General features: G+C 35.5%; 15 protein-coding genes, 1 long non-coding RNA gene and 1 pseudogene across 25 annotated transcripts in view; 7 read left to right on the forward strand and 10 right to left on the reverse strand.

Annotated features, from left to right (window-relative positions):
- Positions 1-985, forward strand: part of LOC109708098 (ubiquitin-like domain-containing CTD phosphatase) — a 7,529-nt gene extending 6,544 nt beyond the window's left edge. The window contains exon 7 of one of the 2 annotated variants that reach the window (XM_020229698.1): positions 1-338. This exon is cut by the window's left edge and continues 294 nt beyond it. Coding sequence is in view for 1 of the 2 variants with exons in the window: in XM_020229712.1 (XP_020085301.1) it covers positions 848-929 (82 nt within the window). In the remaining variant the exon portion in view is untranslated. Of the gene's footprint in view, positions 339-847 lie in introns of those variants that run through there. The other variant, XM_020229712.1, reaches the window with a different exon arrangement.
- LOC109708117 (UDP-galactose transporter 1-like) lies at positions 6,672-10,841 on the forward strand. The gene is made up of 5 exons (XM_020229723.1): positions 6,672-6,801; positions 8,180-8,429; positions 8,774-8,981; positions 9,507-9,738; positions 10,180-10,841. The coding sequence occupies exons 1-5, from the start codon at positions 6,691-6,693 to the stop codon at positions 10,417-10,419; spliced, it is 1,041 nt and encodes a 346-aa protein (XP_020085312.1). The 5' UTR covers positions 6,672-6,690; the 3' UTR covers positions 10,420-10,841.
- On the reverse strand, positions 10,931-13,152 carry LOC109708124. The gene is made up of 3 exons (XM_020229735.1): positions 12,762-13,152; positions 11,549-11,667; positions 10,931-11,308 (listed from the first exon to the last, which is right to left on the reverse strand). Exons 1-3 carry the CDS (start codon positions 13,125-13,127, stop codon positions 11,161-11,163), a joined length of 633 nt encoding a protein of 210 aa, XP_020085324.1. The 5' UTR covers positions 13,128-13,152; the 3' UTR covers positions 10,931-11,160.
- On the forward strand, positions 25,754-33,338 carry LOC109713701. 3 transcript variants are annotated; one of them, XR_002217153.1, is made up of 7 exons: positions 25,754-25,879; positions 27,890-28,066; positions 30,707-30,786; positions 30,898-31,037; positions 32,176-32,370; positions 32,478-32,658; positions 32,869-33,338. It is a non-coding gene; the product is annotated as an uncharacterized LOC109713701 (long non-coding RNA). The 3 variants fall into 3 exon arrangements; XR_002217150.1 differs by having other exon boundaries at positions 27,950-28,066; XR_002217151.1 differs by lacking the exon at positions 25,754-25,879 and adding an exon at positions 25,966-26,298 and having other exon boundaries at positions 27,950-28,066.
- Positions 26,522-32,488, reverse strand: LOC109713695 (potassium channel AKT2). The gene is made up of 11 exons (XM_020237875.1): positions 32,157-32,488; positions 31,766-31,984; positions 30,145-30,303; positions 29,967-30,024; positions 29,256-29,573; positions 28,704-28,943; positions 28,304-28,621; positions 27,957-28,142; positions 27,520-27,595; positions 26,863-27,438; positions 26,522-26,779 (listed from the first exon to the last, which is right to left on the reverse strand). Exons 1-11 carry the CDS (start codon positions 32,366-32,368, stop codon positions 26,625-26,627), a joined length of 2,517 nt encoding a protein of 838 aa, XP_020093464.1. The 5' UTR covers positions 32,369-32,488; the 3' UTR covers positions 26,522-26,624.
- On the forward strand, positions 42,648-44,670 carry LOC109718028. The gene is made up of 2 exons (XM_020244020.1): positions 42,648-43,550; positions 43,846-44,670. The coding sequence occupies exons 1-2, from the start codon at positions 43,185-43,187 to the stop codon at positions 44,425-44,427; spliced, it is 948 nt and encodes a 315-aa protein (XP_020099609.1). The 5' UTR covers positions 42,648-43,184; the 3' UTR covers positions 44,428-44,670.
- On the reverse strand, positions 46,161-51,289 carry LOC109716982 (serine hydroxymethyltransferase 7-like). The gene is made up of 4 exons (XM_020242620.1): positions 50,155-51,289; positions 47,364-47,769; positions 47,018-47,119; positions 46,161-46,911 (listed from the first exon to the last, which is right to left on the reverse strand). Exons 1-4 carry the CDS (start codon positions 51,184-51,186, stop codon positions 46,688-46,690), a joined length of 1,764 nt encoding a protein of 587 aa, XP_020098209.1. The 5' UTR covers positions 51,187-51,289; the 3' UTR covers positions 46,161-46,687.
- On the forward strand, positions 52,427-55,193 carry LOC109712214 (pentatricopeptide repeat-containing protein At2g33680-like). The gene has a single exon (XM_020235663.1). The coding sequence runs from the start codon at positions 52,499-52,501 to the stop codon at positions 55,136-55,138; it is 2,640 nt and encodes an 879-aa protein (XP_020091252.1). The 5' UTR covers positions 52,427-52,498; the 3' UTR covers positions 55,139-55,193.
- LOC109712193 (1-phosphatidylinositol-3-phosphate 5-kinase FAB1B-like) lies at positions 55,761-65,544 on the reverse strand. 4 transcript variants are annotated; one of them, XM_020235651.1, is made up of 13 exons: positions 65,364-65,544; positions 64,066-64,399; positions 63,918-63,951; positions 62,218-63,363; positions 61,713-61,857; positions 60,995-61,342; positions 60,072-60,677; positions 59,638-59,975; positions 59,261-59,387; positions 58,994-59,155; positions 57,301-58,584; positions 56,698-56,958; positions 55,761-56,369 (listed from the first exon to the last, which is right to left on the reverse strand). In XM_020235651.1, the coding sequence occupies exons 2-13, from the start codon at positions 64,337-64,339 to the stop codon at positions 56,082-56,084; spliced, it is 5,013 nt and encodes a 1,670-aa protein (XP_020091240.1). In that variant the 5' UTR covers positions 64,340-64,399; positions 65,364-65,544; the 3' UTR covers positions 55,761-56,081. The 4 variants fall into 4 exon arrangements, with proteins under 4 accessions (XP_020091240.1, XP_020091233.1, XP_020091224.1 ...); XM_020235644.1 differs by having other exon boundaries at positions 62,218-63,366; XM_020235635.1 differs by having other exon boundaries at positions 57,301-58,578; positions 62,218-63,387.
- On the reverse strand, positions 68,512-75,231 carry LOC109712437 (1-phosphatidylinositol-3-phosphate 5-kinase FAB1B-like). Of its 3 annotated transcripts, XM_020236014.1 has the most exons (11): positions 75,088-75,231; positions 73,089-73,765; positions 72,862-73,006; positions 72,563-72,740; positions 72,369-72,457; positions 71,673-72,101; positions 71,247-71,581; positions 71,029-71,155; positions 69,542-70,510; positions 69,192-69,452; positions 68,512-69,109 (listed from the first exon to the last, which is right to left on the reverse strand). In XM_020236014.1, the coding sequence occupies exons 2-11, from the start codon at positions 73,640-73,642 to the stop codon at positions 68,804-68,806; spliced, it is 3,393 nt and encodes a 1,130-aa protein (XP_020091603.1). In that variant the 5' UTR covers positions 73,643-73,765; positions 75,088-75,231; the 3' UTR covers positions 68,512-68,803. The 3 variants fall into 3 exon arrangements, with proteins under 3 accessions (XP_020091603.1, XP_020091595.1, XP_020091586.1); XM_020236006.1 differs by having other exon boundaries at positions 69,551-70,510; positions 72,369-72,740; XM_020235997.1 differs by having other exon boundaries at positions 72,369-72,740.
- LOC109714880 (5'-3' exonuclease) lies at positions 76,906-80,999 on the forward strand. The gene is made up of 8 exons (XM_020239642.1): positions 76,906-76,990; positions 77,264-77,475; positions 77,552-77,719; positions 78,706-78,940; positions 79,540-79,762; positions 79,839-79,955; positions 80,091-80,219; positions 80,616-80,999. Exons 1-7 carry the CDS (start codon positions 76,906-76,908, stop codon positions 80,128-80,130), a joined length of 1,080 nt encoding a protein of 359 aa, XP_020095231.1. The 3' UTR covers positions 80,131-80,219; positions 80,616-80,999.
- Positions 92,821-95,201, reverse strand: LOC109715232 (patellin-5-like). Its single transcript, XM_020240146.1, has 4 exons — positions 94,340-95,201; positions 93,970-94,094; positions 93,731-93,872; positions 92,821-93,488 (listed from the first exon to the last, which is right to left on the reverse strand). Exons 1-4 carry the CDS (start codon positions 95,177-95,179, stop codon positions 93,228-93,230), a joined length of 1,368 nt encoding a protein of 455 aa, XP_020095735.1. The 5' UTR covers positions 95,180-95,201; the 3' UTR covers positions 92,821-93,227.
- On the reverse strand, positions 95,204-95,710 carry LOC109714953 (annotated as a pseudogene).
- Positions 106,211-110,975, reverse strand: LOC109715377 (carboxymethylenebutenolidase homolog). The gene is made up of 3 exons (XM_020240357.1): positions 110,786-110,975; positions 109,032-109,321; positions 106,211-107,104 (listed from the first exon to the last, which is right to left on the reverse strand). The coding sequence occupies exons 1-3, from the start codon at positions 110,891-110,893 to the stop codon at positions 106,564-106,566; spliced, it is 939 nt and encodes a 312-aa protein (XP_020095946.1). The 5' UTR covers positions 110,894-110,975; the 3' UTR covers positions 106,211-106,563.
- On the reverse strand, positions 114,562-118,575 carry LOC109716697 (FT-interacting protein 1-like). The gene is given in 4 exon segments (XM_020242245.1): positions 114,562-115,609; positions 115,699-117,009; positions 117,011-117,873; positions 117,876-118,575. Coding segments are annotated over 4 exon segments (2,955 nt in total). The 5' UTR covers positions 118,365-118,575; the 3' UTR covers positions 114,562-115,317.
- On the forward strand, positions 125,167-131,263 carry LOC109716687 (ubiquinone biosynthesis monooxygenase COQ6, mitochondrial). Its single transcript, XM_020242235.1, has 10 exons — positions 125,167-125,372; positions 125,459-125,579; positions 126,341-126,440; positions 127,066-127,209; positions 127,315-127,373; positions 128,274-128,341; positions 128,429-128,480; positions 129,255-129,476; positions 129,933-130,535; positions 130,822-131,263. The coding sequence occupies exons 1-10, from the start codon at positions 125,338-125,340 to the stop codon at positions 131,035-131,037; spliced, it is 1,620 nt and encodes a 539-aa protein (XP_020097824.1). The 5' UTR covers positions 125,167-125,337; the 3' UTR covers positions 131,038-131,263.
- Positions 139,340-141,363, reverse strand: part of LOC109706835 (myb-related protein 308-like) — a 3,674-nt gene continuing 1,650 nt past the window's right edge. The window contains exons 1-3 of one of the 2 annotated variants that reach the window (XM_020227848.1): positions 140,801-141,135; positions 140,569-140,698; positions 139,340-140,206 (exon numbers count right to left, since the gene is read on the reverse strand). In XM_020227848.1, coding sequence (XP_020083437.1) covers positions 139,645-140,206; positions 140,569-140,698; positions 140,801-140,933 — 825 coding nt within the window. In that variant the 5' untranslated portion in view covers positions 140,934-141,135 and the 3' untranslated portion in view covers positions 139,340-139,644. Of the gene's footprint in view, positions 140,207-140,568; positions 140,699-140,800; positions 141,136-141,363 lie in introns of those variants that run through there. The other variant, XM_020227853.1, reaches the window with a different exon arrangement.

The following is a 141,363-nucleotide window of genomic DNA, read 5'->3' on the forward strand; positions in this document are numbered from 1 at the left end:
AAAGCTATTTCAGAAGGCGGGTCAAATAGGCAATCAATCGCCACGAGCTATGCGTCGTCGTCGAGATTGGATGTCGCAATCGAAGTACTGCGGTGATGTTACCCTCCTAACCGACATTTTGTATCTCTTTGAAAGCACCTCAAATGTCACATGTGAGGTTGCAGTGGTGGTTCTCTATAATGTGGCATTGCAGGTTGTGTGGTTCTTTGCAAACCTTTTTGTATGTAGTGGCTAAAAATTGAGACCACATGTGAGACCTAACCTAGCTACTTCCCAGAAGTGCCCATTGCAAGTTGATCACTAAATGCCATTCATTCAAGAGGAATGATTCTGATGCATGTGATTGATTCCATGGAATCATACCCAAGTAACTATTAGGTACTTTCATATATATGGAAAAAAAGAAGAAGAAAACTACTTGAACTACAACAATATGTGAAAATTAGTGTGGAAAAAAGAGAATGAGTAAATTAAGTTAAGAGGAAGAGGTAAGAGGGAGGAGCAAAGGGAGAATTTGTGATAATTATCACTGTTTAGACTAGTTGGTTTGTCTGTTTATTGAGTAATAAGAACTTGTTAATATGGTATTTAATATTTGGGGCAATTGCCTATATACCCCTGAAAAGTTTCCCGTTTTCTTATTTACCCCTCTTAGAAGGCTAATATTGAAAATACCCTTCTTATGTTCTAAGTTTTTCTAAAATACCCCTAGAGTTAAGTTCCGTTAGTGAGCTGCCGTTAGTTCTGAAAAATTACCATTTTGCCCATTCCAATATACCCTTATACCGTAACAAACTTTTCTTATATACCCTTTATATAGTAAATACTTTTTTTATTTACCCTTCAGCCGGATCCGGAGCAGAAGGCGTGCAGGGGTCCGATGGAGCTGCGGCCCTCTTGCTCCTGGCGCCGGCCAAGGCAGCGGATGAGGAGAAGGACGACGAGAGCGGCGAGAGATGGGATCGTCGCTGCGGCCCTCTTGCTCCCGGCGCCGGCCAAGGCGGCGGAGGAAGAGGACGACGGCGACAACGAGAGCGGCGGCGGAGGAGGACAACGAGAGCGACGAGATGAGTGGTGTTGGAGGTGGAGGTGTGGGAGGTGGTGGTGGTCTGGGAGGAGATGAGGCGAGGAGGTGAGGTAGAGGCGGAGGAGCCGGCCGGTGGTGGCGGAGGAGTCGGCCGGTGGTGGCGACAAAATTGAGGAAGAAAGATAGGATAATCTTAGGGATTACTATAATAAAGTAGGGGCAAAATAGGTATTTTGTTTAGTATAGATTTAACCCATGTTTAATCCGAGTTAAGCTAACAGGGGATAACTGCGGGGGTATTTTGGAATAACGGTGGAACGTATGAGGGACATTTTAGAAAGAAAAAAAAAAGTAGGGGTAGATCGGATATTTCCGAACGCATGAAGGGTATACAGGCAATTATCCCTTAATATTTTATCTATATTGATGTTGTGTCTGTATGCATTAAGTAAATTTAGTTGTTTTTTTTTTTTAGCCTGAATATTTGAATTGGTGTTTGACTTTTATGATTTATCAATGTGTATGTAATGATCTAGAAGCATCTAGGGAAAAAAAAAAAGAAGAGAAAATTATGATGTAAAATAAAGATATGAGAGAGTAAATGAGAATAATAAAAGGTTGAGTAAAGAAAAGGTCAAGAGCATATCTTTTAATGACTATTAAAGTGGCTTTATTTTTTTTCTCTAAAAGAATACCTAATTTTACTAAACATACAAGGGATGTCTCTTAGGTTAACAAGCAAGTCCCTTTGCATATTTTGACTCTTCCATGGTATACCCATGGATTATCCCCCACATTCCAAGGAATTTAGAAAAAGTGCTCCAACCAAAACCACCTTCTTTGTGTTGAAAGAAACCCCTCAACACCAAAAGCATTTCTAGCCACATGACACCTTGGTGGGTGAGATGCATATACAATTATTTTTTATTTTTTATTTTTTTAAGGGATAGAAAAATAGTATACTATACTCTCTGTTCATTTTTTTAGAAATTAACTTAACTGAAAGTATAAAATAATTAAATTTTGAACTTGGGATTGTGGATATCAATTATTATACTTTCTACTGCTTGTGTTAGGGACATTCAGTACATAAATAACAAACTACTAGTTAAGGGACCCGCGCGATACTGTGGATAGTTATTTTAAAATTTAATTTTGAAAATTAGTTATAAAAATCAATTTCATAATTTAAATGGTGCAATAAGTATATCAAAAAATTTTAGTAGGCATAGTAGTCCCCATTAGTTAGTGAAATAATTTTAATAGGTATCGTAAGCCCCCAGTAGTTAGTGAATGAGAAGATAAATCATTATTTGTGATTCTCGCAATTAATTTTCATCAAATATAAAATTAACTTAAGCTGCATTAATTTTTTTTATTTTTTAATGTACAATTTATATGTGAATGCTCAATATTATAAAATTAATATTTATATTTAATACCCGTAGTCTAAATTATTTAACATTTATTTATATATATTTTACATTTTATAAAATAAATAGTAAATTATATAATAAATTATTGTATAATAACCGCTCGTGCCGGCGCCCACGGCTGCCCGTGGCCCGCTCCTTCGCCCGCGCCTCGCGAGGCGCTGCGCGCCCGCGCCCCGGGCCAGCTCCGCTCGCGCTCCGCCCGCGCCAGCGCCCGTGGCTGCCCGCTCGCCATGCCCTCGGTCGCGCCTCAGCCTTCTCGCGACACGTGTGCAGTTATTGAAGAATAATTATAGTTATAGATTATAATTATAGATTAAGATTTATATATGCCCTGGCCCGCGCCTCGGCTTCTCCGCGACACGTGTGCAGTTATTGAGGAATAAATATAAGTTATAGTAGATAGATTATAGATTATAGATTATAGATAGATTAAGATTATAGATTATAAATATAGATTATAGATTATAGATACTTAAGCATTTTATAGAATGTTCCAAACCTTAGGGTTGTACATGACGGAAAATAGGGGTAAAATTTACTCAAAATACAAGCCAAATCTTGGCATGATATATGTTATTTAACTCTGTATCCTGACCAAAAAACAAGAAGCCCTCATAAATAAATAAATAAATAAATAAATAATAAATAAATATATATTTATATTATATATATATATATATAATTATATATATATATATATATATATATATATATATATATATATATATATATTGAAATGGTGAATTAATTGTCTTTTAAATTTTATTGAAAATAGTGAACGGTTCACTATATTCTAGTAATTTTTCGACCCTGCAGCTGAGTTGGATGAAATATGGTTATTTGACTAAATAAAATTTTGATAGAGATATTTGTGTAAATTATAAAAATTTATTTGAAAAAAAGTCCTACATATTAGATGTTGTATTCAATGCTTTCCCTTAAATTTATGGAGTTGACTTGCAGTGTTAGTTTTAGTTTTCCTCTCAAGCAACCACTAGAATCTAATACCCTTTTTAAGTCAACTAAGCAATTTGCACCTCTTAAATCACTTGTTGTTTTTGTCGCGCATTGTAGCGTTTGGCTCAGGTATAAGCAAGAACTATCTATTACAGGAATATGTACAAATATGGGGATAAAAAAAATAGTATTTAGATGAAAATTGGGTTGTTCCCGGGGATAAGAAAAATAGCGTTTGAATAGATAATATGGAATAAGAAAAATAGTGGATAGTTTTATATAGAAAATGGAGGTGTTGGTGGAGATAGTTATACCTGATTATTATAGGTAATCGAGAACTATTATTCTCGGATAAAAAATTAGCGTTTGGGTATTAAAGGGTTGACACTTAATCATACTTATATACTATTTTATTGCTTTATTTACACTTATTTAGCTTTCCTTAACTACCAAACAATGATTTCAATAACAAAAGCTTATCGAGCGCAAGTGATATCCGAAGTTCTAAGTTCAAATCCTAATTGACTCACATCTTTCTTTTTTTTTCCAAACTAAGAGCTCTATTTTTTTTTGCTAAGACAAGTAGTTTGGTTCTATTGCAGCGTGTAATGCTATTGGATAAAGTGTCGTCTAATAGTGTATTTAGAAAAGTTTACTATATTAAAATTTTGACAATAAATTTCTTTCTTGGGGAAGCAAAAGAGTGCAAAATTGAATCTTCTGATCTTAGTCCTTACAATTTTATTTCTAATTATGTTTCAGAAAAGTACTATACTTTTTTCTTTATCATATATGTTTCTAAAATTTTTGCTAAAAATAAAAGTAGCAGCAGCTCTAAAAAAATCTTAAAATCTAAATTTAGAGACACTTTGTTTTTCTTAAAAAAAAATAATAAATTAGTAGGGAGGAAATAAGATTGAAATGCATCCTAAATGGCACCTTTTAAAGGGTGTTTGGAATATTTTTTGGTAAAAATATACAAAATTTATTTAAATCAACTATCCAATCTTTTAAAATTTTAATTTTACTATCTGACATTTTTATTTATTTGATTTAAGTCACTCAAAGATACTTTAATTTCAAATTTTGAATAAATAATTTATCTTCATATATTTAGTAAGTATACTTCATATTAAAGTAAGTAATTTGAAGTCAAAATAATATTAACTAATTCAAATCAAATAAATTGAAAGGTTGAATGCTAAATCAAAATTTTTAAAAATTTACTAGTCGAATTAAAATAATCCATAATTCATATAACTTTTATATATTTTTACCTATTTTAATTTTGATTTGCCATAAATTATGTTAAGTCGTAATTCAATTTTTCCAGTATGGTGACGAGTTAATTATAATTATTATATTATATTTTTATAGAATAATATAGAAATTTTCAACCAAACAAATAAAGAAAGTGAAAGAACTATAAATTTAAACTACTAATTTTTTTATAAAAATAAATAATAATAAAAAAGTGTCTTTATCTAAATATTAATTTACTAATGTAAGTTTTAATCCGAAAATAGGTTACCATGAAAACATTTATGAGTAATTAATGCATTGGTCGTAAAACTATTTATTAATTCTTCTTCTTATTATTCGGTTTTTGTCGTACTTAGACTCAGTTATTATTATTATTATCTAGTATTTTGCTTCTTCCTATATATAAATTTTATTAAATAAATAAATAAATGAATTACATATTGATTCTTTAAATTATTGCATTTGTGACACTTTGGTCTTTAATTTTAAATTATTATAATTTCTGATTTAAATTTTATACTCTCAAAATTTTAAGTTGATATTTTGAACCCCCACTCTATTAGAATTTCGTTGTTGTTTCGTCTATTTCTTATAACTTATATTTGAACATATTGAAACGCCATTCAAAATGACAAAAGTATATTAAAAATTATTTTTTATAAAAAATAAGGATAGTTTAATTTTTTCATCCTTTTTGTTAACGCTATAATTTTTTAAAAATAATTTTGAAATTTTAGTGAAAGGATGAATATTGTTAGAAAATTTTTAATATTAAAGTAATTACTTATGTACTTCTGAAAAGTTTTCGACTTTCTTTTTTACTCCTCTTAGAAGGCTAATATTAAAAATATTTTTTTAATATTTCAAGTTATTTTAAATATATTTTTAAAGTTAAATTCTATTAGTAAAATTACTATTTTACCCATTCAAATATATTCTTTTATTGTCACTTTCTTTTCTTAGTTGTCCTTACGTTAGAGGTAAAAGAGGTATGTTGATTTTTTTAACTGTTGTCGAAACTTAATTCGGATTTAACTCGAGATAGTTTAACAGGTATTAACAACAGAATTATTTTTGAATAACACAAAAATATATGAGAAGCATATTTGAAATAAAAAAAGGATAAACTTCATATATCGTGCGGTTTAAAGTGTATCAATTTAGTATCTTGTAGTTTTATTTTTCTCTTTTCGTTAGCTCCTCCGTTAATATTTCGTTAAATTATCTACAAAAAAAAAATTCAGATACCCTATCTAGATTTATCGAATATTCATACCTTTTAGTTTTAACTTCGTCACTAATTTAACAAAAAAAATATTAGAAGAATGAATAATAAAAAGAAAAAAATAAAATCAGGAGGCACTAAATTGATACATTTTAAATCATAAAGTATTAAAATAAAAAAAGTACGAAGCCATGAGAATAATATTTAATTTTTAAAAAAAAAATAAAAAAAATAAAAAATATTTCAGAAACTTTGAGAGTTTTATTACGTATTATCCTTTTAATATTTCAGAAAGGAAAAAACTAACCGTCCCTAGAGCAAGTGGCAAAGGGCTAATAATTGATATCTGAGATCCCAAATTTCGAATTTAGTTGATTCACATTTTCAACTAAGTTTATTTTCTAAATAAAAATAACGAGTGGTGATAACGTATTACCTATTTCTGAAAAAAAAACAAAAGAAAAAAAAGTCGCGCGCGGATAAATACACCCCCCTCTCTCTCTCTCTTTGCCCTTTATCTTTCTCTTTCTCTCTCTCTCTCCTCTCTCTCTTTCTCCCACGCTTCTCTCCTCCTCCCCCTTCTCCGCCCAATTCCCCTCTCTCTCGCTCTACACCAAAACCCTAACAGAGAGAAAGAGAGAGAGAGGAGGAGGAGACCGTGTGAGTGTGTGTGTGTGTGTTTGTGGGGAGGCGTTTTAGTGCGTAGAACGGGTGATTGGAGTTTCGATCGGGTGCTCGATCAGGGGTTGTGTTGGGGGGTGGGGAGAGGGGGCGGGAGGGAGATGGAGGAGGGTCGGGTGATGAGTTGGGGGATGTTTAGGGCGATTCTCTCGATTCTGCAGTGGTGGGGGTTCAACGTCACCGTCATCATCATGAACAAGTGGATCTTCCAGGTATGATCCCTTCCTTTCGTTTGTTACAAAAACTCACTTCTTTTTTTTTTGTTTAATCGGTTTTTGGAATTGGGTTCGGAGGAATTTGAGTTTGTGGAGTGGAAGATGAATTAGAACTTTTGCTAATGAGTGCTTTTTGTTCGTTTTTATTGGAGGAATTGATTTGGAAATGATGTGATTGTGATGATGGCTACAATTTAATTAAATTCACTTCCAAATAGGGCCTAATTGATCCCATATTTTCGTTTTTCAACTATATGGGCATGTGCCAAATCAATATATTAAGCTTTTCTTCTTCTTCTCCGTTTTTGTTTCTTTTTGTGTCTTTTTGGGTCTCGTTGATTTTTTTTTTTCTGGTAAAATGGCTTGAGAAATTGAACTTAAATCTACATACTGTGGTATAAAAAACAGAAATTTGCGTTGTGACTATTTTATTAAGGTAGGGAGTTTGAAAAGATTTATTTTTCAAAAAAAATTTGGAGGGTTTAATTAAGTTGGAGATCAAATTGGAAGAAGGGTTCCTGTGCATGTATGAAGTTAACCATACTTTGTAGTTCTTATTAAGGAAAACTCGAAGTAATACCAAATTGCAGTTTTGGTTCAATCCTGCATCTGTTATCAGGTTGTAAGATCCTGATAACCTGCTCATATTTATTATGAAAGAGAACTGTCATCACAATAACCATCATTTATTGGTGGTTTGGAATGCTAATTGTTCAAAAATACTATTAATGATTGCAACATAAGATCCTTACGTGTATGAGATTTAGTCAAAGGATTGACATGTTGATATAATGCTCCAATTCCTTGATCACACTTGGCCATGCTTTCGACAGCGCTAGGTGCTTTCCTCTTCTTCTTTTTTTTTCTTTTTTTTTTTCTTTTTTTCCTTGATGTTGGTTGGCTGGTATGTCCGTGGAATGAGTAATGCTTGTGGCACGTCGGAAGACCTCGACTTGTACCTGATCTGCTAGATTTCAGATGTGACATTGAAGGTGAACATTAAATCTAAAGAGTTGTATTATGTCTAGCTTCCAGTGTATGAAAGCTGGGTCATCAACTGCACTGTATGACATTACGAGTTACCTATAAGGTTGCAACTCCCTGCATGTATTTTAGATTGCCTTTGTGATTTGTGTGGTTGCCTGACGAGCATATATCTTGAAGCGGGCACATTGGTTATTAAATGTGGTCGACAAACTTTGGAGAATTTATGCCTTTTGAGTTGTTGGTTAATTCTATTCGAATTTATCTGAGCACCACATTTTGAAACTTGCTGACAAATTAGCTTCCTTTTTTAAATGATAAAGAACCTTTCATAGCTTTATTAGAAGTAATCAGCTGGAGAACATAACTGATAACTTTTTTTTTTATGCAGAAACTGGACTTCAAGTTTCCTTTGACTGTGTCGTGTGTGCATTTCATATGCTCTTCCATTGGAGCTTATGGCGCCATCAAAGTGCTCAAGTTAAAGCCGCTGATTGAGGTCGACGCTGAGGACCGCTGGAGAAGGATATTCCCAATGTCATTTGTGTTCTGTATCAACATTGTGTTAGGAAACGTGAGCTTGCGTTACATTCCAGTCTCTTTCATGCAGACAATTAAATCGTTCACTCCTGCAACAACAGGTTAGCAAGTGGTTCCGTTTTTGGTACGTTACATGTTCATCCCTACAAAATCATCTACTGACATAACTACCACCCTGTGAAATCTGAATTTTCATATGCCCCTGAACTTATTCAAATATCCATATACTAAGTCGGGGGCTCAACCAATTTGTTGGAGGAATGTTGGTTTCTTATTAGAGTAAGTTCTTCAAAGATTGGAAATTTAGGCTTTTCAAGGGCATATATGAACCATCTAGATTTTACAGGGTTATACATGTAAGTGGATATTTTGCTGGTGCTTGTATTTATTTGTTTGTCTTTTCATTTGTTGTATAGTCTATTCTTATGTTTTCTGTTTAAAACAGTCTTTTTGCAGTGGCTAGTATGGAGAAAGCACTTTGATTGGCGAATATGGACTTCTTTGATACCCATTGTGGGGGGAATTCTTCTAACATCTATGACAGAACTTAGTTTCAATGTTTTTGGATTTTGTGCCGCCTTATTTGGTTGCCTTGCTACATCTACAAAGACCATACTCGCAGAGTCCCTACTTCATGGTTATAAATTCGACAGGTAGAACAGCTTCTTCCAATGCACTTTTCTGTAGAAAGATGTACTCTCTTTCCATCTTATGTAGCGCGTTACTTGGATCTCCTTTTTAGTTCTTTTATTTTGCTAGCTGAAGCTCCCGACCTAATTGAGCAATTTGCCCCTGAACTAAACAGGAGCTAAGAGGTTGCTGTAGCAACATGTTGTATGTGCATCTTGGTCGAACGTTGCCACATAGTTGCAGTCACCATTATTTGGTTTGCCGTGTGAATCTATCAGTTTCAATGTGGGGAATTTAGATGCTAGAACTTGCTTAGAAGTAGAAATTCACAATAAAGGTTTAAGTCAAAGCAATTTCTCTTCTCTGCTATCAATTCGACAAGTTGAGATATTTCAAAGTAAATAATATTAGCATACAACCCTAAACAGGACTCACATAAGCTACAAACGACAACAGATTAGCATCAACCTACTTTGCATCCAAAACAAGTGAAAAATGGGAAGCATCAGCCCAGTCCATCTAATCAAATTTGCATTTGTACCTTGTAGCATCAATACAGTGTACTACATGGCTCCCTTTGCGACGATGATATTAGCCTTACCGGCCACTTTACTCGAAGGCGGTGGAGTCATCAACTGGTTCTACACACATGAATCCATCTTTTCGTCGCTGATCATCATCTTCAGCTCAGGGGTGTTGGCCTTCTGTCTCAACTTCTCCATTTTTTATGTCATTCATTCCACAACTGCTGTAACTTTTAACGTCGCGGGCAACCTCAAAGTGAGTTCAATAAAACCCTTCCTTTCATGATTCGCTTTAGTGAGATATTGGAACCGATTCTCTACTCCAAAAATGCAGCAATTAGACAAGTAAACATATATAGCTTCTTGCTGTGGCAGAAATCTGAAACAAGCTTTTGGATCCAGAAAGTATTTGCTCCAATTTGCAGCTTCCGTTTTTGCTGCAGCATGAAGTTGTTTGGAAATTGTAATGCTAAAAACTATTGTTGCATCCCTCGACGCCAAAATGAGCTTATGAGGCCTCATTTTGGAACTCCTGTTTCTACTTTCTGTAATTAAGCTGATTTGGAGAAGTGAGTAGGAAAGCTGATGATGTTATTTGAGCAGCTCTACTTAAAGAAACATTTTTTTGCAATATCAAACTCAATTTTGAATTATTTTGCCATCGTCTACCCAACAAATGTTGTATATTGTGCCACAGGTCGCAGTTGCGGTACTAGTCTCATGGCTTATATTCCGCAACCCAATCTCTGCGATGAATGCGATCGGGTGTGCAATCACACTTATGGGGTGCACCTTCTACGGCTACGTGCGGCACATTCTCTCCCAGCAACCTTCCGCTGTCCCCGGAACTCCTCGAACCCCCCGAACTCCTCGAACACCGCGAAGTCGAATGGAGTTGCTCCCTCTTGTAAGCGACAAACAGCAAGACAAGGTCTAGCAACAACTACTCTATACTTAAAACTCTCACAATAAAATTCTAGCCCACAAAGAAGATCCGAGTTTGAATTGAGGTTCGCATTACTTAACAGAATCCTAGAATCCTATACCGCATTTCCCAGTAATTACTACCAGCTCATTAGGTATACAAATTCGAAAGATACCAATACTACAGCAAGAATCGTTATTGATAGAACAGATGCATTGAATTCATCATCCGACATTCACATTTACATAAATTTCTGATCTGTCAATAACAATTTATGCTATATTAGATGGCTTGTTTTTTCCACCCTTTTTTTTTATCATGATTATATCTTTAAATGTCATATTTAATAGGGACACTAAGATGAGCATTCTCATTTCTTTTGTACTACGATCTCATATGTCACGAAAGATAATAGCTATCAACTATTGATTTCCTGATTTGAAATTCATATTGTGCAATAATAAGGTTAGCTGTATCACTACAAAAGAGAGTGAAATATATATATATATATATTTATATATACTGATGCCAATAATAAGTAACCTTGACCAAACATGGTAACAAGCATACACAAGGGGGGGTGGTGGTGGTGATTGATGTAGTGTTCAGAATCAAGAGTCTTTTGCTTTACATGGAGAGGAGGGTACACAGTAGAGATGAGGTTATAGTTATTGGTTAGAGAGATAATAGAGAGAGTAGAGAGGATGGAGGGTTGGGGGGAAGTGATGTTGGGAAAAGCAGTCTTGAAAAGCTTTAAGCCAAAAGCCAGAAGTTCTTTTGCCATCTAGTGCTGACCAGGTAGCCACCCACACCTTTGCTCTGCTTCCTCACAGCCAGGGTCAGGCAGTCTGCTTTGTTGATGCACTCCTCCACAAACTCCTCCCTGCTGCTCCTAATCAAGCTGTGCATCAATCAAACAAGCAGACAAGACAACCCCCGATGTTAGATTTTGTTTCTCATTAGTGACCCATAGCTTTTGGTTGTGCTCTGATTTGGGTTATTTTGGTTAAACAAAAAGTAGGGATTGAGTTCCNAGAGATGTTAGATTTTGTTTCTCATTAGTGACCCATAGCTTTTGGTTGTGCTCTGATTTGGGTTATTTTGGTTAAACAAAAAGTAGGGATTGAGTTCCTAAACTTACCAGGGAAATGGTGAGGGCTTGGTCTGGCTTAAAACAAGCACAGAAGCCTCCAGCTTCCTCACTTGGCTGAGCACAGTAGCCAGCTTTGGCCCTTGTATCACTAGTGCTTCCACCTCCACCTTAAACACCAAAAAGCAAATTTTTTTTTTTTTTTTTAAGCAAAATTCTCAAATAAATAGTGTAGTGCCACAAATTAACCAACATCTACCATTGAAAAATTTTAAAAAAAACCTCATAAAAAGTTTGCTATGATAGGTTCTCTTCACAGGGATCTCCTCTTTATTATCCCACTTTTCATTCTCAAAGAACAAAAATGGGGGGGTAAAAAAAAAAAAAGAGCTTATTTTCCATGAAAAATAGCTTTTACACCACCTCATCCACTTTTCTAAGTCAAAAACAAAAGAACTCTTCTTAAGTCGAAAACAAAAGAAAAAAAAGCACTAAGTGTCGGTTTCGCTCGACGTAAAATGGTAAAAAATATATATATATATTGCAAAATAAATTTCTTTTCATATTTTGTTGTGTTTGATTTATAGAAAAAAATAATTTTTTCATCGATATTTGTTTGGTTGAAAAAATAAAAAAAATTATATTTGTTCAGTTATATGAAGAAAAAAAAAAGAATAAAAAAATTTTACACAGCTTGAATTTTTATTTTTGGTCAAAAAAAACAAAAATAAAATGAAAGCTTCAAAATTTTTTTTCTAAATTCATAAAAATATTTTTATGAACAATATTTTTTAAAAAATTAAAAAATAAGTGAAAAANTACTAAAAAAGTAGGAACCCAAAAACCTAAAAAACAGAAAAAAAAAAAAATCTTCTAATACCACTCCTATCCTTTCACACTTTAGTATTCTGTGATTTAAAGTGTATCAATTTAGTACTCTATAATTTTAATTTTATCATTTTATTATCGATTTCATTAATTTTTTTTGTTAAATCAGTGACAAAGTTAAAATTAAAAAATACCAAAGTGAATATTTAATAAACTAAATGGATATCTAAAATTTTTTGTATATAAATATAATTTAAAAAAATATTAACGAAAAAGCTGACGAAAAAATAAAAATAAAACCACGTAACACTAATTTGATATATTTTAAAATTACATGATACTAAAGTGAGAAAGTGTGAAATCACATGGATGGTATGGTATTTAAAGTTTACCCAAAAAAACAAAAGAAAAGAAGAGAAATTTTGCAGAAGAGTACCTCAGGTTTGCAGGCCTTGCAGAGGGAGCCAAGGGAGTTAGCAAGAAGAGGAGCATCCCCTCCTCCTCCTCCTCTGCTTGTGTGGTGGTGGTGGTGGTGATGGGGAAGGACATGGAGGAGGGTGAGGAGATCTCCTTTGTTGGTGACATGGGTGAGTGCCCACATCATTGCATGCTTTGCCCCTGTGCTGTGATCTATCACCACCATCACCCTCTTCTTCCCCACCACCACCCCTCCTCCTCCATTTCCATTTCCATATCCATTTCCACCACCTTTCCTCTTCCCCCACCTCTTTGAACCTTCACCTCCATCCCCATTCCCACTTAGTTGCCTTAAAATGGCCTCCCCTTTCCCCACACTACCCATCTCCCCTCCCCTCTCTCTCTCTCTCTCTCTCTCTCTCTTAGATCTAGCTACACTCTCTTCTAAGATATATATATAGTGTAGTATATATACACACTTGCTTGCTCTCTCTCTCTCTCTCTCTCTCTCTCTCTCTCTATATATATATATATATATATATATAAGTGTATAGAATAAGGGGGAGGGGATATGGTTATGGGGGAAAGGGACAAAAGTGTATTAAGAAAGGGTGGTGTGGAAGAAGAGAAAGAGAAGAGGGTCACGAGGTAGAGAGAGAGAGAGAGAGAGAGAGAGTTGAATAACTATGCAAGCAAATAAGAGTAATACTACGGATATATTCCAAAGTAGAATGAATATTCTATACCAACTCTATTTAAGGATCATTAATATTTTACTTATCTACATCCTCTTTTGGGATGTACAGTGAAATTTCTCTTGCTAACGAATGATAAAAATGTATGGATAACCTACGTATTATTTTAGTATTGTATCTCGACGACTGTTTGGAAGCAGAAAGTTCAAAAGTGAGGAGCTTGTGAGTTTCACGAATTCGACTCAAATGAGAAGCTTACGAGTTTCACGAATTCGACTCTTTATAGTCGTGAGTGAGAGTTTGAATGATTTTGCAATTTGAAGTGCCAGAATAAAAACGTAATGAATTTAGAATTTGAGATTTTGAAAACTAAGTAGGTTCTTAAGTTTTACACTTTTTACATCAGTACTTTAGCCCTAAACATTAAAAAAAAAAAAGTGACTAATTATTTTCTTAAGAAAATGAAAAGGTGAGAGACCAACAACTTGTCCTGGAGAGATAGTACCAGGACCATTCTTTTATTTTAAATTCTAAGAAAAACATTTGTACCTATCGTGTCTAAATTAGTTAAAAATTTAGTAATTAATATCCGATGTCTCAAATTTAAAATATAATTTATTTATACTTTTAATTAAATTTATTTTGTAGGAAAAAATAAACAAGCAACTAGATTGTTCTCTTTCTCCCTAAAAAGACAAAATAAAATAAAACAAAACAAAAACTAAAACCAAAAAAAATGGGTTGAATGACAGATGGGATGGGAATGAGAAAGAAAGAGAGGAGTGAGGAGAGAATCTTGGATAAGTTTAATGTTTTAATTAGTGATTAGTGATTAGTGATTTGATTGTAATGTTTAAAAGTGTTTAATTAGTACTAATTAGTGATTAATTATTAACACGGGAACACTTAGCTACAGAGTAGTACCTTTTTGCTATTTTATATCATTGAGGTGTACATTTTGCTTTGTTTTTATATCATGATTAGTTGTGCACAGATTTACAGTGTATTGGTATTAAATTTATTATTTCTTTTATGCTGTTCATGGAAAAAATATGCACTGAATCATCCCGAAATGGGAGGAGGAAAAATATGGGCCGTCCAAAATGATGATTAGGATGATGGATGGGTGTGATTTAGTAGTAGGGACAAAAACGAAAACAAAAAAACAAAAAAGCTAGAAATTAAAATTTTTAAATTTATCCTTATATTTTCAAAATATTCTACTATGCCTCAAATTCTGCTAGTAAATTCTAAGATTAGGGGTATATTTGAAAGAATTTTTCGAAATCAACTAGGATGGTTGAGTCAACCACAAATATATAGATATTTTTGAAGTTTTAAAAGATTATATTGAATATTATTCCAAACTCAAAATTAAGAATATATAGAGTCTGGCTACTGTACTATCGATAGCATGGAGGTCTCTGTGCTACCGAGTTGTTTTCGATGATGCGGCTTCCGAATCGATGATTTGCTCCGTTAAATATAATCTACGCTATTGTAAATATTTGAAAACTAAATTTAATATTTTCTCTACATTATTTGACAAGTGATCAAAAGGTCAAAAAAATTGATATTTTAAAAGCTGTGAATTTAACAGTGCAAAACAATCCACATTTGAAAAAAAAAAATTATAGAAAATTCTCTTCACTATTTAGAATAAGATTAGTACTTCTGATCTTAAATTTAAGTCTTTTATCATTATTTTTTATGAGATTTTTATTTTTAGCTGTTTATTTTTAGATTATTCATTTGATAGATAAATAATATCGAAAGATTATAAAATTTGATTTTCAAATATTTTTAGTAGTGCGGATCAAGTCTAACGGAGCCGATCGTCAATTGTGATGTCGCATCATCGAAAACAACTTAGTAGTACGGAGGCTTCCGTACTACCAATAGTATAGTAGCCGGACTCGTCTAGAATTAAATTTTAGAATAGTACTATTCCACTAAAAAAATAAAATAATTTATTTCAAATTATTTTGAAATAATCAAAAATCATAAAATTTGATCGGAAACTAAAAAATATTTTATTTGATGAAATAGCCAAGATAACTTTCGCTATTTTATTATTTTATTTCCAAACTAGATTAAGGATGCAAATGTGGCGGATCCGGGGAGCGGGAGAGTTCCTCCACCTCCCGCTCTATTTCTCGCCAGGGTGGGACGGATTCAGGGCGGGTTATTTTTTATTTTAATTTTTACTCCTACTTACCGCTCTATTCGGGACAGATCAGGACAGAAGCAGATTTTAGGCAGATTTTTGACGGATCGGATCGTATTGAAGGAAAAAAAGAGTTTCTCGCCTTCCACTCCATTTATGTGGCGGATCAAGACGGATTCGAAATGTGTTATATTGTTCTATATTTTTTATTCTCACTTACTGTCCTATTCGAAACAAATCAAAACGGAAGCTCCGCTAATCCGAATTCATTTGCATTCCTAAACCAAATAGTACCTAAAATAATTAATCTGTTAATAAATGCATACGGGCACTCTCCTGGATAGCGGCGCGTCCTAATAAATTAAAAGGGTTTCGTAAACTATTATTATTACCGACACATCCACGACACATTCACGAACATTAGTTTTTGAAAAACCTGCACCAGTACTTGCGCAAAAAAAAAAAAAAAAAACAAATTAATGATTAAATAAATGTGTTAGTCACAATCAAATTATTCTTTTTTTTTTTTTGCTTTTTCCTGTTCTCAGAATCCAATCAAATCATGCTACTTAGTACAAAAAATTATTAACAAACAAACTTTTTTAAAATGTTTTTGATTTGAGAGAGGAGGCTACAATGAAGAAGAGATTGTTTAAACTACTTGCATTACTACAATGCCCAAGGCTTTTAGTTCTAAGCCCATTAAGATAAAAACAGAAAAGAAAAGAAAAAAAAGAATAATCAGGATAAAAACTTAATTTAAGATATGCGTTACATGTAATACAAAATCCATGTTTCGTATGATCATACGTATCATAGGTTCAGGTAAAATATGATTTTTGCAATATCATCGAAAGGCAACAGATCCTGAGTCTTCATTTGAGATTGTAGATAAGATGTTACATTAAGTGTGATGGCAAAGTGTATAGAAAAATACTTTATTTGTTCCTATAAGCGAAAACGAAAATACTTTATTTGAGTCTTCATCGTTTTTTGATGGGATCACAAAAAACATTATTCTAATCTGCGCAATATAATATTACGTACAAATTTTACTGNTTTAAAATGTATCAAATTAGTACCCTGTGGTTTCTTACTTTATCACTTTAGTATTCTGTGGTTTAAAATATATCAAATTAGTACTTTGTGATTTTATTTTTGTATCAAATTAGTACTATGTGATTTAAAAACCACATGATACTAAAGTGATAAAGCACGAAACCATAGGTTACTAATTTGATACACTTTAAACTATAGGATATTAAGGTAAAAAGTGCAAAATCATATAGTACTAACTTGATATATTTTAAACCACAGTATACTAAAGTGAGAAAAAAATGAAACCACAGGACACTAATTTGATACACTTTAAACTACATGGATAATAAAATGAGAAAATGCGAACTATATGAGTGGTATTTGAAGTTTACCCATTTATTAAACAACCAGTTGTTTTTCCCTAGGTTAAGGTATTAACGCACGCTCTCCGTCTTGGATTCGAAATATTTTTTTAACAAATCAAATGATATAAAAATCAAATTAAATTGAAGACAATTAAATAAAGCAATTTTTTTTTACTAATGCTGTGATTTTTAAAAACATTTATAAAGTTTTAAGTGAGCAAAATGTAAGTTTTTTAAAAATCGGAAAAAAAAATTAAGAAAACACTGGTATTTACAGGTGGTTTTATATATTGAAGCATTTTTAATATCTATGTTCAATATTTTTCTCATGTCTGGACTTAAGACTTTTTAATAAGTCTAAAATATATAATTAAATTAATTAAAAAAATTAAATGAAACAAAAAAAAATCTGGGAGGACTCGAAATTTGAATCTCTTGCTTCGATATTATATTAAAGAGTATAAAATAATATTATTTTTTAATAGCTTAAGCTGCAGAAAATAGTATTTGTAATATTTATATTCAACATGATTAATTTATCATACATGACTTTAAAAAAAATATAATTAATTATCCTTTTATTTTTATTTTGCATAAAAATTATTATTAAACTGTATAATGAATAATATAATTTAAAAATTCTAGAAGGGCAAAATATAAGTTACAGAAAGATAAATATTATATTGTACAATTCCATTGCTTATAAAAAAAAAATATTTTTTTAATATTCTATTTAACAGTAAATTTTTATTATAAACTAAAGATAATACTATAAAATAATGTTTACTTTTTACATTATAAAATGATGATAAATAAATAAAAATATGCTAAAACATCCAAAAAGGGCATAATGATGTTTATCCTTTAGTTTTATATCCCAAATAAATATCACATTAAATATCCAATAAAAGCATCTGTCCTATTGCTATCATAGCAAATAAATAATTATAATAATGATAGTAAATAATGATTTCAATAGGGAAGATAATTAAAGCATCTTATTTGGGATCACTGTACCCCTACTGCACTCTTTTTAATATTTGGAAAAACTTCAATTTCCCCTCATGTAATTTAGCACATTTTTTGTTTAATATTTTGAGTATTTTATTTTATAATTTTATAATTTTATTTTTATCGCGTCGTTAAAATTTGTCGATAAATAGGACATTATGTTAATATATTTTACAAACTACAAGATATCTTTATAATACTCAATTTTTTAATTTATTTGATTAAAGTAATTTATTGACTTTTCAAATACAAAATTTATTATTTATTTTAATAAATTTATAGTTATGTAAATATTATAAAATATATTAACGAAATTCGTAGAGATNTCTTTTATTATTCATTCATTTTTTATAATTTATATCAAAAATATTCTTAAAAATAGTATAAATATATTAAAAGTTATTTTTTATTTATATAATAAGTAATGACAATTTGATCATTTCACTCTTTACATTAACATCAAAATTCTAAAATATATTTAAACTTTTAAAAGAATAAAATAAAGATTTTTTTAAAGTAAAAAAATATATAAAAAGAGTTTTTACATAATAAAAGAATAATGTTTGCAATTTTGCATATGCACAATTTTTTTTTATTTTTTTAAGAGTTACCTCGTGAATTGTGGATAAGGAAACAAGGGGGGGAAGGGTGGGCCCCACACGTACTAAATAGATATAATTTCCCGCCAACCGTGAATACGACGCCGAATTTAATTGTCCTCCGGGAGATTCGCTGCCGAATTCACGCAGGTGTGGGCCCCACTTTTAGATCATATCTCTTGCAACTGAGATCTGAGGCCGTTCGATCGATTCGATCAACGGTTGGGATTGGTTATACTTATATCGGGGCAAAAAGATCCAAAACTATCGGGTAAGTTGCAATTTGGTCCTTAAAGTATTAGACGGGTGGCACTGTGGTCCCCAAACTTTAATTTATTGTAATTATTGGCTCATATTTTTAGAATTAGAGCATTGCAAAATATGTGGAGGTGATTCAGCAGCGATGCGATTGATCCCGCGCTTATAATTAATACTAATATGTCACATTATTTTTAAATTTTTGATGTGCTAAAAATTAATCAATTAAATTGGACTGTGGGACTTGATTATAATATGTTTAAAAATTTAACAAAAAATTTTAATAAATTAAAGTTTAGAAACTCTAGTGTCACCAACCTCGTAGTTTGAGGATGAAACGTGTGATTTACGTTTTCTATAATATTTCTTATTTTTACTGTTTTTGCGTATTGACTTTATTACAATGAATTATTAGCATGTCATTTTATCAACTAAAGTGTTCGAAATAATTAAATTTAATAAAAATTATTTATGATAGTAAATTTATTTATATATTTCTGATACTCAAATAGAACAACTCAATCGATTTATAACTCTCTAATTTGAATAGTCGCCATTAGGGGTGTAAACGAGCCGAACACGAACGAGCTGGGGTCGGTTCGCGTTCGGCTCGTTTCGAACACGAGCTGGCTCGTTAAAATATCGAGCCGAAAAATTCAGCTCGTATTCGGCTCGTTTATTAACGAGCTGAACACGAGCTGGCTCACGAGCTGGCCAACGAACAATAAATTGAAAATGATTAGATTAAATATATATAAAAAATAAATTTATAAAATCTTATTCATTAGACTTTGATCTAATATTTGAAACTTTACATATAAATAAAGCTTTTTATAATTAAGCTCGTATTTATATTTTTATTTTACTAAAAATTAAATAATAAAAATATATATTATATATAATNCCTTCCCCGCCCTTCTCATCTCTCCCTCTCCCTCATTCTCCCGCCCTTCTCATCTCTCCCTCTCCCTCTCCCTCATTCTCTGCCGCCTCCGACGACGATACATCTTCGCCGGCGCCGACGTCGACGTCGACACCGTGGAAGTCAATGCGACGCTACAGGCTTGGAGCGGGGGTTCTTAGCGGCGTCGTCGCCGGCACCGTGGCTGTTGGCAAAGAGGGCAACAAAAAAAAATTATAGAAAAAACAGAAAAAAAAAATAAATATAAAAAATTATATAAAAAGAAGAATGAACATGAAATTGCATCGTTAATTGCAAAAAAAATTATAAGTTGCACTACTTAAGATGTAAACTGCAGCTTTAAGATGAAAACTACACTCTTTAAACGAAAATTACACTCTTTGAAAAATATTTACACTGTTTCTCTTCTTATTACACTCTTTAAGATGTAAACTGCATCCATTAAGATGAAAGTTACACTCTTTAAATAAAAGTTGCACTGTTTCTCCTCTTGTTGCACCATTTCTTCTCTTGTTACACTGTTTTTTATCTTAAACTGCATCCCTTTAAGAGATATTTATACTGTTTCTCCTCTTGTTACACTGTTTCTCCTCTTGTTGCATCATTTCTGTGTAAACAAGAGGAAAAATAGTACAATAAGAGGAGAAACAGTGCAACAAGAGGAGAAACTGCACTGTTTTAAAAGATATATATACTGTTTCTCCTCTTGTTGCACCATTTGTGTGTAAATAAGAGGAGAAATAGTGCAACAAGAGGAGAAACTGTACTGTTTTAAGAGATATATCTACTGTTTCTTCTCTTGTTGCACTGTTTCTCCTCTTGTTGCACCATTTCTGTGTAAATAAGAGGAGAAATAGTGCAACAACAGGAGAAACAGTGCAACAAGAGGAGAAACAATATAAATATCACTTAAAAGGATGCAGTTTAAGATAAAAAATAGTATAATTTTCGTTCAAAGAGTATAATTTTTATCTTAAAGCAGCAGTTTACATCTTAAATAGTGCAGCTTATAATTTTTTTTGTAATTAACGATACAATTTCATCTTCATCATTTTTTTTATATAATTTTTTATCTTTATTTTTTTTTCTGTTTTTTTTATAATTTTTTTTGTCACCTTCTCTGTCAACAGTTACGGCGCCGGTGACGACGCCGCTAAGGACCCCCCGCTCCGAGGCTGTAGCGCCGCAGTGACCTCTACGGTGTCGACGTCGACGCCGGCGAAGATAAATCGTCGTTGGAGGCGGCAGAAAATGAGGGAGAGGGAGAGGTGAGAAGGGCGGGGAAGGGCGAGAGGTGTCGTCGTCGGAGATGGTGGAGAAGAGTCGGAGAAGAAAAGAAAAGAAAAAAGCAAAAAAAAAAAAAAGTCGCGGCGCGGCCTTGGTGGGGTCGGAGGCGAGGAAGGTGGAGAGTGCACGGACGAGGGCAAGGGCGAGGGCGAGAGCATGAGGGTGAGAGGCGAGACGGACCGTTTCTGCCTGCTCCGCCTCCGCTTTGCCGGTGAGAAAAAAAAAAGAACGAGAGAAACGAAGAAGAAAGAGAAAGAGGAAAGAGAAAAAGTAATAAAGATATTTTGGTCAGTTTGCTAAAAAAGCGGACTGAATCTGCAAAAACGAAAAAGGTGGCCCGATTTTACAAAAGTTCAAAATAAATAAATTTTTTTATGCAAATTGGCCATGAACATTCAACACTAACTTATTCTCTTGAGTCCCTATTCCGAGTCACTGTTAAGCAAATTTTTTTTTTTTTTTCACTGTTTCTGACTCAAACTTTTCACTGGGGGAAAATGCATGGGAAAGTGTGGGTTTGGAGTAAAAAAAAAATTATTAAAAGTCAAAAGATTTGCTCTCATCTCAAGGAAGCGCGCTTCAGAGAATTCATATTCAAAATTTAAATCATTTTAATCTTTTCTATCTTAAATTTAGGCCTTTTTGGATAAAAAATTTATTAATTTTAGACTTTTACAAAATTGGGTCCCTATTTTTGATTTTGCAGTTTCGATCCAAATTTTCAGCAAACTGATAAAAATATTTTTATTATTTTTTCTCTCTTTTTTTTTTTTTTTTTTCCGAAGAAGACAACGAAGGCGGAGGCTGAAACAGTCCGCCTCGTCCCTGCCCCGCGCGCCCTCGCTCTCGCCCGTGCATCCCCCGCCCTCCTCGCCTCCGACCCTATTGAGGCCGCGCCGCGACCCTCCTTCTTCACTAGGGCACGATAGCGTCGAGGCGCAGACTCTTCTCCTCCACCGTGCATCGAAACGCCGCGACATCGTTGGAGACAGCGAGCTCATCTTCTACGACGTCGTGATGGTTGCGATAGAGAGCAAGAAAGAGGTAGTGACAAAAAAAAATTATAAAGAAAAAAAAATAAGAATAATAAAAAAAAAAAATAAAAAATATTTTTTTTTATAAAAAAGATCAAAAAAAAATTGAAAAAGAAAGAAGATGATAAAATTGTACTGTTAAAATAAGATTACATTGTTTTAAAAAAATTTTACACTATTTTAATGAAAGTTATACTATTTGATATAAAAATTATACTTTTTTGGAATAAACTTTACACTCTTTAGGTCAAAATTGCACTCTTTAAAAAAATTTTGCACTATTTCTTTTCTTCTTTTTTTTTTTTCTTTCTCTTCTTCCTCCTCCTCCTCCTCCTCCTCCCCTCTTTGACGCACCATTTCTTTTGGTGCAGACGGGGCGGCCCTTGGCCTCCCTGAGATGGATCGCGTCGCCCTCCGACCTCGACCCCTCCGCCGCCACCGCTGCATCCACATGTGCGGCGCCCCCGTCGCCCTCAACATGCTCACCAACTTTCCCGCTGACCTCGACCCCGCCTTCGACGGCCCCCGCGTCCACGTCCTCACCGCTGGCGCGCCTCCGCCGGTCGCCGTCCTCCACCTTGACATCAGAGTAAGAATAGAGCAGGAAGCAGAATCAAAGTAAAAAATTACTCCATTAGCAGATTATTGATTTATAATTAGGATGTAACAGCACAACAAGTGAATAAACCAAACCAATCGCAATTCGCAAAGCAGTAGCTTCAGAGAGAATTATACAGGAAATTTATAAGACGGATCGCCAAAGCAATTAGCTCAATTATTCATAATTAGGTATTTTGGTCAGATTGCTGAAAATCTGGATCGAATCTGTAAAATCAAAAATAGCGACCAAATTTTACAAAAGTCCAAAATTAGTGAATTTTTTATGCAAAGAGGCCTAAGATTTATTCAAATTTCAATTCAAAATTCAATAAGTACCGAATAAAATTGCTAAAAAGAACTGACTCCACAAATTGTATCAGTCATAAAAAGATTTTAATGGGGGACAAGATTTATTTAAGATGGTTAATCAATCACAAGATAAACTTTCCGACTAAATCTATAATACTATTGCTCAAGTTTTATTTGGTTTGGTTCTCGTACTTTAAATTATTTTAAAATTAGAATGCTTGTAGTTTGAAAGCATTTTAATTTGAGCCTCTCCCTCCCTCTCCTTTCTCCTTTCCCGTCTAAGAAAGCAGAAGTATGATATGCCACGTTTCATCTGATTTTTACTATACACGTGTATAAAAATATTATAATTATTTTTTTTAAATAACAGCTCATATTTTGCTTAAAATTTTGCAAAATCTAAGAACATTTCAGAGTTTTCATCATCTAAATTCTAGGATTAATTTCATACAGATCCCTACAAATATAGTAAATTACAAATACATTTCTATAAAATTTAATTTTCATATATTGTCTCTTCAAAGGTTCTAATGTTTTCAAATAAACGTCCCCTTGATTTATTACCGTTAAAGCGTTGTTTTGTTTTATAAGTAAAATGACCCTTTTACCATCATAAATATATTCCTCCAAAAATTTCAACGGTTAATTGAAGAGGAGTAAAAAGGTTAATTCATCTTTTTAGCTAATTAGGATTAAGTCTTTTATCTATGATTAACTAATTTTTTCTAACGATCTTAACAACAGGGACATATTTGAAAATATGAAAATTTTTGTAAGGATGACATATGAAAGTTGAACTTTGTAGAGATATATTTGCAATTCATTATGTTTGCGGGGCCTGTATGAAATTAATCCTAATTTCTATTATCCAATCTTAATGCCTTGATCAACACTAACAACATTTACTACTTGTGTATGTAAGTGGTTCAAACATTTTCACAAGGAAATTAAAAGAGTAGCCATTTGAGTGTGTGTGGTCCAGAGTCTCTTATCAGTTGACCTGCAGGCTGGTGGACACACAAGTGTGCACAAAAATTATACGGGCAGACTCGACGCGGAGAGACAGTCTAATCAATCATTCATTATGTTTTAAAAATTATGCATTGCAGATCATTTTCTATAAAATAATATTTTAAATATCGGGTTAAATAACAATCTGAAAATATTATTGAGTCGCAAGTCGCCAGTGATCAATCACTGATTGAACCAGTAATGCCAGCATAATGTTACAGATATTTAACTAGTATCATACTTAATTATAAAATGCTGAATTTTTGGTCCAACTTAAATAGATATAAATTTTCAAGTTTCACTTATTAGAAAACTAATTTGTGATAATAGAAAACAAAATTAGCTAAACTGATTTTAGGTTGTTGAAATTTAATATGACTTGATAAGAAAAAAGCCGACTGGTTTGATTAAAATCAGAGTAGTTTACCGGTTCGATGGTTGAACCCTGGGTTAAAGGATTGAACTGAATCGCTTCATAGGTTGGGTAACGGTGGGACCATTTTGACTTAGTTTTTTTTAAATCATTACCATAAAAAAGCACACCATTATAACCAAAAAAAAAAAAAAAATTGTTGAGCACATGAATTTGTCCTGTCTTGTCCTATTCGTGGTCCATCACGCGAACAACATGAATTTCAAAGCTGCGGATTTGTAAATGGATTGTGTTACATTGATAAATAGAGGGAGATTTTTTTTTCTTTTTATTTTTTTGAGAAATAGGTAGCACGCTATCCTGTAGCTTCGTTTATTTTATTTAAAAATAAGCTTAGCTGGAAATGTGAATCAACTAGGATTCGAATTTGGGTCTCGGATACTAACCACCAAGCCCTTTGCCACTTGCTCTAGGGACAGTCGGTAATAGAGGGAGATTTTAATTCAGGTTTTTGTCTCTTGCTCTATCAGGTGTTCCATACAAATGTATGAGATGATAAATTATTTAATTTTCTTTAAAATTACGAGAATAAATATAATTTGGCCTCTATTTAAAAATAATTTTAGAGGCAATTTAAATTTAGGCCCAAAATAATATTGGAAGTATTTAGGCTTTACCCAAAGCCCAAAGTTGTGTGTGTTTAATTTGTGTGTGCAATTATACATTTGTATGTTTTCGGACAATAATGCACACAAATAAACAATGCATTTTGTTTTAGCATTTTTCATTATCATACAATTTAATGAATATTTTGATATAATTTTTATATATTATAGTAGATATACTTTTACATATTTTTCATTTATATATATATATTTTTTAAATGGATCTAAAGAAAGGAAGGCCAAAGCTTGGCCTAACTAGGAATGCAAACAGGACGCATCGATGAGTGCGAGAGGTCTCCAACCTTCTGTCCAATTTCTTGTCGGGTGAGACGAATTCAGGACGGATTAATATTTCTTATCGATTTAGGATGAATTAATTTTTATTCTATTCGACCACCATTTACCGCTCCATTCGGGACATATTGAGATGGGAGCAAATTTTCGATTAATTTTTAGCGGATCAGGGCAGACGAAAAAGAGAAAGAAATTTTTTGTCTCCTGCTTTACTTGTCAGCAGATCGGAGTAAATTCAAGATTAATTACATTTTTTTATATAATTCCGTAAATATTCACGTGTCGGATTCGATCCCTTGTTTTTTTCAAAATACTTTCAAAAAATAGAAAAGCTGAAACTATGCAGTTTTTATCTTAAAATAAAATTAGGAACAAAAATTTGAGCTCTAAAATAAGATTAAATAAATAAATTATTAAATAAGAAAGAAGAGCCATGCGGCTAATTTAAAAGAAAAAATTGCAGGGTCAATTGATCTCGTGGGATCGGAAAACACCCATTTCGCGAAGAGGTCAGTGACAATCGAACTCTTTTAAGCGTAGTTTTTAATTTTAATTTTAATTTTAACTTTAATTTTCTTTTTTATTTTCATCTCCTTGCTATTTATATTTGTCACAAGCTTAATTTCACAGCAGCTAATTAAATCTTTGCTGAAGAGGAGTTAGATTCAAAGTTGGTGCATCAGTAAAGGGGATTTTGGTGAATTTTTTAGGGTTTTTTTGGGGCCAAAATTGTTTGTTGGTACTTCTTGGAAAAGCACTTTTCTATCCATAGAGATAGAGTGGAAGCAATTTCCCAGAAAATCATGGCAATTTTAGGGGGACAAAAAAAAAAAAAAATCATGAAAAATGGTCATGGGAAGAAGATCAATGCTTCAAACATACTGTAATTTGGCGGACCGAATGCCATGCGTTTTAATGTACTCTTCGGGTTTGTGTTTGTTAACACTAAACAACCACTGTATCTGGAAATAGCATCAGGTTTTAGATTAATATGCGTAGAATGAATATAGATTATAAAGCGAAGTTTAGTTAAGTGTAAAAGAATGTAATTTCTTTTTTTGGTTGATTGTATAGAAGTAGTATAGTTAATATCTCACATATTAATGATTATCAGCAATTTCCAAGAAATGATATGCGTTTTAATGTATGTATTATTTCATTACTTTCTAATGTTATATTGGCAAAGATGCTAAAACTGAATCATACTCAGAAATATTTTTCTCGTTTGGAATAAATATATTAAGGGTACAGTTGTTATATGTAGCCATTAATACCATGAATCCGTTGAAGTTCTTCTTCTGTGACTATAAATAGCTTATCGTTATCTCTTATCACTTCAATGGAGTCGATCTCTGCTGCCTCTTCATTTGTAATGATCGTGCAATTTGTGTCGATTCGGAATTTCTCTCCTGTTAATAAATAAGACGTCAGATTTCAAAATGAATTTTCTAAACAAATACTGTTATATACTGAAGAAATGAATAATACATACCAATAATCACTTTTAGTTCTTCCATCGTGTTTGGCAAATTTAGAAGTTTCCCAGCTTCTGAGCGTGGATTTCGCAAAAATGGATGGCCCTTATGAAGACTAACTCTCGGACAGATTCCATCTCTTATATTCAAATTCGTCATATGTCGTTTTCCTTCCAATGTCCTCGTTTGCTGAAATGCTTTTGGCGATTCGAGTATTGCTATTGGATAACCTACTTCTCTCTTTTGTAGCAATTCTTGTAAAGCTTCCTCTGTCATTTTCCCCTTTTCCCATAAATTATGATTTACGTTTTCTATGCTTGCTCCATTCATGATCAAAAACTTAACCATGTCCGCGTTGTCTTCGTCCAAGGCAATTTGTAGCGCTGTTAACCCTTCGTGGTTTTCTGAATTGATGTCTAGACCATGTTTTAATAGATCCTTCAATGCAGTAAGATCATTTCGTTTTGCTGCGAGGCAGAGAAGATCACCCCCAGTGTGGGGATCGGAGATGCGCGCAAAATGGTATAAGATGTTGAAAATTTTGTGATGCTTTGTACTGATAGCTAGCCATAGCGGGGTGTCTCCATTAGTATCTGTTGTTGTAATTTGGTTGAATCAGGATGATGAAAAGATGTAATTTTAAAGTCGGAAACCTTTGGGTTCGAGTTGCTTACCTTTGATGTTTACATTGCAAGCATGCTTGAGTAGAGCCAAAACACAATCCTCATGTCCCTTTGCTGCTGCTATGTGCTGATGGTACAGAAAGTTTTAGTAAACAATGAGAATTAGTGACAAGAAATTCTATGCATGTACACGCATGCTTGCTTGCGTGCATCTAATTTTGGTGTTTGAGTAACACATCTATGTTTGAGACATTGAATTGTGGAAATTGATTTGGTTTTACTATACGAATAGTAGGATTTAAACTGGTCGGTCATCAATCATTTACTTGTTAAGAATAATTTATCTTGTGATAATTATAGTATATAGTTTTACTTATTGGCTCCCTCCTAAACACCAAGAGCTGAAGAAAATGTGTTTTAGATAGGAGATGGTGATAAAATACTTGGTTAAATTAATAACTGTGGTGTTTCGGCATTGAAGATCGTACCAGTGGTGTCCTTCCTTTGGAGTCGCCGATATCAGGATCCATACCCACCTTAAGAAGATCTTCAAGCAAGCTACTATTGCCCGTGGCAGCGACGGTCAGGAGATTGCATGGTATGTTGGCTTCATCGTATTCTCCACTCTCTCCTACTAAATCCTCGACTTTGATATCCTTAAATTCAATTTGATGCTGCAAATACGTCCGAAATCACGACATGGTAAATTGTCATGTTACTATTTTGAAGAGGGGAATCTAGTGTATTAAATTTATGGAGGACATTTATGGAAGTTTAGAGGATTTTGTAGGTCTATTTGTATGCAAGCATCTCAACTAGTTTTATTAGAAGTTACCTTAAGAAAGTTTTTGATGATTACTACGCTGTCGTCTTGTTTGGCCTGCATGACTTCTTTGAGTGTGCTCTGCTTCAATCTTAGAAGCTGAGAAAGAGTTCTTGTTCGGAACGTAAAGCTTTGCGGCCTATCACAGAGTGCACTAGCTTCTCCAAATATATCCCCTGTACTTAAAACTCCTACCACTTGTTCTCCCTCTTCGTTTGAGTACACGATTTCCACTTCACCGGAGACCACAATATAGACATCATCTGGCGACTCATTTTGCATTATAATATCTTCTCTAGGAGGTATATATTCAGGTTTCATCTTCGTCATCTATAAAGTATTTTGAGTAAGTATACTTTTTTTTTGTAATTTTGATGTATTTACAGAAGCAGAGAGAGAGAGAAATTCTTACCAGGAGTAAGAGCATTTCCTTGGACACGCCTTTAAAGAGATAGACCTCCTTGATGAGCGGTAGGAAGAGGTGCTCGCAGATGCTTTTGCATATAGACTTGGGTAGTTGGCCCATCAACTGCTGTTGATTTAAGCTCTCTGCTCTGAATCTAAGGCACATATAAGCCATTATCTGCTCCTTCAGACGTGGGGGGAGATGGTTCCGGCATACAAAATTTGATGCAGCACGTATGCTGTTCCTCTGCAATTTTTAGACTAGATGAGCTCAATGAACACAAATTAATCATCTGTTAAATATTATAGCACTTCTTTAAACCATCTCTCTACTCGACACTATCAATTATTTCGACTCGTAGAAGTGCTGCATGAGTAGATCTCTTTTCAATTAACATCCTCTAGTTGCTTCCGACGAGAGGTGCTAAGTTTGTGGGACAAAAGCTTATTTCGGCTTCTCACCACAGTAGAAGATTTTATTATTTTTTTTGAGTCCATCGAAAGGATTCTATCTTTTCTGAATGATTCTGTTATCAGTGTGAGTTATGATTGCTCTTACAAATTCCATTGTGCGCCGAGTTCCTTCGACGACCAAATTCGTCATGTTCCCGATCAGGTAGGCAGTCAGGCCGAGGTTGAAGAGCATGTAGAAAATGTTAAAAATCATCTCCCTCGTGTTCTCGGCGTGAAGGTCTCCGTAACCAACTGTGGTCATTGTAGTGATGGACCAGTAGACGGATGATATGTAACGGATCCACAAGCTAGCTTCACGGAAGTTCGGGATGACCGCGCCGATCCATGTCTTTCCTTGTTGCGGGTAACGGTCCGCTAGCAAGTAGTAGAGGCACCCGGCACAATGCACCAGGAAAACCGTAACCTGCACCGAACATTTTTCTCTTTCAACTCAGGCTAGTAGTTAAGTGAAAATCAAGTCCTCGAAGTTTGATCTCGGTTCCAGTTCATTCTCAGGATTTCAATCATAGTGATGTGGAACCTAAAGTTTAAAAAACTATGCAAGTAAACCAGGAAAATGCAAGTAAATCAGGATCATATTTTGAAACTGAATTTGTAATTTGAAACTTCTTGATGTCATCTGCTTATCTATGAGTAACTTATAAATAGACAACTCTTAATTTTTTCTTTTTCTTCTTCGCATGCTCAAGTTTTGGGACTTACAGATTCAACAAAAACAATAGAGTATACACATTCGGGTGCTTTTTTTTTTTGTTTTCTCGCAAGATTAAAGTAAAATGAAAAGCCTACTACTAACCGACAAGAGCCTAGCACATCTTATCCAGAAATAGCTGAACCTGATGTCCTTTTCAAGCCTGCATTTATACCACACAACTATTATGCTGACATTTTTTCTTTTTTTTTTTTCCAATGGAGAAACAAAGAGCCGGTGTTTCAAACTTGGAATTTTGTCGATGGAAACATTTGCAACGCACCTTGTGAATAACTGCTTCACTTTCCTTAGACGCCAAAGCCTTAGCATGCCCAGCAGGCTGTATGAGACACTTTCTTTTACGTCTCTTGTAAATAAGTAACAGAGACCTTGGAACGGTATTGTCGAGGCCACATCCATGATGAACCATGTTGAGAGATACCTGGATAAAAGATTTTGATAGAGATATTCATCTGATCCTTAGAGATTTTTGTGGTGATTGTGACCAAGGTGGAAATTTGTTCAATCACCTCTTATATGGCACCTTAGTTGAGAGTTTATATGTAGAGTAGCAGAATATTTAAGCCGTATTATATAGATTATGACCGATGTTTGCAATTTTAGTTAAAAATCAAGCACTAATTGTTTGATAATTGCTAAAACGAGCTATGATATTTTGACGTTGGAAGATTGTTTATACAGCAAATTCTATAACTTTTGAGCTGTAATGGTTGTATTATGCATCACCGAATACCTAGTCTAAAAGTAACCAAAGCTTGCGACGAATGCCTAATTAGTGGCTCCTAACGCTTTTCAAATACTGATTGAATTGTGTTTGTTTTCAGTGTTCAACTTGATATCTAGCTCTCATCACTAGTTTGATTCTGAGTGAAGAAATTTGCAATAAGGAATGTCCTGTTGCTTGGTAAGTTGTTAATATTATTTCACATATTACTACAATATTGTCGTTCTGTTATCTCCTTGAGAAGTAATTGCTTCAAATTTTACTCTCTCTCTCTTCTTTTTTGTTTTGCAGAGATATCGTCATTGGATTATGAGTTACCGGATTTGGCATACTCGACTGCAACAAATCTCCTCAGAAAACATTGATTTGGACTAGTCACGGTACATGGAACTGATGGTGATTCTTAATGTTAGTTAAATATGATGATCAGGGTAAGTTTACTCTTTTCCTGTTACAAGTTTAGTTCTACGGCTTTAATATATGACTCTCCTGTAGTGACTGTTGCTTGAGTAGTTAATCGTCATGCTACAAAGTAGTTGAAAAAAAAGCCCTTAAAACTCGAACACCTGTATGAATCGATACTTCACGACTTGCCCCTTATTATTTATTACTATATGGTCGTGAAAAAGAAAAATAATCCAAGATAGAACACTCTTTTAAGTGCAGAACCAACATGTTGATCATATCTCAACTATAAACCTCACATGTTTTAGTCTTATGTGTCCCATAACTTAATAGCTGGGACCCTGCAGTGTTGTATATATATGAGGAGCTCAGTGTAGACACGTTAGGTTTTATATTGCAGAGTTTTCTCTGGCATCTTCTGATCCACAAAATTATTGGACTTGTCACAAGCACTAAATACGATGTTTCTTCTATTTAATTGTCATTTAGTTTGGTGAGTATGATGTGTCATCTCAAAAAATAAAAAAAATCAAGAAAAACATATGGTACTGATGATCCTTCCAAATCAGAAAAATGCCATGTAATATATTTCATTTATTTGAATTATTTACTATCAATCTAGTTTTCTTAGTACTCAGTTGTAGGTGAAAGATCCTAAATGTGAATTAAGACTTTACTATCATTGGCCAAGTTAACATAGACAAAATTACTAACTTGAAGCAGGAATGAGATCATGTCTCTACGGAAAACATACCTAACAGCAATCTTCTTTCGGTCCCAGACAAGCAGTTGTGTCCTCGAGTCGATGTAAGCCACGAAAAATGTTAAGACTATGTCGATGGCAAAAAAAATATTCACGATATTGTCAGCTATGTAGAGTCCTCCCTTTGGAGAAGCATCCATGAACGCAACCTCGAAAGGGTAGACCCATGCTGAGTATGCTACGAGGATCACCATGAACGTCTCCCAACACCTGAAACGAACAAAATTCAAATGTTTCAGCAAAACTTAATCGCTTTCTTATCTTAAAGTTGCATAGATCTCAAGATGTTTGCTTGTTACGCGTATAAGTGACTGCTAACATCTGCATGCATGCAAGTAAGTGTATTTAATAGAGCATGAAACTAGGCTGACAAAATATTTACCTGTATCTTGAATCCATAGGTGAGATAATTTTTCCCCGCGAACTCGACTGAGCCCGGTTGTAGTCGGTCGCGCCCAAAGGGGGGAGTATGAGCTTCGAGAGATTACGAAGGGTGAAGGATGCCGACTCCTCATTCTTGCTATACAATCTTGCGTCGCCGCGCTTTGGAAAACTACATCCTCCGTCGCTGATCTTAAAACTTGGGTCCTCCATTGGTGAGCTTCTCGGAGTAGAGATTTTGCTTCAATGCCTTATCATCTCTCTATCTCTCTCTCTCTCTCTCTCTCTCTCTCTCTCTTCATTATATAATTCTTCTGTTCAGATAATTCAGAAAGGGAGGCCACAGGCTCAAATAATAGAGCTGGGGAGCACTGCAAAAGAAAAAAAGTGGTCCACTGAAGGGCCCAACATGAGGAATATGTGGACTTGGTCATGTGTTATGCTGTTCACAGGAGTTGATTGTTGATGGTGGATATTAATCCCTCATGTGGTAGGTTTGATGGGTGAGTTCCTGTGGCCAAAACCCAGTTTGTATCTTTGTACTAGATTTCTCTTTTAAATGGAATGTACTATAGCTTTTAGTGCGAAAAGCATATTAAACTCCTCAATTAATTAGTTTTCTCTTTTCCGTGTTTAGTTAGAGTATGTACTTGTGCGATTTATGACTTACTGGTGGAAGAAAGTGACTTAAAATGCCGACTTTTCTCATGCAGATGCTGAATAATAATGAGATGACTACTACGTGACAGCGAAGGAACGATGGACTTGCAAGAAGAATATCTGGGGAGAGTGATGATGGATTCAGTCTCTGTTGTTCTTTTTCGCTGTCAAATGGAATTCGTCGGCAAAATCTCTGAGAGGTATTCGAGGGGCGGAAATTGGTGTGGCCTTATCTGTTTGAACTTTCTACCGTGCTCGAGATTCGTCTTATGTGAATTCGAAATCGGATCTGTTGGATTTGTCTTTTTTTCGGTAAATTGAACTCTGATTGTGTCTGAATTATGCAGTGTTTTGTTGCAATTAGAAGTGCTTAACATTGCATTATATCAATTTGTCAGCAAACTCTCCACACTGTTTTTTCTTCGTTTTTGGGCAAACACAGAAGAAGTTTTTCTTGCTAGAATGAAAGTAGTCATTTTGTTGTTGAATATATATATACATTAGTTGATTTTAAAGTGATAAATACATTTTCCATTATTTGTTCTTCTGCTTTTGAGAATACCGATATATTTTGGTATCGATGTTTCCTACTGATATTTGTCCTAAGGCCCCTTCGGTACTGTAACGCTCTAATAGTCTCACATCGGGTGAAAAATTGATTCTGATTAGAATATATAATACTTACACGCTAGTAATAATAACTGGACTTAAGCATTTTGAGTTGGTGGTTTGGGCCCAACGAGCTATTATTACTGGCGGGTCGGGTTGTTGCAATTGGTATAAGAGCGGAATACCAGTCAGAAGTGTGAGAGCTAAGTGTTATATGGGACAAAGTGTTACACCGACGGATTTGGTGAGAGCTAAATGTTATACAAGGCAAAGTACTACACCAACGGTGGTAATTCTGGTCTGCATCTGTGATCTGGTTTGGATCCGACGAAGATTGATTCTGATTAAAATACACCCAATAGTCTCATATCGAGTGAAAAACTGATTCTGATTAGAATATATGAAGCCAGATGTATGACTTACGAATATTTTCTAAAAGTTCTCAATGATGGAAAGGCTAAAAACCTGATCAATGGGCCAACACTGTTCTTTGCAAAAACACCGGCCCAATAGTGCGTAAAATAATTAAGGCCCAGCCCAACCTATTGGGCCTCTGATAAGCCCAAATTTCGGTGTCAAACAGCAGGGGCGTAATTTATAGACTTTGTTTGGAATTGCAGTGAGAATGCATTATGTCGGATAAGAAAATGTGATAAAAAATATTTCGATATGTTCTCATACAACATATGACATTGTATAAATCACAATAATTCGATTATGAAAACGAAAAAGCATATCTCCATATATGCTTTTACCTAAATTTTTTGTCAAATAGCGTTAGATAGCTCTTAGTCTTAAAAGTAACCAGAATCCATACAAGTACATAACGCACACCGTTTCTCCATCTATCAACTTACACTTTCAATTTGATTCGAGTTCTTTTACATAAAATAAAAGGTTACTTCACAAATTTCTTATTTGCACTACTAACACATAAACTTATTTGTGTTACGCAGTAGCAGCTATTTTATATGCGAGTTTCATGTGATTATATTGGAATTTGCCTACCCAGGATGTTCCAAGAGTGGGTATTAAGAAGGCGAAAATTTTGATTTATATCTAAATACAGAAGCATTTCGACTTGTCAGCTTAGTTTTGCCTACCTCCTCCTCTAGTTAGGGAGGAATTCCACACTATCACACTTGCACCACGTCATTGATAACAAGCTAATCACATTCATTCTTTTCAGACAAAAGTATAATAAAAATATTTTTTTACAATCATGATGGTACCTATATCCCTATAAAAGAAAATATTTGATTGGTTTGTTATGCCACGTCACCAATATACCTGTCGTATTCTAGAATTTTTCCTAGTTAGGGGTGGCAATCCAGCTCGCCGTTCGCGAGCCAGCTTGTGTTCGACTCGAAATGAGCTCGAGATCAAATCACTGGTTTAGTAAACAAGCCGAGCACGACTTGAAATTTTCAGGTCGTTTAATAAACGAGAATACGAGCTGGGGTCAGCTCGCTCGTGTTCGGCTCGATAACAGCTCGAATATACATATATTTTATATTTATATATATAAATTAATAATTATATATGTATATAATATAAATTTGGGAAAACTACTTCAAATACCCCCCGTGGTTTCGCAGTTTCTCACTTTAGTACCCTATGGTTTAAAGTGTATCAAGCTAGTACCCTGTGGTTTCGCACTTTCTCACTTTAATATCTTATGGTTTAAAGTGTATCAAGTTAGTACTCTGTGGTTTCATTTTTGTATCAAGTTAGTACCCTATGGTTTCACTTTTTTCTTTTTATTATTCATTTCGGGGTATTTTTTCGTTAAATCAGTGACAAAGTTAAAACTAAGGGTACTAAAACGAATATTCAATAAACCTAGATAGGGTATCTGAAGTTTTTTTTGTATATAATTTAACGAAATATTAAACCACATGTACTAAAGTAAGAAAGTGCGAAACCACAGGGTACTAACTTGATACACTTTAAACCACAGGGTACTAAAATTAGAAAGTGCGAAACCACAGGGTACTAACTTGATACACTTTAAACTACAGGCTACTAAAGTGAGAAACTGCGAAACCACAGGGGAGGTATTTGAAGTTTTCCCTATAAATTTTTATTATTTGATTTTTAGCCCAACCTAAATATAAAGCCCAACTCAATTATAAAACAAATCATTTGTATGTAAAATTTCAATCATTAGACGAATGAGATCTTATAAATTTATTTTCTATATATATTCTTTCTAATCATTTTAAAGTCTCATTCATAAGCTAGCTCGTATTCGGCTCGATACTTTAACGAGCCAGAAACGAGCAGAACACGAGCCGACCCCAGCTCGCTTGTATTCGGCTCATTGACACCCCAACCTCTAGTGGTTTAAAATGTTGGCTTAAATGGGCCAGCATCCTGTCCTATGGCGGGAGGCCATGTGGGCCGAGTCATGTTCGAAATGGCGTGAGGCTGGGTTGGGCCGAGTCATGTTCGAAGTGGCGTGAGGCCAGGTGGGCTGAGTCACAATCGAGACCCGTGGGCGCTGTTTCTGTACGCTTTAAGTGAATTGGTTGCGTATTTCTAACAGCTCGAGCTTTTGGGATTAATGGTTAGCGCCAACGATCCGACAAGTGGTATCAGAGACAGAGGTCACGAGTTCGATTCCTGCATGCTGCCAATGTGTGCAGGTGCTGGAGGCGGGATTGTTGGCTTAAATGGGCCAGCATCCTGCCCTGTGGTGGGAGGCCATATGGGCCGAGTCATGTTCGAAATGACGTGAGGCTGGATTGGGCCGAGTCATGTTCGAAGTGGCGTGAGGCCAGGCGGGCCGAGTCACAATCGAAACCTGTTAGTGCTGTTTCTGTACGCTTTAAGTGAATTGGTTGCTTATTTCTAACAGCTCGAGCTTTTGGGATTAATGGTTAGCGCCAACGATCCGACACAAAACACGAGAAACTTCCTACTACAAGAAAATACAACACATAATGATGAATAAAAACCTGAAAAGAGATTTAAAAAAAAAGAAAGAAAAAACCTCAGAAACTTTGCAGGTGAAACACTCACTCTACTCTTTACAGCTTAGCCATGAGAAAAAGAGCTTCAATAGGTACTTATTTTCCTTCTCATTCAGCTCCCTGGGAAGCTAAATTTGGTGTAGGGAGGGTGGCTTTAGCCATCATGCTTTGTCCATAAAAACAAAAACCAATCAAGGGCTCTCCTCAGCACATTTGCAGCTTTTATCAGAAGCCTCTCTCTCTCTCTCTCTCTCTCTCTCTCTCTCTCTCTCTCTCATTGTAGCATTTTTTTCATAATTAGTAGAAGACAAGTAGCAATTGCTCTCTTTGGAATCCTAGTATTCCCCTCATTAGTGGCCATAGATTGCCCCTCAATTACCACAATTGTTTCCAAAGCTTAGGTGCTTATTCAAAAAGTGCTTCTGCAGCAGCTACTAGCAGCAATGGATGGCCATGATGGCTGCAGGACAATCCTTGTCCCTCCTCTCTCAGCACTTGAAGAAGCCTCCAATTGTCTTCTTCTTCTTCTTCTTCTTCTTCTTCTTCTTTTCATAAATCAAAAGTGAGTTTTCGACTTAAGTTTGTTGCCCTAAAAATCTATCTAGTAGAAAACAGGCTCAGAATGTAACAAACGCCGTAAATAGTCTTACATCGAATGGAAAAAAAATTCTGATTTCGCATTTAACATGCCTTCACGCTAATAATAATAACTAGGCTTAAGAATTTTGCGTCGGTGGTTTAGGCCCAACGAGTTATTATTGTTAGCAGGTCGGATCGTTATACATGAATATATAATAACACTTCTATTCACGTGTACGATAAATATAAAAGGCTTAATAGTTGGTATCCGAGACCCAAGTTCGAATCCTAGTTGACTCACATTTCCAGCTAAGTTTATTTCTAAATGAAATAAACGAAGCAGGTAGCGTGCTACCTCTCTCTCTCTAAAAAAAAAAAAAGAGATAAATATAAAAGACAATATATATTAATACTTCTATTCACATGTACGATAAATTTAAATGCAATATATATTAATAATTTAACACCTCTGGTAAATATTAACACAATAAATATAAAAGGCACGTTGAGGTGAGAGATGGAGATTCAACCCGTTATATAATATAAAAATTTAGTGAGAGATGGGGATTCAACCTGTTATATAACATAAAAGTTTAATCCCGAAGGAATTAAATATTGACGCTAATATCATGTTACTTAGAAAATCCATCTAATAAGAAACTGGCTCAGAAATATATGTCGACAAAGTTATTGTTTGCCATTTCTCCCTCATTCTTAATTTTTACTGTTGCTATAAATATAATTTATTATTTTTATAGTTTTTCTCTTTTTTTTTTATCTTTCTTATATTTTTATTCTTATACTTATTATTCAATTTTTTTTATTTATATTCTTTTTTATTCTTTGATTCTTTTTCCATTTTTTACTTTTTTAATTTTATTTATTTATTTATTTTTACGGAATTGATCCGCCGCAAGAAGCGGATGCCTTCAATAATGTGAATTAGATTGTAAATGTAGTGACTACAATGTTTAAGCACTATAGAAAAAGATCAGAATGAGAAATTTATGTCTTATATATAGTGGATTTTAATGATTATAAAGCACAATATATCTTTCAATCATATTGAGTCTTAATTGCCTTTTGTTTCCTAACAAAGGATCCAAAGTTGAAAAAAATCGAAGGTGAAGAGATCTTTAAGTTGAGACCAAAGTTTCATCTTAATTGAAACAAAATACAATAATTCAGTTTAAACCAAATAATGCACTATCATATATTCTTAATTTCACAATGTTAAGCCTTTTTAATTGAGTTGGTTTTGGTATCTATAGATAAAATTACAAAATCTAGTTTTTTCTTTTTTTTTTTTGACTAAATTTAACCTTCTTAGCAAATATGTTTGTGCTAATATTACTTTCCCTTGCTTCTTTTTTTAGTTCATGGGTTTTTAAACCAGTGTATAACTATTGAATATAAATATTAAAAATATTATTCTCTGATAATTTAATTTTTTGAAGAATAATAATTATTTTATATAATTTAATATGATAATAAAACATGAAGCCTTGAGTTTGAGTCCCTCTGGACCCCTAGTCTCATTTAATATTCTCGCAGGGATAAATCAAAATATCTGAACCCAGACGTGAATAAAAATGGTAAATATAAGTATTAAAAAATTCTTAAACTATTGAAAAGAATTAGTTGTTTTATATTCTTTAATATAGTATGAAAGGTAGTATGCTAGCTATTTCGTTTATTTCTTTTAAAAATAAACTTTAGCTGAAAATGTAAAGTAATTAGGCTTCGAACTTGAGGCCTTGGATACCAACTACCAAAATTTTTGTCACTTGCGCTAAAGATAGTCAATAACATATGTTTTATTATAGCAATTAACATTGTTCATCGTATTTTGACCCATCAAATATACCATCCAGTCTTACGAATTTGTCTTCTTAGCGTGTCGAGACTGATTTAAGATGAGTTGATTTTTTATATATATATTTTTTGATCCCACTTGTCACTCCGGCCTCAGCGGGTTGGGATGGAAGTGAATTTTGGTGGAATTTTGACACGTCGGAACAGATCAATGGAAGAAAGAGGCCTCCACCTGTCGCTCCATTTCCTTTAGGGATTCGAGATGAATTACTATTATTATTATTATTATTTATTTCTTTCTTTCTCCCACTTGCAGCTAGGATTGTTAACGAGCCAAATACGAGCTGACACATTAAAAATAGTAAGATGAAAAAATTAGGCTCATATTCGGCTTGTTGATTAACGAGCCGAACACAAGTTGATTCGCAAACAATAAGTTAGATTGTCGACTCTACTGCTGGGTGAAAAGTTGAAAGAAAATTAGAAATTTACGATCTTAATGTATTTATACTTGAAATCTACAAAATGTAGGTCACTTTACAGCTGAGTTGGCCTAAAATCTAAATAGTAAATGAGCTATATCGAGCCGAACATAAGCGAGCTGACGCCAGTTCATGTTCGGTTCATTTATCAGACGAGCGATTAATCTCGAGCTTATTTCAAAACGAACACGAGATAGCTCGTGAATAGCAAACTAAATTACCAGCACTACATTTTAGTCTGGGCTTTTTTTGCAAATAGTCCTCTTACAAATTTTTTTTTTTAAATTGGCCCTGTCAAAAATTTATTTACAAAAATGGCCTTGGCCCCGCCACGCAAGCGCCACGTCAGCGCCACGCGGGCGGGACTGGGCCAGATGGTTAAGATAAACACGGTGAATCATTCACCGTGTTCAATACAAAGTTTTTGTATTGGACACGGTGAACCATTCACCGTGTCCAATACAAAATAGCTAATATCAAAATATTTGTATTGGACACGGTGAACCATTCACCGTGTCCACTACAAATAATTGGACACGATGAATGATTCACCGTGTCTAATACAAATACCTCCAACTTAGCCATTGTTGGGGTATTTGTATTGGACACGGTGAACCATTCACCGTGTCCAATACAAAAATCTTGTATTGAACACGGTGAATGGTTCACCGTGTTCATCTTAAATATCTGGGCCCGTCCTGTTCGCGTGGCGTTGACGTGGCGCTGGCGTGGTAGGGGCAGGATCATTTTTGCAAATAATTTTTGAACGGGATTATTTTCGCAAATAAAATTTGTCAGGGGGCTATTTGTAAAAAAAGCCCTTTTAGTCCTCTTCGAAACCGATTAGGACGGGAGCTCCATCAAAACCCAGATCCATTTGCATCCCCACCAACCACCACACCTTTCACTTCTTAGTGCCAATACACACATATGTAGCAAACAAGATTGATCAATCAAACGGCTGAGATTTACCCTGATGACATGAAGCATCTGAACCAGTGTCTTAGTCAAGGAATGGAATGAGAGGGACCCCACAAACCCATAAACTGACACATCCCATCATTGGATAGCAGTTTGCATAAGCTCAATAAAGTGGCATGCATTTATCTATTCCCCTCTCTATCTCCTTTCACATTAAAAACCTTTTTTTAAAAAAAATCTCCTACTAGATTATAGGTCATTAATTTATTAGTAGCTAGGCCTACATATGCATTGTATAGAAGGAATTAGAAGGTGGGAGGGTGCATCTCCTTTTTTTTTTTTTACTGGAATATTTCAATTTGCCCCCTACAAGTTTACAAAGTTTTATTTTGATACCTTACTATTTTACATTTTTTTTTTTTTTAATGTAAAGACCTGCCATTAAAAAGAATAGCAAAACGTTTGTCACCGTGGGTTTGTAAAATGTATGAGTTTAATATCATATGGTTTGTAAGTTTTAATATCTTACTCAACTATAGATTCTTACGGTAATCTAAAGAACAAATTATATAATAAAAAATAAAATTTTTAAGTCATATGACAAGATGGCGGAATTAAAATATGATAAATAATGTGAAGACGAAAGTTTTTTTTTTTGTTTTCTTTGGTAAAGATATATGGAGACTCCCTCAAGTATAGGTCATTAATTCAAGATAGCCCCCTAAACATTATTTTTTCCGATTTGAACCTTCTCAAATTTAAACTATTATAAATCAGCCCCCCAAAAAATAAGGAGGGACCTACTCTATTCTTCAATTATATTAATGCTTAATTATTATAATAACTAGAAGAACAAAATATATCTTTTTTTTGGTGTATTTTGAAATTATACAAAATTAGATGCAGGATGTGCGATCAGAACGACTGTTTCTATTAATCAGTAACTGTACTTCTATTGAATTATTTGATAAAGTTCAGATGCCTATTTGAATAAGACGCGCTAAAGCTGGGGACGCATTTGCATTTTTTCTCTTTTTTGTTTTTAGCCCTCCAACCTCCAATGAAAAATCTTAAAAAGACCAACATGCTCTTTTGACTCCCTCCCAAATCAAGGCCAAAAATAATAAATAAAATCCCATTCTCCAAAATCCCACGAGCACCTAAAACAATTAATCTCTCTCCACCACCACTTTGAAACTCAGTAGACCAATCCACGGCTATTGAGCAATGTTGTTGTTGTTGTTGTTGTTGTTGTTGTTGTTAATGTTGTTGTTGTTGTTTGAACACAAAATTAACCCACACACACACACACACACACACACAAAAAGCAAAAGTGCATAAAATAAGGAGGAGAGAGGTGCAATAGAGGGGGCATTGTGGGAGGGGATAGAGAGATTTGTATGGGTACAAGGAGATCCATCATTCCATTGCTTGGAAGGGATGAAACCCTAGCATGGGGAGTCATGCAAGGCTAGGGTGGGGACAAATCTCTTGGACTCCATGCTTAATTCCTTGCCCCCTCCCCCCCTCTTTCACTTGAATCGAGTTCTTTTCATTTTTAGAAACCTATTTTAAGGCATTATTAAAGAATTAACATACGATTCCGACCGTCACTAGCGCAAGCTGTAAAAAGATTTGATGTTTAGTATCTGATGTTCCATGCAAGTTCGAAGTCTAATTGTTTAACATTTTCAGCTAAGTTTTTGGTATCTGTAGAGCAGATGTATTAAATTTGATTGGTGTTTGTATGTTTAATCAGAATTTAGATTATTGCACTTGATTAGCGTTTGTATGTTTAATTAGATTTGGATTCAATTCGACTATGCTGTAAAGTATGATGTTGTTTGATGAAGTATTATTTGAATAGTACTATTGGATTAAGTACTATACTCGAGCACCTCTGATTCAAACTATTTTTCGGGTTGTTTCTTATTTAATGGATTTTATGGATAACTTCTACTGACTCTTTTATTACCTCTCTTATCAGTGCACTGTGGTGATCTCTACTATATATATATACACATGAGTGGGTGTATTAAGACTGTTTATGAACCATTTCATATTAGATTGATCTCTAAAAGATAATATTTTTAAACATAATAAAAAGTATCAACTTGGAGTTTCTATCTCAAAAGTCCTAAAATTTCATTTCTGTTTTTTTTTAAAAAAATTTTAATTTTAGTAGAAAATCACTTACCAAATGCCATACCTAGGTGGGCATGCACTAGATAGATTTGGTTCTAGGTAGGAGTTTTGAGGGAATGAAAAGTGCACACCTAATAATTAATTAAAAGACTCACTTTGAGTGAAACACTTTGATTATTGATTTTGCAAATGTGATACCACTATGAGCAAACCTTTCCAACATGGATGAAGGCCTATTAAAGAAGGATTAATTGCTTGAGAATGACAACAATGGAGAGCACTCAAATCATGTGGGCCCAATTTTTTTAAAAAAATAGAGGAAAAAATCCCAAATTATTCAATCTATATCCCCTTCTTAATTACAGCACATATATATATATACATTAATTCAACACCTAGGAGTATTAAAAAGGCAACAGCAACAACAAGAAGCAGAAGAAGAAGAACCAACCACAAACCAAGAACACTAAGGAATGAATGAATGGAATTGAGTGAGTCATGGGGTTGGTTTTTGCAACTCCCATGAGGAGCTGCTGCTGCTGCTCTTCTTTGTGGCACTAAACAATGCAGAAATGGCAGATTCCCAATCATCCTTCACCCTCCTCAGGAGACACCCATCATTGCCCCCCCTCCTTAACACCAACCCCTTTCCCCACCCCTTTAAATTCCACACATGTATAATACACATACACTCATCCCCCCCATGACATGATCTCCTCTCCCTCTCCCTCTCCCTCTCCCTCTCTTCTTTACACACACAATCCACCTCACTAGCATAGCATTACACTCCTTGCTGCTGCTGCTGCTGCTGCTGCATCTGTTGTGATAATAATAATAATAAGAATGAAGCCTTGCTCGAGCTCGGTGAGTAGCTTCTACGCGAACATGGCGGGGGGGATGGAGGAGCTGGAGCAGGCGGTGGCGGCGGCGGGGCCGGGGGGTTTCATGTCGGTGCAGTTCCTGCAGCGGGTGGTGGGGCTGCTGCGGGGGCTGCACGCGCAGCTGACGCAGCTGGTGCAGAAGCTGCACCTGCCCGTCGGCGACCGCTGGCTCGACGAGTACATGGACGAGACCGCCCGGCTCTGGGACGCCTGCCACGCCGTCCGCCAGGGCGTCGCCGGGATGGAGGCCTACTGCGCCGCCGGCGCCAACGCCGTCTCCGCCCTCGACGAGTGGCGCCGCAACCCCAATCCCTACTCCACTCGCCAGGTCAGAAACACGAAAAAATAAAACTTTAAGCTATCAGAGAACAGAGAACAGACGGATACAACACGCGTCCAATCTCTTTTCTATTCAACATTAATTCTTTTCTCCATATCCACACGGAATTCAAAGAACAAAAATTTAACCGACTCCGTCCTTTTCGACGAGACTTGCAAATCATTCGTCCTTCTTGTTGCTTTAAAATCCGTGCATTTTATCTATGAACAGTTATATATTAATATTTTTTTTAAGTTGTGAGAGGACGGTGTTTTGAATTTTTTTTTTTTTAATTTTCGTTCAGGCGATGCGGGCGGTGTCGGTGTCGCGGCGGCAGGCGGTGGCGCTGGAGGAGGAGAACCGGGTGCTGGCGGAGACGCGGATCGAGCCGCTGTCGCTGCGGTTCGACGAGCGGCCGCCGGCGGAGTGGCGGCTGCACGGCTTCAACGGCTTCCGCGGCGTGCTCTACGCGCTCCGCAACGCCAGCGCCGTGCTGCTCACCGCCCTCGTCTGGGGCGCCGTCTCCTGCCGCCCGCAGCGCGTTCACGGTCCAGACCCCGAGAGCTCCCCCTTCTTCGCGTCACCGCTGACGCTGTCGATGGCGCGTCTGCACCACCGAATTGCGTCGGAGGCTGCAGACGCGGCAGCTGCCGCCGCGGCAGAAGCGCGGGGCGGGATCATGATGTACGAGTTCCGGAGGGCGAGGGCGGCGACGGAGGAGGCGGCGGCGGAGGCCGAGGGGGTGAAGGAGAGGGTGGAGGAGGTGAAGAGGTGGATAGGGGTGTTGAGAGCAGGGACTGAGAATTTAGTTGGCCAATTGGATGACTTGTTTGATGAGATTGTGGAGGGGAGGAAGAAGCTCTCAGATTTGTGTAGTCACAGGTAATTAAGTTAAGTTAAACTACTAGTACTAGTTGTAGTTCTAATTCTAGTAGTAGTAGTAGTAGTAGAGAGAGTTATAGGTGCTGGTGCTCTATTTAGTAGTTGTTGTTGTTCATGTTTTCCTTTTTTTGAAGTGTTGTAGGAGTAAAAGGATGTTAGGATCTTATAGAAGAATAGAAAATATTATTGAGCATATTTCAATGTGGTGGTGGTGGTGGTGGTGGTGTAGTATTAATTTTCTTTTCAATTTTCTCCTCTTCTGTTTTATTTTTATCCGAGTGTGTCGAGAGTTTGATCGTTGTTGTCCCTACCGCAAAGTTAGTTATTTTAAAAGATGGCTAATACAGTAAGAAAATCGTAAACTTATTGAATGATAAAAATTGAAGTATAAAATGAGATAGACAACAAAATGTGGTGCATAAGGTATTTCTTAAAATCTTTTATAAAAAAAGGGAGAAAGATGGTTGATATCTTTTCTATAGGAAGGGAACTATCAAGAAAGGATTCTAGTGGAAGAAGAACAAACACTTTGAGCAAAAGAAAGGAAGCTTTTGTTTTTTTATCTCCCCTCTCCCAACAAAGACAAAACAAAGCTATGGAACTGTTGGCATCTTATGCTCCTAAAGGGTAAAAAGAAATAACAAAAAGGAAACACAAAAAAAAAGGAAACAGGAAAAGAAAAAGAAAAAGAAAGGAACCTTTTATTGGAACCTTTTATTCTCTATCTCTACTTATTCTGAGTTAGTTGCATTATCTGTCACCAACTTTTATCCTTTTTTCTCACTTTAGTTCCTAACTCTTTCTTTTTTTCTTTTTTTTTCTGTTAGGTTTCTAATCTACTTTATATTTTATTTCAATTAGGTCCCAATCTTTATATATATATATATATATATATATAGATTATGATCAAGGTTAGATAGCTTCCGATTGATCTTGACGCCAACGGTTTCAAGTTTAAAAGCGGTTGTCAGTACATCATTTGTAAGGTCGAGACGGTCATAGGCATAGAGAACGACATTGAGGATTGTTAAGTTAAGCTTGACGCGATATGCGCACATATTTGAGGAAGAGGTTAGGACGAAAGTGAAAGAGAAAACAATTGAAGATCTTATTATTGTTAAAATATATTTAGAAAAAAAAAAATGGGGAACTAAATGGAAAAGCAGGTAAAGGTTGGGAACCTACGGAGAAATAAACCCACAGATTCTTTTTTCACTTTGTGTTTTGGTGATGGGGTAGTAGTTCTTTTTCTTTCCTTGTTTCCATCATTAATGATGCCCACTAGAGCGAGAATAGGGGGGTGGTGAGTTAGAAAAAGAGAGAGAGAGAGAGAGAGAGAGGGGGGGGGAGATTCCTTGCAGCTTCAAGAGAAATTTTGAAAATTTGAAAAAGGGTGAGGGGACAGCGACTGCAGTGGAAGCTTTTGTCTGATTCGACTGATGCCCAGCAACAAACCCAGAATCCAGATTGGTAACAACTAACAATGATGGAAAAAGCGCTTCTGGAAACAGAAAAACTCGGCTGCTGCTGCTGCTGCCTGCTGCTCTCCAGGAGAAAGCACTTTTGAACAACTTTCAAGTTTCAAATTCAACACAAGCAAAAGACCAAAACAAACTCTTCTTCTTTTTTTTTTTCTTTTTTTTTTTGGTTAGCGTTTTAGGCTTATCGAAGAAATGGACAATATATCCAATCAAACATACTTGGTATTTACAAATAAAAGAAACATAGAAGCAACAGTATCAAACAATTATTGTAACTTTAGAACCTCCTTTAAGCTTTGCGTTGCGGCAAAACACGCATTAAACACTGAAATACATGATACACGTCGCAGCAATTGTTTAAAGATGAAAAATGAAAAAAAAAAAAAATCATCTAATACCTGCCTGCATCACAAATTGGGTGTAGCATGCGCCAACAGGCTGAAAGAAGTATACCAACCAAAAATGAATGGCTTCGTGAACTCGGACGATAGACAAATTTGTTGTCGAATAGAGAGCATAGCAAAATATCCGATAACACCGCATACATTGCGGAGATTCAATTAAGAAGTAACTTGGATATAGGCTAAATGCATCAAGATCTGAACTCATGCAGCAACATGGAAGGCTATACATCACAGCACAATGATTTCCAATTTCGATGTCAAAAGCGCAGTCATTTTTTTTTCTATTACGAGCGAAATGACCGCGTTCGGCAATTAACATGCTATCAACATGAATTGCGAATTAAATTACTTGCGACTTCCAAAAACATCTTCGAACATTTTATATGTCGAACCCTGGCATGGCAAACTGTGAGGCAAATGCCTCGACTTGATTACAGAGCTCGATAATGTCCCTGTTGTTCTGGAGTCCCTTAAGAAATTCCTTCTGCAATTTCCCGTGCTCTTTAAGAACGGTGCTGGCAATCTGCGCGGCCCTAACAAGGAACTCCGCGATTGTATCAAAGTCTCCCTCTAAACAACCTCTAGTGGTCATAGCAGGAGTGCCTGCAAAAGCAAGTAGTAACCAAAAAATATTAGCTAGAAAATAGCAAGAAAAAAGGCTTACACTCTAGTTTATATAGATATTCAATTATACAACTAAACTACTAACCAATTCTCACTCCTCCAGGAGAGATTGAGCCATTGTCGCCATATATTGGTGTTTTGTTCAGGGACATGTGACATGCCTCGCAGACCTTTTCAAAGTTTTTCCCTGTCCAAAAAGACAAATGACCATTAAAACATATATATTTAGAAACTCAGCTTGAGAAGGCTCCACAGAAGTTACTCCGGCTAAAATTTTGTTATCTCAAGAATTCACCAAAACAGTTACATTGCTTCTCAACTAATTAAAATTCACCAATATGTTCAGCAAATAGGATTTTTTTACCACGCTCATCAAGAAAACAAATAGACAACCAAAATAGCAGCAGTACACGACCAGAGAGACTGTTTACCTGTCAATCCAAAGGTTCTCAGGTCCCAAAGTAACAAGTGGTTATCTGTACCCCCGGTGACTAATCTGCATTTTCTTCTCAGCAAAGCAGATGCCAAAGCTTGAGCATTTTTCTTGACCTGTTGAATGTATGCTTTGTATTCTGGTGTCGCCACCTGCTTTAAAGCTATTGCCAAAGCAGCAATATGATTATTGTGCGGTCCTCCTTGCATGGAAGGGAAAACAGCAAAATTAATCCTGTCCTCGAAGTCATATTGATTGCTTTCATCTGCCTGACACAGAGACTTTCCTCGCTTGTTTAGAATTTTTCCCTTTCTAAAAAATATTATACCGCCCCTAGGACCACGCAGGCTCTTGTGAGTAGTTGAAGTAACAACATCACAATATTCGAAGGGGCTACGGCACTCCTGCATCAGCAGACAATCCAACAGCTTTTAGCTGATAATTTTATATAGTATGTAAGAACAGCTCATTTCGTCATAACAAAAAAACCAAACAAACATTATTAGGGGTGGGTGTGCGTGCGTGTGTATTTAAAGTAGTGACAAAACAAAATGTATAAGGTCGGCAAGAGGGCAAAGATCCTAAAATATTGTTTTAAGGAGGAGGAGGGGGAGGGTGGGTGGGAGGAAAGAGAGCTTTAGCAATCATGTCATTTCGATTTGATAGCAGAACAACAGATTTGAGCTACATTATATGCATTATCAGATCAGTCTGTCTTATAAAAGTTTATTAGTTCAGAGGAGAGAAAATTACATGAGGTTCCTCATCCAGTGATGGAAACAATTTAAGATGGTTTACGTTTTCTTTATCCCTTAACCCCCCATCCCCCGATTAACTGAATATAAAAATAAAAAAAGTTAAAGAGTATTTAGATAAATTACATTGGAAAAGGGAACACCCATTGAACTGAGAAAAAAAGAATAATGATGGAACCTGAAAGTTCAGCGGATCAAGATATCAGGACTGTTTCAAAAAGAGATCATGAAAGATGTAAACAAAACCAGCAGTATGTACATTCAGAAATTAACTTTTATTAGATAATCGAGAGAACAATTTGTTACTAATCATAACAAGGATTACTGTTAGGTCTAAACTCTTCTGATCCTCTGTGTATCCCGGAATTTCAATTCAATGAAGAGAGATGAATCCTTTATCCTTGTCTAGTTGGCGTTGCCTGCTTAATGCAGAAGCACATAAAGCAGGCTTACCTACCAAACAGAGCATTTCATTCTCTCAGTTCAATTGATCAATACAAAGCACCAGCTCTCTCACCCATAAAGATCCACCGATCCAGTTCCCTGAATAAATTTCCACCTTTCTCGACAACGCATTGCTCCTTTCCCTCTGCTACCTCCAAACTTCTCCTATTAGTAAATGTATAGTGCTCATATTTCCTGAAAGGACAGTGATATTGACAGAGCAGCAATCACTATGAACAACACAAGTGCAATGAACGTGATCAACTCTACTATATGAATTTTTTCCGGGTCCAAAGCATCTATTTTCCAATAGTTATTATAGCTCTGTCTATATCACTACCCATCCTGAAAACACAAGCTGTGACTACTCTTATATAACATAACATCAACTATGGGATTATTGAATCTTCCTTGCTATGAACAAGAAAACCTGTAATATGAATAAAACATATTTGGTAAATGGAGTCCCAAGTCTCATTCAATTGATTTAAGTAATATATTAGCATCCAAATTATTCTTTTCACCTTTTCCAGAGCCAGTAAGAACAATACATATAATTGTCCAAAACTTGTAAAATAATTTGACATTCTTCAACTGCAGTGAATGAACCTTCTATCATTTTATCTAATACATCCAGAATCACGTAGACTTGTAATAACTCTTGTCATGTATAACCTTTTTCTAGTATAATGACCTTTTAACTTCACTAACTTGACGCACTATTATTCTAAAGCTCGAATGCAATTTCCAACGCACATACAACGGAAGTTTCTGAGATCTTAGTCAATCTCACCACAACCCTCTAATACCAATATAACATGATACATCACACCTCCTTGGCCAATACTATCGAAAAATCATCCATAGAGGTCTGCGACCAAGATCTATTCCACTTATCAACCCCACTCTCACTACTGCTTATAAATGACAACTTTCAGAGATTAAAACGCGCCTTCAAGCTACATGTGTCTTCACTTCAATAACTCCATTCAGGCTTTTCAATACTTAAAATACACTATTAAAATAAATGTACCTATAGATTTTTGTCTTCATTACCATACAAAACCTTTTACATAAAACACAGCAAAAGGTGAAGCATTAAAGACTACAAAACCTTAATATCTACCCACTTGTTTGATACCAAAAGTTGGAAACTTGGAAAAGTAAGCTCTTTGATCAAGAAACCTAAACTAAACAAAAAAATATAAATAAATATTGACATCAAGCCACAATTTTGGTGTCGACAATGTAAGAACTAGTGCTAGGCAGCTTACGCTCACCGCAATCAGAAATGAAATTTGAAACACTCCCTAACTAATACAGGGAAATGTCCACCGAATAAAGCAATAGCAAAGATAACAAGGGCACCAATAATTTCATAACCATCATACAAAGGTCTAAGTTTTTACCCCAAGAGAAAATCCATAGTTTTAGCAGAACTTTTGGTCAGAATAACCTAGTTGCATGCTTGCATCATCAACAAAACATGGCAAATGCCCATTTTTAGCCAACTAATTCAAACAGATGTTCAGCAATCATAATTCTCAAAAAGAGTCTATCTATAACAGAAAATAACTATAAAACCCTCACCTTTGCTGCCACAATCCCACTGATGTGAGCCATGTCGCACATCAACACCGCCCCACACTTATCGGCGATCTGCCTAAACCGCGCATAATCCCACTCTCTAGGGTATGAGCTGCCCCCGCAAATTAGTATCTTTGGGTGGAAATCCATGGCCCTCTCCTCAAGCTTATCGTAATCAATATAACCAGTTTGCGGGTTTACCTTATACGACAAGCTCTCAAAGAATATCGACGCCCCCGATATCTTCTTCCCGCTAGGCGTGTAGTAACCATGGCTCACATGACCACCGGATGGCGGATCCATCCCCATTATGCGATCCTTCGGTAGTAATAAACCGGTGTAGACGGCGAAGTTGGCGGAAGTGCACGAATACGGCTGGACATTGACGCCCCAGCTCGCAGGATCGAGGCCGAAGGCGGCGAGGGCGCGGTCGCAGCAGAGGCGCTCGATCTTATCGATGAATTGGTTGCCGCCGTAGTAGCGGGCGCCGGGGAGGCCCTCGGAGTACTTGTTGGTGAGGTGGCTCCCGAGGGCGTCGAGAACGGCGCGGCACACGTAATTTTCGGAGGCGATGAGCTCGATACCGCGGACCTGGCGCTGCTTCTCCTTCTCCATGACCTCGAACACGTCGGGGTCGGCGACGGAGAGCGGGATGTTGCCCCAGGCGCGCACGCCGGCCCTGCGCGTCTCGAAATCGGGCTCTGCGGCGGCGGGGGCGGCGGCGGCGGAGGCGGAGGGGCGCTTGGAGGGGTGGAGGGAGGAGGCGGAGGAGCAGGAGGAGGACTCGGCCCGGCGCTGGCGCTTGAGGCACATGGTGTAGCCGAGGATGCTGAAGGACTCCTCGGGCTGGGCGTCGTCGGAGTCGTCGGCGTCTGCGGAGGCGACGGAGGCGTCGGCAGCGGCGGAGGCGGAGGGGGTGGAGCCGCGGTGGGAGTCGGAGTGGTGGTCGAGGAGGGGGAGGGGGAGGGGGGCGGGGTCGCGGCCGTGGGCGTGGAGCCCAAGGGAGAGGTCGGATTCCGCGGGTGAGAGATCCATGGACGATCGAAACCCTAACCCTAGAATCAGGCCTTCCGAGAACAACAACAACAACTACAACAACGGCGACAGAGGAAGGAAGAGGAAGGAGAGAGAACCATTAATGGCGAGAGAGAGAGAGAGAGAGAGAGAGAGAGAGAGGAGGGGACTCAAACCCTTTCTAGGGTTTGGGAGGAGACGGAGAGGAGGAGGGGAGAAAGTAGCGGAGGAAGAACCTGGATGCGATTCCGGTCACGAGGCGTACGGATGAGGGTTGGGGACGGAGGAAGCGACCGGGAATAGCCGTAAACCGGTGGAGGATTCGAGGGACACGTGGCGGCCGATCAGTGGGAGAGAGGGATACATCGCACATCCCGATTCCTTTTTTTTTCCCGATTAACTTAAAAATAATAATAATAATTTTAATTAATACATGTGGGACCACTGGTCAGGTCAATGATAGGAACGGGGAATAAATAAATAAATAAATAAAAATAAAAAATAAAATTATACAGCCGAGCAAATCAAAGCGTATTATACGCTGAGCTGTTGTGATGATATTTATTTATACATCGAACCTTCTCATTGCTTTTTTTCCCCCAAATATATATATAATATATATATATATATATATATATATATATATATATATATATACACATTTATTAATAAAATTTGATGTATTAAATTTTATAAATTTTTTGGAATTTGCTGATGTTTCATATTTTGCAATGAAATTTTACTATGCCATGCAAGTAAAATTATAGCATCCGCATAATTTAAAGAATTGCCATGCAATTTAGACGACTAAATTAAATGCTATGAAATTATTATAGCAAAAAAAATAAAAAATCCTACACACGTACAATTTTGAAGGCTTTATTTATTTGTTAATTATAAAGCCCATAGGTTAAAATTTCCAATCATCTGATTATAATTTTTACTTTTAAAATAGGAGCTGAATCACAATGAAAGGGCTATTGGAATTGATTAGCAAATTTTTGTTTTAAATTTTAAACTTTTACCATCTTTTTCTACTTAAACCCAATCGCATTTATTACAATAAAATTAATTTATAAAATATTTATAATATTTTTTTCTCATCCATCAAACTAAAAAAATAAAAAAAACGTGTCGGTGACGTGGCAGACTGTCCAATCATTTGTCCCTCCAACTTGGCCCATCCATTGGCCAAAATATCTCAAGCTCTCACCACAAAACCCTCCTAAATTGAATCCCCTTATCCAATTTGGCTCTTACAGGGTCCAAACATTTAAACCAATCAACAAAAATTGTGTTTGTTTACTGGTGTAGAACTCAAAATCAATGTGTTATGCATCTCTCACTTCCTATAACAAATGGCTTCGAAAGAATGGTAGAGACCTTCGCCCCCTCCGCGCCTCCGTTCCATGGCCTCGAGGGCCGCCCCTCGCCCTTCCCGCCGAAGATGATCTCTTCTCCTGCGAAGGTACACAACCCGATTGTCGCGATTACGAAAACGGGATTCCGTAATAAGGGGGAAAAAGTAGAACTAGAAGAAGCAATTCTACTTTTGGAAGATCATACCTTGAAAGGAAGGAAACCAAATGATCAGAACTGGTACTACAATGAGCTCATCTCCCTCTGTATATCCCGAAAGGCTTTTCATGAAGGGCGGCTCCTTCGGTCGCACATGGCCCGCGTCGGGCTCGAGCCGGGCCTCTTCATGGATAACCAGTTCATCAACTTATATGCAAAATGCGGAGAGATTGAAATGGCAAGGGCGCTGTTCGATGGTATGAAAGAAAGGAATGTGGTTTCCTGGAATGCTCTTCTTGCGGGCTACTGCTTGAATAAGCAGTTCTTGGATGCTGTTAAGCTCTTTCGAACAATGGCCGAGTCAGGACCGAGTCCAAACTACGTGACCTATCTCAGTGCACTTCGCGCTTCAGTCGGCCTGGGGAATGTTGAAGTCGGAAAACAGATTCACTCTCGGCTCATAAAAACAGGCTTTATCTCTCGAATTGAAGTAGGAAATGCAATGATCAATACATACTCTGAACTTGGACTGATCGAAGAATCAGAAGCAGTGTATAATGGAATGGCTGAGAAAGACGTAGTTTCGTGGAATTCGCTTATATCTGCAAAGGTTCAAAACCAGCTTACCTCTCAGGCTCTGTTGTTGTTTATCGCTATGCAGATAGAAGGCTACACGCCCGACGAGTTTACTTTCGCAAGCCTGCTCGGACCAAGAGATATGGCAATCGCTGAGGAGCTTCACGCACAGATTTCAAAGCGCGAGCTGGCAGGCATGTTTGCTGGAAGCGCCCTTCTTGACGCATATGCCAGAGTTGGGAATCCACGGGCTGCAGTGGACGTGTTTAATTCGATGACAAAGAGAAGCATCGTCACCTGGAACTCTGTAATCGATGCGTGCTTTAAGAACAATATGGCGGATGAAGGTCTAAAGCTATTTCTCCAAATGAGTTGCGAGCAGAGTGTGCTTCCCGACGAGTATACAATTGCCATCATGCTGAAGGGGGCCGCAAGTGAATTAATGATTGGTACAGGGAAATCAATACATGGCCTCGCAGTTAAGATGGGCCGGCACACGGAGACTACGATTGGGAATAACCTGATCGCCATGTACGGCAGACATGAAGCAGTTTCTGATTCCTGGCAAGCTTTCACTTTGATTTCCGAACCTGACATTGTATCTTGGAATTCCATAGTACAATCATACATTAAAAATGGGAAATTTGAGAGGGGTTTAATTCTTTTCGTGGAAATGAAGCTTGAGGGGATCGAGCCAGACGAGTTGAGCTTCGTCGCTGCATTAAATGCTTGTGCTTCTCTGACTAGGTATACGGCTGGAAAAGAAGTGCATGGTGAATTAATCAAAAGAGGCATCTCATCAAATGCATTTATAGAAAGTGCACTTATAGATATGTACGCCAAATCCATGGCCATAAATGATGCAAAAAAGGTATTTGATTGCGTACAAAAGAAAGATACAATCACCTGGAACTCAATTATTTCTGGGTTTGCTCAATTTGGTGATTTAGATCGAGTTCTGAAGCTACTCAATTCTATGAGAGAACAAAATATCGAATTGGATAACTTTACCTTCGCCACTATTCTTGCAGCATGTGCGGATTCCACAGCAATGCAACTGGGAAAGCAAGTCCATGCTTTAAACCTAAAATCCGAACTGTGCGCCGATGCAGCTGTTTCAAATGCCCTAATAACCATGTATAGTAAAGCCGGAAGTATAAAGGAAGCCGAAAAGATATTTTCTAAACTTAGTTTTAAGAATACAGCATCGTGGAATGCAATGATTGGAGGTCTTGCTCAAAGTGGTTATTTCAAAGAGGCTACTGAAACCTTTGATCAAATGGGGAAAAGCGGATCCAAACCAGATGGAAAAACTTTCAATGCATTGCTCGCAGCTTGTAGTTACGCAAATATGACTAATGAAGCTACAAAATACTTCAAACTGATGGGAAAATATGGGATTAGACCTAATTTCGATCATTACGCATGCCTGGTGGATATTCTAGCACGAGCAGGGAGATTAGAAGAAGCAGAGAAATTAATAAACGAAATGCCTTTCAAGCCCACTACTTTAATCTGGAAAATGCTACTAAGTGGTTGCAGAATTTATGGGGACTTAGCAAGGGGTAAAAGGTCGATGGAGAATATAGTAGCTTTAGACCCTTGTGATTCTGCGGCTTATGTGTTGCTCTCCCATATATATGCTGCAAAGGAGAGGTGGGATGAAGTAAGAATAGTCAGGCAAACGATGAAGAGGAATGGAGTAAATAAAGAGCCTGGGAAAAGTTGGATTGAGGTAGACAACAAAATACACGAGTTTGTGGCAAGTGATCGATCACATCCACGGACAAATGAAATATACTTTGAATTGATTGGATTGTTTAAACAGTTGAAGGATGACGGTTCTGATACCGGTATAGATCATGGTATAGATCATTAATGATAAACGCAATGAACTTCTAATAGGTAACTGTTTTTATCTATGTTTTGGAACCTACTTTGACTTTTATTTCAAAAGGTAATTAGTCCTTTAGATAAAAGCTTAGAGTTAGCGATAGCAAATTATTTCTGATGAAGTGAATATGTATAATACCGTTCCAGAGAGAAAAAGAACAAAATACGTAACAGTAACCTCGCATTTTTCGATATCTGCAAAACAAGATAAACCAAACTCACCTCAACAATAATGTCAACCAGAGTGGTGGTAGACTGGTAGTACAACAGCAGTTCTTCCAAAGCACATTATCACCATGCGAGCTAACTCCATGAACAATTGTACGCAGAAACCTTCCTCTCATTTCTTTAAGAACAACAAAATACAACAAAGATTTCTTAGTAGCATTAGCTTGAAAGCAATGCAAACAATTATGAACTCAAAAGAACTTGGAGACATAATATAAGACATAATCATAACTAAAGAATCAATGATTCATAATGAAAAAGTAAAAAAGAACTCTATATCTTAAAAAGGAAGGTTATCCGTGCCCATTTTACCACACCATCTGCTAAGTGGTAATTAGCACAAGCTACCCATAGTTGTCAATAGTGAGATAAGATCAATATGTAAAAGCGGAACTGCTTCCGTCAATCAATAATCACTCAAGAGTACCAATATATGATAACAAAGGGCAGGGGAAACCTTAATGCAAATTCTCAAAATCGCACTACTATTTATGCTTTGATTTTCTGCACTCACTGTAACTTGACAAAGAATAATTTAACAAACAAAGCCATTTGTAGACCTCACTCTCCCCAATAATTTGCTAAAAACTGACAAATATCAGAGAACCATACGAGTGAGGTGCTCCTATATACAACCCGCAGAACAACCACACTATTTTTGATATAGGAACAAATATGTTCGGCGAAAACTGTTACAGTGATTACTCCTCAATTGGCTTTTCTTGCTGCTTCTCATAGACTTCAAGTGAACTGCTATCTGGAACACTCAGGAAGTGTTTTGACATAAAGGCCCTAAACCTTTTCTTGTATTCTTTAGGGGAAATCACAGTTGGCAGTTCATTCTTAGGAACCACAAGAGAAGCTTTCACCCAAGTCTCGAGCTGTTTATCCCAAGTATATTGCCTCAGGTAATCTATGATTCCAAATACAAGTTCTTTCCGCTCCTTGTCCACTCCCACAAGTAAAGAGTAATCCATTACATTACACAACTGCAAATATAAAGCATAAGTTTAAATTTACCAAAATTTGTATAAAATGATTATGCTGCTAAAGCCCATCAATAAATATCATGTTTTCACATTATCCCTCTGAAATACAAAATCACTCATCTTGTCTATTTATATATATTCTTAAAGTAAAGTGATATATATATTGCCTAAGAAACAGTGACCTAAAAGACAAAGTGATGAAATTTTTAGCAGCACCTCAGTTTCCACATTTCAGAGTGGCAAAGTGATAACATTGGTATTTATTGGGGAAGTTTCATGCACTTTAGTCTGATCACGTTGGAAAAGATATATTTGACTAAATACGTACATTAAGAAAATGAGTATCATTCCAAATGGCACGCTGCAGAAGATGCTTCGTTTTTCCACTGATGTAAATGGGAGATTTACGCATATCCTCAATAAAGTTTTGATCCAAAAGTACTTTTCCACGTTCATCTGAATCTGAAATATGACGGGAGAAAACGGCGCCCTTAAGATCATACGTGCGTGAAATGTTATGCCCAAAGAAAAGATTTTCCATCACCAGCAGATCAATTTTCATTTCTTTGCCATTTTTAATTTGCTTAACCTGCATCAAGTTAGTGTTAATTAAAAGCATGTAATTCTACTATTTGCATATATACCCATATAAAATCTGAATTTTCATACCTATATGCCCCTTGCAAATAAACCTTCATAAATGACACCCTTATTTTAAGTTGAGAAACCTTCCAATTTATGGGAGTTGGTTTTGTATTAGAAAAGGATTTTTAAAAAGGCTAAATACAGGGCATATATGAATTTAGTTTTTAAAGGTACTATATGAAAATTCATTTTTTTGCAAGGATACATACGCAAATAGATGGTTTTTGCACGGGTATATAAGTAAATATCTGTAGTTAGAAAGTCGTTTGGTATTTCAGTAGGAGACCTGATATATTCCCAGGATTCTAGCAAGGCATGTTTGACTTCCTGACTCTAAAGAGGATATGTACTTGAAATAATCAGGCCCAAACTTCAAAAATGAGTCGAATTCTGCCTTCTTGATTTGCTTTATGATAAGCCTCTCATCCAACGACTTGGCAAATAAAGCCTTACTTTTTCCACCTTGAGCATCCCACTTCTTGCATCGGCTTAAGGAAGATATGTAGGCAAGTTCTGATGGACAACACTTCTTTCGAAGAGCATAGAACTGCTTTGCATATATACAAACAACCGAACATTTACTCTTCAGACCAATTTTTGCAGTGTCAATAAAAATTTCAGGACGCATTCCTTGCAAAGTTAATGGAGATAAACCGTCAGAATCAAAAAAGGAAGATAATTCATCAGCAGAAAGCGATGAGGCGATGCTCGCTGAATGGTTTGTCTCAGAATCAACAGATCCCATTGATTTGTTAGGCTCTGTGGCTAATGCAAGAGCAATTATGCTAGAGATTTCATCCTCGGAGACGGACAAAACATTTCCCCCAGAGCATACAGTATATTTCTCCGTAGATAGTTGAAAAACTGGAGAAAGATGAGATGGGGTGTAGTTATTGATAAGATGAAACTTCTCAAGAGAACCACATTGAATATCATTTCTGTATGTCATTTTCAACCTAGAAAATGGAGCCCAAAACCAATTTTCTGTATCTTCCAATTTCGCATTGCACAAATCTTGAGCTGCATTTGAACGAACAGGATATGTTTCATCGGAGCTGACCTTCTCATCATTTTGGACTTTGATATCAGTTGGTTTTTCAAGAAGACCATCTTTGGTATCTTGGGTAGAGGTGTCTAACTGCATACCATTGGAAACAGGAATGGTCCCTTCATGGTCATTTTCACCGTAGTCATCATCATGAAGACTATGAAATCTGTTGCCAAAATCTCCATTAATTTGACCGAGCACCATTTCTAGCACAGTTTGCTCATGTTCGGGATGAGAGTAACTCTTAGAAAAGGGGGATCTATTGACATCCATAATTAATTCGTTGGAATCCTCAGAAATTTTATGATCATCTTCAAGCATATTTTGTTTAACAATACCATTGGACGAAACAATGTCCTTTTCCTGTTCAACTTGTTTACACTGCAGAATATGATCCAATCGATGGTCCCAAACATAAAGCCAAAGAAGCAGCTCCTGGTAGAGCCAATTTAAGACAAGTATGATGTGGATGATACCTTGTTTACCACTATGATCAATAACATTCAGCAAAGAATCCTGATCCTTAATAGCATATTAGGAAAAGGAAAAAAAAACAAATAAGAAACCAATCATGCAGTGTCTAAATCAATATAACTAGAAATAGAAGCATTTCTGTATATACATATTCCTGCAAAATCATCTATATAAGCTGTAATATCTGAATTTTTTTTATGTACCCCTAGAAAATGCACATTCTTACATACAATTATGTCAAGTTGGGGAGTCATCAAATTCATCTGGGAGGCTCATCAATGTATATATTTTCCTTTTTAAAGAGACAAGTACTTCTTTAACTTCAAAGGTATATACTCAATAGATTATGCGTTAAGTTGTTGAAGAACATTTGTGAAAATGTCAGATTTTGCAGGGATAATATCTCATAAAAGCGTGCCTCGAAACAAGCAAGCTAAGTAAATAAAACAATAATAACCTCAAAGTCTCTCTTTTCCTGCATCAACATCTCTTCAACCAGGGTAAATCCATTGATAAACACTGAATTGCAACATTTTGAGAGAACACTGGGATACTTAATCCTCAAGTTTTGAAGCAAATTTGCTATCTCGGAAAAAAGCAGGTCTACTCTAGAAAGAACCTTCAAAAGCGAATGTAGAAGGTTAGTGTGGAGAAATATATGAAGATGTCAGGGACACTTTAACTAGCACGAATAATAGAGCAGCCATAATACAGGAATACGTACATTTTTCTGTTCTTTCTTAAGCCAGTCTTCTCCATTGGAGTTGGGGAACTCGAGGGTCGGAGGTGGCTTACAAGCAGCATAGATTTCAACTGATGAGTATCTGAAGATAGCAACTCTTGACCCTAATCTGTGTTTATAGACGAAATTAAAGGAATTAAAATAGAAAAATTAGATGATTGTAAATAAAGACTTCAGGCTTTTCCATATCCCTGCAAAATCAACTATAAGGAAATAGCATGTATGTAAGAAATGAAGTGCACCAATGAAATTTTAAATTTAGAATGGATATATGTATTTAGATAATTTGGTAGGGGTATAATATGTGAATATATCTAAGAATTTTGTGTACATGAAAAATAGCAACATGCTACTCGTACCCAAAAAAGCGTAGACAGTCCCTATGCAATGAATGCCCACACTTAGATAACCTTCTAGCAGCAGAATCGCTTGAAAAACTGAGTCCCAAGAACTTCCCAAAGGAAAGATTACGCGCCGAACGAGAAATTACTACCCTTTGGCTGGACCCTGCGATCCCACGACCTTCACACGCACACCGTAAACATTGGGTCCACATCCAAATCTTTCCTTTACCTTCACCAGATAAATGCAATTTTGGAGGAAGGCTCTGAACACGAACGGTGAGACTTCCATTATGGTGGGTGTAAGAGTACACATGAGACTCTGGGGGCTCGCCACATGAGGAGCACCTATGTTTCTGCAACAATACAACATAACATCCATCAATAAAAACTCCAACTAAAATACAGAAAAAGGTCAATTAGCACCCAAAATGAATCAAACAAAATCAGACCTGATTAAGTAAAATTTCTTGCAAATATCGCCCTAGTGGCACATCAGAATTTCCATAGCACGTAATACGGGAAATATGGTTCTGCTCGCAAACAGACTCTTTCGTGGTGCATTGGCTAGAGACCAAAATCAATATACTCTTTGGGACAAATACATTATGATCAACACCATGAAACCCAATTATTTCAGAGGCATCTGAAACCTTTTCTGCTTTTTCATCAAAAATGGGTTTATTATCTTGTTTTCCTTTGATGTTTGCTACTGGCCGACTATCAATTGACTCTGGAGATAAAGTAACAGGAAGATCAATGCTCTGAGTGCCAAGCACATTAAAACCATTGCATGATGAGGTAAAGCCTTCTGAGACTGTTGATAGCATTGAAGAATTAGGAACTTTAGAACTAAGAGCGTTGTCACAAAGAGGCAAAGCCTCGTTTTTAACATTAACAGACTTCTCTTCTCTAACAGCATTCATCTCAGTAAGAAATACCCTTTGATCCGCAAAGAATGAAGTTTCAAGAATCAAATGATATGCTGCGAAGACAGCATACTGCATCACATTCTTAATCTTCTTCAGTTCCTCACTAGTCGCTCCTTTTAGCAATATCTGAGACATGAAGTGATCAAGCAAAGAAACAGATAGGTAAAGTAATTCAGAAAAAGAACAAACACCGGATAGATAATTTCTGGAAAAAATCTTCGTTGTCTTTTGGATAACGTTTTCTTTTATACAAGTGGCAACCCACATTCTTTTATTTTGACATAGCATGTAATTCATATGAAGTAATACTAAGTTATAACTTCAAAAACCAATTATCCAAAGTGCAAAAGATAGTCCTCAAAGTTAGTTCAAATGATAAAAAATTTGTATAACTTGTCGGCAACACTCAAAAATAAATAAGATAAAGGAAAGATCAAACTCACTGTGCACCCCAAAGGTTTCGGTAAACCCTCTAAAAACATCAGAGTTTTGGATGGCCTCTTTGCACCTTCGCCGACACCATTATGTTCTTCAACAAATCTCTCAACATGGAAGAACTCACACTGCTTCAGCTTAGGGTTTGTTAGAACATCAGAGAATGAAATAACAGGAGAACCAGTACAGCGAGCTATTCTCTCCAATCTGTGGAGCTTCATGTCAAGAACCAGTGTAACTCCTTGTTTTAGAAGAAATTCTTGAATGTCTCGTGAAACAGCTTTCTCTACCAGCACAACATTTGGCTGGCACATTTCCATCATTTTAACAATAGATTTCTCAAAATGGCCCTTTTCCTGAATCCATGAATTAAAGGGACCGGTGAGTTATAATTAATATCGTCACCTTCTGCTATCAGGTTTCTCTCTAAGACATGCTTTAAGGCACCAGATAAGAGGTATTAATTAGTTTAGTGTAAGTGATTTCCCAGATCAAAATGGGGCACACCTGTCCATGTAAAATGCTCCTAGAAATCACTATTGTCCACATGGCAAAGATAAGACCCATTCTCCCACCTCGTGAATTGCCGACACCCATCGAGTTAATACCTCTTATCTAGAGACTAAGGGCACCTACTAGAAATACCCTTGCTTTTCTACTTTCATAAAGATATTCTAAGCATTATCACCAAAAACGATCATCATCAAAGAACAATATTAAGAATACCTGTTCCATTGAATTGAATGATGAAAAACCAGATGCAGAGTGCCCAAAGACTCCTCGAAGGAATAGCAGTCTAGGGTTTTTGAACTTGGTTGGCATGTGCTTATGTGCGGCATTCTTCTTGAAAACTAAACCCTTGATCACCTCACTGCAATTAAAGAATTCAAGATAAGAAAATGTTCTGTCCGAAGTATAAGACAGGAAAATAACACCTAAAAAGGAGAATTTAATAATAGTACAACACTGCAAGATCATCTATTTACATACATGAGCCTGTAATTCACATATAACCCTTTGAAAATGCAATTTCTTTCATGGGGACAGTAGGCTTTGTATTTTAAACTGAAAAAGTCCTTGGAAGTATGTTCATATTTATGAGGGTGTAACTAACACACACAAAAAAAAAATCATTTTAATGGTACAAATAAAAATTTAAGTTTTGCTGGGATACGTGTAAACAAATGATTTTGCAGAGGTATACATGAAAATATTTCAAAAGAAAGATTACCTTTGCCTGCGAGTACCAGATGCAATGCATTTCACCTTCACATAAGAACAAGGATCCATTTCCTTCCCCTCGCTACCATCAGGTTGTACAAGCAGTGCAGCTTCCCATGATAAAGAAGCGACGATATCAAGCCAACTCTCGCCACCATCACTTTCCGAGTTAAAAATACCCTCCGATGCCAAAAGCCGACCTACAAGAATCTTAAATTGCCCATTCATAGCTTCCAACATGGCCGTTTGGCGCTCTTCTTGAGAATTGTAATTGTATCCACCTTCTTCATTGACCCCACCAAACAAACTAGGATGACCCCACTTTACACCATCACTATAGTAGCCATCATCGTCATTTGCAATATTTTTAATGTCGTCTTCTTTATCCGCAGGCTCAGGGGGTATCCAGAGGAGAGGATCTATTTCAAAGTTGGATAAAGTCAGCGGGCAAATACTGCTGTTGCAATTCTCTATCTTATTTGGATCATCAATTGGTTTTGCAGAGCAACCAATGTCCAATGTGTCGTTAATAGATCCGGGTTTCTCATCATTACCATGTTCAGAAACATCAAGTGGTAACAGGTTTGATAGCTTGGCATTATCAATATCTGTAGCCAAAGACACACTTTCATGCTCCAACATGTTATTAAGATGCTCGGCTTTCTCATCCTTACTAGTGTCCACGATGTCATTAAGATATTCCACTTTCTCATCCTTATCATATTCAGAAACATCAACGGGTAACAGGTTGGATGAAAAATTCTCTTCTGCTGATATGGGTAAGCTATGGCCATTCGTATCAATAATAGCATGAAATGGCTTGATATTAATATCTGTAACTGGAGGCACAGTTTCATGCTCCAACATGCTATTAAGATATTCGACTTTCTCATCATTACTAGTGTCCAACATGTTATTGAGACATTCAACTTTCTCATCCTTACCACATTCAGAAACATCCAGTGGAACCAGGTTGGATGAAAAGATATCTTCTGCTGATACAGGAATACTCATGCCATTTGTGTCAACTATAGAATTAGATGACTCAATATTAATATCTGTTACTGAAGATACATCTTCATGCTCCTTCACGCATTCACTGATCTGTATGTCTGAATCAGTTTGACCAGTATCAAGCTCCTCAATTCCATCCTCTCTGCTGATTTGAGAACATGTTAAGCTGAGATCACATACATGTAACAAAGATTTAACTCTCATTTTTGTCCACAAGAACGAGCACCACCAGTTGGTTCTCAATTTTTCAAACACTACTACACCCTGAGTGCTCAACAATATACCTAAATCATGCTATGCTTACGTAGCTTACAGACCAGTTTTTTTGCCCCCGATAAGTTATGTACAATATTTTATCTCTCAAGTAGACGCATGTTCTTTGCCATTACAAATAGCAGTTTTATCTTTATGTTCCTTAGTTATCTTCTAAAATTGTGTCTTCTCTATTTTTTCTTCTCTTACAGCTAAGCAGGTAAGCAGCAAAAGAAAAAAAAATTCCACAGTGAATGTATCAAAACTTAAAATCTTTTATTTGCATTACAAAGAAAAAATATATACATACATACCATCTAAGTATCAAGGGCAAAAAAGAATGACCGGTGAGCTTACATAAGATAGACAAATTGATATGCCAAAGACAATGAACATAGAGTCAATATACTTAAACAACTGACAAAATAAGACTACATTATATACCTGACTTGTAGATTCTCCTCATCAAGGAAATCATCTGAAAAAAAAAGAGAAGGAAATAAAAAAGTGCCCAATGCAATCCATAAATACGAGGAAAAAAAATCACCACATATAGTATGTCAAAAAATATAAATTTTAGATTAGTAGTTACCTAGGGTTGATAGGCAGCTTCCGTAGCTTGAAAAGGAAGAGGCTGGACTGAGAAGAGGAGTGGCATAAGGACTCGAGCCATCCATCGTTAAATACTCCTCGGCATAATCATCTAAACAGGATTTACGGCAACCAAATTGGCATTCGCAATCCATCATAGATGATTCATCCCTATTCTCGTAGCCGTTAGAGAAGGAAGGATAGCATCTTCCACAGAAATACCCGTTAGTCATCATTGAATCTAGAGAACTACAAGAATGGCAAATCACACTCATCTGATCTCATAGGCTATGCAGAAGCATCAAACCCTAATTCTCCCACTGACTCTGACGAAACTGAGAAGAAAAAAAGAATTAGCAACAATAGTAAAGCCACATTGAACTCCAAATTTGAATAGATAAGCCAACTACTACAATCAATTACAAATACTATTAAGAAAACTTTGCAATAGTTGTGTTAAAAAACCGTTTTCCTTTAAAAGACTAGAATGCTAGAGACCAGTATTTTAGTATTTTATTTTCAACACTCTTCCTCACGTCAGGGCTTTTGCTTTTTTAATAAGCCCAAGATGCGACTTCAATTAAATGGAATGAAATTAAATAACACTAGGAGCCTGGTAGGTTTCGAACTCCGCAACTCCTGGTCAGATACCATGATAAGCAACTGTTTTTCTCTAAAAGATTACGCGCTTGCGCGCGTATTTTGATATCTTATAGTCAACTCTAAAGAACTACAAGCATCCCAACTTCATATAATCAATACCCTATTACCATTGGGATTTTATTCTCTTAAATATAAAACATGATATACTGAAAATATAAAATTTTATTGTCATGAAATTTTTGTAACCCATGTTCTAAAATTCTGCAGGTAAAACCCTAGACTGAATTAACTAAAAATTAGGGGGTGAAATCATAGGGGAAAATCAAAACTCAAAATTGTACACCATATTTGAATTATTCCCAAAAACTCAAAAAACACAAGAAACAAATAGCAATGAATCTGACTTTTCACCAAAATCACCAAAGTTTCAAACCTAAAATTCACCAAACTAACCAATAGAAACGCAGTTTTGACACTATTAAACCTGCACATAAAAACTAAAAGCTAAACCAGGACCCCAAAAAATAAAAAATAAAAAATAAAAAATCGTAATCGACACACAACACACAAACCCCTGCACATTGCCACGCAAAGATCCCAACCTCCCCCAAATCCCCCCCTTCCCCCAACTTAATCAACACAAAAACCCACAAAATTAAGCACGAAAACTCCAAACCGAGGAAGAGAATCGCTTACCAAGGTGGAGATATCCACAGAATACACACCGAATCCGCGTAGAAATGGAGCCTTTCCCTCGCCGTGTACATGTGATCCCTCTCTCGGTGGGTCTCTTCGATCGAAAGGAAAGGAAAGGAATAAAAGAGGGATTTTTAGGGCTCGATTTTAGGCGAAGAAATGGGAGAAATGGAAAAAGGGTTTGCGAAAAAAGAGAGAAAAGGACAAAAAGGAAAGCCTCTTCGGAAGTGGACCCCACTGTATATTACTTTTTATTATTATATATAAAAATAAATATTTATAATTATTATTTATATTTTAGTTTCTATGTAAGCGGTGGTGAGTTTATTTGGTGGACCAGGTTCACCATGGACCGTTTTCTTTAAACCCTATTAATTTTATGCCTCAGACTAAAGCCGTGGATGCTTACTTTTTTTTTAGTATTTTATAGACAACAAATATAATTTATAAATTTTAATATAATAAAAAAGAATAATTTAAAATTTGAGCCTAAAAAAATATAAATTCTGTTTTATATTACTATTTTTTTCTATATTTTTTGCTGTAATAGAAAACTAATATAAAATTCTGAGCCTAAAAGAAAAAAAGATTTGCATCTCGTTTTGTATTGCTTTCATTTTTTTTTCGACTTTCTAAGTAAAGTTTTGTGATTGGATGTGCATGAATTTGTTTATTTTTTTCGTTGTCAGCTGATTCTGATCAGATATGAAATATATCTTGCTTAAGAAAAAGACAAAAAAGTGCCAAAAAAATTTCAATATTGAAAAATAGACTTTTGAATAAATATGTAATAATAGTAAATTATATGCATAGTATTTATTAAACAAATACTATATATATTATAATCGTAGCATACAACAACTGTAAGGTTTTTTATTTAATTTTATAATTTTTATAAACTCGTTCCTCATGTAATAATATTTCTATTTTTTTTAATGTAAACTATTTAATTTTATACGTTTAGATCACATACTAATATTCTTTTGCATAAATTTTCAAACACTTTTTTGGATTAAAGTTACATATGGACCGGTTCTTGAGTGAGGTGGTGGACCAGGTTCAGGAAATGATTTGCGTCCGCGCTACCCTGTCAAACAATGGTCCTCTGTTGTGCCAAGTCAAACGACGGATCAACAAGCAACGACTCCCTAGACCCGGCCCACAGCTCCATCCGTAAACCGCACTTCATCGCGACCCCCTCGTTGAATCACCGCCGTTCAATCTTTGAATTCGACCTTTTTTTTCTAAATATAAAAATAAAAAATGATTTAGCGGCTGTCGATGACGTGGTGGAGCAGGTCCAGGGAAGGGACTGCGTAGACCGACAGGGCCACTCCAATTCGCTCGCTAAACGACCTCTCCCGAAAACTCTAAATAATAATAAAAAATTATGAAGAGTTTTAATATTATAATAATACCCCCACGAATATTTTGGATTTTTAAAATATTTATTCATTTTTTTATTTGTAATATTAATATGTTCGTATATTATTTATGGTGATTCGATGCCATAATGCTTCATGTAACTCTATTCTTAGGTATCGTTTGATTCGGTATAAATAAAAATTGCCTATTTCAAATATAAGTATAAGTTAAAAATTAAGAATTAGATTAATTTTATATTTGAATAAAAATTAAATTATTTTTAAAAATAAAAAAATAGCGTTTGGATAAATAATATAGAATAAAAAAGATAATTAATACTAATAGGAAAGAAATACTATGGGTTGTTTCCACTCATAGCAGATTATCTTTAAAATTATTAATTAGATTAATTAATAATTTAATATTATAATTAAAATTAGTTTTTGGATAAGAGTGGAATAGCAATTTCAAACTTAAAATTATTAATTAGATTAATTAATAATTTAATACTATAATTAAAATTAGTTTTGGGGCAAGGATTAAACAACAATTTCAAATTTATACTGAATTATACTAGCGTATTTCAGATATCCGAGGACTTGGTTTTTGGTACGAAAAATAGCGTTTGGATGTAAAGGTAGGATAAGGAACCCCCTTATTTCGGAACCAAACGCGGTGTTAGAGTGCATGTATCGATTACAGTACTTTCATTGTATATTTTTTTTACTTATATATTTGAGATATCTAATACTAAAATAGTAATTTTCATCATGTGCATGAATGTTAATAAATATAATTTTTAAAAAGATATGCCTAGATACTATAAAAATAATTGATTATTGTAAAATTTTTAATTGAAAAACTTTAGGTTCTAAATAATAATATTTTAATATTATTATATCTAGTATTTCACATTTGGACTTGCTAAGAAAGTGCTTGGTTTGTCGAAAAAGCGTGGAAACAAATTTTTCACAAAAATATTTTTCATAGAAAATCTCTTTTTCACTTTTTCGCCACTTTAGTTTCGAAAAAAAAAAAAAATTGAAAATTTATTTTTCAAATTTTATGGCAAATTAATAATGTCATTTTCCAAATTTTTGTTAGAAAAATAAATATACTAATATTTCATAAATTTTGGAAAGAAATTTATCTAAAAAGCTAGTTTTTTTTAGAAACAAAAGGACAAAAAAAAAATGAAAAAGAGATTTTTCATGAAAAGCTATTTTCTCTGAAAAAAAAAGTTTTTTACACACTTTACCGAAGAACTAAACAACCCCTAATCTCCAAAATAGTTACATTGCCGATTAATATTTTATATTTTACAAAGACAAATTCCATAAAATTATAATACATAGGTTAATTTCATATAGGTCCCTACAAATATAGTGAATAACAAATATATTCCTACAAAATTCAACTTTCAAACGTTGTCCCTGCAAAAGTCCTGATGTTTTCAAATATATCCCTGCCGTTAGAATCTATTAGAAAAATTTAGTTAATCATAGGTTAAATACATAGCCTAATTTTTGACATTTTTATCCCTCTCATATTATACTGTTATGACTTTTGAAGGGATATATTTGTGATGACAAAATTAAAAATATAAGCAGTTCTCTAACAGTAACACACCAGAAAGACATATTTACGGACATCAGGGCTTTTGCGGAGGCAACATATAAAAATTGAACTTTGTAAAAATATATTTGTCATTCACTATGTTTGCAGGGACCAGTATGAAATTAACCCATTATAACATTTGTAGGCAGTTGCGTGTACGTAAGAATTTGATACAACACTCTCAGATTGTATTTCCAGGCATTTATATAAACAAGAGGAAACAAAAGCTTACACCTCCTTTATCATCTTTCAGTAATCACAGTAAATTGACAAAGAATACTAAGATAGATATATGAACCCCACTTACCCTGAAATTATGCTAAAAAATGTGCAATTTCGAGGGACATAATAAGTGAGGAACACCTATATACAACAACCCAAAGAAATTCAACATGGCGGCGAATAAGCCTAACGAGAACAGTTACAGTAAACACCAGGCTCTGATTCATGTGTGTTCTTCAATTCGCTTCTCCGGCAGCTCCGTGGCTACGACATTTAGAGGGAGCTAAACAATGTTCCGAACTCCGACTATCTGGAACAACCAGGAAGTTTTTGGCCATAAATTTCCTGAACCTTTGCTTGTACTCCTTAGGAGAAATCACGGTTGGTGTTTCGTCCTTGGGAACCATGAGAGAAGCTTTCATCCAAGTCTCGATCTGTTTATCCCAGGTATATTGCCCCAGATAATCTATAATTCCGAATGCAAACTCATGCCGCTCGTCGTCGACTCCCACAAGCAAGGAGTAGTCCACAATGTTGTTCTTCTGCAAATGTAGCGTAGCGATATCACAATGACATATACATTTTAATTATAAAAGAACCAGAATGCTTTGTCTTCATACGTACAGAGAGAAAAGATGTGTCGTTCCAAATGGCACGTTCGAGAAGGTGCTTAGTTTTTACACTGATATAGATGGGAGATACCCACATATCCTCCATAAAATTTTGATCCAACAGTACTTTCTTGGAGTCTTTAGAATCTGGAACATGTCGAGAGAAAATGGCTCCTTTAAGATCGTAAGTGCGCGATATATTACATCCAAAGAGAATATTTTCCATGACCAACAGATTACTTTTTTCCTTATTGCCATTTTCAATTTTTGTAACCTGCAACAAATGAAGTGACAGCAAGTTAGAAGGTGTGTATGCCAGAACAAGATTGATTTAAGAAGTCCTTCGGTATTTAAATTGAAGACCTGATATACTCCAAGGATTCTACCAAGGCATGTTTGGCCCCTTCTCTTTAAAGGATCAATGTACTCGAAATAATCATGGCCAAACTTTAGAAAAGAGGTGAATTCTGCCTTCTTGATTTGCTTTACAATTAACCTGTCATCCATTGTCTTTGCAAAGGAAGCCTTACTCTTTCCACCTTGAGCATTCCACTTCTTACAACGGCTTAGAGAAGATAAGTAGGCGAGTTCCGATGGGCAAAACTTCTCTCGAAGGCTAAAAAAATCCTTCGCATATACGCATACAACTGTATATTTGCTCTTCAAAGGTATCTTCATATTATCAATGACAACTTCAGGATGATCTTGTGAAGCTAATAGAGATGAGAGATCATGGGACTCATCAGCAAGGGGTGAATGGCTTATTTCAGATTCAGATCTTTTAAATGACTTGTGTGATGCATTGAAAGAACCATTAGAGATCAAGCTGTTAGATTTCTCCATTGTTCTATGTGGCTCTCCTATGACCTCCGTTTCTCTTTCTGCCAAGATATCCAGCAAATGATCCCGATACTTGGACATGGCTAGTGCAAGGGCAATTATACTATATGTCTCCTCCTCAGAGACAGACGAAACATTTTGGAAACAACCAGCAATAGAGCGCAATAAATCCATTTCCTCAGTAGAAAGATCATGTGACCAAATATCATGGTTTTGGTCAGTTTGAAATGCTGCATGCTCCTCAATCATCGATGGATCAGAATGCCTTTCAGCGCCAGAAAACCCATTTTCTGTAGAAATAACGTTAGCTGGCTCTATTTCCAGCATAGTTTGCTCATCTTTAGAAAAAGAATGGCCACCAGCAGAGGAGGATTCACCAAAGCTCGGGTTTATCTGATAAAAGTTTCCAATAATCGTACTACTGTCCTTTTGCCCATTTGTTTCGATATTGTTGTGTGAAATAGCACCCTTCTTCTGTTCAACTAGTTTATCCTGCAGAAGATGATTTAAGTAGTAATCCCAAAGATAATTATAAAGCTCAAGAAAAGGCCAATTTAAACCAAGAACCTTGTGCAGTATGCCTAGTTCCCAAATAAAATCAATAGCATTCAGCAAAGAAGCCTGCCTCTTGATGACAACAGCAAAAAGCAAAATGTTTCAGAAAAAAGCAGTTGTATGTTGATTCGAGATCGATATAAATGTAATAATTATGTTTAAGAGCAAATAAGGAAATAAGCTTGGAACATGGAAAGCTGAAGTTCTTAGTATCTTGTATCAGCATCTACGTGACAACAGAAAATCCATTAAAAAGGCCTAGATTGAGAAATTTTGTAAAGAGTGACCTACTATATTTATCATCCAATAATTACAGTAAGTTTGAGATCTTAGAAAAAGGAGGTTTGACTAACAACTTCCAAGAGGGAAGTAACGAGTTAATTTAGCAAAATATTAGTACATTAAGCATGCATGAGATCATAAACAATAGAGCAGCCACACTCGGGGGTACATACATTCTTCAGTTCTTCCTTAAGCCAGTCATGCCCATTCGAGTGGTTCAATTCTAGAATTGGTGGTGGCTCACGAGCAGCATAGATATGAACATGCGAGTACCCAAAAATCACAACTTTGGACCCTAATCTGTGTTCATAGAACATGCAAAAGGAGTTAACGATAATTATAAAATAAATTAGAGAATTAGTTGATCACAAACTGAAGATCCTGCAGATACCCAAAAAAAAGTAGGCAATCTTTGTGCAGTGAATGTCCACAGCTAGATAGCACTCTAGCAGCAGAATGGCTTGAAAAGTAAAGTTCCAAGAACTTTCCAAACGAGAGTTTACGTGCTGAAGGCGAAATTACAACCCTTTGAGTAGAGCTGGCGGTCCATCTTTTAGGTCCACATCTTAAACACCTGTTCCACATCCAGATTTTTCCTTCATTTTCGCCGGCCAAATATGACTCTGGTGTAAGATGCCTCAAAATAACAGTGATATTTCCATTATAATGGGTGTAAGAATACATATGATCCTCTGGAGGCTCACTACAGGAGGAGCAACTGCCTTTCTGCAACAAGAACATAAGCATCCATATAAAAATTTTCAACTAGAATAACTATATAAGAGGTTCAACCGGTAACTGAGAAAATGAAAGAAACCTGATTAAGCAAAATATCTTGCAAATATCGACCTAGTGGCACATCAGAGTTTCCATAGTATTTTATATGGGAAAGATGGCGCTTGCAGGCAGATTTTTTCATGATACATCGGCTGGATACCAAAACCACAATGCCTTCGAGATTATATAAGCCCTCAATCTCCTTATGAACAACGCTACTAGGCGAATCAGAAGGTAAAACTAAAGTTCCTTCAGTATGCATATACAAAGCAGCATCACAAACAACAGATGGCTCTGTTTCAGCACTACCAAGGTTCTCTTCTTCAACAGCATTCTTGTCACTTAAAAACACCCTTTGATCTTCGAAGAATGAAGTTTCAAGGATCAAATGATATGCTGCACAGACTGAGTGTTGCATCATGTGCTTAACTTTCTTCAGCTCTTTACTATTTGCTCCTTTCAACAATATCTGCAATAAGAAACAAACAATCAAATCCTTAAATAATTCAGAGAAACAAGACATCCCAGAAAGGTTAGTTACACGTAGATGAAATCCTCAGTATCTATGACAATCAATAGAGAATCCTTATATTACAAAACTTAAGTAAACAGGTCTTACTGTTCCCACATGTTCCATTAGAAGCATTCCTTCGCTATTTTGGAACTTGGACAGCTAGAGTAAAGAACAATCAGGGTAACTGGGAAATTGTATGCAACATAAAAAGAATGAGCTCACCGTGCATCTGAATGGATTCCGGCAACCCTCCAAAAACATCAAAGTTTTCTGTGGTCTCTTTCCTCCTTCACCAACACCATTATGCTCTTCTGTAAACTTTTCAATATGGAAGGAGTCAAATTGCTTTAGCTTATGTTCATCCAGCAACTGCTTTAGCTTATGTTCCTCAAGAACATCAGCAATAGAAATAATACCAGATTCTGTAAAGCGAGCAATTCTTTCCAAGTCCTGGAGCCTCACATCGAGAACCAGTGTCACTTCTTCCCCACGAATCTCCTGCATGTCGCGTGGAACACTCTTCCCTACGAGAACAACCTTTTGACCATCTATTTCCGCAATTTGATTAAGAAACTTCTCAAAGTGAGTATTTTCCTGATTCCAGACAGAGAAATGAGGACCACTGAATTAAATGCATATGTTCTTTTCGGTCTTCTACTTTCATGAAATAATCATAATCGCCAAAATATATACCAAAAAATTATGCTGCACAAACCTGCTCCATTGAATTGAATGACGTAAAGCCGATAGAAGATTGCTTGAAGACTCCCTTAACAAGCACCAGTCTGGGATTGTTGAGCTTAGTAGGCACTTTTTTCTGTGCTACCTTATTCTTGAAAACTAAGCCCTTGATCACATCACTGCAATTGAAAATACAAAGTCAACAGATATACTCAGCCCTAAGCATGAAATATAAAGATAACGCAAGAACAAATGAGTGACCTCTCTTGGCGAGCACCAGAAGCAACACATGTCACCTTCACAGGGAATAAAGGACCCATTCCGTTTCCCTCACTGTACTCATGTTTGAGAAGCAATGCTGTTTCCCATGACAGCGAAGCCACAATCTCAAGCCAACTCTCACCACCCTCCCTTTCAGAGAAAGATACACCTTCAGATGCCAAAAGTCGACCTACAAAAGTCTTCAAACGCCATTTTGTTGCTGTTTGCCGCTCTTCTTTATTGTTGTGATTGCTTCCAAAATTTGACCGACCCCATTCTTTATTATCATTCCAGTCGTCGTCGTCGTCACTAGCAAACCTTTCCATCATATCTGCTGGTTCAGGTGGTCTCCAGATGTGAGGATCTTTCCAAAAAAAGAATGGAATATGTGGATTAGTACCACCACTGCCATTCTCTATCTCATCTGAATCATCTCTCAATTTTGTAGATCGGCCATCATCCGATATGCTATTCTGAAATCTGGCTCCCTCATTCTCAGAATCCTCCAGAGGTTTTTGGTTCATGGGAAAACTCTCATCACTTCCATTTGCCATAGTGTGAGATGGTTGATCATTGATGTCTCTGATCGAACCTACACGTCCGTTCTCCTTCAAGCATTCGATAACGGTAGGATTGAATTATGTTAACAAGCAGCAATAACTTCAGATGAATTCTCCCTGCCAATTTGAGAACATGTTAAGTCGACCTGAAATTTGTCTGCAGATCTAACTATCGTTCAAAACTATAAGCCTTGAAATTTTTACCACACATGCTCATGGATTCCTTCTAATAGATGTACCAGAAAAGATAAATCCTATGGGGGTTCATTTTCCAATTTGGAGTCATATTGAGGCCGGCCACCAGAACAAGTCTAGAATTGACTTGCAGTGCCGAAAGAGTCCATCTGTTAGTGGGTGGATTTTAAAAATTATGAAAGATTAAGCATTTCTTTTTAAGCTCCACTTGATATTTTTATATAGGGCTAATTGATCATCCCTAGAACTTTTGGAATTACACTTTTGTTCCTCCAGGCTATTAACTCTCATATATATATATATATATATATATGTATATATTCCTCAAATTTCAAAACTCTGAAGATATATCCCTCCCAGTTGACTAACACCAGTTGACGAGCAATTTTTCACCAGTTAGGATAGTTATGCCGTTTTGGTAAAATATATGTCTTTGCAAGATCTCTTAAAGAGTAGAGAATTTTGGGTTCAAATAGAATGACACGATAGATCGAACCGAAAGGTTCAAAATGAAAAATGATGGCAAAACTATTATACAATACTTCTTTTTCAGATATGCCAAATGAAATCAATTAGTGAAGAAGGATAAACTTGCAAACTTGAACAATTTGAAATCTTTGAGGAACAAATATGCAATTTCATTACTTTATACATGTAGGAATGTGTATCCCAAATGAACTTTATCTCTGATTTAGCACTTCTCTTATATTTTCTTCTACAATTCCTCCCTTTAAAACTACGGTTTTGGGAATCTGCAACAAACGAAGTTATCTTAGCTTTTGAATTCAAATTTGAGCTTTCTTTTGGGAATGATTGGAGAGCTCAATCCAGGCACTGGTGAAATATTACACTCACAGAAGCAACCTAAATACCTCCAAATGAAACATCCAAACCAGGATTGGAAACTAAGGAATTGAGACATCAAATTAATTTTTTTTTAAAAAAAATGCTTAAAAAAATCTAAATCAATGAAGGAATCAGTAATCAAATCACATCAAACTCACCAAAATCACCAATAAATAGAAAATTAGTAATTTGGGGGGCCAACAGTGAAGCGACGATCACCCTAAATCCCCTAAAAAACCTTAACAAAGCCCCATCCCACCCCCGATTCTAACAACAAACCACTCAAAATTTCCCCTTTATTCAACACACCGATCTCCACTCAACTAACACCAAATCAGTACCAAATTAAACCAAAAAAAAACGCTAAATCACACGCTTCGAAGAAGAGCATTACTTACCCGAGGCGAGAAATTGAGAATCGGGACTAATTTCTCTGATCGATCTCCGGAATCCAACGGCGAATGAAAGGGATTGTGAGTAATTAGTGAGTAAATTAGTGGAGACTTTTGTGAGAGAGAAAGAGAGAGAGAGAGAGAGAGACAGGAATAATGCGGAGGGAAAGGGAAGCAATTTCAAAGTGGGCCCCACACTTTACATTTCAGTGTTGGCGCATTTGTTCGTGCACCCGGTGCATTTGCAGTTGCCGTGCACCGAGCTTCCTCATCATATTATATTTTTATTTTATTTTTTAAAAAAAAATTGCTTGGATACAAGTACAGTTGAAAATTCGGCATTCGATTAATATGAAATATATTTTTATATATATACACATAAAAACATATAGAAATTCTAACAATAACAGATGAAATTCAAAAATGAATAAAATAGCATTCTCTATATTCCGTACGAACGGTTTATTAAAAAAAATCTCAAATAAAAACGAATGGCTATAATCAATTTATTAAAAAATAACATACTTATCTATATTAAATTTTATCCTACGAACGATTATGTCAATTAAAAATAAGCAGTTATGGTCAAACTGTTAAAAAATAGCATTCTTATGCATCTGTTTTAAATTAGTTTTGAATAATTTTATCCATCTATAAATTCAATCCTACGAATGATTGTATTGATTAAAAATAAATGGTTATAATTAATCGGTTAAAAAATAATATTTTTATCCATCTATTTTAAAATCCATATCGTTTATTAACGAGCCGATTCATGAACCATAAGCTAAAAATCAAATAAACTTTTTAAATCCTACTCATTAGATTTTGATATAATTGTTGAAATTTTATATATAAATAATTTTTTTATATAATTGAGTCGGACTTTATATTTAAATTAGACTAAAAATCAAATAATAAAAATTTGTATTATATAATATATAATAATTTATTTTTATATATAAATATAAATTATATAAATATAAAATATATGTATTCGAGCTGTTATCAAGCTAAACACGAGCAAGTCAACCACTGCTCATGTTTGACTTGTTTACTGAACGAGTGATTTGATTTCGAGCTCATTCAACCTAAAAACAAGCTGACCCACAAACAACAAGGTTGACACCCCACCCCTACAAAAAAAGTTCTTATACAATTATTTATTTTTTTAAAAAATATAGGGTAAGGAATTTTAAAAATATAAGATAATTCAGTTGGTATTGATTAATCTGAGAAATTCTCAAGTTTGTCCATAAATTCATAAATTATTCACACTTTTTATAATTTTTTAAAAATTGGTAAACTATCCTAAATTTTTTTTTTAAGATAAAATAATTTTATTGCTATAATTTTAAAATTTCTCTCAGAAATCGATTATTAATTTAAACAAAATTTTCAATTAAAATAATTTTATTGAAAATAAAATAATTTTTGCTATAAAGTTCTATAATTTCGTACTTTCTCATTTTAGTACTATGTGGTTTAAAGTATATCAAGTTAGTACACTGTGGTTTCATTTTTTTATTTTCATTAGCTCCTCCGTTAATATTTCGTTAAATTATATACAAAAAAATTCAGATACCCCACCCATAATTTATCGAATATTTACTTTAGTACTCTTTAGATTTAACTTTATCACTGATTAAACGAAAAAAAATTAACAGAGAGGATAACAGAAAAAGAAAAATAAAATTACAGCATACGAAAGTGATATATTTTAAACCATATTGTACTAAAATGAGAAAGTGCGTAACCTCACAGACACGGGGGATTTGAAGTTTTTCCAAAAGTTAATGAAGAGTCGGTGCACAGGATGTATGGATGGACCAGGTGCAGGCAAGTAAGATGTTAGTGGCTACGAAGGACTCTGCAGAAGACTCCGGAACCCATGAGGTTGTTAATACGGGTTGCTAATTTTGATTAAAAATAAAAAATACTTAATATTTGATAATAATAATAATATACAAAATTATAAAATTAAAATTTAATTACATCATGTTTTTAGTTGAATTCGTATTTGAAAAATAATTTAATACCTTTTTCTCACTAATAATAATAGTAATTCGGATCGGATCCCGGTCACAGTAACCCGATCAAATCATTTACTACTTAGATCCGAACCCGATATTGCACGTAGCTTTTTAATTTAATATAATTTTTTAATCCACTAATCCCCAAGAGCGCGTTCCCGTGGGTGCGTGCGCCTCCTCGGAGGCCGCGGCGGCGGCGCCTCTGAGGCATTCCATCAAACACCTCAGGGGCAAGCGCAGGGTCTTCTTCTTGGACGTGAACCCCCTCTGCTACGAGGGCTCCCACCCGAGCCTCGCGTCCTTCGCGCGGTGGGTCGAGCTCTTCTTCTCCCGCGTCGCCCTCCGTGACCCCGTCGTCGCGGTGAGGCCCCTCGACCTCGTCGATTGGTCTCTACAAATGGTACTTGGCGATGATGGGGGATTGTTCTTAATTGTAGGTTCTTGATGGGGAGGAAGGGAACGAGTATAGGAGGCGACTGATGCCGTCGTATAAGGCGCATCGGAGGAGGGGGGATTCATGGGGTTCCCGGGGTGGGTCGAGAGGTGGTGGGTTGAGCTCGGTTGAGCCGTACGTGACCGATGTGCTCCAGCAGTGCAATGTTCCGGTGAGTCGAAGGAATCGGCTCGGCTTTGTTGCTTCTCCCAAAATCCTAACTTTTTCTTTTGTAGGTTGTAGTTGTACGAATTATTGGTAGTTGCTTCTTTATGAATTTGATAAAGGAGCTCTTTATTCCAGTCAATTGCTATTTGAGTAGAGTATTTCGAAGAAGCACTAACAGTTTTTTCATACAAATGCCGTCCAACAGCTTTTTGGTTTTTGCTCTGATGGTCCAAAAGCTCATCTCAGCTTCTAGGCATGGCAAAAGCTTTGCACTTTTTGTTGTGGAATGCTTAATGGATGATTCTCAGAACGGAGAAATTGCTCCACAAGCTGGGCCAATTAGGCTCGAAGTAGTTAATAAAAGATGATACAACATGGTAATAAAGCGAAGTGTATGCGCCGCTTATGAAATGTTTAGCCTAATTTTTCCATGGTGTTTATTTGCCATATGATTGTTTAATCTCTAGTTTGCTGCAACCTTATAGAACATTATTCGCTAGCCTCGTGAAAGTCACCAATAGGCCTGTCGCAAAATGAACCTCGGAAGTGAAGTCCTTTTATGTACTTGAGTCCTTCCTATCATCTTACAGAAATAGGGCTTATTTATAACGATACGAAGGTAAGTTCAAGCTATCATATGTAGGATGGAGGCAGGTTTGCTGGTTTTCTAATTACCTTGAAGAGAAATTACAGTATGGAGTATGTACCAAATCAGAATTATGGTACATTTTGGTTCCATAAGAATCTATTCCCTCTTTGATTATTATTGTTATGGTTATTTTGAACTCGTAACCATTGTTGTGGTGGAAGCAGGTATGTTCATCGTAAGCATTCCTTTACAACAAGCCAGAAGGTCTTTTAATTGCTTATTATTTCCTCCTGATCCCTGGTGTTCTTTCTTGAAACTGATTTAACTTAGATGCTCTAATCACGGAGATTAGTGTTATATTTGGTGAACTACATGTGAAATCAAATTATTAACTGATGCAGGTTGTTAAAGTTAATGGTTATGAGGCCGATGATGTAGTGGCTACACTAACAGATCAAGTTCTACAAAAGGGATTTCGGGTTGTAATTGGCTCCCCAGATAAAGACTTCAAGCAGTTGATATCAGAGGATGTGCAGATAGTTATGCCTGTTCCTGAATTTGGGCGCTGGTCATTTTACACTTTGAAGCATTACTTTGCTCAGTACAAGTGTGATCCTACTGCTGATCTGAGCCTCCGTAAGTTACTTTACCAGCTAGATTTTCATGTGACAGATCTCTTTATATGTATAGCGGCTTATGTTTGAGAAAATTGGTGCACAATCTGATCAAATTTGACAACAGATCATCAGCTTTTCATTTAATCAATCAAGATAGTTCACCATGATAATTCCAGGAGTCATCAAAAACATCTGTTGATAGTTTTTCTTTGTATACATAGTCTGAACCATATATCCAAAAAGGACTATTGACAAGATTATCAAGTCTTTGTCAACCACCTTATCTTTACACATGAATCTGCCAGTTAGTTTGGGCCACAGTTGGGTTGGTCTTGGACCAAGAATTCTTTGCTTTCGGCAGTGTCGCGCTGAATTAAATTAGTCTTGTCTAAGTAATTGTACTTGAACTCGCTCATTTCATGATTATTCAATATATATGACATCTCACTGTAGACTAGCTCATTTCATGATTATTCAATATATATGACATCTTACTATAGCAACTAGGACTTCTGAACTGTACTCAGTATCTCATCTTAACTGACTACCTATAGCACACACCATTTCGATTTCTGTCTTAATCTGGCTTTCGATTTGTAACTCTAACCTATGACGTAGGGTGCTTCACGGGTGATGAAGTTGATGGTGTTCCTGGGATTCAGCATTTGGCACCCGGATTTGGTCGCAAGACAGCCATGAAGCTCTTAAAGAAGCACGGTTCTCTAGAAAACTTGCTAAATGCAGCTAAAATAAGAACGGTTGGTAAAGACTATGCCCAGGATGCTCTGACTAAGTATGCTGATTACTTGCGGAAGAATTATGAAGTTCTGAGCCTCAGGAGGTTTGCATTTCAATCCACACAGTATATGCTGCCATAATATGGAATACCTGTAATTAGCATTTAATCAACCCCGCAGGGATGCTGATGTTAAACTTGCGGACGAGTGGTTGTCCGAGAGGGATACATGTAATGACTCGATTGCTTTGTCCAGCTTCCTCAGTAAGTTGAATGAAGACAAGAAGTTAGATAGCAGGTAATTTTTGTAGGATTTGTGGGATATGATGTGCTTGAATATTGGTTGTTCTTTGACAGTTTTTGACGCCTGAAAGACTTTAGAGATAATTTCGTTCAGTTTAATTAAACATATTGTGATTGTGATGTGTGCTAGTAGATGGAGAAGAAGATGCACGGCGAGTAAGATTTCGTAGCCGACAGTCTTCTTTCCAGATTTCGTTAAACAACGAGCTTTTTTTGACAGCATTCTGGCAGCTGACTTCCATGCCAACCTGAAGCAGCGGTAAGAGCTCGCCAACACCTGTTTTCATTAATTGGTGAAGTTTATTGGAGATCCCCTCAAGTATAGGCTGTAAACTGGAAAGCCCATTATGAAATGAACACCGCATCTTAATGATTCTTTATTGACATCCCCCTCAGCTTTTGATTCTTTTGATTTGAATTGTTTCTGTCATTTGAATTGGACATTTTGTTAAAATGGCCACTCAGCTGTTGGGCATCAACCTTTGATGGGAACAATATTTCATCTGCTATAGACCAGGTAAACTCATTAAATTAAACAGAATCCACGTAAACTCGTATAATTGAGGGGTTCTCCTAACAATTTTACCTTTTCCTATATTTTTTTCCCCTGAAAAATCCTACTCCTTTTGACACTTAAGAAGATCTTGTATTGCAGTGGAATCATGTTTGGCAACAATGCGACCGATTCCCAGGTCCAATTTTCATGCAAAGCGCACGGCTCAAGTGCCAATTCGTGCTGATGAATCACTCTCTGGGTGAAACCATGCCTCCGTTGATCGGTATCTCTCTATAACAACCTTTCTTTCTGTCGATGTTTATACTGCATCATCTTCTTTTGTTATACACAATTCAGATCTCCGGATCGCAATGACAACTTCTGTCAACTCTTTTCCATTGCGAGCTCTATATAATTCTCTGAATCAAGAACATTGTGTTTTCACTTATCTGAACTGTGAAATATTACTTTGGAAGCTCGTGCTGCGAGCCTTAAATTTGAAACCCGCAAGGGGGGATCGAACGCCCGACCTCATTGACGGCATCCTGTCTTTGTTTTGTTGTTTGTTGTTGCTGGTAGGAACAATCAAATCGCCTTTTGAATTCAAATCCTTATCTTTTTTTTTTAAAAAAAATAATTTAAAATGTAAATTATAGCTTTTGAAAATGAACAAGTATTGATTAGTAAGTAGTAACACCAAATACTCCATGGGCCGTTGAAGAAATGAGATTGTATCCTGGCCGTTGGATGAGGCCCATGATACATGCATGTGTTAAAATTCGACAAATTTATATTTCTCTTTATTTATTATTAGTTTGATTTATGCTACGGGTAGGTGTGTAATGTGGGTCGTGCCTTATACGGGTCGGGCTGTGCAATGCCGGGCCGGTTTTCTCAGACCGGTCTGAGCAGCACACCGACGAATCCAAAATTTTCTTTTTTTTTTATTTTTTAAATATTTCTTTTAATTTTATTTTTTAAAATTTATTCTTATAAAGTATATATAATTATTTAATCACTAAATAAGTTCTAAATACCTTTTAGATAGTTTTTAAAGAAAATTATCCAAAATTGAATGTTTCTAATAATAGAATAAAAAAAATATAATGTGTAAAAGGGGGAAAAAATCATCTAATGTGAGTCATGTGACCATTTTAGTATCTATTTACATTAAATCAGCCCATGTGAGCCCTAACTTTAGGGTCTGTTTTAATATTGAGTCTCATCTAACGCTAATAGATAAAACAGAGTTGGGGCGAAAGCATAAAAGGATTTGTTTGTACGTTTTCGAATGGAACCATAGAAAATACTTTGCAATGGACTCTTGGGATATGCGAAAAGTGTTATTACATACAGAACCAAATATAATATATTCTCATCGTATTTTTTCAGTGCACGTAACACAACTTTTCCGCAAATCCTAAAGAGAACTTGAAGCACTCGTGGGGTTGTTCAGGGGGGATAAGAAAAATTACGTTTGGATGGTTAGATTAGAATAGTAGGAATAAAAGTAATCATAGTTGTAAAATAATAATATTTTATTTAACTAATAAGCATTGTTAATTATTAATAAAATAATATTTTAGCAAATTAATTAATTAATTAATTAGAAATATTATATGACATGAATCATGATAGAGCAGCATGTTAATTATTAATAAAATAATATTTTAATGAGTTAATTAGTTAATTAACTAGGAATATCGCATTAGATGGTGAAGAAGCATGCTAATTTTAACTATTTAAAAATAAATTAAATGTGTTAGCTAATTACTTAATTATACATTTAGTGTGAGACCCCAGATAGTCCTATATATGAGATATAATAGAGCTAAACTCTTAACCCGGCTTAAGCATTTTGGGTGGTGGCAAGGCTCAAGAGGTTAAGAGAGATTAGCGTGCTAGGACGGGAGTAGTCCTAGGATGGGTAACTCCCTGGGAAGTCGGGGCGTCACAGATGGTATCAGAGCCAATTACCAGCCGGAAATGTGAGATGAGTCTCGGCTGAGCCAGGGCCTGGATGACGGGTTAGCGAGACGAGTCTCACATCGCCTGGTACTTGTGAGTCTAAGCCTGACGAGGACGTCAGGGCTTAAAGGAGGGGAGATTGTGAGACCCCAATAGTCCTATATATGAGATATAATAGGGCTAAACTTTAACCCGGCTTAAGCATTTTGGGTGGTTGCAAGGCCAAGAGTTAAGAGATTAGCTGTTAGTGAGCGCGGGAGTAGTCCTAGGATGGTGACCCCCTGGGAAGTCGGGGCGTACAGATGGTATCAGAGCCAATTACCAGCCGGAAATGTGAGATGAGTCTCGGCTGAGCCAGGGCCTGGATGACGGGTAGCGAAGACGAGTCTGAGCCTGACGAGGACGTCAGGGCTTAAAGGAGGGGAGATTGTGAGACCCCAGATAGTCCTATATATGAGATATAATAGGGCTAAACTCTCAACCCGGCTTAAGCATTTTGGGTGGTGACAAGGCCCAAGAGGTTAAGAGAGTTAAGCGTGCTAGGACGGGAGTAGTCCTAGGATGGGTGACCCCCTGGGAAGTCAGGGCGTCACATTTAGTTAGTCAACTAAGTTGATAAGTTAAAATATTAATTACTTAATTAATATAAATATTAGTTATTATTTGAATGAACATATTAATTGGTTTATTATTTGATTAGTGATTGATTATAAATAATAAATTATTTGTTCAAGTATTTAATTAAATATATATATTAATTTAATAATTCAAGTGGTTAGTAGATAATTAAATAAGTTAATTAGTTATTAAGTAGCTCATTAGAAACTAATTAATAGAAAATTTTTTAAGAATTTGACTTGTTGAGAATATAATATACTAATTATCATAGTTTAATAAATAAATTATTATTTAAAGAGGAGAATAAAGGACAAGAGTTGCTATTTCATAGGGAGTGAAGAACAGTAATTTTGCTCTCTTAACGGGTTGTTCGAGAATAACACGTTAAGAGAGCAATAGCTTTTTTTTTTTTTTAACCTCGTTTGGTAGAATAAGGAGATAAATTTTTTTATTTCCTGATTATTCCCGAACCAAACGGTACCTTTGAACTTGTTTGGTCTAGCTGATATAATTATAGTGGTTTGAGAAAAAGTTCAACCAAAGGAAAATAATCAAATTAATAAGCAAATCAAAAAAAAAAAGAGTAAAATAATAATTAAAAAAAATAAAAATTTACTCTAGAAGGAGCATCTCCACAGCCTTAGAACTCAAATTAATTAAAAGTCCTTAATCAGTGGGTTTTTGTCTTGTCCTTATTCCAACACAGACATATGCTTTGGCTTCACCCATAAGCCTTTGTTGGTAACTTATATTATTATTATTTATTATTTATTATTTTATTATTCAAATATAAAATATATTTTACTCCAGCAAGATATACAAGGACATAAGTTACCAACACTATGTTGTTAGACTTAAATTATTAGCTTAAAATATTTAGATCTAATTACTACATAATTTCTTTTTTATCTGATATGAGAGACGTCACAAACACCTTCCGTTTAGACCTGACGTTCTCATTAAGTGCAATTCTCGACCGAAAAATCGGTTCTACTACTAAAATATAACAATCGAGCTCGTTATTATTAACTTATTAAGTCCAAATTATTGATATGAAATATTTAAATCTAATTATTACACAGAAAAAAAATTCTATTCAATGTGAAACTATTGAAACTTCACAAGATAATAAAAAAATAGGAAAAAAAACTAATTGAAACTCTTTTCCTTAAACTGTTTATATGGCTGTTTAGATTGTTTTGGGAGGCATATGAAACGATTCGTTGTGTTTTCGGCTATTCTTATAACATTAGAACAGTTCTCGTATTCTTCGCCCACATACACGAATACAAAGAATTAGGAATTATACGGAGCAGCATTTTGACGTAGAGCACTTTTGAGTTAAGTGTCCATTTATGGCCTATAAAACTGTATAACGACATGATACGCTATACTCTAACATATAAAGCCCATCCAACAAAAAATAAAAAGATTACTCCTACTCTCAACCCACATCACCACAGTGCCATGTTGGCCTCTATTACAAGCAAAAAGTAAAAAAAAAAAATAATTACCATCTTTCTTCTCTCTTCATATTAATCCACTGAAATTCTAAGACGAAAGCCTTATTTGTCGTCCTACGGCTCCGCCATCAGGCAGCAAGACGAGAAGAGTTTCAGGCGGATTGCAAATGCTTAAATAAGTGTTGGTAAATAGCAACACCTTTTAGTTATAGCGACACTGCTTAACTGTCACTATAATACTAGCGATTCACACATATACAACACTTTAAAAAGTTTCGGAATTTTAGGCGTAGCATATTTTTGACATATGCTACATTTAAAAAGTGATAAACTATTGAGACGTCCTTTTGTTGTTAGTCGTAACAACATCCTAAATCCTGACCTTTCCTAATTTCTCACGCTCACCGCACTTTCTACTTATACATATCTATGTTTTTTAAATTTTTCGGGCCATTTTGTTAGTTATATATAGGCTCATTGAGTTTTCTCCCCATAAAATGTTTGATTAAATGTCAGGATTATTGGTTTTTTATCATAAGTTTTTTGTCAGTATAATCTAAATATTAGTTTTCTATGAAGCTCTTGACAAATCTAATTTTTTGTCGAGTTCAATAAAGAAAATGCTCTCTCCAACACCAAAACAGTAGATGCAAAACTTCTACACTCTCAATATAATTTACTCATTATCTTATAATCTGCTTTTGTAATACAAAATTATACTTTATGTATTGAAACTAATTTAGTATGAATTGGATTAAGATGCAACTAGTCAACAATACAAAAAAAACTTACAATCTCACCTCCTGTGGTTTCGGCCAGCTTTCCCTTAGTGAATTTGTGGTTTAAATGTATCAATTGTAGTATTCTAGTGATTTTTATTTTTATTTTTACTATTCGATTTCACTAATTTTTTTATAAAATCAGTGCGTACACTCAAAGTTAGAAATAAAAGTACTAAATTAATATCGATAAACCCTAGGTGGGGTATTTGGTAAATTTTTGTTACGAAAAGATAGACCCAACCTCCGACACCCATATGATACTAATATGTGATCAATTTAATAACTATATATACGTTAAGTGCAGAAAGGCGAGAACATAGTAAAGTAGCTATTTCTGAAGTTTAAACACATAATAAACATAAGTCATATATAACAATATCGCTATATATTAGTATATATAGGAGTGGGCTGGTATACTTATAGAAGCCACGCGAGCCGCTCCGGGCTTTCTAAGGTTGTTTATCGATAATGACGAACTATGAATCGACGATCGCCTCCGTTTAGAGGTTGATCTAGAGTAATGAAGTACCTAGAAAATAAATTTTGTGGATTTTTTCGATATTATTTGCCTAAGTGTATCGAAAGGGACTCAAAATACATTACATTCTTAATGCACGTGGTGAGCTGGCTGCAAGTTAAGCACGTTGAGAAATATACAATTTCCACATGATAATTTGAATAGAAAATCTTATATACCGATATAAAACCAAGACCATTAAATCTAAAATTTTAATATCATATACATCAAGTATTTTGTAAGATTTTTATTTTCAAAATTCCAGGTGATTTGAGCCACAGTCGTATCACCAACGTGTGCCAATAATATTGTGACAACTGCCGCAAAATGATTTCTAGATATACTTCAATACTACTAGATCAAGCGTCTTAACGAGCTGATCGTCGCGATTCGAAAGTCGAACATCGATAAACAAAGTGAAAGCACGGAGCCCTCCTGCTTCCAAAGCATCCCTACACGCCTGGCACTAATATTTATATAATAGTATATATACTATATCATATATTATATACTATATTATAATTATAGGAATAGTATATTAATTTATTTTTTTCTTTTTCATACTGACGCACAAATGGATCAACTTCACAAGTAAGGCCTACATCACAATGTTAACCCAATGTCTCTTGAGTAAACCGGGATCAGCATAAGTTCTCATTTTCATGCTCCTCTTAGTTGTTTGTTCCATAAAAGAGAGATTTGAAAGGAGCTATCTGTTTTGACGGCATTTTCTGTGTGGTTGTTGGTTGTTGCTTGTGTTTTTTTTTTTTTTATTTGTCTTTTTATTTCTTCTTTTATTTTTATTTATTTTTGTTATGTGAGCTATTTCTAAACTAAAATTCCGCGTCTTCGTCTAGTCCCAGCTGCCAATTAAGATTAGAAAAGGAAAGAATAGGAAAGGGCACATGGCATTTTATTTGCTCACCATAGTATTTTGTAAGATATATAAGATATTAATTATTATAGTGAATTATTAAGAAATAATTTATTAATAATTTAAATTAAATAAATTAAAAGGTCATATAGTCGATTCAAAATGAAATGCAGTAAAAGTAAGTTCCAAACCTCTTATTCAAAAAAATTATCTAATAATAATATGAATTTGATTTATCTTTGAAAAACCACACAACCTGAAAGTTAAATACAGCACTGAAAAATGGGTATTCCCTTTTACATTATCACAAATAGGGCATAAATAAGTGCTCTTTGCATGACAAATTATTAATTTCATTAAAGAATAAAAAGCTTGTGAACAAAAGCAAAAGCCACATGGAATCACATATAGTTCTCATCATTATGGTTTATTCTTTTTGAGTTATTAAGCACCTTGAGCCAATGATTCCCCTCTCTCTCTCAACTTTTCTCAATATGTTTAACATGAAAAGTGTTGATAAGATACAACTAAACATAACCTCTCTCTCTCTGTAATATGCTTTTTTCATTTTGTTTAACATGAATACAGGTAAATTAATATACCCTCTCTCTCTCTCTCTCTCTCTCTCTCTCTCTACAAGGTAAACATACTCTCTCTCTCTCTCTTTCTCTCTCTCTTCAATAAGCTTTTCTTTGTTTAAGAAAAAGAGTTTGAAAGGCTAGGATTGGTACAAGTAAAGGAAAGCTATGTTGTATCTTGGGCATAGAGAAAGAGTCCAAATATAAAAAAAAACCATGGATGGGGTCACACTTTATTTCCATCACATTTAATTACTTCTCATCTGTTTGGTCTAAGATGCTTAGGTCAAGTATTGACCCCCTTAGCAATTCTAGCACTCATTAGGTACTTATTTATTGAAAAATTTTAAAAAGTGAATTATTAGCCAATTGATCTCAAGATTAGGAGGGCCTTAATTTGAATTAAACAAAGTAGTTAGCCCTAATATGTCGGGTGATCGACTAATCGTCCGACGATAATAGCTCAAAGGAAATGATAATTGGTATAATTGGCTCGAGCTTAGGTTTCAGTATGGAATTGCTTGTCAATCTATTTAGGGTTTAGAATTTGTGATGAGGACACACAAACACTTTTATATTTTGTAATTGATAATTGTAGCTACAAGTAAAAGATAAAAATTTATAAGGATGAAAATTTGAATCTCCAACCTTAAAAAAACTGAGGAAACTTGAGACCACTCAGATACATATGCGTATTATTCGATAGAAACGATCTGATGTCGTCTTAGCAGTAATTGTTTATCTTTCTCTCTCTCTAAATATATTTACAAGTGAACCTCTTATACATTTTAACATTATGTTTTTGTGATGATCCCTTATTATGTGGGAAGTTAACATAAAACCAGCACTAATTAATATGAAAAGCATGTCTACAAATCCAATCTTTTGTTGATCAATAAACACCATTTCCTATGCTTACCTTGTCCTAATTGCTTTGTTGCACAAAGCAAAGCAAGTCAAAGTTGTAAGAGTTTGTGAAAAAGACCAATGCCTTATCTCCAAGGAAATAAAATAAAATAAAATAAAATAATAAGAAAAAAAACAAAGAAAAGTTGAAAATTCTCATCAAATGGCTTGCTTTTAGCCTTTTGTGTATGTGATGATGCAAAGAGAGGCAAGACCAATCTGTTCCCTCCAGAAAGGGAGAATAGACAGATGGGAAACAAGGATTGAGAACACAGAATTGGATTACAGGGTGGCGATTGAATCCACGGCCTCACAAAAAGTAAGAGTTCAGATTTCGCTCTGATACCATATTGTCCAAAAGATCGATTTGATAAAAAGTATTTAAAATTTTTGTCTAAATAGCAAATAAATCTATGAGTGTCTTGCTGATCTGATTGTTCTTTCTGTCAGTTATTTAAAATCAATATCTTATACACACGATCTGCGAAAAATTTTCTTATATGTCACACAATTAACAAATGAAATGCTCATCTTTCTTTCTTTCTTTTTTTTTCTCCTCAATGCAGTAATAGAAAAAAAAAAAGAAAAAAAGAAAAAAAGAAAAAGGGAAAATTGCATGAATTTAATGAGCAAACAAAAGGTAGTTTTGTGATGCTATGAATGATAAATCCTATATAAAAAAAATAAAGAATCCACTTATATTAATTCTAGGACAGTCTGACCTCACCCCCACCTCAAATCCCAACCCATCTCTTTTATTATATAATAAAAGGAAAACTTCAAAAACCCTCATGTGGTTTCGTAGTTTCTCACTTTGTTCCCTTGTGGTTTCGTTTTTTTCTTTTCGGTAGCCCTTTCGTTAATATTTCATTAAATTATATACAAAAAGCTTCAGATACCCATCTAGATTTATCAAATATTCACTTTAGTACCCTTTAAATTTAACTTTATCACTAATTTAAGAAAAAAAATAATGAAATTGATAAGGAAAAGAGAAAAAAGAAACCACATTGGAGCATATTGATACATTTTAAACCACAAAGAAGCAAAGTGAGAAATTATGAAACCACATGGGGGGTTTTTGAAGTTTTGTGTTGCAATTGGACTTGTAAGTGGACCCAAACTCCACTGGCTCTTGAATGGCAACAGTTAGGAGTTAGGCCATGACTTGTACCAAAATTTTGTTTTTGTGTTACACCTGTGATATTTTACTTTTTTTTTTTGGTTTTATAAAAAAGTTTAATATGATATGGTTTTAAAAAATAAAATTTGAAGAGTACTTATTTGAGATAAAAATAGATTGTTGGAGTAGGAAATTCCACATCATTTTTTACTTTTTGTACCTCTAGGAAGACATAATGGTGTAATAGTCCATTTGGAAATAGAATAAGTAATAAAAGATAATCTATGTTTTCTTATCCAAATCAAACTATATATATAGAGCAGGGTTGCTGTACTCATAAGTTATTTTTAATAATAGAGCTTCCGAATCGATAATTCGTATCATTAAATATGATTTAGAGCATTTGAAACTTTTAGAAAATAAATTTCGTAACTTTTCAAAATTATATTAAAATCAATCAAGTGGGCATAAAACGAATCGAACGACTTTTCAAAAATAGAGGATGGGATACTTCAACTTAAAATCGGAGCTATTGATCATTATTTAGATAGTAATAAAATTTTTCAAATATTCAATCGATATCGATTTTTTTACACTGTTAAACTAGCAAATATTCCATACCGACTGTGAAAAATTATCAATCTTGAGATTTTTTAATCGTAAAGTAAATGATGTCAAAAAAAATTATGAAACTAGATTTTTAGAAGTTTCAACTTTCAAAAGTTCTAAATAATATTTAACGGTATGAATTGTTGATTCGGAAACTCTATTATCGAAAGTAGGAAGGCAATTATACTCATAACAGTATAGTAGCAGGACTTCTATATATATTTATCATGCATGATAATTGTAAGTTTTCATTTCCTTGAGTGGGAGAAACCATACTTTTTTTTTCTTTTTTTTTTGATCAAAGACTCAACCAATTTAATTATTCTACATGCATTTCAAATATTTCAGTTTAATTCACATTTTGAATTGAACCAATTTTTTTATAAAAGATTAATTAATAAAGCATGGAATTGTTCTACCAACCTTTGTGCAAAGGTGAGCACAAACAGGGTGGCAAAGCCATTGAAAGGGGGGAGATGTTAATTTGTAGCTCAGAGGGGGATTTTATTTTATTTAATTTAAAGCATGATGATGAGAAATCCAGTACTAAGAGAGTAAAGTTATTGGTACCTTGAATATATCTAAAATTTTCTTAATAAGTCAGTTTTATATATGTCGCAGCTACGATAGAGTGTAACGCTATATTAGAAACGGCAATATAAAAATGCGCGTAATAAGTTTTCTTGGGGTGGGATTATAGATAAGAGTGTTGAGTTTTTAGTTTTTGGACTAAAAATCGACTTTTAAGTAGGATTTTGATGTCCAACTGAAATATCTTATTTTAATTTTAACATTTTAAGATAAATTATTAATCATCATTTGTATAAAACTGGCTTATCATCCGTATTTGTCAGGGTGTTTCAAGAAGAATATGTAGCATTAGCCATCATTAAAAGCAAAAAGCCAAAGAGCACATGGCCCTAGCTGGAGGGAGAAGCCCTTAATTTGCTGCAGAGTCAATGGGGGGTGCATTAAACAATATAATTACAAGGACAGGAAAGTGAAAGGGTGGTGGGGAGAAGAGCTTTTTTTTTTTTTTTTTTTTTTTTTTTTTTTTTTTTTTTTTTTTTGGTAAACTTTAAATATGGTTTATATAGTTTTACACTTTTTCACTTTAGTATTTTATAATCTAAAATATATCACTTTAGTATTATGTGATTTTATTTTTTTCTTTTCGTCCGTGCCTCCGTTAGCTCTCCACTAAATTATATACAAAAAACTTCAGATACACATCTATGATTTATCGAATATTTACTTAAGTATTCTGTAGTTTACTGAATTTTTATTTTAATATCCTGTGATTTTAACTTTATCACTGATTTAATGAAAAAATTAATGGAGAGGATAACGAAAAGAGAGAAATGAAATCACAAGATACTAAAGTGAGAAAGCACGAAATCACAGAGATGATGTTTGAAGTTTTTTTTTTTTTTAGATAAATTAGAAAATTCTCTTATAAATATCTTTTTTTTTATTTTTCCTTCCTAATTTTTAAAAATCTATTTTTTACTTTTCTTAACATTTCAAGTTGTTGCAGTTAGCCTCCCTCCATCAATATTACATTACTATTCCGTCTATTTCGTATAATTTATATCAAAAACTGACAAAAAGTTAGTAAAAATTATTATTTTTTTTACAGAAAAATAAGAATAATTTGGTCATTTTATTCTCTCCATTAACATCGTATTCTTCTAAAATTATTTCTAAAATTTTAATATGGTAAAATATAGATTTTTAAAAGCCAAAAAAAAATAAAAAAATAGATATTTACAAAAAAAAAAAACTTTGTAATTTCTTTTTTTTTTTTTCAGGAATCACACAATCACATTATGTGACCCCTCCTGTTATCATCCCCATGCTTTGTTTATGCATATATATATATGCACCTACCATTATTAGCAACCAGTGTAAAAACCTTTAAATAAATAAATAAATAAATAAATAAATAAATAAAAGAAAACATAGGATTCTTTTATGCAGAGCATGAAGGGGGTCAGAGCACATCTGACAAGGCTTGCTGTTTGTCTTCCTCCACTGTCCCCCATGCCCAATATCTTCATCCCATTTATGATCAACCAAATCAATAATATTTTTTCTTTTTCTAATTAAAATAAAATGCCTCATATGGTTTGATTGCTTGGTTTATGTGTTTGATTCATTAATAAAAAGTTGATGGAATTTTATGGTTTATTTGGTCCAACTTCTGGAGCAGCTTCTTCACTTGAAAAAGTCAAAAAAATTTAAAATTTTGCTGATGTGAATTATAAATTATTGATATATACTGATTTTTGAAACATATCAAGCCCAAACTAACTTCTACTACACATGTTAGTACATCAGCGACACTAAATATATAAGAATTTTATGAGACGGCCAACCAACCTTTCAAAATTTAAATTTTATGACTCTACCGTACAATCAAATGGTACTAAATTGTATTAACGGAGGAGCAGACGAAAAAAAAACAATGAAACTACAAGATCCTAACTCGATTAATACACTTTAAACCCATATGATACTGAAGTGAAAAAACACGAAACCACGAAGATAATATTTAAAGTTTACCCAAAATAAAAAAAAAAAAATAAAACAACAACAACAACTACTACTATGGCCAAATTAATAGCAACAAGACAATTCATGCTCCAAGACAATTCATGCTCCATTTTATGACAGAACCAAACAAAGATGGCCAAGAAATACTTGTACCAGTGCTAGTACTAAGGCATAAAGAGAAACCTCCCCCTCACCTGTTGTCATCACATCACCACAATCCCATGAAAAGCAGTAAGAGAGAATGATGAGGCACACAGTTTACACTTTTCCTTAAAATGGCAGACCACCATGATTTAAAGCCAGGCAGCAAAATATGAATTTACTGCACAACAGAGCTGACAGCACCAGACAAAGATACTCAGCAAGAAAATTGACAGGAAGATGCCTTCTTTAAAGAGCTGCTCAAAATACAAACACATTTGATAAAAGAGAATCCATACTAGAGAACAATGTACAACACAATTTACAGAGGGATTTTTTTTCTCATTTTTTTTCCTTTTTTTTTCTTTTTTTTTCCCCACCCACACCCCCTCAAAAACCATGTCTCTTGAAAACTATCTCACAAAACAAACTCTCTTTTACTCAAAAACAAATTATATAATCTTAACCCAGAAATAGAGAAAAAAGAAACAAACCAATTAAAGAACAAACACAGTGACCAACCAAACTGTTCCTAGAACTTGGCTCTCTCTCTTTTATTGTTTTCTCCCTTCATAGATCTCAAATTGGGGTTTTTTGTTGTTGTTGTTGTTGTTGTTGTTGTTGTGAATTTGGTCTTCATGTAGATTCGGCGGAGCTTCGGGTCTTGGATCGGTAGAGGAGCTTCTTCTTCTTGGAGGTGGGGTTGTCGATGATGAGGACGACTTTCCCGGCCTCGCCGGTTTTGAAGGTGCCCTTTATGACCGCCTCGTCGCTCGCCGCCAGCTTCCTCGTCTTCTGCACGATCACGGTGTAGCCGTCCTCCGCGTCCGGCACGAACTCCGCCCCGTAGCTCACTTCCCATCCGAGAACTCGGATTTCCCACACAAGGGTGGAGTTCTGCCGAGATATATGTCAGAATTAGAGGACAGCGAAAACTTACAAACTGAACAGATAACATATCCAATACCGATCAAACACATGCCAACAATACGTAATTCACTCACATGTCTAAGAGATATATATACAACTAGATTTCTACGAGTAAAGTGCAAAATGCGATATGATATAATCCAGGACGATCGAAAGTTTTTTCAATTGATTTAGGGGGTTTGAAGGCGGAATCGTCGAACACCACCAACCTCAGGAACGGGAATATCGATGGTTTGCTTAGACGAGGGCTTGAGGACGGTATCGGCAACAGCATCGGCAGTGGTGAAATCGGGGTCGTTCTCCTTGGCGAGGCCTCCGAATTGAACCGGGACTTGTTCCGGGGCGATGTACCTAAGATGCAAAACGAAGCATATAATAATAATCGGAATTGGAGCATCATCAGGCGAAACTTGCGAGAAGTGAGAAGGACGAAAGAGGCGCGAACTACTTGAAGAGGGTCTCCGCGGATTTGGAAGGGCCGGCGAAGACGAACTTGCTCTTGGTCCTCTGCGTGAAGAACGGGCTCATCATCCGATTCACGGCGAGGTACCACCACGGGACATTGATGAACAGCTACACACGGAGATCAGTCACAACCCATACAATTACTACTACGAGCTAATATCATTGCCAAAAATGTATACGAATTCGAATTGGATTGCAATTCACCACTAAAAATCGAATCTTGCTGGATGGAAACAGTTCATCAGAAAACAGAGCATGGAATCAAAAGAAAAAAAGCACGGCTTTTTGGGCAATTGCGAGGGGAAATGGGAATTGGAAATGGGAATTGGGATTGGTTGAAGGAAAGATGAGACCTTTTTGGCGATGAACTCGGGGTAATTGTCCTGGAGGAGAGTGAGGGCCTGGCGCGTGACCTGGCGGTGCTTGCCGAGGCGGGGGGAGTTCTTGAGATCGGTGACCTGGACCATGGAGCAGACGCCGGCGGGGGAGAAGTCGAGCTGGGAGCGGATGCCGCGCTCGAGGTACTGGATGCGCCACTTGAGGAAGCGGTCGCGCTTGTCGTCGTCGCCGAAGGCCTTGTCGTAGAGGTCCTTGCTTTGGAACTCGCCGTAGACGTTGTAGCAGACGGGGTGGCCCTCGCGGTCGGCGCCGCGGGTGAAGACGACGCGGTCCATCTCCGGGAGGCCGAGGTCGGCGTCGAGGAGGGCGTCGATGCCGAAGCGCTTGCGCCAGAGCACGGCGCTCCGGAGCATCGCCATGGCCTCCGCGGGCTTGTAGTCGCGGGCGCGAAGGAACTTGAGCAGCACCGCGTCCGACCGCTCGTCGCCCACGATCGGCACCCCCCATATCCGCACCTCCTCCTCCGCCGCCTCCGCCGCCGCCGAGGCCTCTGTTTTGGTCTCTGTTTTGGTCTCCGTTGCTTCCTCTGCTTCGGGGGCGGGGGCGGCGGGGGCGGGGACGACGGTCTCTTCGATGGCTTCGACGGTCTTGGCGCCGTCGTCGTCGACGACGACGAGCTCCACGGCCTTCTCCTCCGCCGGAGGCGGAGGAGGCGGCGGCGGCGGGGCGGGCTCCTCCGGCGCGGGCTTGGGAGGCTCCGCCCCCTCCTCGTCGGCTGGTTTGGGTGCTTCGGATTCGGGGGGTTTGGGGGCGTCGTCTTTGGCGGGGGGTTCGTCGGGGGCCTCCGAGGGCATTGGGGGGCGCGTCCTCCGGCGCGGGCGGGGGCGGGCGGGGGCGGCGGGGGCGGGGCGGGGGGAGGGGAGGGAGAACTCGTTGTTGCGAGGGCGCGGCGACGACTGCTTGAGCTCGTCGAGGGCCTTCTTCTCCGGGTCGGCGAGGTCGGAGACAGGTGCTTCTCCTCCTTGAACGACACCGACTGCGGCATCGCCTCCGCCTCCGCCTCTCGCTCCGCCGCGGCCAAAGGCGCCTCCTTTTCGGCTCCCTCCGCCTCCTCCAATCTCCACCGCCGCGGACTCAGTGAGCTCCGCCTTCTCCTCCGGCGGCGGCGGCGCCTCCTCGGTGACGACCACCTCCTTGGGTTGCGCCGTGGGCTCGGACGCCGTGGGTTGGGTCTCCTCCGCCATGATTCGCAAAAAAGAGAACTTTTTTACAGAAACAGAGCCTCAGAGAGAGAGAAAGAGAGAGAGAGAGAGAGAGAGGGATAATTATTAGGGTTTGGTAGAGGAGGAGGAGGTGCTGGGAGGAGGAAGAGAGGGGTTTATAAAGCAGTGTAGAGAGAGAGAGAGAGAGAGAGAGAGAGAGAGAGAGAGAGCGAGAAAGAGAGAGAGAGAGTGCTTTGTGTTGTGTTGTGTTGTGTTGTGTTGTATACTTGTATTGTGAGGTGTTGTTGTTCATAGAGGGGGAGTGGGGCCCATTTCCACTGTTTAGAGATAATTGAAGAGATTGAGAAAATTAAGCAAGGAATCATACCCTAGTTAGTAGTAGTGACATAATATTTCAATTTAATTTTGGGTTATTAAAATTATTACAATTATATTATTGCTATACTATAATTTTTAAGTAAATTTTTTTTTTTATATTTACGCACAACTACTATATGCACATAAAATTATATTATTTCTATAATTGAAGAAAATGGTTGGCGCTACTCATTATTTACAAAATCTCGAATTAGCTTTTGACTCGATCATTTATCACTCCATCCCTTAAAGAGTGCAGACACAGTATTCACAATTTTGATTGTGACTCGGCATAACTAGCCTCACGCCATTTGTATCATTTGTCGGATCGTTAATGCTAACCATTAATCTCAAACGATCGAACTATTAAAAATACGCAATTAATTTACTTAAAACGTAGAAATACAGCGTACACGGATTTTGATTGTGACTTAGTCCATCTAGCCTCACGATAGGAACACGACTTGGCCTAATCCAGCCTTCCACCATTCCGAACATAACTTGCTCCTATCTGACATCTTGCCATAGGGCAAAATACTGTTCCCTTTAAACCAATAGTACGTTAGACATTTGATACGAAGGCATAGCATTTTCCAATCTAATTTAAATTTAGATGACTTAATTAGTAGCGTTGGTAATTGCTTCTCATTAATCCTAGATCAAAAATTTATAAAAAGTTTGTTATTTTTCTTTTGAAATGAGTGTGTAAAATTATGAAATTTTAATTTCATAATGATCGTGATCTATATAAGCAATCATGATTTTAATAACGTTGTCTTAGCTTATTAAATTAAAATTAATAAAGGTTTGGCTTAATTAAGAACCTAATAGCCAAAAAGAAAATATTTAGAAAAGCAATATATTAAAATATTTTGGTATTTTTTCTATTGCAAAATTAAAAGTATTAAAATAGAGTTTACGTTTTATGGTCCTCCATTATATGTATATTGAATACTTTTAAAAATAGTTATTACTAAAAAGTATAAATAAAAGCTAAAACTACTTTTACAAGCAAATTAATGCTACAATTTTTTTTTTTCATGATTATTATTCTACTAATTTACCTAAAGAATTATTATTACTAATTTTCATGATTAAGAATATTCCTAACATTAATCCATTCATGTCACACCTAAGCAAATGACATATATTTTTTTAATTTATGTTAGTGATAATAATAAATAATAATAATAAATAATAATAATAATAATGATGGTAAAAAATTTAGAGAGTTGTTCCACGTCGATCGACATCAGCGGTGTCGTCGCCGGCACGCAAATTAAGGCAAGAATTAAGACGAAATTATTGCCTGCACCCGGTGTATACGTACGGCTCATGCGCCGTGAATATTTACGCGAAACAACCTTTTATTTTTAAATACTTAGGCAAAATAAAGAATAAAGAAAATCACCATATAAATACTCATTTTCTTAATTTTTATATTTTGAATTTCAAAAAACATATATGTTGCTCTTTAAAAATTTTAAATTGATGCATTTAATTTACGACAGTTAGGATTTGTTACTATTTTGTCAATTACTTATAATTTTTACCCAAAAACATCTTTAAAAATAATAAAAATATACCGACAGTCCCTAGAGCAAGTGACAAAGGACTTGATGGTTGGTACCCGAGATCCAAGTTCGAATCCTAGTTGATTCATATTTCCAGCTAAATTTATTTCTAAATGAAATAAACGAAGCTACAGGGTAGTGTGCTACCTATATCTCAAAAAAAATAATAATAATGATATATATTATATTTTTTATTATATAATAAGTAAGAAAATTTTGGTCATTTCACCCTTTTCATTAATACTATAACTCTTTCAAAATATTTGCGAAACTCAAAATAAAGATTTTGAAAAGTCGGAAAAGAAGAGTAAAAAATATAAATATTTACACAGAATTTTCCGTATTTTAGCATACCAAAAACCCTTCTTGTACTTTATGTCTCTATTATGTATCTCAAATATTCTCCTCCATAAAACTTTTAAATAANTTCTCTCTCTCTCTCTATATATATATATTAACAATCCCTTTGACTTTTAACTTCTTCAAATTAAATAATTTTTGTCAGTCAAATTCAGAATTTGAAATCTCCATTGTGACGAAGTATGAAATTGTGTAATACGTAAGAGGCAAGTACTATATAGTTTGTGAATCAATTGGATTAAATGCAGCCACTTTTAGGGACAAAAATTTTATGGGCACCGTGCCCAAACAATTTGTTTGGGCACGGTGCCCAGATGGGCGCTGTGCAGCGACGCCCATCCGCACCCTCCCTTCCCCCTCTCTTTCTCTCTCTTCCTAAAAACCGAGCCCACTATTTTTTTTTTTTTTTTGAGGAAGTGTTAACAATAATAATGTGGCAGGATTTTTTGACATTAGAAATGCTTGAATTTATGATTCCCATTTGAATTTTAGTATTTAAAGGTGCATTTGAAGGAGCTTAAATAGGCTTTTAGATGTGCTAGTTTTATATATAGCCTATAAAATTAACAAAAAAAAAAAATCCTATCAAAAGGGCTTATTGAGGTAGAACTTGAGTGCAGAATTAATTAACTTTATTTAAATGTTTTATATGAGAAAATATTTTGAGACACGAATAAATGTGGAGCGGAGTATTTAAAATTAAGCCGAAAACTTAAAAAGATTTTGAACAGCTGTTAGAAAATAGTATTTTTAAGACATTAATTCAACATTCTTTGTCTCGTCTGTACTAGAGAGTTTTTAAGGCTCGAGACACTAAATTGAATTAAATATTATGATATTTAAAAACTTAAAAATTTAGTGAAATTCAAACTTAAGAATACTCACTTTATAGATTGTCATGAGTTGGCGTTTATGTACATTTTTTTTTTAGAGAGAGATAGATAACATAATATTCGTTTCGTTTATTTCATTTAGAAATAAATTTAGTTGGAAAGTGAATTAATTAGAATTCGAAACTTGGGATTCCGGATACCAACCACTAAATCTTTTGCTACTTGCGCTAGGGACGATCGGTCGTACAAATTTATTAAAACATCAATTATAAGTTTCTTCTAGGAATCTAACGCATTTCTCTATGAAAAGTTATAAGTTTTTAATATATATATATATATATATATATATATATATATATAATATATATATATATAAATATATTATAGTTAGAGCGCTAGGCTGGTATACTATCGGTAGCACGGAAGCCTCCTCGTCTCCGTGCTATCAAGTTGTTTTCAATGATGCGGCTTTCAAATCGACGATCAGCTCCATTCGACTTGATATATACTATTGAAAGTATTTAAAAACTAAATTTTATAATTTTTCGGCACCATTTACCTATCAAACGAGTAGCCTAAAAATGAACAGCTGAAAATAAAAATTTTATAAAAAATGATGATAAAAAACTTGAATTTAAGATCGGAGATACTAATCTTATTCTAAATAGTAAAAAAAATTTCTATAAAAATTTCATCAAATTTGGATTATTTTGCACCGTTAAATTTATAAATGCATCACATCTACCATTAAAATTATCAATTTTGAGATATTTTGATCACTATCCAAATGATGTCGAAAAATTACCAGCCTAGATCTATATATTTTATATTCTGATTTTGAAATTTCTATAGTACAATTTTACGAGTGCGGTGTACGGTGCACCAAATGCATGGATTAATTTCTTCTGGACAATATTATGTATATCTTTACATTTTTGTGGTTCTACGTGCCTGTTATATGTATTCTAAAATAAGAACGTTACAAAATTATAATAAATTATAATAATCATAACAAAAGTGATTATCTCAGGGATGAATAATTAGATTTTGCTTTGTTGTTGTTGTTATTATTATTATTATTACATGGGGAGGACGTGGTTTCGTGCCAAATTATATTTTGTCACGTTATGTTTTGGAGCAAGTATTGATGATAAATATATACAATTATTCTATCCTATATTATATTTTATTAAATTTTTATTTTTGATATTATATTTTTTTTTTTTCGATCCAGTCAATTATTTGTTTTTCAATCCATACACTGTAAAAAAATAAATTTATAATTTTAGATAATAACGGTTAAAAATACTTAGTGAAAATCATAGAGCATAGTTTCGCTAAATTTTATTATTTTCCTACTGTTTAACTAACACTTTATAATAAATTGTTAGATTTATTTAAAATAATAAATAAATAGTAATATAGAGATTGGGAAAGAAAAAATAGTTTAGTAATATCTATTAAAAAAGAAAATACTACAAAATAAAAAAGCAAAATAAATTTAAAATACATTGTAAAAAATGGATTAAAAATATAATAATACGTTGGTATCTTTGAAAAAAAAAAAAGACTTATATAATGCAGCAAACGAAAATAACACTAACGTATAATATAATAGAGTGCAATTAAGTCATAAATAAATAATAATATTTAAATAAAAGGATAGTTAATGTACCTTAATTAAAACCCTTCGTTGTTAGGGTCTTCTTATTCTTTCATTATTATGTGTATCATTAATTATTTCCTATAAAATTTTTAAAATACTTTAATTTTTTGTAAATTTTTAGTAATATGTATATATCACTGTAAATTTCATAAACTTTACAAAAATCGCCTTTGATCAGTCAAAAAAAAAAATCTAATATTTTATTTGGTTGTTTTTTTTTCTTTTCTTTGGATGATGCACAAAGATTATTGCTATGAACTGATGAAGGTTAAAAACATATAAAACTTATCTAAATTATGGATAATTTTGATTTGGTTATTCAATTTTTTATAATTTTAATTTTATTATCTAATTTTTTAATTCGTTTTACTCGAATCAACCAACAACAATTTTGACTTTAAAATTTAAATATATTGTTTACTTTTACAGATTTAATTAATATATTTTTATGCAATGCTCGCAACTATAAATTCATTAAAGTAAATAATTAATAATTAATTTTAGAGCAATGTTTCAATACACCATAAGTATTAAAATCAAACTCTTAATTAGTAAAGGGTATAGTTGGATCCTTTATCCAAACATAAAATAACCTAGCTATTGAACAGGTTACTGATTTGAATTAGTTAATATGACAATATTGAAAAAAAAATAGTATTATACCAAATTTGTTAGCTTCCTATGATATTAAATATCTTATTTAGTTTTGTTACTTACCAAATTAAATAATACCCAATTTGTTAAGAATCCAAATCAAAAAAATATTGAATTTAAATTTAAGTTTGGAAGTTGGTATTGTAATGTAAAATTTTTAATTTTAAAATTTATATTAAACTTTTAAATTTTGAATCTACATTGTACTTTGAATTTGAAAGCCAACATTTANAGCTTCCTATGATATTAAATATCTTCTTATTTAAAATTAAAATTTTGAATTTGAACTGAAAGTTTTATTTTAAATTTGTGTTTTATATTTAAAAGTTGAATTTGATTTATAATTAAGTTTTTTACGTTGCTTTGCATTTAAATTTACAGCTAAGTTGTAATTTGAATTCCAACTATCGTTGTAGGTATTTGAGAATGTTATAGTATTCTCAGTTGAATTAAACCGGTTTTGTAGACCAAAATATTTTTCTAAGACCAAAAAACTCTTTAAATAGATATCTCGTGAATAGTACCTATGCCTGAATAGTAGGTCGATCGTCTCTAAAATCATATTATATCTCAACCATTTATTTTAAAAAATAAATGGTCAAGATTTACATGCATATGGTATATTAAAGTATTATTCTTAATTTTATAATCAAAAGTATCGTTAACTAACTCAAATCAAACAAATGAAAAGATAGGTATTAAAATCAAAATTTTAAATAATTAGGTAGCCCATAATAATGGTCCATAAATTAGAAAAATTTTGAACATTTTTATCTACTCTTTAACTCATATATATTAGACAATTTCAAATTCATGTGAGGTTATGGTGCAATATTTAATTATCTTTATAGATTTAGTTAGTGTATTTTGTACCATTCTCGTAATTATAAATTTATTAAAATAAGTGACTGCAATTTTAGAATTAATGTATTATTAACTGACTTAAATTAATTTATATTAAAACTATTTAGATCATAAAATAAATTTTTTTAATATTGGATAAATTAATTTTCCGCCTAATTTATAAATCACGTAATCGGTAAATTGTTCGCGGTGCATGGGGGCGTGTGGGGGTCAGGGAACCGCCTCACGAGATGCTGCCACGTGGACAACCGAGGATCTTAAAATCGTCCTGGAGATGCCACGTGTCCTTCGTGATCACATTGAAGTTCGACGGCGACGCGCCGTTAGTTCTAACGGAACGGTACAAAATTATTGGAAGCACCGGGTGTATAAGTACATACAACCATACACCAGCAAAAATTTTGGGGGGATAATTCCCATGAGTAAGGATGAAAATCGGGCGGATTCGGACGCGGATTCGGGTGCGGAAGGGTCTGGATCCCTGTCTTATTTTATTTCTCTTACGAATTAATCTTAATCCTATTTATGATCCCAACTTATCACTTATCGCTGTATTCGCTGCAGATCAGAGCGGGAGCAGATTCTTTAAGAATTTTTGTCGGATAGGGACGGACAGAGGAAGAAAAAGGTATCCGCCTCTCGCTTCATCGACATAGCGGATAGGTGTGAATTCGGGACCGGTTATAATTTTCTATATCTTTTGTTCTTATTTACTATTCTATTCGATACAGATCAGAGCGGGAGCTTCACCAATCCGAATCTATTTGCATCCCTAATCCCACAGCGACAATCTTAGCAAATTTTGTTTTTTCATTATATCCTACATGCAGAACCTATGATCTATAATAAAAGTTTCAAATTTAGAATTTAACTTATTAGGTGTGTAGGAAAATATTAATAGCCAAATTAAAGAGCAAAAATTACATAGGTTTTTTTCATACCTTTTATGCTGCGATCGACTCTCGTAGCAAATTAACAACGAAAAAGAACAACGTGCGAGGCAGATTCTTGATAAATCAAACAGTTGGTAAAATAAGATGAGATCCGATCATGGTAATGAAAATCTATATAATTTTTATGCTTTGATTTGGTTATTAATATTTTTCTACAATGGTATCAGAGCCAAATTAAAGCGCAAAAGTCACATAAATTTTTTTTCAAGATGCATTCTATAAACAATTGAAAATCATAAATTTTAAATATTAAGTTTTTATAAATCTTTTTTTTTTTTTTTGGNAATTTTTTTTTTTTTTTTTGGGTAGTTGAGTATTAAGACTACTTGATGTTTTCCTCTGGAATTTCCTACTGAAAAGATATCAAATGTAGCCCCAGATTTATATCTTTAAATAATTTTTTTTTTCTGTTGTTGATTATCAAGATTACTTGATATTTTCCTCCGGGATTTACTATTTATGATATTAAATAATTATTTGTGGTGAAAATTTATACTATCAAACAATGTTTCTCAACATTACATTTTAGAAACTTAATTTTGCTCCTTAAAATTGTTCCATTTAAAATGACTAATGTTTAATTAAATACTACAAAAAAAAATGTTTTATACGATGTTTTTAAGACGATACTTTATTCTAGCGTCTTCAATATTTGGCATGTGACGACACTATGATTAAGCATCACCAATAAACATATTTTTATTAAATACTGATAATAATTTTAGACGCTATATTAAAGTATCGGTATATTTATCCCGACATATTTACTTAACGACTCCTTACTCGATGCTTTTATAAGCGTCGGGATTATTCTTGCTTACATTTTAAAACATCATTAGTTATTGCTCTTAAGTACAAGATTTGTTGTAGTGAAAGCATATATATTAGTTTTAATTAACTATTCCTACTCAAAATCCCAACAACTACATGGTCCTAATACTTTATAGTATCACATATGGACTTTAAATTCTATTAATGAATCTTAGCTTAGCTTAGAGCAACTCCATTAATTTCATTCTACACCAATGCAACAAAGTTTTATGGGACAAAACTTTGTTTATTAAATTTTTATTAATATAAGTTGTAAAGAAGCTAGGAGAACAATGATTGAGTGTTGGGTTTGAGAGAATTTTTTTAAGATATGATGTGATACATTAAAGTGACAATATAATATATGTTGGAAACTTACATATGGAAGCCATATATATCCAGCTGTTCTTAGTTGGACTTGTGTAATCCAACACATTAAGCTCATATATTCCTCTTTCTCTCTCTAAAAAAATAAATCCAAAAATATAAGCAATGATAGAAAAAAAATAAAAGATTTGAGTTTTATGTTTGGTCCTATTTCTCAAACTTTTAATTTGCCAAAATTTTTAATTCAAATATTTTAAATTATTACAATCAAATTTCACAATCTAATAAAGTTGCATGAATAACAATGTATTACTAATATTATAATAATAATATAACAGTGTTCTGGTTGAAGACTGATAATGATTAAGATGCTATATCAGCCGTACATCAGCATTTAGTAAATTAAATTGAATTATAAGATTTTTTTATAGCAATCTAAATATTTTGAACTGAAAATTATAATAAATTAAAGTTTGAGAACCTCATAATGTGAAGATCAAAATGTATAATTTAGCCATAAAAAAGAAGATGTATACTTCATCAAAAACAAAATACTACAAATAAAATAAAGATGATATGCCAACCTTGGGAATCAAAGGGGGATTAATTAATATGACAAGAGATGGTGACACCCACATCATAGGCTTTTTTGTCAAATTTGATTGGGTCAATTTATTAGTGGGTCCCAAAACCAACCAATCATGTAGGCCTCCCCTCATGGTGTGGTCTCTTCATGTATATCTCTTACCCATTTGTCCATTGGCTCTATCTTCTTATCTACCTACTGCTTTGCCCTTTTTTTATTAAATGTTGGGAGATTCTTGTATTTGAAGAGGAGGGGTTTTTGCATTTTATTTTATTTTGCCCCTTCAAATTTTTTTTTTATAAATAGTCATAACAAATTTATATTTATATACATAGCCCACTCTTTGCCACGTGAGTCAGATTAGCAATTTTAAGTTAAACATGATAATTGAATAATTATATTCATATTAATACTTCAGTATCTTTTTTTAATTTAGAAATAATAATAAATATAAAAGATAATATGGTGATTCAATTACCGTATTTAAACACGATGATTGGATCACAGTGTTCAACTTAAAAACACCACCTTAGTGTTCACGTGGCAAATAGAGGGCTATTTATGTAAATATAAATTTGTTTGAATTATTTATAGAAATTTTTTTGAGGGGACTAAATATAAAAAAAAACTTTTTTATTTGTTGTTGCATGGGTTGGTGAGCAAAGCTGCCAGGTGGGCTTGCTATAATGCTAGAGAACTAGAAGAATATCTCATGTTTTTTTTTTCTTTCCGGTTACTTTTATAGTCAGTACACGTGATATGATTCATCTGATACAAAATATGCATGTGAACAGAATTTTAAGGCTAATCTTGGACCATCTCCTACTAGATCAGTTTTTCGGATAGCAGTGTCGACCTGCATTATACAAATTAATCTGCATTCGATATATTATTATATCAGTATATCGACGATCTTTGAGGAGATCTTTGAGGATATCAGTAGTAGTACTCTTGAGAAAGAAAAGAAATATTATTCCCCTCTTAGGTTTGAAGGGTTTTTTTTTTAGGTATATTGATAGCTGCTAAGACAGAATGGCAGCTACAAAGCAAGAAGAGTTTTCTTTTTATTTTTTTGACACCCTGTTTGAATGAGACCAGTTCTGTGATCTGTACATGAAGTGATAATCTTCTACTGAAAAGCTAATCATGACTCACCACTTTCCTGTTTCTCTTCAGCTTAAGCTGCTTCTGCTCTGCTTCTGGAGCTTTTGGATCTGTGAATAGAAATGCTCAAACATTCTTAGCAACTGCCTTTAGATTCTATTATTATTATTTCTTAACAAAAAAAAAAATTTCTGTAACAGCAAAAAAAACAATATTTACAGGTTTTTTCTTTATTTTGGTTTCTCAAAAAATCTTGTTGTTGCTTGTTATAATAGTCAGGCCCAGCTGTATATATTTAATAAAAGAAGTGCATGTTTTCATTAAAGTAAAATAGCATTTTATCTACCAACTTAAGTTTCTAGTATTGATAACCAGAAATATTTGAAATTCTCAGATAACTGATACATTCGAAAAAAAAAGGTAAATAAACTAAGGAAACAATAGTGAACGTACTGCTTGATTTGATCTAAAGATGAAGAATACACGGATTCGGATTAAGTAATCTAAACTAACTTCAATTCAGAAATTGCAGTTACATTAAGATCTCCTCTTCTGAATCCATGAAACAAAAATATCAGCAAATGCTTCAAGGAAAAGCAATAATAAAAAGTTTCTTGTTGACATGCACAAGCTTGGAATCTGAATATTATGTCACCAAAATACAAAGTCTCCATCCACTGCCAACAGCCTAAATGCTTTTCATATAAAGTGTGAAAACAGGTGCAAGAATCTTCTCTTTTTTTGGTTTTTGTTAACTTAGACATCTCAAACTGCTGCAATTGACACTCTTTAAACACAGCATCTCTTTTCTCAGGATGAAACAACAAGTTTGGTGTCGAAAAAGCTAATAAGCAATCCACAAGAAATTAGAAATAATTACAATAGAACAGCCCATCAAAAGTGCGCAGAGAGAGAACATGTTGATGCTTATAGAACACTATCATCATTTACAAGTAATGCATCATGCAACCAATTCCTCATGGCGGTAAAGGCATCCTCAGCATCCGCATCTTCTTCCTGAGAATCTGGTCGATGCGCGAAGCCATGCTTTCTTCCGAGATAAATTGCGAGCCTCGATCCTTCGATCTTTTTCTCGATTTCCTCTAATACACTCAAGGGGCAAAGCGGGTCGTTATCGCCAGCAATAAAGAGAACCGGTGCTTTAATCCTGCTTCCTAATGAAGGGTCCACACTAGTCCCGTAGAAGCATACACCGGTGCCAAAGTACTCGCAATCGTAATCGCGGGCCAGTGCCTCTATCAATCGTCCGCCACCGAAGCAAAATCCGATGATCCCGAGCTTCTTTGATATTCCCGCGGCTGCGAATTCATCCATCAGCCACTTTGCACATGTGTCAATGTCCTTGGCAACCCTTTCTAGGGTTTGCGTTGCGAGCCATTGCTCGAGCTCGGCCATCGGCCGGCTTTTCTTCCAAGGGTTTCCACGAAACAAGTCAGGTACCAGAACACTGCATTTTAAGTGAACAAAAGAACAATGAAAATCTACCCTATGATGCGGTAAAATATGAAGACTTAATAGAAAAATCTGGTAGAACTTATTGCAAAATGATAGAATAATCCATATTAGATGTTGCAAGTGTTAGAAATTCACATGTGAACAGTCCCACATGGAGTAATAAATAAGATTTACAAGGGATGATATGGGCTAATGGGCCCAAACCTAATCGGCACAAGCATTGCGTTAAATGGGACCCATAAAATTGTCATATCTTTGAGCCCATGTGGCTCTTGGATTGGACTGGGCCGGAACTCCACAGAAGCAGTTAAGCCCATAAAAAGTTTCCTCAAAAGGAACATAGTACATACTAGAAAGATGTACAATACAACAAAAGAACTAATCGCAATGATCACCACCTAAAACCTCAGTTGTGAGTTAAAGTTTGGAAAGCAACATACAATTTGATCAGGTATTCATAAAGAGAACATCATATAATTTGGCTTTTCCCGTTAAGTAACTTTTTGTTACTCAGCTAAATTGGAAAACCTTGTATACCTTCTTTTTCGTATCAAACAATGACAACAGCGTCACACGACTTCTCAAAAGTGCTTAATTAATCGAGTCTTTACCATATAGCATCCCCTTTTCTCCAATATTCTGCTTGAGACATTTATCTATTAAGTGTCAGCAGTTAAATCAAAAGATCACTAAATTTGAGTAAATCCAAATTCTTTTAGGTGCAGGACATGACAATTGCCGAAAGATTATATGAAATTCTGATCATATATTAAACCAGTGTAGCAAAGGAGTTTTCCAATTCAGTATAGAAGATTATTTTGTACTACACTGTATCATTGTTACAAACAAAAACCAACAGTTTAATGCAACACTCACATAACTTTAGAGAAGTGTCATAGTCCTATTTCAATATGACGTGTTAAATTATGAGAAACAATCATTGTTCTCCAAAAGCTTAAGCTACTAGAGAACAGTCTTTTTAATATATATATTCAACATGATGTTATCAAAGGATTTAAGTATCATAACATGCCGAGTTAGCTACATGCCCAATGTGCCACTATGATGTGGCACCGGCACAATTCTGAGTGCTTCATTCTACTTTAACTTAAAACCCATTTCTTGCCCAAGATGACTTCCAAATGTAAAAACTATAAAGTCTTGAAGCATCCGAAATTCCCAACCTTGTTAAATAGAAGGAAATACAATAAGATAAGGATTTGGGCACGTGCTAGAGGGATTATTGAGATATTCCCTACGTTCTATGCATGTCCATGCCGGCTGGCGTGGTTAACACATGAATTCTTTAGCTTATCACACATAAGGCATCTCTTCGCTTGGCCGATGAAACAGCATATAATAAACAAAGGTGTGCGAAACAGTGACTCTTTCCTAGAATTCTTGCAAAAATAATGATGACATGATCCTCATGCAGCATTTTGGCACACTCCTACTCTCCTCACCATTGACAACCCCATTACATTCATAGCTACAACTTTTCATGAGCTTGGCTATTCCAATCAACAACCTATGAGCAACTTGTATAGCATGTAAGTAAATGTTCTTCTAATAGGAAATAAAAAAAAACATTTGTGCGCTTATGTATGTGTACATGCATGTTACTTGCACGTGAATTATTCAAATAAATGCATGAATAAAACATAAATATACAACTACACTATTTACAGTACCTAAATTACTTGCAATTATCATGCGAAACTCTTAGGAATTTGCCAGTTGGGGTACGTTTTGGGAGGGTCGGGTCTGTTTACGGGAAAAAAAAACTAAACAGAAATGCTTTATATAACGTTCTAACATGAAATACCACAACAACGAGAAGTAAACAATATGTAACTACAACAGGAAGAAGAACAGCGGTAATAAAAGACAGCTTCAGAAAAGAATGTTAGGAGACGCACTTGTAGCCATTGCAAGCAACCCGATAAGCAAAGTCCCTTGTTGATGAATCTTCAAATCCAAAGATATCGGACAAAAGCAATACGCCAGTCCCATTGTTGTTCTTAACTGCTTTCAAAAGATATGCGTGAATACTATCGTCACCCTCCCCTATGATAAGATCAGCTCCATTGACTAGTTCGCAAGCTTCATCATCAACACCATCCACTACTTCTATTTGGCCACAAATTACTTTCCCACTCGTTTTCGGCCTTAAACACGGATAGCCGCGATAATTGAAGTTTAATTTCCTCTGGACCAAACTGAAAATGTTACAGTCAGAAAATGGAGATCTTTTTGGTTCTTATTTTATAAAAGCGCCTAATACACTATTATAACATTCATTCAGTGCACATCGATGCTGTATAAACTAACTGCCTTACCATAACTAACAAGCAAATTAAAAGCTACGGATTCATGTTCACAAAAATTGGTTCTAGAAAGGAAAAAGAATATACTTCACACCAAGATGGGAATGCAAGGTTCAGCAGAAGAATGTTGGAAGCAATAAGTCATGTACAATTTACGGAACTAAAAAGAGGTTTTTTGAAGTTTACGAGTATGATCAATCTCTGCCAACTGAATTTCTGAAAGTAATCTGTTCTAAAGTTTACTTTCTAATGGGAAGATACCAAGTTCACTGAGCGCCTGTTTCGCCTGGCTTCTGGAACAAAAAGACCATACTCGCTTCCGTCAAAGGGAAAGTGTGAATGAAATTTAAGGGTACAGAGATCTATCTTTCATGTCATTATACACTTGAACCAATCATTAATTTTAAATCCTAAAAAGAAAAATCTTTAATAAACAACTTACACAAATGTAATGGTCCTAATGGTGAAAAATTTTGTATTAAACTGACGGTAGGGATGTCAACGGGTCAGATTGGGGGCATGTTTTCAAAAACCCAAATCTGACCAAAAATCCAAAACCCAGATCCTAAGACCCCAATCCGAAACAATTATTTCATTTTACCATAAAACATATTACATTTAAAATACAAATTCAAATATAACATCAAATATTTATATTTATATATATTATATAATGTAAAATTAATTGGGGTTCGGATTGGGTACAGACAGAATCCATACCCGAATTCAAATCCGTCGCTTTTTCACTTTTTATACCCGTATCTGAAATTATATCCGTTCAGCGTCGGGTAAATATGCTCCATTAGGGTTCGGCTTCGGCAAAAATTTGGTTATCCGTACCCATTGACATCCCTTACTTGCAGGCACAAATTATTTCGAAACTTTGAAGGGACATATAAGAGAATTAAAACTTTGTGCATAAATATCCAAACTTTACAGGAGTATATACATATACAAATATTTCTAAACTTCGAAGGGATTTATGAGAGACTTCAAACTTTGTACATAAATATCCAAAGTTTACACTAGTATATACATATACACACTAAAATGATTTACATATACACCAAAGAAAAATGGAAAATAAGTAAAAATCTCAACTTTACAAACAACATGATGAGCTTTTTACACCCAACTACAAAGCAATATCTACAAGAATCAACAGCAAAAAACCCAAATCTACGAAACGTGATTCGGCGGGTTTTAAAAACCTCGACTTTACAAGCACCATGAAGAGTTTTTCTACACCCAACTACAAACGCACCACCAAAACAAAGCGATATCTACAAGAAACAACAGCGAAAAACCTAAATCTACGGAACATGGGTTCGGTGGGTTTTACTTACGGAGGAGGAGAAGTTACAAATCCGAGGTGGGTGGCGAGGGTTCCGGCGAGGCGGCGCGGCGACGCGGGAAGGGAAGAGCGCCGTGGTGGCGGCGGCGGCAGCGGCCATGGCGGAGGCGCAGGAGGAGGAGGGGGATGAGGAGGGTTAGGGTTAGGGTTTGATGAGGATTACGAAGAGAGAGGGGGAGATGGAGAGGGAAAGGGAGGAAGAGAGGCTAGATTTTTATTAGGATTTTATTATATTTTATTCATTTATTTTGTTTTATTTTTTGTGGTTAAGGGGAAGATGACAAACTAAAAATGGAAATATCTCCAAAGTTTTTTTTTTGATGATTAAATTACACTTTAAATGCCAAGTAATTTTTTATTCAATTTTAGTTTTTAAATGATTAGAATTTATCAATTAACATAAATTAAAATTTTAAATTAATTTAAGTGCCTGTCGGCACGAGCCGTATCTATCGTATCCTATCATGCCAATAAGATACCGGCACAATATAGCTCCCGTGCCGATAATACAGCTCAAAACTCTTTTTCCTTTCAATAAAATAAATATTTTATATCATTATATGGTGGCACATATATACTTTTTTGTAACCAGCAAGCATCGACACGACCGGCACTCACCATGTCGTATCGTATCTGTAAGTTTTTGGTACGATCCTGTGCCGCGACACTTAAATTCTTATTAGTTTATCTATAATAAATAAGCCTAAATTAATTTTATCTACTATAATCGTTTCTTTTTTTTGTGCCACCTTATAGGATTATAATCAAATAAAATTCATTAAATAGCGCTTGGTTCGGGTATGAGCAAGAACTAACTATTACAGGGATAGATACAAGTATGGGGATAAGAAAAATAGCGTTTGGATGAAAATTAGATTGTTTCCGGGATAAAAAAAATGGTGTTTGGATAGATAATATGGAATAAGAAAAATAGTGGATAATTATATATAAAAAATGGAGGTGTTGGTGAGGATAGTTATACCAGCTTATTTCAGGTACCCGAGAATAACTATTCTTGTGTAAAAAATTTGCGTTTGTGTATAAAGGGGGATAAAGGATTATCCCTCCCCATATCCCCATCCAAACGATGCTTTAAATAAGTTATTAAAATTTAGATATAAAACTGTTCTTTTTTTTATTTTAATTTATATTGCATAACATGTGCAATGCCAATTCTCCTTTATTCTTAAAATACCCTTTTACAGATTTTTTTCAATGCAATTTAAGTTTTTGAATTAATTTTAAAAATAAAAAATAAAATTTAAATAAACCAACTATAATTCTTACCACTTTTCTGCCAAACTAGTTGATTATAATTATATAAAATAAATTAATTTATCAAAAATTACAAGTGATGATTCATTTAAATTTTAATTTTTATTACTACAAAGTCTGAGTCGAAAATGTATGAATAGTATTGCCCTTTTCTGTAATATTAAGTAAAATATTATATATTTATCGCTCTAAACTCCACAATATCTTTTAGTATTACGACTATTTTGGCATTATCATGATCAGCAATAGTAGTCAAGTGAAATGGTAAGATCAAGCCCTAACACTTTTTATTAATAAATCAAGATTATTTAATCTGTTTCAATTTCTTTTCCATTACTTCTAATTGTAATTTTATTAAAGCAATGAAGCAAATAAGGACAAAATAGCCTTTTTAAGTAAAATATAATATTTTTTGATTAGTCAAAAAAAATATCTGTAATTTTTTAAAAGTTGTAGACATTTATGTGCTTTGAAGTTTGGAAGAAATATTATGCAATATTCTAACTTTACACATATATATATTTTCAATTGCTCTAATAATTAATAAGAATTACAAATTTATTGTGAAAATTAAAAGATTGAAATATAAAGCAAAAAATATATTTTTTCTTATAAATATCTTTTCTATTCTGCCTACTCTAGTTTTCTTTTGGTTAAAAATGCATAGACATCTTCTAAACTTCAACCTGTTTTAAAATTGATCCTTTGAACTTTTTTTTAATTTGATTTATATTTTCTCTACTTACTAATGGTTTTATCTAACTTCTTTCATTAGTAATTTTTTATGAGAGATGCACGCAGCCTCTTTTCTCACTAAAATAATTTTTAATCACGTGCATCGATAATAAACGTTTGTTTTGATTCTAACAAAATTGTAAAATTGCTAACGGAATGAGATAAATCAAACGGTTAGTAAATAAAAAGAGTGTAAATTAAATTAAAAGATCAATTTGAAAATAGGATAAAAAATTTAGGAAGGGTCTTGTAACGACCCAACCTGCTAGCAATAATCAGTCGTTAAATCCAAACTACTATTAGTGTGTCGGTCACTTATAATCCTATCGCACTCTTCCGCATTATCCGACGTGGGACTATTAGATTGTCACAAGTCTATATACTTTTATCTGTTTATTTCAACAAGAATTAAACCAGAGAGTCATTGCCCTCTAAACAGAGTGTACCAAACAACCACTCTTTTGTGGAGATTTGGACATTCATCAATGTCATCAGCTGCAGCTTATTAGCCAATGCTGCTGCTCTGACCCAAGTATGTGGCCATGTGCAGGCCAAGTACTGAACCCCACCTGCCCACAACAGTAGTGTAAGGATTAGTAGTACATCACAAGGGAGAGCAAATGCAGGTACAGCTGCAGCTGCAGCTGCAAAATCCTCTATCTCTTCAATGAAAAGCAGCAGCAAGTGGTCAGCAGGCACAGTTGGCTTGCTATTTCAACAACAGACTCAAAAAGTGTGCATTGTAATAGCTTTTCCACGTAGGAGCAATAACAATTCAATCAAACACTGTTATCTTTCTCTTCACTTTGATGTGTTGCGAACAGATTTGGTTTAATCGCAGTGGAGTGAATTCTATGTTGGATTGCTAACAATCTACCCGAAAGCACATTAAAACCTATCGATAATACATAAATTTTTTACAATCTTTTCTCTTTAAAATCTTCGCAGAATTGCATTGTAATAGTTATTCCATATAGGAGCAATAACAATTCAATCAAACACTGTTATCTTTCTCTTCACTTTGATGTGTCGCGAACAGGTTTGGTTTAATAACAGTGGAGTGAATTCTATGTTGGATTGCTAACAATCTACCCGAAAGCAGATTAAAACCTATTGATAATACATTATTTTTTTACAATCTTTTCTCTTTAAAATCTTCGCAGAATAGTAGTAAAAAAAAAAGAGGAGAAAATAGGGCAACCTTAATTTGCACTCTAGTTGTTTTGCGTATTTTCACTTTGTCAACTTCAATAGTTGCATTTACTTATCCTGTGATTTCATTTTTGGTTTACCGAAAATTTGCCGTCAAATAGGATAGTGATGCCAAATTTTTAAAACTACAAGAAGATATCTTGTTTAACAATAGATTCTTTAAGTAAAACACAACTAAAAGTACACAGCAGGGCAAATTGAAGTTTACCCAAAGAAATATTATTGATAGGTTTTGAGACTATTATTTGGAACACTGCATGGAAAGGAATTTCTCATCTGCAAGAACCCATACTGTACAATGAACAACCATCAATGCTGTTAGTTGCAATACATTTGTCATTTATAGTGACAATTTTGTTGCTTCTCTCTGCAGCTTTTTCTAAAAGCTCTTTTTCTCTGATTCTTCAACCCATCTGTTAGTTGGCATGTCATTCTCAACTTAAAAAGACCTCATAATATAAGATACCCTCTGATTAATAAAATGGTTACCAGTAGAACCAAAGAAGCTTAATATATAAATAAAAGACACAGTTGAACCTTGTCACATACTTAAAAAAACAAAACCACCACCACCACTTTATTCTGCTTTATGAGAAAGAACATACACAAGAGGGTGAATATATAACTCACACATCTCATATTATACAGAAGGAATATACAGATTGAAGGGCCACATAACATGATTCTTAATACAAAAAAGAAGAATAGAAATAAAAGGATTGAAGCTTTTATTAGAGAGCAACTGGGCCTCCTCCCCATCCCAAATTGTCCCAGAAAAGCTTCGCAAAATCCACTGCAACTTAATCTGATTCCTTCTATTCTCTCACACTGCAACAATCTGCTGCTGCAGTGAACATGGTGATCACAGGGTATGAATCATATGATCCAATCATCACAAAAAACCCAGATTGTGTGTGCGTGACAAAAGAGCTTTTGAGACTAGTGATGAAGCCCACCAATAGATACCAACATCTAATCCTGCTTTTCTGGCCAAAAGAAAAGCACTTTCTCCTCCAGCACATGCATATCCTCCGAAATCCACACCTTTCCCTTCGTATCCATCCGCAATGGATACCTTATTCTTGGGCCACTCTCCTACTAGATTAGTTCATCAAGCATATGCCTTAAAACTCAGATAAAGATGAGGATTAATGAATATATATATATATATATATATATATATATATATATATATATATGTGNTATATATATATATATATATATATATATATATATATATATATATATATATGTTTAAAACAAATTCCCTCCAATTTTGCTTGTTTGAATCGAAGTTTGAGCTCAGAGCAGCATGTCGGACTTTGAGGGTAGCCTCCGGTAGAAATTGTACGGCACGGAGGGCATCTTGCTCCGGAACCGGGGGTGGCGGAGCAGGTAGAGCCCGACGATCACCGCGATGACCTGGAACGGCGTGACGTAGAGCACTATGGCTATGATGAGGGAGATGATTATGAAGATTGCGGTGGCCCGTGGGTCCCGCCAGCTCAGGAGGGCCTGCGCGCGCTCCCCTTGCGTCGCAAGGTCGCCCGCCACCGTCTGCACCCGCCCCGCCACGCTCCGCAGCCGATCGTACCTGTTGAGTGTAAAATGTTAGAACACTTAAAAACCGATTGTTTCACATAGTAGCAGTGCGAGAGGGTCGCCGTTATTGCTTCACGATACCTCATTCTCACCACATCCGCCGCCTTGGACGTCGGGAACGTATCAAACTCCTCATCAAGCTCATCCGGGTGCGCCATCTCGGCGTAGGATAACCTTGTGTCCATGTGCGGCGGGTGGCGCGGCCGGAACCGGTAGCTCCATATGCCGATCATGAACAGGTAGAGGAAGATGGTCGGTAAGATCAGCTCCGGGTAGCCCACGAGTATCAAGAAGAGGACATGGACGAGCACCGTAGTTATCGGATTCCGCCAGTTCCGAATACTGTTGTACCATCTCCCGATCGCCGCCATGCCGGAGAAGAGAGACGTGATGCGGTAGAAATTGGCCTTGCTCCGTCTCAGGCTGAACATGTGCGAATCCACGTCGAGCATGTACTCGACCACTTCGCGCCTGAGCGGCGGCTCCGCCCGGACCAGCCGGGCCGCCACGATCTGCATCGCCTGGTGGCGGAGGTAGTCCAGCTGGAGGACGGAGATCGGCTGCACGTAGTGCATTTTCGGGAGCAGCGGCTTCCCGTAGAGCGTCACCATGTTGACCCACGCGGTGCACGTGAACCGGACGGCGAGGTGGAGCTCGCCGGTCTTCTTGAGGCCGGAGGTTTGGAGAACCAGCAAGGGGTACAAGTGCGTGTATATCCGGTCGGCCTCGAGGGTCGAGAGCCGGATCCGGACCTTGCCGATTCGCTGGTCGCGCACGTCGCCGCCGCCGTTGTGGCCGGCGACGTGGCAATTGTCGAAAACGGCGATGGTGATGACGGTGCAGGGGTCGAAGACCTCCCAAGTGTACTGCTCGTTCCACTGCGGCGCGAGCGTGTCGAGCAGCGTGCGCGTGCGGACCCATTTGTTGCCGTACTTGGCGACGCAGTAGGCGTCGGTGGTGCGGCCGTCCTTGGCCTTCATGGGGACCAAATTGCGGGCGCTGAGGATGCCCAGCTCCAGAATGCCGATCCTGGGCTTGCGGAGGTTCTTGGACGAGGGCTGGAGGTCGCTGCTGTAGTGCGTCGATTCGTCGAGCACGTGGTAGCCGAGGTCGAGGGAGAGGCGGAGGTGGACCTTGCTGGAGAACTTGGAGGTCGACTCCTTCTTCTCCTCGTCGAGGAGGGCGGTGGGGCGGGAGAGGCTGAACCACTTGGGCTCGACGGGCTTGTTGTGCTCGTTGCGGGGGACGGCGACGGAGACGGGGAGGGTGAGGCGGCCGAGGGGCTCGTCGCGGCCGGGGGCGACGCGGTCCTCGACGGTGATGACGAGCGGCTCGTCGAAGGGCTCGGCGGCGACGAAGAGGAACTCCTCGTTCCAGACGGGGTTGACGGAGCTGGTGGCCGAGCTGGATCTTGAGGGAGGGGGCGATGGGGCGGGACTTGTCGGCGGGGACGAGGTCCTGGGCCTCGATGGCGAGGACGCGGAGGTAGACGAGCTTGGGGGAGAAGTAGACCTTGGAGCGGGTGTTGGCGAGGGCGTCGAGGGAGACGGAGTGCGCGTCCGAGTGCCAGGCCTCGGGGAAGGCCTCGTCGGCTTGGGTGCCGATCCACACGGCCAGCATGAGCTCGGGCCCGCCGCCGGTGGTGAGCTTGTCGCCCTTCTTGTCCTCGAGCCTGTACCACTGCGGGGCGAGCGGGGAGTCGGGGGGCACGCGGAGGGGCACGTCGGTGAGGTCGAAGACGATGCGCCCCACGAAGTCGTCCTTCACGAGGTCCTTGTCCTTCACGGTGACCTCCACCATGTTCGCCTGGATGCGGTCCTTGGAGAAGGCGAACACCTGGTGCCACACAGGGTTCTGGTTCTTCTCCAGGTGCTTCGTGATGCCCTTGTAGTTCCCCAGCTTCACCTCCACGTACGGGTCCAGGGACCCGGTGATGTCCTTCGCGGGGAGGTTGCGGGCCTTCACCACGCTCACGTACAGGTAGTGCATCGGCTCCACCAGGTCGTACGTCGACGAGATCTTGTCCCGGGCGCCCAGCCGGCCGCTGCGGGCCAGCCGCGCGGCCAGCGGCGGCCGGGTCTCCACCAGCCCGAACTCCGGCCGCGGCGCCCCCGGCGCTCCGGCGCCCCCCGGAGGCCGCGCCTGCACCACCGTCGCCCCCGGCGGCGGCGGCACCGCCCGCGCGGGCTTCTCGTCGTAGAACACGTTGGTCGGGGGCTTCTGCGCGCCGGCGGCGGCGGGAGGAGGGGCGGCGCCGACGGAGAAGAACACGCGCGGGGCCGGCGCCGGCGGCTCCTTCCCCTCCGCCTCCCCCTCCTGCGCCCTGCTGCTCGGCTTACCCTTCTTCTTCTTCGTCTTCTTCTTCTCCGCCTCNTGGAGAAGAGGCCGCGCTTGTCGAGGGGGAACCGCTGCACGACGGCCTCGGCGGGGGAGGGCGCCACCGACACGCCGGAGATGCGGACGCGGCCGAGGAAGTTGCGGTGGTGCCCCCCTCCTCCCCCCTCCGGCGCCGCCGCGGCGCGGCGGTCGTGGTAGACGGTGACGTCGATGGGGAGGGAGGGGAGGAGGGAGGGGTCGGAGAGGTTGAAGACGAGGGTCTCGTTCCAGGAGGGGGAGAGGTCGCGGAACTTGGTTCGGGTGCGCTGGCGCTGCCCCTGGAAATCCACTTCGACGAACGGGTTCGCGGATCCGTGCCCGTCCTTGGGCATGAGGTCGCTCGCGTCCGCCACCTCCACCGCCACCTTCATCGCCGCTACTCCTTAACTCCGACTTCCTCCGAAACCCGGAAAGTGCGACGGGTGCGGATCCGGTCGACTCGCGAGGCGAGGCTCCTCACTCAGAGTCGAAGGTGGGGATTTTGATGGTGGCGGTGGTGGAGGTGGTGGTGGGGCCCGCAGAAGAAGGGAAGGGAAGGTATGTATGTCTGTAGCTGCGTGGGGCAACTAAATTTCGGCATGTTTGTTTCTCTCTCTCTCTATAAATCCTTTTAGGTTATTATTATTATTATTATTATTATATTATATTTAAAAATATTTAAAATTCACTTTTTTTTTGGGGACTAAAATATAGAAAATTTTAAAATTATGGTTTACTATTAAAAAAAAGTAAACTTCAAATACCATTCCGGCGGTTTCGCACTTTCTCAGTTTAGTATCTCGTGGTTTAAAGTGTATTATGTTAGTGTCCTGTGGTTTCATTTTTATCTTTTCGTCAATTTTTTTGTTAATATTTCGATTATCAAATATTCACTTTAGTTTCAACTTTGTCACTGATTAAAAAAAAAAAATTACTGAAATCGATAATAAAAAGATAAAAATAAAACCATATGACACTAAATTGATACACTTTAAACTATAAGGTACTAAAGTGAGAAAGTATAAAATCACAGAGCTGGTATTTGAAGTTTTCTCATTTTAAAATTGAGAGCACCAAATGGTCAAATTGCTCACCCTTTTTCTATAAAAATTTTTTTAATATAATTTTTATTATTTTTTAAAAATATTTTTAGTGTTAATTATAATTGTGACAATTGCATGAAGCATACTAAGTAAATTTGTAATGATAAATAATATATTTAAATTTTGAAGTTAAAATATCGTTGACCGACTCAAATCAAATAAATTGAAAGATCGAACAGTAAAATCAAATTTTTTTGAAAAAATTAGGTGGAAAACTCAAAATGATTGGTAGTACAGATAAATTTTCTATTTTTTTATCCTTTGAATAATTTTATTAGAAAATATAGATGCTACTTTATTCAGCTACTTTATTATGTTATAGAATTTTACCAAATGAAAAATCTAAAATTTTAGCCATAAATAAATAAAATAAAGATAAGCCTTTTTGTTTGTCCTATGATTATTTATTTATTATTGTTATATATGCTTCCAGGTAGAAAGAAAGTTAGTAAGCACAATAGATAAAATTTCAATATTAGTGTTTGCTTTTTTTTTTATGAATGAACTTATTTAAACTATAGGTTATTTTGGTTTGGCTATCCGACTTTTAGATTTTTAAGTTTATTATTTAATTTTTTAATTTGTTTGATTTAAGCTAATTAATAATATTTTAATTTTAAAATTTAAATTAATTATTTACTTTAATAAATTTATAGTTACGCAAATTAGATGGAGTATACTAGTTAAACAAGTAACGAAAAACGACGTAGTACTGTTGACTGATTCAAATCAAACAAACTAGAAAGATTTGGATGACCAAATCAAAATAATTCATTATTTAGATAAATGTTGTCATTTTTTTTTCTTTTTTTACTTAGAAAAATTATAGAATAACACTAATAAGAGTGTAAGTTCTAAATATTTTTCACATTGTATTTGACCACAGATATAATTGTGAAATTATAGTTCAACTACTAGTCATGATCAAATAAGATTTCCATTAATTGTGCTATTAATTGGAACATCATAGTAGTCATGATCAGGTAAAAAGTTTGGTGTGTGAGGATTGATTTTTCTAACACTAGTTATAATTCTACATATACTTTTCAAAAACAAGATGAGAACAAAAAAAAAAAAAAAAGAAAAAAAAAGAAAGGGAGAGAGAGCATTACTTGTTTAAAATAAGTAACTTTATTAAATGCATAGGATAGACTTTTGGGGCACTGAGCTGCTTTTTTTTTTCTTTTTTTCTTTTTTTCTCATTTTAGGTTGAATGCTTCTCAGCATCTTTTGATGATCTACAGCAGTACTTGGAAGGTATGGCAATCTTTTTCTCCTTTTTATTTTTTAAGCTATTGTTTGGTTGGGGGTTAAGGGGTGGAATAACCCCTTAACTCCCATTTTATCTCCAAACACCTTAAAAAATGGGTGGGGTTAGCTAATCCCACCTCAAATAAATTATTCCGGATTAGCTAACCCCACCTAACTCCACCAAACTCCAACCAAACAATATTTTCTATTCATAATAACCCACTATCTTTCTTATCACACCTACTCCAACCAATCATTATCTTCTTATCCCATCTACTCCAACCAAACACTATTTTTCATTATTCTAGACTAACTCCAACCCCCAACCAAACACAAAAAAATTTTAACCCCACTTTAACCCTGAACTTAACTCTATCCCTGGAATAGCTACTTTTTCCTTAACCCCGAACCAAACGGAGGCTAAAGGGTAAACTTGAAATATCATTTATGCGGTTTTATATTTTTTTATTTTAATACTCTGTGGTTTAAAGTGTATCAATTTAGTGTCATTTGATTTCATTTTTATCTTTTTATCACCTTCTTCGTCAATATTTTGTTAAATTATATAAAAAAAAACTTCAGATATCCTACTTAGATTTATTGAATATTTATTTTACTACCTTTTAATTTTAACTTCATCAGTGATTTAACGAAGAAAATTAGTAAAACCGATAATAAAAATATAAAAATAAAACGATATGTCATTAAATTGATATACTTTAAATCACAGAGTATTAAAATAAAAAAAATATATAACCATAGGGTGGTATTTAAAGTTTTTTTTTAAAAAATAAATATATGTACAGTGCTTCTTCTGTTGTGGCTTTCCTACAATCCTACCCCAAGATTCAATGAGCTACTGCCTAGACCTGGTCTACCATGTCAGCGTTGGACCATTTACACTCTAATTTGATAGGGAGAAAATGAAAGGAGAAGAAAAAAAAAAAAAGAAAGTTTGGTGAGGATTTTTTTTTTCTCATTTAGAGAAAATAAAAAAGAAACTAATTTCCTATTTTGATCAATTTTTTTCCCTTCAAAAGTGGAGAAAAAAAGAAGAGGATTGTTTTCTCTCATATTTATTTATTTTTCTCTTATTTTTTATCTTTTATATTTTTTTTCTTTTATCTCTAATTGCTTTTATGCAAACAAAGTGTTAGTGATCAATTGTTAATCTTATCTGCAATTTATAATCAATTTCATGTCGAGAATTGAATTGAATAGAATAAGTTAAGAAACTGACGTTGGATGAGAAGAAGGACGAAATAACAAAGGACCGGACACTGGAGGTCAAATAATTGCACATGAATTATTGGTTTATCGACTCTAATTTGAAAAGTAAGAATTGAATGAGATTAGATTTGAAACATTTCGTTGGACCCAACTAAACTCACTCCCTGACTATTCCGATCACTTATGCCTTAAATCATGCACCCACTCTCATCTTCTTTTGTTTTATTCTGTTCAATTCAATATTGAGTGTCTGATAGATTTGAATCTCCTTTGTATTTTAAAAAAAGTTTAAATGTAAATAAGATTATAATTTACTTTGTGGTTGAGACTTAAAATAGAGATAGAATGAAGGGGTAATTAAACTTAGGTGAGAATTACTAATGTGATGGATGAAGGTCCAGAAACTTACTCCTCTATGTGTGAACAGAAACTTTGTCGAAAAAAAGAAAAATATATTACTTGTTTATGCATATATGAAATGGTAGATTTTTAGTCTTATTGAATATAAATATTAAAATACTGTTCTCTACTAGCTAAAGCTTCAAGAGAACGACGATTGTTTCACATCTTCCATGGTATTATAGTAAGAGATCCTAAGTTCTAGTTCCGTCAGGTTTCCCATTTAATTTAAATCCACAACTTGGACCGACGTGAATGAAAGTGTTGTGCGTCTTCAACTAACTTAAACTTATAGAAAACAATAATTATTTCGTACAACTTAACAAACATAAGATTAATAATTATTAATCATTACACTATAAGATTAACAATTTTAATCAGATTAGAATAAATATTAGAATATAAAAAAAATATCAAATATCAACATCTTTTAATATATATTATTATTATTATTTTTTAAAAGTGGGTGGCATCTGCCATGGCTATTATATACTCCCTTGGGTTTCTTTTTGAATCTTCCTTAACCTAAAAAGCTTCTCCATAAACTACAAAATCTAAGCCAATAATTTATCTATTCCTGCTGGCCAGAGTGGAAGTTTCAGCACATCCTTAAGAAGTGTTTGGAATCTCTTGACCATTGCAAACATTTCTTTTTTTTTAAAAAAAAAAAGGTTAAAAATGTATGGAGATCCACTCACTTATAGGCCATTTTGAAATTACTCCCTTAACTTTTACTTTTTCGGTTGATATACTTATAAATTTTAATTAGTTAATTGATTGCTATTAGTTGCCGACCGTTCTGCTTTGTATCACTCGTGAATTTGATGATAATTTTAGTTTACTTGATAAAAGTTACTGAATTATTGATTCGAAAGGTTAAAGTTGAAGGGGTGACCGTTCTGCTTTTTATTACTCGTGAATTTGATAATAATTTTAGTTTACTTGATAAAAGTCACTGAATTATCGATTCGAAAGGTTAAAGTTTAGGGGGTGACCGTTCTGCTTTTTATCATTCGTGAATTTGATAATAATTTTAGTTTACTTGATAAAAATTACTGAATTATCGGTTCGAAAGGTTAAAGTTGAGGGGTTCAGAGTGGCCCATAAGTGAGGGGGTCTTCACATTTTTTAACCTTTTTTTTATTTAGGTTGTTGCATTATGGGACAACATGAAAGTTGGCATCAAGGGTTGTTGCCACTTAAAAAGGGAGCTTTGTATATTGGATTTTATATATATATATATATATATATATATATATATATATATTGTGGCACACCAACTAGAGGAATTAATAAGGGTTGTTACCTCTTTACTTGAAGTGATAAGATTATAAGGGAGTGTGAAGAGGAATTGGACAAGGGTCACACTCATGGATTGCTTTTTAGGTTTTCTATTGGTGGGTCCTCATGTTTGGGGTATTTTGGTAATTTTATTGAGTCAAGAGAAAAAAAAAAAAAAAAAAAAAAAAAAAACCTATGAGGAGAGCATGTGCAATTGTGCATACATGGTGGTGATAATTAAACTAGTGCATCATGTATAGGAATGGGACAGAAAAGGAGTGATAGGGAGGGAAAAGGAGGTGTTTGGTAGGAGATTTTAATTTTGATTTTGATTTTTTTTACCCTATTTTGAATTGTCACCACAAAAGGTTCTTTTGATGGAAAAGTAATAATGGATTTTTATGCCTCTATAAATACACTATTATTCATAAGAAAAGAAAAAAATTTTAAGTTCCTCTTGTAGATATCGTTTATATTTGGTAACATGTTAACCTATACTGCATAATTTATAGACGATGTATATTATTGCGACTTTAAAGTCATTCATGATCTTGATCCATGAGAGCATAAGATTGTACGAGGGTGGTTTGAGTATGATAAAATGATAATCCGAAAGAAATTAAAAGAAGAAAAAATCATGCTAAAATGTGAAAGTAAAAAAAAAAAAAGGTATATAGAATTTGAAATTTTAAAATATATGAATAACTATTGGATACTTTCTTATTAATTAGTCGACGTGTGTTTATTTATATATGAATTCCGAACAGATACAAAATTAGAAAATTATAATTTGGTAAGCATGTCTTGTTAGTCATTTTGAGCAGAAATATTACAAACTATTTTCGAATACTTTTGCAAATATTTTAGCCAATCTCTTCTCCTCTCATCTTACATATATGTACAAACACAATTACATCTCAAATATCTAAAGCTGTTAATAGTCACAAGGGCAAAATTTAAATGTATTGATTGATTCACTTGTAACATGCATATTTTTTTTTTTTCAAAAATACTTTTACTTATATGTTAGTATATCTTTGTGGTGGTAAATTAAAAGAGCACATGGACTTAGCATGCATATATGCTAAATTTGCCACCTTTTTTAAAATTTTTTTTATTTTCCCCTCCATCTTCCAGTAGTTTGTGTATGGACTCTATCACTTTTCCTTCTATCATTGAGCTCCAATTAGTGTGATCTTAGATTATATATTTATTTATATGAAACAAAAAGATTGATGTAATCATTAGTTGTCAAGGTCAATAGTATATAGTAGTATTGATAGTGTCTTCTTTGTGGGCTACAATTTTTTCACTAACTCCAATATATAACATGTTTTTGTACATTAACATAATCTCACTACTTATTGAATGATATTACTTGTTTTTGTTTTGGATTGACTGTTGAAATATAGTTATTGGTTAAAATCTATCCTACCTTTTTCAGATGGTTGGCTGAATTCAAACTGAAAATCCTAGCATGATTATCATCATAAATCATTGGACTTACGCATATTGTTTGTATCGCAGGTCAATATGCCAAATCAAACGAGACATTAGAAATCACACTACTCCACGAAGGTCAGAATTTTTGTATATGGTTTTTGCCTGATTAATTTTATTAGGCCATATGGAATAATAAAAATCTAATAAAAAAACTGTCAAATTTTTTTTTTTTTTGTATCTTTATATTCTTTTACAAAAAGGCTTTCACTCGCACCAGATGGCTCAATAGGACCAACATGAAACTAGTAAAACCACCATTGTTTACAACAGTTAAAGTGTTCCATTCAAAGTAAGGAGTTTCGAGTTCGAATATCGCTTTGCGTGAAAAAAGCGTGTACGTGTGATATACAGATATCTTTAGAAAAAAGAAAAAAAGATAAAAATAGTAGTAGTACATAGGCCTTTCATAGGCCCATTGGAGATGGTACATGCTAATTTGTTAACATGTGGGCCGTTAATGGGCCTAATGTCGGCCCATTAACAACAAAGCGGGTCTCCTCTCCTCTTCTCGGCTATACTCCCCACCCCATTCGTATCCACCGAGGAAACGCTCGATCAAACCCTAGAAACCCCCCCGGCGAACTCTACTCCGATCCCAATGCGCGCGTCTCTCTCGACCATTCTCATCAAAAGGTGCGATTTTCTGATCGATTTCGCCTCAATTCCTCACCATTTTAGTTGTTGATCGTGGCGTTGTTCTTCGGATTGGAACACATCAGAGGCGTCGCGAGGAGATCGGCGACGACCATTTTGGCCCAAAATGTTGTGCGTGGAAGGGGATTTTGCAATGATTCAGCGGGATCCGGGGCTAGTTCTCCACATAATGTGGAAAAAACCCTGGTATTGAATCTTACTACACTCGTCCCTTTCGAGGGCATCATTTATTGCTTACTATTTCTGACTAAAAGTTTAGTCTTTTGATTCTAGATGCTTGTAGATTGTAGAATGGCTGGTCAAATAGTTATTTTTCGAGCAAATGAGTAAGTGTTGCGGTTGCGATCTTAGGGATTAATGGTATAAAACTCTTTTTTTTTTTGAGTTAAATCGTTCTGAAACCCCCTCAACTATAGGTCTTTTGAAATTGGCTCCTCAATTCTATCTTTTTTTTTATTAGCTTTGGTAGTGTTGGAAATCAGAAAAATTGCAGTGTTTGTCGAAACTACTTGCTTTGTTGTACTACTAGAAACATAGGATGATTTAATTAAGTATTCCATGGACCATAATAAAGAATAGGAAGAGTGGCGTTTGATACAGAAGATGCTTTTTTGTGATGTATGAAACGAGTCTCCATAAGTAGCAATGGCTTTTCCAGAAAGTTCTATCATAGGTGTTAATATTAATCCGATTTATGCTGCCACAACTGCTATCGTCATCCTTTTAATTTCATACTCAAAATATACTTTTATCATAGATTTCTCGTTGTTATCTGCATGTTTTCTTTTAATACTTAATACATGATTTAAGAGCATTATTCGCAATTGATTCATTACACATGAAATTCTCGTGAATCTCGTTATAATGTTTTCAACACTTATATTCCATGAAGTTCGAATCATAAAAGTAGGGTTGATGATGTCACTAATGAGGCTGTCAAAACATAGGATTGCGAAGAGTCAGATAGGATGAAAGGCAGGCCTGCTCAGTGTGACATTGCTATCGTGGGTGGAGGCATGGTTGGTTTGGCTCTTGCGTGTGCATTGTGTAGGTATTGTTGTTTCCGTAATTGTTTTGTCATTTTTTTTTTCCTATCAAACACCATTAGCTGGTAACTAGCCGTCTCTCTTCAATTCATGCTTGGATTTTGCTTATGTTTATTTTTTAGTTTCCAGAACAGCTATGCAAACAATGTCTTTATAGTATCTTTGCCTTTTATAAAGGAATACAATGTACGTTGGTGCTGATGATTCCATCTTCTATTCTCTTTTCAAGATATTAGAATACAGATTGTTATCATGTAGACATGCGATTATAAAGAGACTTCATTAGTTTTGTTCTTCTTATGTAGAATTACATGGGATGAAAGTATGCTTTTCCATGCTATATACTCACGTATATAATAGGTTGAAGGGTTCTTGGACTTAAGCAAATAAGCTGAAATATATTACTACTGCCACATTTGAAACAACGTATGGCAGTTGTCTACTTGGCATCATCTAGTCCAATAGAGAAGGAAACAGGAAAACCATAAGTTTATCCTCTTGACATTCTTGGGACAGTTAGTTCTAGACCATACAAAAATCTAGTACCTATATTTTTGTTGTTTACTTTAATGTTCTCCCTTTAACACTAAGCTGATCTGTTGTATATTTTGTTTTGCATCTTGCAGCAAGTAAGCAATTGACTAAACAACTAAGTGTTGCCATTATTGATAATAACCCTGCGCTGAGATCAAGAAATTACTTGAAGAAAGATAATATACCGGATTCCAGGGTCAGTACAGTTACTCCTGGAACTATTTCCTTTTTCAAAGGTAATTCTTATAAATATCAGATGTGTACTTCATACAGTATATTGCTTTGTCATTTGTATTCCATCAATTTTCTTTCTGTTCTCTTAATTTCATGCCTTTTCAAAGAGATTGGTGCATGGGAGCACGTTCAACAACAACGACATGCTTTCTTCGATAAAATGCAGGTGCTAATTGTTTAAATGTTCTGGTATCACTATTTTGTTGCTTTAAATGGTTGGTTTTAACTATTTCTCAGAAATGCATATGACTTCAATTTGCTTAGTGAAGAGATTAAGGCAGGTTGAGAGTAAGTTTTGATGCTTATGCAGAGTATATTAGTAAAAACTGTACAAGTTATCTTCTTTCCATTTTTATGCTGAAAAATAAAACCATTAAATCCTTGTTGTTGGCATTGCTGAAAAATAAAATCATTAAATCCCTGTAGGTCGCATTGCTAATTAAAATTTGTTGCCTCAGATGATTTTTACTATGAGGAGAGGAATTGAATTATTACTGTAATGATATTTGGAACTTGGAACCAGTAAAACTAGTTCGCAAAACGTTCAGTAACATCTTTTATGCTCAGATGTCGATCTGTTCAGTTTTGACTTTTGATATCTACTCTGAAAGGAGGATTGCTTTACATAGCATGGTAGCAAGTTTAGATCTTTGATAAGCTATCAAAATGGTCTCATAGTTTTTTATAATTTCAACAGTTTCCAGGTGGATAATCGGATGAACTTAGAGAACTAAATTCATAGGAGGTTTACATAATGAACTTGTAGAGTGATTTCTTTGGCTATCTTTGTGAACCTTGTTCAAAGCATAATAGAAATACATCATTTTTTACATGATATTTGAACGTAAGATTAAACATATGAGTTTGACATGAAATGCTCTTAAATATTGTTGTATTATGGAGTAGGTGTTCAATATACCTTTCAACGTAAGATTAAACATATGAGTTTGACATGAAATGCTCTTAAATATTGTTGTATTATGGAGTAGGTGTTCAATATACCTTTTTCTTTTTCTTTATCTGCTCTTTAGAATTTGTAACCTTGTTTTATCCTTATTCATGATAGGTATGGGATTACACTGGTTTGGGTTACACAAGATATAATGCAAGAGATGTAGGAAAAGATTATCTCGGGTATATAGTCATATCTACTGTTCCCTATAATTTTCACTCGAATCCCTTCTTGATGGCTAACTATTCTAAATATATTTGTTGAACTAGATGCGTGGTGGAAAATAAGGTGCTTTGCAATTCTCTTTTGTTATCCTTACTGGTTAGTGCCCTTTCATAAACTTTCATATCTAGCAGTATAATCTCGTTTTGAAACTTTATTTTGTGATGGCATTTCTGAACTTGTATTCTCTTTTTGAGGATATCTGATTGTTTATTCGTGTTGGTTTCTTCATTCTTGAATGAACAGCCCCATATTTTATCCATTTTTATGGTTTGACATATTTTATTAATATGAAATCGATTAGCGATCGTTTGTCAAATAAGCAGACATTTTTCTAAGAACTAATCTGATCTATTTTAACAAATTAATTGCCAATTCCATAGAGGTAACTCCACAAGGGTAGAAATAGTCTTTGATCAATTGCTGCATAACTGTGTCTGTAATGTGTGGCCTGTTTCAGGTACAATCGACGTGTGTACTTTATTTATTTATTTATTTTTATTATTAGTTAGTTATTTTGCAAACAGTGTCTACTTATGTGCTGGAAACTACAAACACAGATTGGCTGTCATCCAATCTATTTCGCTAAGTAGCTGCCGACAGGCAAAATCTTATATGTTGCTTTTGGGTGTTTATCATGAATGGATAACAAATCACCAATGGATAACATTGTTTAGTAAATATACTTCTAAATGGTCATAAGACGAATGCTGAAACAGCTTTGCTCTTGTTTGTTGACTGCTGCTTTCGGTTTCAGCTATGTCTGTAACAATTTTATTTGGCAAAATTATACATTTTCTGTTCTCGTTAGTTGCCTTCATTCTCTTAATTTTTCAATGATATGAAAATCTATGAAACTGCTTGTCCGAACAGAAAGAAGACTACCAGCCGATAATATACCCTGCTAGATTGCACTCAATGACTTTCCAAAGGAAAAGCTCCCCTGATGGAATATCTATAGATCAAGAGGACACCATCAAGCAAAATTTGTCAGGAAAAGCTTCCTCTGGAAATAATACTATGCAGCAGACACAGCCTAGTAATTCAGTAAAGTTGGACCTGAGTGATGGACAGGGTCTTTATGCCAAGTTGGTGGTAATTGTTCGTTCTGGTTTTTGCATCTCTTTTATGTTAGTGTTTGTCTATGTAGATTATTCTAACGGAGAATTTTTAAGGAAATTAATTTTAAGTTCCCTCTGAGTGTGCTAATCATTGAGATTTTTACATTTTAAATACCCCAGGAATATTACCTATTTACAGGCATAATCCTGCAAAATCTTCATATATGCCCTTCAAAGCTTAATTTGTCAAATATATATATACCTTGCACTTACATAAATACCCATATTTAAAAGCTATTTTATGATGGAAAACCCATGTACCTGTGAAAAAATGGATGATCCCCAACAAAGAATAGGCTTCTTTTTTTTTCCTTTCTTTTTTTGGAGCTACATTTGTGAGGGATATACATTGAAAGATTTTATTTGGGTATATAAGCAAATAGACGATTTTGCAGGAACATGATTGAACTTATTTACTTGCTTATTTCAGGTCGGAGCTGATGGCGGTAAGTCTCGTGTCAGGGAGTTATCAGGGATAAAAACAACTGGGTGGAATTATTCCCAAAGTGCTGTAATTTGCACAGTGGAGCACACTGCAGAAAACCATTGTGCATGGCAAAGGTTTCTCCCTTCAGGTCCTATCGCACTTCTTCCTATAGGTGACAATTATAGCAATATTGTGTGGACAATGACCCCAGAGGGGGCTTCTCACCATAAATCAATGAGTGAGGAGGATTTCGTAAAATCGGTTAACCATGCATTGGACTATGGCTATGGCCCTCATCCCCAATCTGGTTCTCTTGATCATTATGTGGAAAACTTATTTTCGGGTTCTCGATTTGGGGCACAGTCTACGAAAGAGGGATTTGAAGTACCGCCAAAAGTCATTAATGTGGTTTCAGAGCGAATGGCTTTTCCTCTCTCTTTAATGCATGCTTATGACTATGCATCGAAAAGGGTGGCGCTTATTGGTGATGCAGCACATACTGTTCATCCTTTAGCTGGTCAAGGAGTCAATTTAGGTTTCGGTGATGCATCCGATTTAGCGAAGATTGTTGCTGAAGGGGTTTTGCTGGGTGCCGACATTGGAGAGGTAGAGTTTCCGGTACCGTTCTGGTTAAAAATATTTAGCCTTACTAATCGAGTACCGATTATTCTCTGAATCCTTGTTGATAGTTTTTGTTTTGTAATTGTTATGCTCTTTCCTAAATTGATCTTTTGGGTAAATAACATCCAATTCTATTTAGGAGATGCTATTGTGTTAACTATGATTTCTTTCCCCCTCCACTACATTTATTTGGGTCAATAATTTGAAGAATCAATGATTCTTGTTGCTTAATAAAATTTATATTTGTTTCTTTCTTTTTTATTTTTTTCAGCTTTCCTTACTAAAAAAATACGAGAAGGAAAGGAAGGCTGCTAATATAGCTATGATGGCAATTCTTGATGGCTTCCAGAAGGCTTACTCAGTTGATATCGGACCGGTCAATCTTTTAAGAGCCGCCGCATTCCACGGTGCTCAATATATTGCGCCTCTCAAAAGGAACATAATTTCATATGCAATGGGTGAGCAAAAATGGCCACTTGCTTTATAAACATTGAAAGGTTAGCAATTGCGCCTCTCAAAAGTACCTTCGTTCCCTTTATATAACTGCAATTGTGCCTGTACAGTAGGAAGGCCCATAATACGATCTTTTGTTCCTTAAGCATTTCATAGTATAGTATGACAGTTTAGAGGTACTTGTATATGTTCAAATGTTTGAGAATTATGCAACATTCTGGACTGAGCCGTTTCAAACAGTATTTCACTTACGCTGTCCATTCTGTTTGTTATGTGCTTGGTAATTTTGTTTGTTGTGAGGGTTTCTTGGCATAGGATTTCATGCTGTGTACTCATGCTATGCTTCATGAATATTCAATTATGTACTATGTATAATCTAACAATTAAAAAAAAAGAAGGTTGTAGATTTTGGAGTTTTTGCCTTTTTGGGTTGAGAATCTCATTTAGGTTCCCGTTGTAGCAAAATCGTAAAAAAGAAAAAAAAGAAAAAAAAAAGAAGCTTGAATGCTGCCTCTTGGAGTAACGAAGATGTTCAAGTAGCCAGAGCCCAAACAGTTACTAAACTGCTAATTAGGAGCACAAAAGTAGATTGCCATATTGATCTAGTGTTTAACTAAATTTATTGCTTGAATATATTGACGTGCTTGTTACATATCCAATCTTGATGTGGGCGAAATCAAAATGCATGTCACAATTTTCACTCTCATATTTACCTGGTTGCAGGTTAAATTGCATATTCTGCCAGATTCTGGCACTGTATGTATATAAGTGTAAGACTTTGGAGTAGGTATATCTGTAATTATAGCTTGTTTTAATATTTTTCTCGAAAAATATATTTGGACATTTTAGCTTCCGTCAGCATGGCTCTTTGAAATGTGGTTTATGGAGAATTCTTTGTAGTCAAATACATTCTTTGACTGTTAATCAAACTCTTTTATTGCCCTTATTTCCTCTTTTTTCCTTTATTCTGGTATTTGAAGCCAATGAAAAGGTGAAAACACAACAACAGAGTACAAACATTTCCATTCATAGTGCCCCAGAATCAAAGTTTAGACTCAATCAAATCTACAATTTTGGACTCATCTTTAGTCATATAACTTAGCAACCATGATTGAACTTTCAATAGAAAAAGGGGGCCCAGGTAGTTCCAATTTGACTGACTTTTTTCTCTAAGTCTTAGAAAATGTTGACTTTAGAGAATTACATGACCAAGCCCTGCGTAGACTTATAATTTTGGAAATTTATCACCCTTCCCTCTGTAGTACAGCTTTGGAAGTCAATGACTTAAAAAAATTGGGTCAATAAATACTGAGAGAATAACAGCTAACTGCAATTGGACATGTTAACAATATTTATAATGCTTATTTTGCGTATTTTTGGTTGTATGTGAGAAGCATAAATCTGGTTTTGACAAATACAAGTCTAGCCTCTAGCGCATCTGGTTGTAAAGAGAAAGTGAAATGAGTTTTTGATTCTCAAAAGTAGAAGAAGCATCAATTTGAACCTTTTACTTCTAGTTACAACAAGAAGCTATTGAAGGTGTTTAAATTAAATAGCTTTTAGAGATTATTCAAAAAGCTCTAGCTGGTCCAAATAGGAGGTAGTAAACTCGGAAGTGCATCTTTTAGTTAAAAGGCCAGATTAAGCATTAACCGAAATGTTCTAACAGGTTAAAGATGATTTTGCATGTTTAGTGTCATTTGTAATTGTTTGTTGGCAGATGAGACTCAATCACTTCATAAATGATTCAGTCGTCGAGTCAACTTATGCATGAGGGAACAAGTCAAAACCAGGGTTCATAAATTAGTGCAACTCTCTGATGCACTAACAAGTCAATAATATTACCAACCACCCCTTTGTCAGAACCTAGGGATGGCAACAGGGTGGTGCCGGGCGGGGCGGTCTATGTCCGTACCCCCGCCTTGCTAAGAAAAATGGGATCCTATACTGACCTCGTCTCTCATCAGGTTGAAACTTTTCAACTCCATACCCTGCCCGATGGGTCTGAGAAGTGAATTGTGAATACATGAATCAGTAATTGGTAAATTGGGAGACAGAAAATGAAGTGTTCTAATCCTGGACACGCTATAAACTTATAAAACTTTTCTTCATTAGAAGCTTATGGATTAAAGGATCTGATTAGGATAATACGACACTGCAATAATGTGGAAAGCACTTTTTATTCACTGGTCAAACACCAAGATCAGATATGATGATTTGTTGCTGTAGAATATCAACATCTTGCTGCAGAAGTCGAGAAGATCATATTAAATGTGCATAATTTTAAACACATCCTTATCACATGAGCTAATGCTTTGAGGATTGTGTACTTGACTACATTATAGTTTCCAATTTTTGGGGCAACAATCTTTGGTTCAATAGTTGATCTGACTATCGAGAAATGCTCAGATTATTGATCGAAGGACATCCGACTGCTGAACCAATCATGGGTTTGTTCCAAGGATAGCTCCATTAGAGCTGTAACTTTTTTACTGATTTTCCAGTCACCCTTTTTGACTCGATTCGACCCAGATGCTAATACCCATGGACCAGGTCCAGGTCCATGATAGAATATCCATCAAACTTGCCGACCCGGTTTGATGTTTACTTGATAAAAACAATGCCTAATCCGAAGCCGACCTGGACCTGATTTTCTTTCCTAATCCTTGTAATAATGCTTCTTAGTTAGCTAATTTTGTGCTATTTGTGACATGTTATTGGTCTTTTCTTTTGTCATTTATCCTTTACAGGTGTAGTTGCTATTGAATATGTAATGTAATCTATTTCCTACTTATTGAAGGCTTCCTGAGTAAATTAGGTAGCCATATATACTTCACACAGGACCACCACATGCTTCTTTTTGTAGCATATCTCTAGAAGGGGGAGTGAACATCCATGTTGATAGTTTGACATGCACCGAACTTTTTGATCTACTTTGTTAAAAAGCATCAGATCCATCACTAGGGATGTTAGCCTTTCAATTCCATTCAATGATTAAAAGATTACACCTTCTTCGTAGATGTCATGTATATTAGATCCTACTTAAAAACCAACAAATATTTCTGGGCCTTCGACCGACACTTTCCGATTAGAAGAGGCTTTCTGTATCTCAAATGGATGGAACAGATCATCTGACATATTAAGAACCCCCTGTTTGTTTAATGGATTACTGAAGGAAAAAAAAATTCATTTAATAAGGTGGTCCATAATAGGAGACAATACAATGAGAATTTAGTGGCTACACTATATATCATTATGTTATTTTTGACTCAAAAGAGGATAAAGACTTAACTAGGTTAATATTTTATGACTTTCCTGCCTTTTTTCCTGCTACAATTTTTTTTTCCTCTTTTATTTTTTTCGACTATGTGATTCAATGAGAAGTTGGATTTATTGCAAAATCTGATGATTATTGTTCTTTGGTTATTGAATTGATTTTCCTTTTGACAATTAGATTAAGAAGAAAATGAAATGATACTCAGCCTAGAAAAGCAAAAAAAATTCATTAAAAAATGAAAGCAATTAAATGGTGGGTCTTTCACATAGGATATCTAATCACTATCACTATTCCATCCTTCAAATGATTCATTCCTCTTCTTTGTATTGGTTTCTCATCTCTCTCTCATTGATGGTCTTCTTTTTGCACTTATGTTCATTTAAATTTCATGTAGAGATAGCATGTGATTAAGGCAAAGTTAACCACACAGGATGTGATGTGTCCTCTTTTTGTTTGTATCTTATTTTATTTTATTTGAAGTTGAATGATGTGTTTTCTGTTCATAGTAATCAGTGTTTGTATTCAATTCCTCTTGTTGGCAATGTTAGTGTAAATAATGAACTAACACCCCAATCATGTCGAAGAAAATTGCTTAATTATAACTGACTCACCTTATCACTTAATTTAGCTTAGTTAAAAATTCTTTGTGTCAGCATTTAGAAGGTCAAGCTTCTTATATCATCAAATAGGTTATAATAAGGAGTAAACATCTTTGAAACTTCTTGTATAATCGCGATTTCGTCGTATGAACGACACATGGATCCTTAAAAATAGATCGATGACTGCACGAAATCGCAGGGTGATGTACACAAATTTTGCCATCTTTACATTAGTCACTCATTGAACATTGGAACTAATGATAGTTTCTAATAAGATGGAAAAATACAAGTACTTAGAGGAGGATTACATTATTGCTTTTAGTAGGCAATTATATGAAGCTTCATCATATCTTTTGGGTGTGCCAGATGGATCTAATTCCTGTAATGTCTCTTGGTACACCTAATTCTTCAGTTAGCCAAATTAGAGAGAAATTTAAATGAAGAGCAAAATGTATGGATGCTCCCTGATCTATCTTGATTTTGTATGTTGGTACTTTTACTTTCATTTCAACAATATAGTCCCTGCACTTAGAAGAACATTGACAAAAATTGTACTTTTTTTTTTTTTTTTTTTTTTTTTTTTTTGTAAAATAGCCATTTTAATCATGCTTGGATTAACTAAGATAAGAAAAAATAATTGTAATAATTAGGGATTCAAAGTATAATATGTGTAAAAATTTACGAAAACAAAAAAAGGATTTGAGCCTCTGGCTTCTCAGATAATATAATAGTACAAAAAAGGTTTAAATTAAAAGTGCAGGACCAAGTTGCAATATTGAGATAGCAAAGGGACTAAACCATGCATTTTTTTACTCTTTACATTCAAAAAAGAAATGAGGGGGAGGCCAACTTATCAAGTGGGTCACATGTTGAGAAAGGGATGTGGAGAAAGATGACACCCCTTCATTACATTATGCTTTGTCCTTCATGGATGGTTGGACAAAATGGTAGGTATGAGGGGATGGCCAAGCAACCATATTCATGCCCTAATTATCTATATATAAAAAAAAGAATTTGCCCATCACTAGTTCAGAGATTCAAGCATTGATTAGAGTTAAAAAATTAGGCTACTTGATGTACTCCTATTATATCATTCAAGTATTATTTTTAAGAGGGGAGTGGAAAAGGGTTGATAGTGATACTCTCTTTGCCTAACTTAAACAAACCTTTATCTTAGCTAGGAATGGTATGTGTGTGATTGTGTATTGGGTGGTCATCTAGAATCTAGTTACTTAAAGATAAATCAAGTTATTATCATAGTTATCATAATATGGATAAAATGTATTAATATCCTTCCACCGTCTCGATACTGCGATATGGTCCTTATACTTTTAGCATAAAATATACTGGGGACTGTAAACTCTCATATATGTTGCAATTTAGTAGCTAACATTTTCATTCTCTTTGAAGAAAATTCAAGTAAGAAAATCATTTTATAGGTGTTTGCATACCAGAGATTATAGTGCAATGTATGTTAGAACTTGGGGGGGGTAAAGTATTTAAGTGAAAAGTGTTGAGGACTGATCCGCGATATCGAAAAAGTAGATGGATGTACGGAATGGTGTACATTAGGAATAAGACTAGATTCATGTTTTGGGGGAAAAGAGGGAGGGGGGGTATAATTAATTGGTAGTTGTGTTTGTATGATGCAATCAAGCTACCAACCTCCAACTACCACCTCCTTTTGTTGCTCTCTTCTCTCTCTCTCTCTCTCTCTTCTCCGACTATCATACATATATATATATAGAGTTCGGCGGTATATTATCGTAAGTGCGGGAAGCCTTCGTGCTACCAAGTTGTTTTCGATGATGCGGTTTCCAAATCGAGATCGGCTCCGTTAGGCTTGATCTATACTATTAAAAGTATTGAAAATCAAAATTTATAATTTTTGTTCTTCATTTACCTATCAAACGAGTAGTTCTAAAAATGAACGGCTGAAAATAAAAATTTCATAAAAAAAATGATAAAAGACTTGAATTAAAATCAGGAGTACTGATCTTATTCTAAATACGTAAAAAAAAATTTATAAAAAATTTATCAGATTTGAATTGTTTACACGTTAAATTCACAAACGTATCACATCAGGCCATTAAAATTGTCATTTTGAGACCCTTGATCACTAGCCAAATAATGTCGAAAATTATGAAATTTAGTTTCCAAATATTTTCAATAGTGTAGATTAAGTCGAACAGAGCGATCGTTGATTGAAAGCGGCATCATCGAAAACAATTGGTAGTACGGAGGTTCGTACTACCGATCATATACCAGCTATATGTATATATATATATATATATATATATATATATAATTCCAATAAAAAAAATATTTTAATTTCCCACAAAAAAATTAAAATAAAAAAGACTAATGGCAACATCTACCAAGTGGTGGGGAGAGCTAGGGCTTGGAATGGACCCCCACCAAAGGAAAAATAAAAAAAAACAAGAATATAAAAAAACAACAAAAAAAAGAAAAAGAAAAACACTTGAATGATTGACAGGTAGAGGCCAAAAACATGAAAGAGAAAACACTTGGATGTTTGTATCTTATTTAATATTTAAATTCAACCTGTATAACATGTTTCAAGAATATGGCATAGTTCTAAAATTCTTACCTAATCTAAGTTGTATTAAAAAACTAAATTTACATTCATATGTTATAGATTGCCTCACATGGCTAGGATTATACCCAGTGGAAGGAATATAACATAACCCACAAGAAATATTATTAAAAATCCTTATAAACAATAATATTTAAGTTTGCTATTTTTTGTTTTTGTTTTTTTTTTTCAGAGGGGGAAGCATGAGGTAGGTCTTAACTAATATTGGCCCAACTGCAATCTATGTATGTTAAATGCTTTACTTGACATCATATATTCATATGGGGAACTTTGATTATATGTGGATGAGAGAGTTGATTGTGACCTTTACCATCTATGAAACTATTTAATACTAAACATTGCTTACATTTTTATTTATTATTTCTCAAGTGTTAACTTATGCGACTCTTGATCTTGACCTTCATGCATGGCTTCATCTCCATGCTACCTTTACTTGTCAATGTAGAACATTATGTAAACCTCCCCTCACCCCCCAAAAAAACCAATATTTATATATTTTGTTCATTTTGTGTTCGAAAACCATGCAAAAAAAAAAAACATTAAAAAGTATATATAAATAGAAACAAAGAGTCCTGCATAATTTCAATTTATTATTCCTTTTACTCAAAAAACAAAAGACAAGTGATCAAAATTATTACATTATATTATGTTTACTAGTTATATGTGTGAACCTACGGCAAGAGTAGCACTGATATACACATGAAGTCAAATTTGTTTCCCAAAATTATTGGCCAAATTACAGGATCCATGCAATTGAGGGACAAGGACTAATTAACTAATCCCCTATTTTCATGACATCAATCGCAAAGCTCGCGATGATAAATTTTTTACATAATTTTTCTATGATTTTTCGGATATTGTATTACTTTGTGGACCACCAAGAAACTTTCCAGATCAAAAGCTACTGATAGTATATTTTTGATGTTAATATTTTATGACACACTTGATTTATCTGTCATTAAGATAGAATCTTCTGTACGGGAACTTTGCAGGTACATCTTAGTTAATGATTTCCTCTGGTTTACATCTCATGATAGGAAGAATTCAAAACCTAGGTTAGGCAAATGTCCTCAAATTAAGCATGCGGTTTCCGCCTTTTTCGAACAGGCGCACTTTGAAAAAATCACATAGATTCAATGTTACATTATGCAGGATTGGATATTAATCAAAGGAAAGTTTGTTATCTAGTTTCCTATCTAGTCAATTATTAGCTAATTCCTTGTTTCATCCTAAGTAATCTTATTTGAATATTTCAGGGCTCATGAATATTTACAACATGCTTTCCATGGTGACAATATGAGCTGTAAGGTACATTTTGTCAAAGTTTGATTATAATTATGATATCATACTCTTAACTATTTACCTGTTTAGCTAGGCTCCAATTATCATAATTATTCAAACATATGAGCTAGCTTGTCTTTAAGTTCATCTACACATGTTTTGTATGATTGATGTTTCTTTTTGCATGTTTAGTCTTTGTTTTTGCACTTGATTTATACCTTACATTCCTGATATCTGTGCAGTTCCACCCTTTCACTACCTTTTATACATAAAACCTACTTCATTAATAAGATTCTAACTTTATCATAGAGTGAAGCCAAAGTGCATCCATCATACAATCCATAAAGGTAGTACCATAAAAACTCCCAACCCTACCAAGCTCCACAAAATCACCCTTCACATGACATGATATATGTATGTATTACTTAATTTAGACCCTTCCCTAACTAACCAAACTCCATGTTTTTAAATCACCCCCACCCCTCCTTTATTCTTTATTGTGATTTGGTTACCTACCCAAAAACACCTCACATGCTCTCCCCCCAAACTAACCCTACATGACAAAAGAAAAGACTCCAAAAGAGAATCAGATTCACAAAACTAACCCTTCTCTTTCCACACCAACCCTTATCACCTTGTCCCTCCATAGGGAATTAAACAAAAGGAAAAAAAAAAAGAAAAAGAAAGTACCCCATTAACATTTTTTGTGACAAATGACCCATTAACAAATCTAATCATGTGTGGACAAAGATATACCTAACATGTGGAGTACATCTTGGAACATAGTGACTCCTCTTCTTCTTCTTCTTCTTCTTCTCCATTAGAAAATTTTAATGACATGAAGTAACAAGATGAATACAATGCTAACTATTCTATGTATTGCCCTTCTTCCAAGGGTCTGTAGTATCTAAAAACATGTGGGTTTTTGCTAGTTTGGCAATTACAAGGCTTCTTGCTTTGGAAACCTAGGTGGTAGCACAAGCAAATGGGTGTGGTGCTATAAGTTGGTATAAGTGAAATTGGTGTTGTAACTTCTTGCGGAGCGTTTGGCGGTGTAAGCGATTCAGAGGAAGCTGAAGTTTTCGGCGAGGAGCAATTCGGGAGGCTTATTGAGAGGTCGAGGTTGAGGTCGGGGCACCGGTCTTCGTCTAGGTTGGCAGTGCCGCCGCTGTGCTGGCAGCAGTCCTCGGTGGAGAGGTCGGTGGAGGGCTTTAACTCCATGGGAGTGACTTCGCGGTGGAGAGAGGGGGTGGCAACAGCGATGGCAGTGGCGGCGGTAGCAGTGGCGGCGGCAGCAGCGGTGGATAACGGTCGGTGAGTTTGTGGGTCGAGGCCACGGCTAATGAGCTTGCGCTTTATGTGGGTGTTCCAGTAGTTCTTGATTTCGTTATCCGTCCTGCCCGGTAACTGCCCCGCGATAAGGGACCATCTGTTGATCACGTAAAATGACGACGAACCATTAGAACAAATTAACTCGTTGGTATAAAAAGGTGCAACTCCATAATTCATCAGATACTCTTTATGAATGTCAAACTAAACATCCTAAGTACACAAATCGATTCCAATTGTTCAATCATTTGATAACCAAATCAACCCTCGAAACAAAATTCTTTCTAACTTGTCAACCAATAATAATATATTTCACAACTTACAATACATATATATATATATATAGAGAGAGAGAGAGAGAGAGAGTTCGGCTCAGATACTATTGATAGTACATACTCTTTGCGCACATGAATACTTTTGCTATGTAAGTAATAGTAAAGAAGAAGAAGAAGAGAATCATACTTATTCCCAAGCAAGCCATGGAGCTTGATGATGAGCTCATCCTCCTCGTCCGTAAAGTTACCGCGCTTGAGGTCGGGGCGGAGATAGTTCATCCACCGGAGTCGGCAACTCTTTCCGCATCGAAGCAAGCCTATGAAACACCCCAGCAAGAGGAGCAAGAGATATATAAGAAACATATCCCAATCACCTGGAGAGCTAGCAGCTACAAATATGCGAGATCAAAGATATATACCTGCGGCTTTCGGAAGAGAGCGCCAACACCCCTCTCCATGGGCTTTGATGTATGCTATGAGGCGTTGGTCCTCTTCCTTAGTCCATGCTCCTTTGTTTGTGTGCGCCTTTTCACAACATGGAGACCTCCCCATGGTTCTCTATAGAGAGAAAGCGAGAGAGAGATGGCTTTGTGTTATCTTGTTATATTTGTAGGTTGGTATAAGAGAGAGAGAGATATATATAGAGAGATATATAGAAAGAGAGAGAGAGAGAGAGAGAAAGAGAGGATTGGAAGGGGATAGAGAGGATGTGTGGGAGGGTTTATATGGGAGAAGGAACTAGAGAGAGAGAGAGAGAGAGAGAGAGAGAGAGAGAGAGAGAGATGTGGAGATGTAGAAGGAGAGAGAGAGAGAGAGAGAGAGAGAGGAAAACAGTGAAGGTCCCTCATTGACTCGATCCCATTTGGCCTGTTTGACCGAGTTGGTGCAAAAGACTCAAGTGGTTGTTAAAATTAAAAAGAAAAAAAAAAGGAAAAAAAAAGAAAAAAAGAAAAAGCAAAGGAATAAAATATAACTAAATGAA

This window comes from Ananas comosus, linkage group 1 (genome assembly GCF_001540865.1).
Source record: "Ananas comosus cultivar F153 linkage group 1, ASM154086v1, whole genome shotgun sequence".
NCBI lineage: Eukaryota > Viridiplantae > Streptophyta > Magnoliopsida > Poales > Bromeliaceae > Ananas > Ananas comosus.

What these genes read in the sequence shown, in the direction of transcription:
- LOC109712214 (XM_020235663.1), top strand. Translation starts at nt 52,499, where the DNA reads ATGCATCTCTCACTTCCTATAACAAATGGCTTCGAAAGAATGGTAGAG.
- LOC109715377 (XM_020240357.1), bottom strand. Translation starts at nt 110,893, where the DNA reads ATGGCCGCTGCCGCCGCCGCCACCACGGCGCTCTTCCCTTCCCGCGTC. An exon ending in TTTGTAACTTCTCCTCCTCC is followed by an intron (nt 109,322 to 110,785) that starts GTAAGTAAAACC and finishes AGTTTGGTCCAG; the next exon opens with AGGAAATTAAACTTCAATTA. An exon ending in GTTGCTTGCAATGGCTACAA is followed by an intron (nt 107,105 to 109,031) that starts GTGCGTCTCCTA and finishes CTTAAAATGCAG; the next exon opens with TGTTCTGGTACCTGACTTGT.
- LOC109715232 (XM_020240146.1), bottom strand. Translation starts at nt 95,179, where the DNA reads ATGCCCTCGGAGGCCCCCGACGAACCCCCCGCCAAAGACGACGCCCCC. An exon ending in CCGAGTTCATCGCCAAAAAG is followed by an intron (nt 94,095 to 94,339) that starts GTCTCATCTTTC and finishes CTCCGTGTGTAG; the next exon opens with CTGTTCATCAATGTCCCGTG. An exon ending in TCCGCGGAGACCCTCTTCAA is followed by an intron (nt 93,873 to 93,969) that starts GTAGTTCGCGCC and finishes TTTGCATCTTAG; the next exon opens with GTACATCGCCCCGGAACAAG.
- LOC109708124 (XM_020229735.1), bottom strand. Translation starts at nt 13,127, where the DNA reads ATGGGTAGTGTGGGGAAAGGGGAGGCCATTTTAAGGCAACTAAGTGGG. An exon ending in GCAAGGCCTGCAAACCTGAG is followed by an intron (nt 11,668 to 12,761) that starts GTACTCTTCTGC and finishes TTGGTGTTTAAG; the next exon opens with GTGGAGGTGGAAGCACTAGT. An exon ending in AAGCCCTCACCATTTCCCTG is followed by an intron (nt 11,309 to 11,548) that starts GTAAGTTTAGGA and finishes ATTGATGCACAG; the next exon opens with CTTGATTAGGAGCAGCAGGG.
- LOC109712193 (XM_020235628.1), bottom strand. Translation starts at nt 64,339, where the DNA reads ATGAGTGTGATTTGCCATTCTTGTAGTTCTCTAGATTCAATGATGACT. An exon ending in AAGAAATTTTACTTAATCAG is followed by an intron (nt 59,976 to 60,071) that starts GTCTGATTTTGT and finishes GTATTGTTGCAG; the next exon opens with AAACATAGGTGCTCCTCATG. An exon ending in GAATCCTGGGAATATATCAG is followed by an intron (nt 56,959 to 57,300) that starts GTCTCCTACTGA and finishes AACTTGATGCAG; the next exon opens with GTTAAGCAAATTAAAAATGG.
- LOC109714880 (XM_020239642.1), top strand. Translation starts at nt 76,906, where the DNA reads ATGGACCAGGTGCAGGCAAGTAAGATGTTAGTGGCTACGAAGGACTCT. An exon ending in TACTGCTGATCTGAGCCTCC is followed by an intron (nt 78,941 to 79,539) that starts GTAAGTTACTTT and finishes CCTATGACGTAG; the next exon opens with GGTGCTTCACGGGTGATGAA. An exon ending in GAAGTTCTGAGCCTCAGGAG is followed by an intron (nt 79,763 to 79,838) that starts GTTTGCATTTCA and finishes TCAACCCCGCAG; the next exon opens with GGATGCTGATGTTAAACTTG.
- LOC109716982 (XM_020242620.1), bottom strand. Translation starts at nt 51,186, where the DNA reads ATGGATCTCTCACCCGCGGAATCCGACCTCTCCCTTGGGCTCCACGCC. An exon ending in GAGAACCTTTGGATTGACAG is followed by an intron (nt 47,120 to 47,363) that starts GTAAACAGTCTC and finishes CTTTTTGGACAG; the next exon opens with GGAAAAACTTTGAAAAGGTC. An exon ending in TCCTGGAGGAGTGAGAATTG is followed by an intron (nt 46,912 to 47,017) that starts GTTAGTAGTTTA and finishes TTGCTTTTGCAG; the next exon opens with GCACTCCTGCTATGACCACT.
- LOC109712437 (XM_020235997.1), bottom strand. Translation starts at nt 73,642, where the DNA reads ATGGCAAATGGAAGTGATGAGAGTTTTCCCATGAACCAAAAACCTCTG. An exon ending in CATTCAATTCAATGGAGCAG is followed by an intron (nt 72,741 to 72,861) that starts GTTTGTGCAGCA and finishes GTCTGGAATCAG; the next exon opens with GAAAATACTCACTTTGAGAA. An exon ending in TTAAGGAAGAACTGAAGAAT is followed by an intron (nt 70,511 to 71,028) that starts GTATGTACCCCC and finishes CATCTTCTGCAG; the next exon opens with GATAAACTAGTTGAACAGAA.
- LOC109718028 (XM_020244020.1), top strand. Translation starts at nt 43,185, where the DNA reads ATGAAGCCTTGCTCGAGCTCGGTGAGTAGCTTCTACGCGAACATGGCG. An exon ending in ATCCCTACTCCACTCGCCAG is followed by an intron (nt 43,551 to 43,845) that starts GTCAGAAACACG and finishes ATTTTCGTTCAG; the next exon opens with GCGATGCGGGCGGTGTCGGT.
- LOC109708117 (XM_020229723.1), top strand. Translation starts at nt 6,691, where the DNA reads ATGGAGGAGGGTCGGGTGATGAGTTGGGGGATGTTTAGGGCGATTCTC. An exon ending in CATGGTTATAAATTCGACAG is followed by an intron (nt 8,982 to 9,506) that starts GTAGAACAGCTT and finishes TGTACCTTGTAG; the next exon opens with CATCAATACAGTGTACTACA. An exon ending in ACGTCGCGGGCAACCTCAAA is followed by an intron (nt 9,739 to 10,179) that starts GTGAGTTCAATA and finishes ATTGTGCCACAG; the next exon opens with GTCGCAGTTGCGGTACTAGT.
- LOC109716687 (XM_020242235.1), top strand. Translation starts at nt 125,338, where the DNA reads ATGCGCGCGTCTCTCTCGACCATTCTCATCAAAAG. An exon ending in CTCTTTTGTTATCCTTACTG is followed by an intron (nt 128,481 to 129,254) that starts GTTAGTGCCCTT and finishes TTGTCCGAACAG; the next exon opens with AAAGAAGACTACCAGCCGAT. An exon ending in GTCTTTATGCCAAGTTGGTG is followed by an intron (nt 129,477 to 129,932) that starts GTAATTGTTCGT and finishes TGCTTATTTCAG; the next exon opens with GTCGGAGCTGATGGCGGTAA.
- LOC109713695 (XM_020237875.1), bottom strand. Translation starts at nt 32,368, where the DNA reads ATGGAGGACCCAAGTTTTAAGATCAGCGACGGAGGATGTAGTTTTCCA. An exon ending in CCTATGGATTCAAGATACAG is followed by an intron (nt 31,985 to 32,156) that starts GTAAATATTTTG and finishes TGTTCGTTTCAG; the next exon opens with GTGTTGGGAGACGTTCATGG. An exon ending in AGGAAATGCTCTTACTCCTG is followed by an intron (nt 28,622 to 28,703) that starts GTAAGAATTTCT and finishes AATACTTTATAG; the next exon opens with ATGACGAAGATGAAACCTGA.